The sequence below is a fragment of the Alosa alosa genome, chromosome 22 (assembly GCF_017589495.1).
Source record: "Alosa alosa isolate M-15738 ecotype Scorff River chromosome 22, AALO_Geno_1.1, whole genome shotgun sequence".
In the NCBI taxonomy this organism is placed as follows: Eukaryota; Metazoa; Chordata; class Actinopteri; order Clupeiformes; family Clupeidae; genus Alosa; species Alosa alosa.
The window spans coordinates 3,370,399-3,514,577 of NC_063210.1; the positions used below are offsets into that span (position 1 = coordinate 3,370,399).

General features: G+C 41.1%; 1 protein-coding gene across 2 annotated transcripts; it reads right to left on the reverse strand.

Moving 5' to 3' along the window:
- Window positions 1-26,140: 26,140 nt before the first annotated feature.
- Window positions 26,141-111,712, reverse strand: tcerg1l (transcription elongation regulator 1 like). 2 transcript variants are annotated; one of them, XM_048234142.1, is made up of 15 exons: window positions 111,662-111,712; window positions 111,161-111,443; window positions 110,219-110,529; window positions 108,772-108,918; window positions 108,473-108,653; window positions 99,126-99,302; window positions 44,231-44,356; window positions 33,503-33,585; window positions 32,194-32,282; window positions 30,631-30,785; window positions 29,381-29,456; window positions 28,388-28,526; window positions 28,098-28,187; window positions 27,828-27,946; window positions 26,141-26,999 (listed from the first exon to the last, which is right to left on the reverse strand). In XM_048234142.1, the coding sequence occupies exons 3-15, from the start codon at window positions 110,486-110,488 to the stop codon at window positions 26,843-26,845; spliced, it is 1,809 nt and encodes a 602-aa protein (XP_048090099.1). In that variant the 5' UTR covers window positions 110,489-110,529; window positions 111,161-111,443; window positions 111,662-111,712; the 3' UTR covers window positions 26,141-26,842. The 2 variants fall into 2 exon arrangements, with proteins under 2 accessions (XP_048090099.1, XP_048090100.1); XM_048234143.1 differs by having other exon boundaries at window positions 111,161-111,458; window positions 111,662-111,687.
- Window positions 111,713-144,179: the final 32,467 nt, after the last annotated feature.

Below are 144,179 nucleotides of genomic sequence, written 5' to 3' on the forward strand. Positions count from 1 at the left end.
TTTCCCCCAGCCTGGGCAGTGGCCACCTCTGACCTCCGACTCATCACATCCAGTTTTTGGATAACTCTGTCATTGTATGGTGTATTGTGGATGGACAAAATACAGAGAGTACACAGTAACCTTGGGCTTCTTGATGCTTGATCCTTTTGATCCTCTTGATGCTTAGTGTTAAAGCATTCCACTTCTTCACTATTGCGTTTCTCTGGCTATGACATTCAAATGCCAGTGATCTATGACTGCAGACTAAACCATCAAAGTTTCATTTCTTATCTTGCCTCTTTTTAGTGGGCTTTGTTCTATCTAAACTTTAAACTACATACCAGTATAGGGTATGCCTCTGCCTGAAAAAGGCCCATAAACTGAACTTGACAATTGCTACATGAAATTCCACATTGAGTTTAGTGCAAGTGTGGACTGCAACACAACCCACTATCTGTATCATGCACCAAGATTCTGGAAATTTGTTGAGAAGCACCTCATAAGCATCAGCCATGTGCACTCCTACCACTTCAAACCTTTGACTTTAGACTTCAGGACCATTTTGGTACACATTAATACCACTCGGCATATAAGCATGCTTCTTCTGGCATCCTTTTTATTTACACAACATAACTCACAGTTTAAATGCAGCCTGTTTGAGGGGGGTCTCATGTAAATCCTCACATATCAGAGCAACCCTCTCATACTCCACCAGCAGCATGCTCATGTGTTGGATATGGATAGCAGTGGTCTCCCTTGATGTAGCTGCATCCCAGTGTGTGTATGTAAGGTACCTCCATGAGTCATCTTGAGGAGAATGACTGGAAGGTGAGCGCTAGAGGTTCTTGAGCTGTTTTGAAGGGAGCCTCTCACCTCCAGGCTCATTTGAGGGTGCATCCATAATCTGCCAAAGCAGCACAGACTGGAGCTCCTACATTTATTTATGACTGTGGTCGCAAGGGGTGGCAGTTATGGAAAATACTTGTTTACTTCTCCTCAGTGGTGAATGAGCCAATCACTTCCTACGGTCCTGGCTGCAGGAAGTACCGAGCTCCATCAGGAATGTGCTCACACTCAAACATAGACTGCACATTTATGCTCATGGAAATCTACATGCTATTCAGCCACACAATGGGAAATCGAACTCAAATACATGCAGAAAATGGCAGCAAACGCTGTTCTAATACATTGTGCTTTGGCATTTCACTGTTTATGAATGTCAATTCTCCTCAGCCTGTGCAGTAATAAGAACACATAATGAGATAAATGGATTAGATTTACAGGGCCAATTGTGTATCACTTGCTATTTAGGAGTGATTGAAATAGAATAGGCTTGCTATCAGAAAAGTCATCTGGTGGACAGTGTGCAGCCAGGCAGACTCCAAACCCCAATATCTCACTAGTTTGTGCACTCAAGCCCTCATTTCACGGAGCTCTTCATTACAAGGAGAAAGCAAACCAAGAGGTAAGTGGCTAAAATTCTTCCTTGAATTAGGATTCTGTATGGCACATATTTGATAACTCAAAATGTACTTTAAACATGACCTTTGGGCATATTTGTCAAACAGGCAACCTTTCAAAGCAGAGGTGAACGTTTTACAAAGAGAATGGAATTAGAATAGGGGGATAAAGGCCTATTGAACTGAACAAGTAAAGTAAAAAGTTTGCAAATTATAGTGGATACGATCACTCGTAGTTCAAACCTAACACAGCAGGAGGTGGAGCTGCAAAACAAAATCATTATTTGCAATTTGAGGATATTTTATAACAAGATTGTGGTATGTCAGGAGCTTGTGTACTGTGGTGAGGTAAGGTGTGAAGGGGGCTGTGAGAAACTGTTGAGGCACTGAAATTGACAAAACATGACTGGCTGATTTAATAATAAAATAAATGTTTTGGCTTTCAGTTATACCTAAAATCTTATCAGATGCTTTTAGCTGTTGGAATTATTTTTTCTCCCAGTGGGCGATGACCACATGCCCTCCAGACTAAAGTTTTCAACCTTTTGAGACTGAAATAACAATAGCCTAGAGACCATAACTGGCTCTGAAATTGACAAAACATGACTGGCTGATTTAATAACAAAATAAATGTTTTGGCTTTCAGTTATACCTAAAATCTTACCAGATGCTTTTAGCTGTTGGAATTATTTTTTCTCCCAGTGGGCGATGACCACATGCCCTCCAGACTAAAGTGTTCAACCTTTTGAGACTGAAATAACAGTAATATATTACAATAACAGTAAATAACTGGCTCGGCATATGTCCCATTGTGGTAGCGTTGGCTGAATCATGACTATTATAAATCATGGACAATTACATAAGAAAGTTATTAATCTGTAATGATCTTGAAAGGGTCTCTATTAGCTTCTACTGACCACAAAGTATCCTATGTACGGTGTTCATTTTAGGACATCCTCCGACTCAGAAAAACTGCCTCAGCGTCAGAAAAACCTCTGTCATCTTCAGACAAAACTGCATCAGTGTCAGAAAAACTTCTGTCATCTTCAGACAAAACTGCCTCAGCGTAAGAAAAACCTGTCATCCTCAGATAAAACTGCTTCAAACCAAACTGCCTCAGAAAAACATCTCTAAGGAGTCAGGTCTCAGAAAAAACGCTGTCAGAAAAAGTGGAGTCAGGTCTAAGAAAATCAGGTCTCAGAAAAGTATTAAGTATTAAATAAAGACAAATGTGCTATGCCATGATGTAATACCATATAATACCATTATAAAACGTTAGCAGTTGTCATTGTCATTGCACAACAATAATAGACAGACATAAAGATAGACAGGTACTTGAAATGTAATCCCCAGGGGACAATAACTGCAGCGTTGTTGAATTCATTTGATATGAGATGTTATCTTAACTTATTTAGAGAAATGTGCCTTGTTGTTGGTACCTGCTATTTCATGTATTATCATAATGGTATTATATGGTATTACATCATGACATAGCACATTTGTCTTTATGGGGGTTTGGGAATAATGATGTGGTGATAATGATGCAGGTTTCTTACTGGTAGGTAGTGTACAACTGGGAAACGGTTAGCAAAAGTAAGAAATAATGGTCCAGGTGTCGTTCTGGACTTTCGTGGTGGAAAAATGTTTAACCCACTTTTCCCTAGCTCATTGAATGTACCGTAATCCTACAAAAACAAATTATTTTGCTGTATGTAGTAATGAAGCTTACTTACTCGGTATGTGCCTTACAGCAGCTGCTAATGTTACTAGCTTAAGTGAGGTTAGCTAAGTTACATCCATGGATTTCCTACAATGTGTATACCATTGGATCACTTTCTACCTTTACTTATAATTTCTACATCTAACCAAGCACCAACTATAACATGCCAGTGACCAGGCTTGGAATTTCACCATTCTGGGGGCAAGGCCACTTGGCCTTCAGTTGGGCATATTTGGTGGGGGGCACAAAGGCCACATGGGCACCAAGGCCAAAGTTAACTATACAGTAGTAGGCTATAAAAATGATCAAAGTTGTATTTAGCCTATTCACTGCAGTAGACCTGCATCATTGTATGAAACATTACAAAAACATGAAACATGACATATTACATATAACTGTAAATCATCTGATCATCTAATAAAAACAGATATCTAGGCTATATATAACATTTATTTTATATTTGGCCTGCTATGAAATCATGTATTGAACAATTTAAATTTAAGCACAGCTCATCTTTAAGAAACTCTAATAGCCTAGATGCATGCTTAGCATTTTGTGATCAGGCCTCCTTCACAAACTCTTAGTCAGCTGTCCTCTGATTTACCAATATCTAGGCGATATTTGTAACATTTATTTTGTATTTGGCCCGTTATGAAATCATGTGGAACAATTTAAACACATTGTAAAACTTAAAGCCCAAATTTGGAGACATCAATGCATGTCGAAATTTACTGCAAATTCAGAACTGGATTACTCTGGAACGGCTAACTGTACAGGGGACTGCTTTACACCTTTATGTTCGGTAAGGTCTGCTGTTTATTCTGATATGTGGTTTGTCATGTGTTAAAAGAAGGGTTCGTAAAGTATTCCACCGAGATGAATGGGTAGGGAGATCATGGACGCAAAACCTTCAGTAGAATGTATGATTAAATTGAATTATATTATTTACTTTTCTCGCGAACCGTTCAACACAGCAATTATCGGCTAACATCATTTAAAAGCCGAGAAAAAGCTCTTTCATGTGACATCACTTGTGATGTCTGTGTGATGAATAGGCTTACTTCATGAGTAGTTCAACTGAGAAGAATGGGTGAATTTGGACGCACTTTCTTGCGATGTCACTTTCTCCACTGCATAAAAGACTAAATTAATTTGCGCTGTGAATGCTAAGATTATTTTGACAGGCCGCAGGCTAAATAAAAATCGCTATTAGTAGGACACAAAGCAGAATATTGAAAGAAGGGGGCACCAAGGCCACCGTGGCCTGTAAACCTATGATTTTCAAAGGGGCTTCACGGCCAACGCAAGGGGCTACCATGGCCGTCGTGGCCGCCGTGAAATTCCTACCCTGCCAGTGACAGAATAACGTATTTAAGCATAATATTAAACTCACCGTTCTGTATCCGTCATCTTCTTCTGTCCCTACAATAACTTTTCATTTGAGACTTTTTCGTCTGACTCTGTTTTTTCTGACAGCGTTTTTTCTGAGACCTGATTTTCTGAGACCTGACTCCACTTTTTTTCTGACAGCGTTTTTTTTTCTGAGACCTGATTTTCTGAGACCTGACCCACTTTTTTCTGACAGCGTTTTTCTGAGACCTGACTCCACTTTTTTCTGAGGCAGTTTGGTTTGAAGCAGTTTTATCTGAGGATGACAGAGGTTTTTCTTACGCTGAGGCAGTTTTGTCTGAAGATGACAGAAGTTTTTCTGAAGCTGAGGCAGTTTTGTTCGAAAATGACAGATGTTTTTCTGAGTCTGACACCTGAGTCTGGTTTTTCTGACGCTGATGCACTTTTGTCTGAAGATGACAGAAGTTTTTCTGAGTCTGACACCTGAGTCTGAGGATGTCCTAAAATGAACACTGTACCTATGAACCTTCATGTATGAATCATTTTCAACACTTCTGAAGCTGCCATTTTTACATTTGTATCCTGATTTGAACTAATCCATCATTCCAGTAACAATGGGAGCAAAATACAAATATATTTGTATTTATGAATATAGCATTCCATATATACTGTACATTGTCATCTACATGTGAAAGAAATTATTAAATTGTGTATTTGTTTTTAATCAATAATGTGCACAAATGCGTTACCTAGGTAAATACGTATTTTTTTCCTGAGCATTTTGATTATTTTGTGTTTTTAGTTGTCAACAAATAACAATGGCGCAAAAATGTCATGCAGTGCAACGACTAATTTATGAAAAAATACATACAGAAGAAACAATCTTAGCCATTTAAAATGTATGAGTTCAGTATATCTCTTACAATAGATTTTTTAAAACACAAGAAAGTGCTGTTACTCTGTTTTAAATTGTCTGAACCTTGTTTGCATTCTAATGTGTCTTGTGATTTTGGTAGTTTGTATAAAATAAGTTTTTGCTACGCCTTCTATTCTATTTAAAAATCAATCAAACTCCATTTTCTATAAAACAGGCATGGTTTCTCTTACATTCACAGGAAAAATTATATAATAATATGAATTGTAATAGTTGTTTTAAGCAAAAGTTTCTGTTGCACTGTATGACGATTTTCTGTTGTACTGAATGACATCCTCCAAAGTGTCCCATTATGTTTCTTGGTAATATGTGGATTAAACGTCTTACACATACAGTATCTCCTTTAAAGTAGCAGTAGTAGAATGTAAATATGCCACACCAATGGCAAGTATGAGTTATGGTATTACTACATAATGAAAAAAAGTAAGGCAAACAGAGGTGTACTTGTTCAGAAAAAGCATCATCTTTATTCTGAAGTAAAACAAGAGCCTTGTTGCTGTTAAAACAGCATTTCAATATGAAAACATTGTTACTGAACTCGTAACAACTTGTAAGGCACCAGAACACATAAGGAAACAGATTTCTTAAAAAATGTGGAATCAATTGAAGTATGAAGTAATTGAAGTCTCATAACATGTGAAAAAATTTGGTCTAATGTGGAATCATTTCAAGTATGTTTCAAGATGTTAATATGTCATGTAAAATAACTTTCAGCATTTCAAATATTTGAAAAAATGTAGTATAATGTCATTTCAATCATTTCAAATATATTTAAAAAATGTAGTATAATGTCTTTTAATCACTTTTAAGTATGTTTAAACATGTATGTTTTAACTTTCAGTATTTCAAACAGCTTTTCAATATCAAAACAGCCTTGGGCTTTAACTCTTAATTCATCAGAACAGAAATTCAGTACTGTGTAGAGATAGCATTTCTAATGGGTGTCTAATTTGGGGGCTTGTGGGATTCGCATGTTAATTTTTGGAGAGTATTATATCTTTGTTCTAGGGGTTCTTAAGAGTAAAAAAAAACATGTCTCCATTTTTTTGAAGGTTTAGAAGGACCCAAATCAAAGGTCAAATTCAGAAAAGGTCAAATTTGGTGTTTTGTCCATAAACCTCACATCGTTGGTATTATAGCATAGGGTTTGGTGCCAAAAAGCAAAGATATTCTACAAGGTAGTGTGCAAAAGTGGACCACATAAACAATAAAAACATTCTAAAACATTTTTTGGCTGATGATTGATCTCTTTAAATTGTGCCTAAAATTCTCGAGATTGTCCGCTTAAAAAAATAATACTTCAATATCAATACTATCAATTCATGCCTATTAGTGTGCTTGAGTGTAGGCCTAGCCTGCTCTGCCAGTTCTTGTCTACACCCATTCAGAGCACAAAGTGCAGAGATCTCTGTTAAATAAAGTTTAATAGACTTTTACATAGCTAGTACCAGCTGAAGTCTGTAAGGCCTTCCGTAGCCTATGTAAGTGTGAAGAAAAGAAAGGGTAAAAGGATCAGATAGACAAACAGACAGGTGAGTGTGTGTGTGTGTGTAAGAAAGAGAAAGAGAGACACTAGCAGTGACAGTTGGCTGTTGATAGCTGGCAGTTATAGAATTTAGAACATCGAATAACCTGAAGCATATAGTGCTCTGTTCTTCGTGGTTGGTGATATTAGTGACCTTCTAGCCTTCTACATTTGAGCAAGCACATTTTCATAGTTCATGGTGGCACAGTCTAGTTAGGTTATATTCCGAGGTGTGTCTTTCTGTTAGTCAGGTGATGGCACACACCTGTTGGGGCAGCCGTGGCCTACTGGTTAGCACTTCGGACCTGTAACCGGAGGGTTCGAACCCCGACCAGTAGGCACGGCTGAAGTGCCCTTGAGGAAGGCACCCAACCCATCACTGCTCCCCGAGTGCCACTGTTGATGCAGGCAGCTCACTGCGCCGGGATTAGTGTGTGCTTCACCTCACTGTGTGTACACTGTGTGCTGTGTGTGTTTCACTAATTCACGGATTGGGATAAATGCAGAGACCAAATTTCCCTCACGGGATCAAAAGAGTATATATACTTACTGATACTTATACATATTTTAAAAGAAACAGATTTTGGGCTATGTATCCAGTGGCATATATGTGTGGACTGGTGAATGACCCATCACTAGAGACATACCGTATGCCAAATTTCTTGTTTTTGTCCATGAGAGAGTATGGAGATGGTGAACACAGATCAGCCAACGATTACAATCTTACAGTGCAGTTATTTTACAACAGAACAAAGCAGTTTGGCACAGGAACTGCTACAAATCCACCTGTAACAGTGAGCATCTGCAGCATTCTAAGATTCGCTACTAGAAATCATGTGAAGCAGGCAGGACTCAGTGTCTTCAGAAAAGACCTGGTAGACCATCTTCTGAACCTGCAGCGACACCTGCAACTGTATCAAGTCCATCTAGAGGGACTTTGTACACTTGTTCAGCAGCAGCTGCTGCCAGCATAGATAAGTGCTTCTTCTGTCAGAAGCAGACAAAAGAGCGTCTTGATGAGGTGTCCTCTTCCAATGCAGGCAACCAACAAAGAGATATAAGTAATATTTTGAAGTCAATGACTTTTAACAGGTAGCCAGTGTAAAGATGCTAGGATGGGGGAGATATGTTCATATTGTTTTTTGTGTGGGAGCAGCTGCATTAAGCTTTTTAGACAGATATTATTACAGCCAGCGTAATAGCATTGCAATAGCATTGCAATAGTCTATCCTTGAGGTGACAAAAGCATGGATTAATTTCTCGGCATCTTAATTTCTCGGCATGTTTTTTAAATGGTAAAATGAATGATTTTGGTGATCTGTCTTATGTGATTATTTAGTGCTAGGTCCTGGTCAATTATAACTTCTAGGTTTTTAACACTTGTGGATGAGGTCAGTGGAAGATCACTATACAGTATGTAGCCTGTGATGTGGATAGGATATCCCTCATCTTTTTAGAACCTAAAACCATGACTTCTGTTCTATCTGAGTTCAAAAGCAGGAAATTATTCGTCATCCATGTCTTTATATCTCTTATACATGTGTCAAGTTTGGCTAATGGGGTTAATTCATCAGGCTTTATGGAGAGGTATAGTTGTGTATTATCTGCTAAACAACAGGGGCCTCAGTACTGAGCCTTGAGGCACTCCATATTTCACCATAATCTGGGTAGATGGTTTATTATGGACCTGTACAAATTGTTGACGGTTAGGAAGGTATGATCTAAACCAAGCGAGTGCTGAGTCTTTGATGCCTATCAAATCAAGCCTAAGTAGTATGTCGTAGTATGTCATGGTCTATGGTGTCAAAGGCAGCGATGAGGTCCAGGAGGACCAGTATCGATACAAGGCTAGGTTTTTTGAGGGAGGGCTTAATAACAGATGTCTTAAACCACTGCGGTACATGCCCTGATAGCATTGAATTATTTATAATCTAGAGCAAAACATTATCCAGGAAGGGGAGAGCAGTCTTAAGAAGGTGTGTAGGAATAGGGTCTAAGACTAGTTGTAGATTTTGATGAGGAAATTGTGGAGGTGAGATCTAATATGTTGTGTATATGTAAATGTTGTTCGAGGTCTCATCTGTGATTCTATTATGTTTTTGCTATCTTTCAGCAATAGAGTATGTGTATTTGGTGAAACTGATTGGTTATTGATCTTATCTCTAATTGTTTGACATACAATCATAATACTGACATACAATCATACTGTTGAAAATAACTGTTTTGTGAACTTCATTCAACATAGCCAGTGATTTAGGCGAAATGTATGGTGTTAATTACAGTGAAATATACAATTAAAAAAAAAAATAGGGTTGAAACAGGTAAAAAAAATGGAGACATAATTTTTCTCCATGTTCAATGATCTCTAAAGACAATCCAACCACTCTCCAAAAGGCAGGGACTGACAGGCAGGGACTGAGCCTGTGATTCTATGTGCATAGTAAGGTATGGTAAGGTGCTGTCAGGTGCTCTGTGTGAATGAGTGTCATGGTGGTAGTGCAATGGTAATAGTAGTCATGGTGATAGTGCAAGTGAGTAAGTCCAACAGTGCAACAATGCAGAAATAAAGTAAAGTAAAGTCTATATATCTATATATTTAACTATTTAAGAAAATGTATAAGTGTGGCCACAGTTCGGCTGTGGCAAGGAGGGGGTTATGCATATGTGCTAATGTGCTAATATAGCACGCAAACAGTGAGGCATAAAGACAGTGGTAAAAGTGGCTAGTGGACTAACTGTACCAAACATGGAGGGGGTGAAGAGGCAGACAGACTATGCAGAGAAGTCTATCTCTTCTCTTCCCTTAAGTGAGGCATTGAACAGTTCAATGGCCCTGGGGACAAATGACTCTCAGTCTGTCCGTTGTGCAAGGCAGTGAGCGAAGTCTCCAGCTGATCAGGCTCTTCTGCTTAACAATAGTGCTGTGGAGTGGGTGACACTCATTGTCCAAGATGTTGATCAGTTTGTTCAGGGTCCTTTTGTCAGATAGTGAAGTGATGCACTCCAGTTCAGCTCCCACTACAGAGCCAGCTTTCCTTACCAGCCTGTCAATTAAGCCCCGCATCCTTCTTCCTTGTGCTTCCTCCCCAACATACTACTGCATAGAAGAGGACGCTGGCAACAACAGACTGGTAGAACATCCTGAGGAGCTTACTGCACACATTGAAGGACCGCGTGTGGACAAATACGTGATTAGGTAAATAAATCATTGTTGACACGTTATGGTTAAATTATCTAAATGAGTACGATTGTGCTATAATCCTGCTAAACATATTAGGTGATGTTGTTTGACATTAAATTGTCCAGTCTTGGCAGTCTCACATTATCAGCTGTTCTTTGAGTCTGGATAATTCATGGGACAAACTGTTATCTCCTATAGGCCTACTACCGGTTTTCTGAAATATATAGCAATACAACATAGCCTATTGCATTCATTCCAAAATATTGCATTCCTGCAGTGTACTACGTAGTGCAATGTCCAAAATACAGTTTTTCCTGAATATTAACTGCAGATATTCCTCCAAAACTACAGTGTTGAGACCTGAAGTTGTAGAGTTGTATTTTATAGTAGGCCTATTGTAGTATTTGAATATTTACCCACAACAGTTTTACCCTTGTCTCACCAATTTACATTATCTGTATATTATCTGTAAAGGTGTCCTGATATTTTATTTAGGGATGGTCCTGCAATCTTTTCTAAACATATCTTAAATTTCTCCCATCTACTTATGTTTTCATAGATCCTTGCTCCTGATGTAGAGGTTGCATTTAATTTCATTAGGCCTATATAACTCCAACAGAACACCTACACAAAGGAGCTGTTAAAGTGGTGTCCTGCTACAAACAAGACAGCCAGCATGTAAACAAGGCCTTGTTTGTCCACTTCCTGAAGGGGCTGAAGCATGCTGGCCTTGACACCTCAGTCCTTGCTCCCATTTACAGCTGTGTTGTGGAACACATTCTCTCATCCTATGGTCTACTGCAGCGGGTGGTTATATCTTTCACACAAACATACGGGTATTTGTGGGCGTTTTTGCGAGGTAACCAGGTACACCATGTTTTTGGAGGCGCAAACACGCTGCATTGCCATTGAGTTCACATAGTAACAGACATCCCAAGTCTCCCGGAAGTTCCGGGAGTCTCCCGCATATTGATAGCGGCTCCCTGACGCCCGCAAATTAGATAAAATCTTCCGGAATCTAGAGTGAGCGATCAAGAGCGCCATCGCGAAGACCGCGTGTGCATCTGAGTGTAGCGCATTACCCAGGGAGAGAGAGAGAGGTGGGTGGTGCGTGTGTGTCTGAGCGCATCAAAGACAGAGAGCATCCTGATTGGCCTGTTTCGCTAATCAACCAATCAGTTTTCAGTGTAGGCGGGCTTTTATGTCTTTTCTCCCGAACTTAATTAATCAGTTCAGTAGAAACAGGAGCGTCATGGTAGAGTCAGTGCCTCAAAAAAAGGAAAATGTAAGACCCATTTCAAAGTGTAGGCTACCCTTGTCTCATAAGAGTAAAACATAATGATGGACCTAGTCTTGCATGCTGCACTGTTTGTAAACAGTGACTTTAGCATTGCCCACAGCGGGTTAAATGATTTCAAAAGAGGGGGGGGGGGGGGGCGGGCTTCGTGGATGCCTCCCTGAAATGACTTTTTGCAAGTTGGGATGTCTGTAGTAAGGAGCTGGCGCAAGGGTTATTTGTCGTGTTTAGTTGTATAATGAAAGCACAGCTTTTATAGCCATCCATGCGTCTTTCCTTCTGGCTCTTTGGCTATGAATTTGGTAACAATAGCGGACTATTTGACGTCTTTAGAACACTAAACAGGTGGAGGTGTCAAATGTTGAGTTTCTCCAGTCTAGATTTTTTGACGTTAATCACTCCTATGATGTATTGCTATTGTCTATCCAAAGTAAAATACCTGTTTCGAAGTTAACTGATGGTCAAATCAACCAAAACTCAGATTGTTTGCACCTCCAAGTGGTGTGTGACGTAGGTCTGTGACACGAGTTTGTGTGAAAGAATCGGTATAGAGGACAATTGACAGCAGTCTACTCATTATCAATGACATTTACACTAGTAGAGACATATGAGGCTTTCTACAGGTATTTTGCTAAACATAGCGTTTGTTAGGTTATTGCTAGGGTAACTGAGAAGGTGTTGTTATGTTGTTGTTATGGTAATAATGGTGGTTGCTATGAAGGTTTCTAGGGTAATTATGTTGGTTGCTATGGTGGTTGCTAGATTGGCATTTTAGTGGTGGTTGCTACGTTGTTAATAGGGTAACTGATAAGGTTGCTAGGGTATTGCTAGAGTAGATGTGGTGGTTGCATGCTAAATTAAGTTGTTGTTATGCTGGTTGCTAGGGTAATTGAGATGATTGCTAGGGTAGTCATGTTGGTTGACAATATCAAAGTGGTTGCTAGGTTGGCATTGTAGTGGTGGTTGCTAGGTTGTTGATAGGGTAACTGAGAAGGTTGCTAGGATAGATATGGTGGTTGCTATGGTAAATAAAGTGGTTGCTAGGGTAATTGAGATGGTTGCTAGGGTAGTCATGTTGGTTGACAATATCAAAGTGATTGCTAGATTGTTACTAGGGTAATTGAGATGGTTGCTAGGGTCGATATGGTGGTTGCTATGCTAAACATAGCGGTTGCTATGGTAGTGGTGGCTAGGTTGTTGCTAGAGTAACTGAGAAGTTTGTTATGGTGTTGCTAGGGTAGATATAGTGAGGGTTATGCTAAAAAAAGCAGTTGTACCAGCAAAACTGGTTGCTATATATTTTTTGAAAGCCCATAGCCTCTAGATGTCAATTAATATGATTTAAGACATGTCCCACCATCCTACTTACTCTGGTATATAAGAAGGCGTACATAGGCCCATATTGTAGATCAAAAAACAAATTGTTCAGCTGATACATTCTGGCCTACACTATTAAGGGACAGCTGAATTAACCATCCCACCCAGTGTTCTATTTATTTACAAATGTACATACTGTAATTACACTTATACATAGCCATATTATACTGCTCTTCATACTATCCATCCTGCACATATAGTATGGTTGTAAATATCTTATTTGCTTTACAAAGTAAATGTAATCATTAGCACAATGACTTTATGACTTTATGTTTCCCATTTATTGAATTTAGGCAGGCAACACCTGAATAGCCTCTAGTTTATGTTCCTGGACAAATACTTGTGGTTATGTTTGTGTGTGTGTGTGTGCGTGCGTGCGTGTGTGTGTGTGTGCGTCTGTATGTTGCTCCCTGCCTCATCCCTCCACCTCCTATCCCTTTACTTTACTAAAACAGCTAGTTAATTATGGGTAAAGGTTTACATGTAATTCATTTAAATATTAGGAGTCTTACAAATAAAATAGACCTTCAAGAGCCTGGCTGGTCTACAACAAGCCAGATGTTATTACTTTGTCTGAGACCTGGCTTAATAGTAATATCTCAGACGATGAAATGAAGCTCGATAAATATACACTGTATAGATCTGATAGGGGTGCGCGAGGTGGTGGTGTAGCCACCTATGTCTTATCACCCTTATCCTCAGAGGTTGTCAAACCTAATGAAATTCCTGAGTCCTTTGAATGTCTTTTTATACAATTATGTCTCCATGAAAACAAACATTTGACTATAGGTAATATTTACAGACCACCAAGCTCCCCCCCTGAGTCTATAAAATGTATTGCCAATACCATTAGCTCCTTAAACTGTTCAAAAGAGATGATCATCCTTGGTGACTTTAATCGCAATTGGCTAGACCGTTCGTCTCTTCATGAAAGACATTTTCTTGAGAGCCTTAACTTAACTCAGTTAGTCAAAGAACCTACTACATAAGTTGATAATAGATCCAAAACCCTATTAGACTGGATCTTGGTCACCCACCCTGATAGGATAATTGAATCTGGAGTACTTCCTGACTGTTTTAGTGACCACTCTATTGTGTCTTGCATATGGAAAATGAGACTACCAAGATTACCACCTAAAATTATTAAAGTAAGACAACTGAAAAACTTTAATGATGAGCATTTCATTCAAGACCTATTGAATATTAAATGGGATAGGCTTAACCTAATTCCCGCTGTTGAGGATGCTTGGAATTATTTTCACACCGAGGTTCTCCAAGTTATTGATAAGCATGCTCCATGGAGGTCAGTAAGGGTAAAAGGAAGACATCTACCCTGGATTGGTGGTGAACTACTTACACTATTTAAACAAAGGGATAAGGCATGGGGCAAATATCGTTCGACTAAGGACCTTGTAGATTGGGAAACATATAAACATTTAAGGAACATATGTACTACAAAAACAAGGAATGCTAAATCTGAGTATTTTAAAAGTTCTCTATCAAATAACTATAATAATCCCAAGAAATTTTGGAGAAATCTTAATGTTATTTAACAAATCTAATCCAAGTGCTCCAGCTAAAATTAGATTAAAAAATGATACTCTTTCTGATCCACTTGCAATAGCTAATGCTTTTAATCAGCATTTTGCTTCCATCTGCAAAACCCAGTCTCCTAATTCCAACAACATCTTAAATATGGCTCAATACTCTTGTGATAGGCCTACCTCTTTTTCTTTTTCAATTATTAGTCCCGTCGATGTACAGAGAGCTATATCTGAACTAAAAACAGGCAGTGGTAGAGACTTAGATGGTCTGGAAACCAAGTTCATCAAGGTCGCCTCTGATATATTGTCATATCCACTATCTGATTTATTTAACCAATCTTTAACCACTGGTGAGGTCCCATTAAGATGGAAATGTGCCAGGGTAACCCCAATCCATAAAGGAGGTGATCCATTTGACCTTAACAATTATAGACCCATTTCCATTATTAGTAGCGTGGCAAAAGTTTTCGAAAAGCTAATATTTAATCAATTATATAATTATATTAATGCGTCTTCTATTTTGTCTCAACATCAATCAGGTTTCAGACCTAAATTTTCCACCACAACTGCCTTATTAAAGTTCACCAATGATATATCATCATCCCTCGATGATAATATGTCTACTGGAGCGATTTTTATAGACTTAACCAAAGCTTTTGATCTTGTTAATCACTACATGCTTTTAGACAAACTTCATGCTATTGGGCTCTCTAAACAAGCTCTTCTTTGGTTTAGCTCTTATTTACATTTTCGGCAACAGTGTGTCCTTTTTCAGGGTAGTCTATCCTCCTTTGCCATTATGGAAAAGGGTGTCCCTCAAGGATCCTCGTTAGGGCCTCTCCTATTTTCAGTCTTTATCAATGACCTTCCACAAGCTTGCTCGGACTGTTCTATTCACTTATATGCTGATGACACTGTGATCTATAATTCCAACTCTAATATTTCTAAGATACAGAACACTCTTCAGACAGACTTTGATATTATTCAAAAATGGTTCCAATGTAATGACCTCCTGTTGAATAAAAAGAAATCATACTGTATGCTTTTCCCAACAAGATCTACTGTTAAACAAACAAATTTGTCAATTAACTTTTTAGATGGCACCGCTCTTGGCAGAGTAGATGAATTTAAATACTTGGGCTTTTGGCTTGATTCTCAACTCTCCTATAAAACCCACATCAATCATACTATAAGAAAGCTGAATTGTAATATAAGGATGCTGTATCGTTTCAATAATTGTTTTACACAGCAGATCAGGTTGAGAATTGTGAAGCAAATATTATTTCCAGTTATAGACTATGCTGATGTAGTATATCAGAACTCCACTGAGACTTGTCTTAAGCCTTTGACTGTTGTCTTTAATAGTATTTGCAGATTTGTATTGAAATGTTCATACAGGACGCATCACTGTATCCTGTGTGATTCATTGAATATTCTGTCACCCAACGCCAGGAGACAGTTTCATTGGTTCCAGCTTATTTTTAAGTGCATACATCTTAGTTATCCACTCTACCTGCAACAACATTTAATACCTTACCAAACAAACTATACTTTGAGGCACAATCAAATATCTATCATTTACAGTACCACATATCTCCAAAGAAAGCGGCATGCTTCATTTAAATACAAGGCTCCCTTTGACTGGAATAGCCTGCCTGGGGCCTTAAGATCAATTACATCTTTGAGTCGCTTCAAGACATCTTTGTTCACATATCTGAAAGCAAATAACCGTTGTAATTGTTTTCATTAATGCTTTTTGTGTGTCTTTTGATCTGTCAATATGCTCTGTTATAGATATGTGAGCCGCACGCACTATATTTTCAGATATGTGTATGTATGTACTGTACGCATGCATATATGTGTCTCTGTATGTATATATGTGGATATGAAGATGTATGCTTGTTGTATATATGTGTATATGTATGTATTTTAGGAATGGGAGCTGGTGGGGGAAGGGGGCTGTATGTGAGTGAATGTGTATGTTGTATTGTACTGTACTGTAGTATCTTGTCCTTGTACCTTTGTCTTTGTCCAGTCCTATCGAGGACCCTCTCGAAAATGAGATGCCACATCTCAAGAGGCATTCCTCTTTAAATAAATAATAATAACATACACTTATTCTTACTACTCTTATAATGTTACTGTTTTTGCACTACAATGGTACTGTTACCACACTGTACTGTACATATCTGTCTATATGGTTCATACTGAATAGCTATATTTATTCTGTTTTTCTCATATGTTCTGTTAATACACTGCATATATCTATATTATTCTTACTACTACTACTGTATATTGTTAATGCTACTACATTGCACATATCTGTACATGTTGTTCATACATTGTTCATATTACACAGCCATATTTATTCTGCTCTTATAAGGTAACTGCTAATACACTGCATATTTATATCTAATTTATATTACTCTAATCCACCTTCTGTAAACCAACTGTCTACACTTTATCATTTTTGGGGCAAAGTCATGGAATATCAGGGAATTTTGTTGTAGTAGTTTAAAATCTAGCCAAATACATTAAAGGAGAATTCCGGTGTGATATTGACCTAAAGTGTATTGAAACATGATACCGAGTGTGAACGTATGTCTCATAGCCCATCTCGGCTTGTCCCCTGCACTCCAAAAATCTGGCTTAGTTAGCCGATGCTACCAACAGCTTTTTCAATAGTGGTGCTTCGGCATCGGCTAGCCATGCAAATAAATCACTGTTTTACACCCATTTACGAGGCTCAATGTATCTCCACACTTCATTGGTAGACTTCGAGGGCCCTGACATTTAAAAAACGAGACATTGAGAACTTTGAAAAAAGCACTGGTAGTTTACTTACAAGACGATTTATACAGACAGTATCTTCATCGAAGTTTAGCTTTTGCAGCCATCTTGAATTTAGTCACGATAAGTCAAGCAACGAGTAAGAATGAACAGGTATGATAAGGGATCAGATTCCAAAAATAATTCAGTGGAAATGCATGGATTCCAGTTTCTTCCAGTAGCAGCAACTGGAATCCATGCTGTTGGTAGCATCGGCTAATTAGCGCCAGATTTTGGAGTGCAGGGGACAAGCCGAGATGGGCTATGAGACATACGTTCACACTCGGTATCATGTTTCAATACACTTTAGGTCAATATCACACCGGAATTCTCCTTTAATACAAACATATTTCCACACAGAATTGGTGTATATCTGGTTATTAGCTTTACAGCTTGCTTGAGTAGCCCAACTGTGTTTATCCAATGTCTATATTTATTCACCTCACGCTCTTGACTGAAAGACTCTTGACTGCTATGCGGGTGCTCATTGGTCGGTATATTGTACTACTCATTATATAGTAAGTCATGGAAATTCAGGTTTTTTGTCAGGGAAAAGTCATAGAATTTTACATTGACTTTACATTGACCTGATTGTACTTGTACTCTGCACAATGACAATAAAGTTTAATTTAATCTAATCTAAATTATTATGTAATGCCTGTAGTGCTGCTTTGTATTAGCATACCTTTGCTGTATGTTTTATATGTATTGGACAACCCCCTGTTTAAAGGAATCACAAACATACATATTTTGATTGATCTTGATACACAGGTGTGTGTTGTGCTGAAATAAAACCAATTTCACTTATCTTACCTGCCATGGCAAGTTTGATGCACCGGACATACTCAGAAACTACATTTGAGATACCCATATGGCCAGACAGGCCTAGGAAAGTGTCACACCCATTATTTCGTGAAATGTCAACATGTGGCACATATTTTGATAAAGGGAATGATAACAAACTTGTTTGTCAAATTTGAGACTTCCAGCTGCTTGTATGTTGTCAGGAGGCGGAGCCAAAGATTGGAAAATGTAGATTTCAAGGGGGGCGCTATACAGTCTGTGAATGTGTGAGGTGTGATTTTACTTATCTCATATATTTTATGTCATAGATAGATGTCACATGCCAAATTTAGTCTGTTTATGAGGTATGCAAGTTAGAAATGCTAACCCTAGGTTTAGATGGTCATAATTTGCATAGGTGAGACAGGCCTTGATAGGATTACATCAGTTAATTTAAGATAGTACCAACATGTGGGACATATTTTGATACACGGGATGATAACAAACTAGTTTGACAAATTTGGGACATCTAATGGCTTGTGTGTTGCCAGGAGGTGGAGCCAAATATAGGAAATATTGGATTTCTAGGGGGCGCTATAGAGTCTGTGAATATGTGAGATCCGATTTTATTACACACTCACAAAATTTTGTGTCATATACAGATGTCAATTGCAAAATGTAATCAGTCTAGGAGGTATGCAAGATACAAATGCTGTTCAGATGTCCTTGATTTGCATAGGTTAGACAGGCCTTGACAGGGTTACACCAGTTATTATCAACTAATACCAACATGTGACACATATATTGATAAGGAGGTAAAAACTACAAATTTGAGACCTAAAGCTGCTTGTGTGTTGCCAGGAGGCGGAGCCAAAGATTAAATAAAAAAGGATTTGTAGGGGTTGCTACAGTCAGTGAATATGTGAGGGTTGATTCCATTTCACACATACTGTATATTTTGTGTCATCCAAGGATGTTGCATGAGAGCTCATGCCCAACACGGACTTCCACGGAGCTGGTTCCAAATGTTCCATGCGGCGCCATACTTGCTATGGCGTATGCTAACATGCGAAGCTAATCTGCACGCTTTTGACCCCCTGGTAATTTAACTCCGATCTCATATTTACTAAGCCTAGGTTAATAGGTCATAGGTCAGACAGGCCTTTGTAGGGTCACACCAATTACTTCACAACATTAGCACATATAATGCATGGGATGAAAACAGACTTATCTGAGACTAATTTAAGCCTTGACCTTGCTGATTATAATCAGGGTGCAGTCAGTCAGTGGTCAGAACATATAGAACCAATACAAGTGAAAGCCAATTGTACAGTATATTTTCAAGTAATTATTAACATGGAAAAAAAATCAGTGAGGCTCCTTTTCTATCAAAGATGTTTTAATGTACATAGTACATTGACACATGAAGGGGATAATGATATACTCAAGTCCCAAACAAGGATGACAATAGAATAGTAAAAAAGAAATTCACTCTCAAAAACAATTGTAACCAGTTAGCGTTTTTAATGTGATTGTGGATTTTTATAGTCTAAGAGCAAAAATAGCAGTATTGCTTCAGCCTATATGATGCACCAAAGTAAGTAGGAATGTGGGACATGTCTTGATTCATATTAATTGACATCTAGAGGCTATGGGCTTTCAGAAAATATATGGTTTAGGTGGTCAATTCAGCTGTCCCTTAATAGTGTAGGCCAAAATGTATCAGGTGATAATTTGTTTCTCGATCTACAATATGGACCTATGTAGGCCTTATGATATACCAGAATAAGTAGGAAGGTGGGACATGTATTAATTCATATTAATTGACATCTAGAGGCTATGGGCTTTCAGAAAATATAAAGCAACCAGTATAACAACTTTTTTAGCATAACCCCCACTATATCTACCCTAGCAACACCATAACAAACTTCTCAGTTACTCTAGCAACAACCTAGCCACCACTACCATAGCAACCGCTATGTTTAGCATAGCAACCACCATATCGACCCTAGTAACCATCTCAATTACCCTAGTAACAATCAAGCAACCACTTTGATATTGTCAACCAACATGACCTTAGCAACCATCTCAATTACCCTAGCAACCACTTTATTTACCATAGCAACCACCATATCTACCCTAGCAACCTTCTCGGGTACCCTATCAACAACCTAGAAACCACCACTACAAAGCCAACCTAGCAACCACTTTGATATTGTCAACCAACATGACTACCCTAGCAATCATCTTAATTACCCTACCAACAACCTAACAACTACTACCATAATTTATATTAATTGACATCTAGAGGCTATGGGCTTTCAGAAAATATATAGCAACCAGTATAACAACTGCTTTTTTTAGCATAACCCCCACTATATTCACCCTAGCAACACAATAACAAACTTCTCAGTTACCCTAGCAACAACCTAGCCACCACTACCATAGCAACCGCTATGTTTAGCATAGCAGCCACCATATCAATCCTAGCAACCATCTCAATTACCCTAGCAACAATCTAGCAACCACTTTGATATTTTCAACCAATATGACTACCCTAGCAATCATCTTAATTACCCTACCAACAACCTAATAACTACTACCATAATGTCAACCTAGCAACCACCATTGGAACAAACGATTAACCTTGCAACCAGCATAGCAACTGTTTTGTTAGCATAACCCCCATTATATCTACCCTAGCAACACCATAACAAACTTCTCAGTTACCCTAGCAACCTAGCCACCACAACCATAGCAACCGCCATGTTTAGCATAGCAACCACAATATCGACCCTAGCAACCATCTCAACAACCCTAGTAACAATCTAGCAACCACTTTGATATTGTCAACCAACATGACTACCCTAGCAACCATCTCAATTACCCTAGCAACCACTTTATTTACCATAGCAACCACCATATCTATCCTAGCAACCTTCTCAGTTACCCTATCAACAACCTAGCAACCACCACTACAATGCCAACCTAGCAACCACTTTGATATTGTCCACTTTGATATTGTCCGATTGGTGCCGTGACCCGGATCGGGAGTGATGTTTAGGGGGGTGAGTGTAACGGATGCCAGCTAGCTTAGCTGTGCTTGTGGAACGTTGGTAAACCTTACTCCCCGACGCCTCAAGAGTGCTCCTGGCATGCAAACCAGTCGCCTGGGCTATTGGCTCAATTGTTAGCACGCTTGCCTCCCGATCCAAGCTGCTGCTGTTCGCGGGTTCGAGTCCGGACGTGTGCAGGGCTGAATTGCGTAGGTTCTACACAACGCAGGTTACATCTACAGAGGAATGAGATTAAGCTCTCTTTCCTTTCACTCCTTGCTACTTTTTCTTTTGCTTTTCTAGTCTTTTTGACCTTTTCAAAAGCTTATTTAATGTGTTGCACCTTTGTTTGGTTTGTGCCAGTTGTTTTTGAAGAGCAGCAAGTTGTTTATTCAGATCTCTTTTCTCCTTTTTGAGTTTTTTAAAGCGCATTCAAACACATTATACACATAAAACCGTTAAAATACATATGACATTTGCAAAAAAGCATCACGTTTGTCTTACACCTGTTCTCTTCATTTACTCCTGTTTAGAGACTCTTCCTTTAGCTGTCCTACAATAAAATGTACTTAACACACTTTATTCATCTTATTTCAGGACATTACAGTCACAGTATTAATATTTATTGTTCAAATTGCTCTTATTAAGAAAGCCTAGAATGGAATAATGTGGTATTCATATTTAACTTATTTTAAAATGTAAAAAAGTTAGTCATTGTCAATTTAGGGCAACAGTGAAATTCTGTTGCACTGAATGACTGACATTTTACTTCAGCACATTTTACAGTTAGCCCAGTGATTAGCCAAAGCTAACACTGACCTTAGCTTAATGCCATTTCTACAGTTATTCATATTTAAATGTTAATATCCTTGTTTGTTATTTTTATCTTTGATTTTTAATTTTGAAATATACTGACCTTGCATGGGTGATGAAGGGTCCACAGGGGTCTTCTTGTGATGTCACAATTGGTAACATGACTGCAGCAACTTGATTTGATTTCAAAATAAGGGTCTTTATCAAAGTTGCACTGAATGACAAATGAAGATTGTGGAAATGGGGACTGAAAGTGTCTTAAATATTATTAATATTAAAGAACACATCTGATGGAATAAAAATTAAGATATTACACATGACTTTTGTACAAATATGGCAAAGCAGAAAATATTAAGGTTTACTGTAGATTAATTAGTTTTTTCTTAATGTTTTAATCCTTGAAGAGGTAGGAGGACAGTTGCGCTGAATGACATTTTGGGGGTTTCAGGGGTTATTTTTTAAATAATTATGCATTTTCTGAAAAAAGCACTTTAAATTTCAGTAAACAAGAACAATGTGTATAGATTGAAGATATGTCCACTCATATAAATATATATATTTTAATATGTATTAAGTGGGGACACCAAAATGTTATGTCATGTGTGTGTGTGTGTGTGTAACATCCTAAACTCTCCCCTGCCTTGTTATGTTTTGCATACACAATGTTGGAAATGCTTTTTATATTTGAGCAGCATCTTTCCTTCTCCTTCCATTACTAAAATCAAAACATTCTTAATCCAAATCAAGGCTGGATGAGTGCACTCACAAGACATTAGCAACACAAAGCAGTAACATAAATTGATTATACTTCGCAGGTTTACTTCGAGGTTTACTCTCATTTCAGAGTTGCATACATAAACATCCATCTGTACTGTGTACCTGAGTACAAAAGTGCTTTTCACATGTATGTTGTAAAGACCAGAAAAATAAATACCACCTCTGTAATATTATGGTTTTGAGGCTGGATATTCACCAACCCCCTAACCTGTTAAATGAGCATAAGCTTTTCATCTCCTTTGTTAAATGTCCATGAATGATCATGATCTTCAGATCTTCACATCAGACGTGTTTGGAGTGTTCTGATCTCAGACGTTGAACACTGTCAAATGTCCAATTAACTAAAAAGGAACTGTCAACATGCTTGACCTGATACATCTTCAGACGATGGTCATGTTTTTATAAGAACAAGAGTGAAAACGTTGATTGCCATTTGTTGGGTAACAAAGTTCAGCCTGGATGTGCGAAACAATTCAGAGTCAGCCTGTGTAAATGAAGTGTCTGGCCATGTCGGCAGTGAACGCTGCCACTCCATTCTTCTTCCCTCTCGATCGGACAGTAAAAATAACCCAGGTAGGAAGTAGCATTGGAGTTGTATTGTTAATATGCAACATTTGTGATTGTTGATTTCCTTTCCCCCTTTTGGTTATCGCCTACACAAGTACTGTTGCATCTGGCTTGGTATAATCTCATGTGGTGCTGTAATTGTATTTGTTTGTTTAGCAGGCATACGTCAAGTTTCTCCTTGAGGAAGGAAAGTTTCCTGGTGGTGGAACCCTGTAGCTGCATATTTGGCGTTTTACTTGCTGTGGGCTGCTGTTTCACTGGTGAGTCACTCTTGCTGTGTGTATGCACATACGATGTTGTGGACCCGAGAACACACCTTCAGTTATCCTGCCTCGGTCAAAGTAAGCCCCAGTCTCACTGCCTAGTTCTCCTTTTTATCTTCCCTGTAGAGTTTTGGCCCCACTTTATATGCAGCTCCAGTGTCAAATGCTATTTCTATAACTTCTAAATAGAAATATATGCAAATTAATATTTGTATTTTTTAAAGTATTTGGGGGGGTGTGTGGGGGGGGGGGGGGCTTTTGCCTTAATTGTGACAGGACAGTGAGTTGGAGAGAGAGATGGGGTAGGATCGGGAAATGATCCAGGTCAGACTGAAAAAACACATTTTGGATATTTGGACCCGAAATTGGTATGGGTGCTGTAGCCAGTTGCACCACTGTACACCCTCTAAATTGAAATATTTTTTTTCCTAACCCCTGTGAGTCTTTTCTGGTCTTTTGCTGCAGAACTGGCGGGTGGCGTAGTCAGGCTACTGTGATTGGCTCATAGCTCCCGCCATACTGCTCTTGCCACACCAACAGAGGCCAAGAGTATTTAAAGATACCTTAAAGAAGAAGAATTTCAGCAGATACTCCTGGTGTAAAGAGATTTAGAAAATAACACCTTTAGCTCTTATTAATTCTTAAGTCTTGTCTCACCTTTTTCCCAATTGGTGTCCATGCACACCTAACACAGCCTGAAGGAAGGGAAGAATATGTGCAACAATTACAGTAAAGATGACATTTCCATCAAACACTTCAAAGCAGAATTTAACTTGGAAAAAAAATTGTGATGAATGTTCACCAGTGAAACATCACATTAGTGTCAGAATTATATTGAAGGATCAGCCTTAGAGAAATATCAGGCGTTGAATTACACAGCACCTGGGGTTTGGTACGCAACAGAACACTGAAGAATAAAATGATACTTGACTCAGACAAACAAGTGAAAGAGCACTGCAAATTCCAATATTTGTTCCTCAAACTTTGTCAGAGAAAGGAACAACTCCCTGAATATCTCAAAATAAAAACATAATAGGCCTACTTCAACAGTATTACACAATACCCATCGAACCACTTTCATTTCATCAAGTCTTTAAACCTTGCTTGTTGTGTTAGAGGTTTCATTTGATTTTCTCCTTACTGGTTTGATGCAATCTATGTTAGTAATAGTTGTATCCCACATTCTCTTTCATTGCTCACACTGTTCATTTTCAACATAAAATACTAACAGTTAATGAAATAATACTGTTTGGATTTACAGTACATAGCCTACACATCTCACATACACACTCACAACTTTGCTTGCACATAGGCAGTTTAAGAAGCACTGATATAAAATTTGGAGAGACATTAACCTTAACACCTGGGCTTGGATTGTTACAGCAGACACTCAGCGAACAGAATGCTTCAGTTACGTGCCCAGTGTAGACTACCAGTAAGGAGTAACAAAAGTTTAATGTTACTTAATTACAATATTCAGACAGTCATGGGCATGTGGCAGGGCACCAGAGGTTGGACAAATCTCAGTCACTGACCACTATATTGAAACCATAATGTCATTTCCAGACTCAGTCTCTGTTCTGTGTTTGTATGATGATGATGATGATGTAATAATAACCACAGTTAGGTTGTGCTGGGAGTAAAGTACATGTACTGTGTGCCCCTCTAATGTCAGGGATGGCATACACACAACCTCATGACTGCAACATATGTTTTGTTGATCAGTTGTGATCACAATTGTAACACTTTTTGCAAAATGCTTGCAAAATAATTTTTTCCTTCATTATATAATTTGTGATGAATGTCTATATGGCCTTTATATTTTTTTACAAGATTTCAGTACAACAGCTGTTTATTTGTTTTTTTTTTATTAATTTTGTTATTTATTTAGATATTTTATTCAAAGCGACTTACAGTAGTGTGAACTACTGGACTTACAGTAGTAGTGTGGTTTTACAGTAGTACTATGGTCTTTTGAGACAGGCATGACCTAAAGACAGCAGACAGCAATAAGGAGTTCAGCAGGGATTATTGCCAAACTTCAGAGATTAAATGTCTGCTCCCTGACCAGTGATGTTTAAGATTTGACAGCTGACTTCAGGAGCAGTCACCATAAAAATGGGCTGTCGTTAAAATCCTGAAATGTGAACTTTTAACAATGTGCAGGCTTTCTGCAGAAGAGAGCTGCTACACATGTGGACAAATGACACTTTTCTGCCCTGTACTAAATATTATGCTAAATATAAATAGGCTACTCTTTGGCACCACATTTTGATAGTGTATAAATAAATTATAACTGTTCTATAACCGGAATACAACTGGTATGCCCAATGAGTGCATGTCATTACCAGGTAATACGATTTAAGATTTCAATAGTATGATAGTATGAACAATTAAGGGCTAAATTAAATAAATCATATTAAGGGCTATTAAACAATTTTGCACTTAGTGTATATTACATGAACAAAGTGTTATTAATAATTACCGTAGTATGTTGTGATAAGGCCAGTTTAAACTGTACTTGCAGTTAGACTTATCAAAGGTGATACTGTTCATTTAATGAATCAACGACAGTACACAAAAGGCTTGGATTTAATTTCAAAATGAAAAGGAAAAAGAAACAAGACAGCTTATCTTACCATCAAATCATCAAGTCAGTATTTTAAAACAGTAAAACAGCCTTCCTTTACAACATTTACATCTTTAATGTACACCATTGATTTATTTAAACATACATTGATTTGAAAGACACATATGCATTTACATGACTTTATTTAGTAATCCCAAAATACATTTCTGTTTACAATATGACACTTTAGCAACAATGCACTTTTTTTTCAGACAACATTTGGAAAACTCATCAATGCACAATACATTTCAAAGAACTCTTGTGGACTTCCTGTTTAAGGTCAGGTCCTACACTTACACTTTAACACTTCCTTTGGGTTTCTGCACCAGGCTACATCCACCATGAGGTGACAGTGCCTGCACACACTTATGTCGAGTACACAGTTAGGGGTGCACACACAAATCCATGTATGGGCCTTATATAAATGCATAAAGAACCAAGGAACAGCCAAATATCCATGTTTGTCACAATGACTCAAACAATAGAAATACTGACTTTCATTAGAGCTTCAATATGAAACACATCTGATCACTGAGAGTTCGTTCACTTGGTGCCAGGACAAACACGCCATACTCCCAGGTCCCAGAGCAAAGAGTTGGAGCTCCATAACGTTCGCCTTCACAGCATGCTCGTCTATTAGGAGTGATGTCAGCCATGGATGTGTTGTCTGTCTGTCAGTTTGTTTACCTAAGGTGGTCGGTTGTCTCTCACAGTAATCTGTATGGCTCAGCTGAATGCCTGGCGGAGCTTGTGCTTCCTCATCTCATCTTCCTCAGTCTCATGCGGTTCTCCTTGTCTCGCTTCTTCAGTGCATTGACAAACTGGTTGAAAAAGAGCTCCTGGTCCTTCTTCTTCAGCACCTGTTTAAAACGCTGGTCTCTGCCGTACTTCTCCGAGAACTCTTTGAAGGTTGACCTGTGAGGTGAACAGTGGGCTTTTTTTACTGAGTAGGAATAAAAGAACAGTCATGCAGATGTGGGGGATGTGAGTGAGCCATCGGAACCTTTACTGTTTCACCCTTAAAAAGGTCAACCAAGGTTGTACACTGACTTGTACACTTGAGCTGCACTGCAGCAGACAGGCTTGTGTTTTGACACTGATTACTTTTATGTCTGTTAACGCCGAGAGAAGAGAGTGCCACTAAAATGTAGGGGTGAGAAAGCTATTTTCCTTTTGGGCACTGCGGGAACTTTGCACAAGGGACAGGATAATAGAAAAAGCCATGCTGCCACTAATGCTGCCTTATCTTCTGCTACAGTTCCCCCAATAAAGCCTCCTATTCTGGGTTAAACTGTTGCAATGATGTGGCATTTGCAGCAGACACAGCATCATACTTTAGTGATGCAACGACTGAGTGCTTATGATCAATGGACTGTGTAGTTCTATTACTCTTAAAAGTTCAGACAACGAAAGAAAGTTAGTCCCAATTGAGACAAAACACATTCTGTTGTATACACTTCCCGATTTATCTTTTTTTTCCTTAAAAGCAACAGTGAACATGGAAAAAGCAGGCTTTAGTAAAATAACACAGCCAACAGTCTTTGACACTAAACACTGAAAAATTCATCATTAAACACATAGGTTATTGAATAATTCTTTGTGAAGGCAGAGAACTGAGCGCATCCTATATGTGGGGCACCCCGGGGTAACGAAACTAGCTCATTAATACACAAGGTCACCCACAGAAGTGTACAGCGAGCCTCGTCACTCTCCTCATAATGTGTCAGACGGCGGAGCCTTTACCTGGAGGTAATCTTTGACTCTTCAAGGAGTTTGCGGTATTCTTCTTTCGCCTGCTGCAGTTTGCTCTTCCTTTCTTTGTATTCCTCCTTTATTCGGGCTTTCACAAACTGATCGAAGATCTATTAGTCGGAACAGGGAGACAAGCACAACACATTTCCCTCTTTAAATAAGACAAAATAAACATCAGATCAGTTGAAGTGGAACTCCGTAAGATATAATGGCTCATTTGTCTTAGCAGCTTTGAAATGGCAACAGCTCTGGTCACAGTACCTGTTTGCGTTCCTCTGAGCTCAGAAGGAGGTATCTTGGATCAAAAACGATTTTGTGCAGTTCCTTCTCCCAGGTGGAGAATGCTGACACCTACACAAGAGGACAGACATGAGTCATAACAAATGCATCTCACTCATGCCTCCCTCTTAGATTCCACTGTGAAATATACATCAGTCTCTGCCACAGACATTCTCCATCTTTCACAGAAAGACAGCGTGTAAAGCACTGGTATTTTTTCTCCTTTCCTGGTAGAGCAACATTGACTTCAGCCCCCAGATCTAGGTCCATACCCCTCTTTCCAGCAGCATGTCCCTGAAGTGTGCTATGCGGAGCTCCAAGGGCAGAACCATGTGAGCGGGTGATGTTCCACTGAGTGTCGCTGGTTCCTTGTCTATGCCATCCAGCCCACTGTCCTCAGGTTCTTCTACCCTTTGAGAGCAACAGACAGAGAAATAAGGGGGTGCAAATCACAATACTGAATATGACTGCCCCTTCTCGTATGATGCAATGAATGAATTATGCAATGAATTAGATTCTTCTGCAGCACCCTCAGTACTCTATATTTTCCAAGTCAGGATCTTGGTTTCAAACATTACAAATGTTACATGAGAGATTTAATGATGTCAGTTATATAAATAAAGTGTTTTAAAATTAATGCTTTGCAACCAAACTAGCTCTAAGTTTAAACCTCTCCAAACTCCAAGGGACATGGCGGCTATGTAGTTCATAATCATATTCCACATCACAGATTATTTTCCTATATTTAGTCTGATTTCAAACAGATAAGCAACATACTTCAAAGATCTGGCTTTTAAAACATACATCAGAGCATCAGAGCTTCACAAAAAAACTCCATACATTGTGGAAAAAAATGGTGTGCATCGTACACCAAGCTGAGAGCGCAGAGAGTGAGATGTCATGGAGGGAAACATGAACACGTGTGATTATTCATTAAATATGAATAATAACAAAATAACAAATAATAATATATAATACATTTATATTATTAGACTACGTCATTCTTTGTCTATCAGATGATCAAACCATTACACATGCAATAACACAGCAGACTCTCAGTTTTGAACACAACAAAGGCTAAACAGTCTGAACCAAGATAATTATAATATCAATCTGCATGTCTATGACTTGCACAGCATGTCGAATTGCCCTGTTTAGACATTTGACTAGCTAATAATATGAATTTCACAACCACAAGTTCTCTTTGAGGAAAAAGACAGTACCCACACAGCATATTAAACATGAACACAAACACACTAGCTTACTTGTTCCTTTTGGTTTTTGAGTTGTGCTCATCTTCATCATCATCATCATCCGCTGATAGAGAACTTGAGCCATCCTCTGATAAAAAAGAAGATTATGGTGAGGAATGGCATTGCTATATACTGTTACATGTGATCATTAATCAATACACATATGATTATAGTTACAGCATATCTAAGCAAGTAAGCAAATACACCATCCTTATAACCAATCTTCCCCACCACTCCTTTCTGATATTTAATCAAATAGGAGGTCCCAATTGGTTAGAACTATTGTTTTTTCTCCTTGTTCTGAGCACAGACCCTGAGTACAAAATCTATTCTTCTAAACATAATTCATGTTCCAATTCAAGTGGGTTTTGTAACTGTGAAAGAATGATAAAATATTAACGTAAGGATAATGAAGGCAGGTGTATAGCTGGACAGGTACAAAAAAACACAAGGACCTCACACATTAGTAATGATCAGATTTAGCTCAGCTTTAACACAACACTTGATTTTTCTCATTCATATATTGGACTGTTAGTAGGGACCAAAATAAGAGTCCAGACAAAATATTTTACTAAATACTTTACTAAATCATTTTTCATGTTACACATACCTAGACATGCTTCAGGAATTGACGTAATAGATTGAATTGAAGTAATAGGCTACAGCAAATTAACAGTAACTGGCACACTTTTCTGTTTATAAAACTGACAAGCCACCTCAACATGAACTACTGTTTAAACATGTTCATATGTTACATCTTGTATTCTGTAGATAATTACAGCACTTGACATTTGGTATATTTCTCTCTGAAAGAAATGTAAAGCTAACATAAAGCTAATTTAGCCGAAATGGATTGTTTGAACTATGCGGTCTTACTGCTTAAGGTCATCAATGTGTAATCTGCCCATAACTTCAAAAAGGCTAAATCAATGAAGATGAACAACCTTCAGGGAAATCAAGTCAGGCGGATAATAACTTCCCGACAAGATCTCCAGTAATTCAATATTTACAAAGTCAGTCACACATGATAAATTCTGATTAGCTAATCTGTAAGAATACTTAGTCAACTGTTGGAAAGCTTTATGAATTTGCATTGCTGTCTTGCACAAAGACAAATGCTTGCATTGAATATTGTGCATTCATATATTCCAACATGGTCAATATAATGGCATATCCATATACAAGAAGCTGCCACTGCAGCAAACACTACACATTGGGCTGACATGGTGATGATAAAGTACATTTCACTGCAAGGGACGTACTTGATGATGAGTCTTTCTTGCGCTTATGGGGGGGATCTTCCATAATCCTCTTAAGATCTCCACGGTCTTTTAAATCTACAGGCCTGTCCCAGACTGACAGTTGCATTGTGGGATTGAAGAAGAACACCCTGTCATCACCTGTCCACACCACGCACCTGCAGGGGCAGAGATATTTCACCTCAAAGACATGAAAGGACCAAAACAGTGTCATTTCAACATCACAAGCCATCTCGGTTGCAATGGATTTTGAATTGAACTGCAGTTGATGAAGTTGCCACCCTAGACACTGCTGTTCTTACCACATAAATTCCTCCCTGTTCGAGTCCAGGGAGGTACTCTGTCCACAACCCCCTGGTGCTGCTGGCCTATGCTGCGAGTGAGGATTGCAGGGATGAGTGTAACAAACAGCAGCAGGGTATAAGGTTGTGTGGTATTAACCTCACCCCCCCCCCCAGCCCCTTGGAGTGAGGCCCATGAAGAGGGCAGCCGCCTCCGTCCTGGCACACACACCCTTAAAGATTTAAGGAACAGGACTGTCCACACAAGGACCTCTGCACGGATGGAGGAATCTATTCCTTCAGACTTAATACACGGCTGCTTGGTGCTTATAGCAGGGTTACTGTAAATCCAGGTCTTCTAAGCGCAGATCTAAAAAAAAGTGTGCATGGGCTTGATTGGATTATTTATTCAGATATAAATGGCATCAACAAAAAAACTGTTACAGTTTAGCACGCTGGCACCAGACAACAGGATCTCCTAATTTTCAGATTACTCAGGACATTGCAGAGAAGATTTACAGTCTTCTGACTGAGAGCGCTTATCCCACCACCGTTCCACATTTATTCTTGGCGTGAACACAGCACACCGTCCTCGGAGCGTTCACAAACTCGGCACATCAAAGAACTGTTTTAGAATATCTCTACACCTGCCATGACAAACAAACGGTGACATTTCATTTACACTTTTCCCACACCACTCCTCCGCAGTTAGATTAATGTTGCCACATCGGTGCTTTTTGTGCATGTGTGTCTCTTTCAGAGTTGTGACAGTTTCATTATGATTCAGCATGGGCAAACCAGCTTGACTAAATGTGGTTACAAAATACAAATATTAATTATTTGTCACCTGAAAAATGCGGGTGCAACAAAACAATTTTGCTGGGTGCCAAAGACAACATCATGAATAAGTAAATGGCCATTACCCCATATTTTGTTCCTCTTTGCACAAAGTTAAATGCTCAGTGGGATGTTTGTATAGTTCCAACATGAATTAAAAATGCAATAAATTATTGTAATGAGGGGGTGATATGGCATTAATTGAATTACAACAGTCCCTTCTGGTTTCCACAATATCCTGAGTATGTCTTTAACTGAAACATTCCCCCTAGCTGTTATCTGGAAGAAGATCCAAATATTGTGACAGCAGTCTTTTGCTGAATTAGACATGCATGCACACACGCAGACACGCACACACACACGCACACGCACACGCACACACACACAGACAGAAACCAACAGGATAAGTTAATTAAGTTGAGACACTGAGTCCCAAACAGGCTCTTACCAGGGAGATCCAGGAACAGGTGTGGAGGCCACAGGCCGCTGGTCTTTAGGGGCACTCTCCTCCTCCAAGCTGATCTTGAAGGGCTTCTCCTTTAGACAGGAGTTAAACACACAAGTGAGACTGAGCTGTACTGGGAATCTGATTCTAAAAATTGTTTTGCTTTGCCTTAGTGGTGCGTGTTTGCAGGCCAGTGCAAGCTGTCTTGGTCATGAAACATCTCGGTCATCTGACCTTCACCAAGTTTTCACGTTTTAAATACAACTGAATGTCTATGGTGTTGAGGTGAAATAAAACTCAATAGGAGTGATATTGCCTGGATGATTAAAAAATGCCTCTGTGCTGCTGGGATCGTTCCCAATATTGCTTGAATTTATTGAGCTATACACTCCTGTACATGCAGTTATTGATTTCAGGAGACAACAAATGGGTCGGAGATAATAACAGGTTTACAAGCTACAAGTCTGAAATTATGACTCCAACAAGGTATGACAGGCCCCTAGAAAGGTGTTGATACTAGACAAACATTCTGCATCTGGCTAATATAAAAATCTGACTCCATACTTTGCTTCCAATTAAACATAAATCCATAAAATGGAAAGAAAAACAATCGTATGAGTATTCATTAGACATTTTAACATGCACAGAGACTTCTGCTGGTATGAGTCATATTCCTGTGTGTGCTTCTTGAGGAGGCACGTTTGCTGACTGGGCCTTCAATTAGCTTTTACTTTCAAATGGCGTGCAAGGCTAATAGAAAAAATCAACAGCGGAGATTACTTTGTGATAAATTGTTTAGACCCACACACACAAACAAACAGGCATGCACACACAGAGATGCATGACCATCCCATCTAGATCAGTGATTCTCTATGCAAGCCTGTAGGGTGTGCGTGTGTGCGTGCATGCGTGGGTGGGTGGGTGTGTGGGGGTAGGAGTGCTACGCTACAGGCCTAGCCTGGCATTTATCACATAATGAATTATACCACATGTCTTGAAATATGTTCTAATTGGCAAGGCTATGAAATTCTCCAAACAAATCCAGTTACCGGGAGTCTCGTCTCACTGGAATATTGATGGGAAAGTCATAACTAGACCTCACACCGTACTCAGCTTTTCAGGTCAGCTTTTGTGAGAGCCCGTTTGATCTCCATTTCATACAAGGCAATAAACATATCCTAGTGCATCGCACCATCGTCCATGTGAGTCTATTAGAAATCTAAACATCTCATCAGCATTGGGATGATCACACTAACTTCCCACCACATGGTCAGTGGACACGGCATGGTAAGACTGGGAGAGGACTACACACCACACGTTTGTCCTCCGCCTTCTGATCAGTATGTAGCACCAGCGCCCCTGCACGCGGCGGCTTCACCATATCCAGCTTCTTATCTGCAAGATAAGAACACATGGAGGAAGTCTATTAGCATCCATGTATGTTGTTAATGTGACAGAGTGGAGCCTAATCAGTCTTGCTAATAAGGGCGATGGGAGACTATGGTATATCAACAGACAAGCTGAGGTGTTTATTTTTTTTTTTTAATGAAGATTCATCAGAAATGACACAGCCATTTAGTGAGGTGTCAAGAAGGATCATTCATACCTAATTAAAGCTCTCAGCATTCAATTGCCCCACCAATCAGCAGCTCATTACGTGTTAAGTAGGTGCAAACCTCAAATGAAAACTCAGCACACCTCAAAGAGCACCACCAGGGCTTGTTTCCCATAAATACTGCGCCTGAACAACAGGCTCAGTGATACTAATTTATAAAAACAGTCAGTCGTCCAATTATTGAGTATGAAATACAGTACTATTGCTGTACTTCAGGACTGCCATCGTAGTGCTGCTAATCTTGATTCCCATGACATACAAAATTCATATCGTATCACACGTAGTCACATATTCAAGCAATCTTAATTTTTATTAACATTTAACATTTGCTACATCCTTACAGTTTCCTATCCCTGAATGCTTATAAAGTAATTAAGTGAGCATAATCAATTAGAAATCATGGTTGCTAATAAGGGATTTTTTTCCCAGGAAATTGTGTCTAAATTATGAGTGACACCCTTTTTTAATTTGGCATGTCTTACTTACTGCTGGAAATGATGACATAATCATTGTCATTGTGAAATAATAATATTGTATAGAACGTGTTTGTACAACCTTAACACTTTCTCTTAAATCATAAACTGATGGATGGTATGATTGTGATGCCAGGTTTTGATTTTGAATGATTGATGCTGTTCATTTCTCGATTTCCTTTCCTTGATTGCCACTAAAATGCTGGGGGGGTGTCAGATACTGATACCCTGATTGCAGACGAACAACTATAAAAATATGAATTTAATCATGCCTATGTTGGCACAGTTGCAAATGGGACCCTTGTCTGGGCATCTGTCGCCAATAAGCATGCTGACAGTCATCTCATGGTATAGAACTGAGATATTTTGTTACGGCTGTGGTTGGATAGTGTGACTACCGCAATGCATGAAAACATGAGCAAGTTCCACCACTATGGATCCTGCCATCTGGCTGTCATTATGGAAGTGTTGTCTGCCCAGTCTGTGAGAGACAGGTGTTGACATTAAGCATGGGTACAAAATAAAAATGCAACATCACACAAATTAGTTTTTATTATTTCTCAAAAGCAACATCTATGAAACAGAAGCACATCAGTGCAATTGTGAATGATCTGTAAACCCTGTAAATGGATGAAGCAACGCTTTATGGCTTTGAGAATGGGCATATGCATATGCATAAGCATTCAGTTAGCATCCTCTCTTCACTCTCAAATGACCGAAAATGAAAGAGGAGAAAAAGTAAAATGACAAACAGACGTATTGCATTTGAAGCCAGGGGACTAACAAATCAGAAATATTTGTTTCTGCATGATTGTGAGGGAGATATTGACAAAGGAAACAGTGTGAAAATCAATACCACCCCCCATATCAAATCTTGTTAGTTGCCACATCCCTAGGGGCTCTTAATGAAGTAAATGTCCCTGTGTCCATGCATCACATCAGAATGGAGAGCAAACACACTCAGACACCTATGAGGCAGCTGCATCTCAACGTTATACATTAATCAACACTTCTTTCCCGTAGTGTATCTGACATTACATGATATAAACAATGTTTTCAGGAGGAAAGCTGCACAAACGGCAAAGATGGCACTTGAATGCTGAAATCCCTGATTCGTTGTGTCCAATCAAACAAGGTACAATAAATAGCAACGCTAATCTAAATTCCGCTGCCTGGGAAACAAACTAAGAGGTCTGAGAAAAGCACTCCATTCTGCGCAGCCATGAAATCCCCCGAGTGTGCCATTGATTTCAAAAGGCTTTTCTGAGAAGCTTGACTACAGAATAGAGGAGATGACAAGAGGAGGGATTAGATGGTAAAGCATGCGGCTAATGGTATCCAAATAACAGGTCTACACCGTGTGTGCCCAAAGAAAATGAGGGAGTCTTTTTTTGAAGGATGTGGTTTTCCCCGTGAATTTTGCCATTAGTGTAGGATAAGGGTGAGGCCTGCTATGGAGATTATGCAACAGCACACTCCTTGTGAGTGCCAGAAAAACAGCTAGAGCACTCCACTCTAATGTAGTGTAAACTAGTTATCCACACCTTGTGAAGTCTCACTAGGTGCACTTAAATGCTCATGGAAAGGTCGCTATGAAGGGCTGAGTAAAGTTTCATTTTTAACATCATGGGCTCATCCATCTGGGACCAATCCAATGGAGTGTTGCTTCAGAAGGCTGGGCCTAATCAAAAAATGCTTGCATATGATTGAATAAGCCACTTGTCCGTCATCTATTGACGTGCTACTTCAACCACTCACATCGAAGCCAACCTGTGACGCTGATAACAGTCTCACAGTCGCTTCTACGCTATGTCACATCTATGAAACTCCCGCCCTGCGTCCTGATTGGCTCTACCATACAATCTCGTGCTGAAATCACTCTCAATGGAAGAGGTCCCAGATGGATGTGAGTGAAGCTAGGCGGAGCTAAGCGGAACGAAATTCATCTGGCGAGAGTCAGGTTATAGCAGGTTAACTCTCAAGCTAAATTAAGCTGTGTTGCAAAAAAAAAAATCAGTCGGAAAACGAGTCCAAAAAGATGGTTCCGTCAACCTGTGCTTTCGTCACCTGTAGCCTACAACTTCAAAAATAGAAGTAGGCCTAGAAATGTTTTTCCGACAGTGTCACCAAGCATGGATTTACACATTCACTAGCTCCAAAGAATGTATGAAGATTGTGCGATTAAAAATGTTTTAACTTCACATGCGTGTGGTTCTAGGAATCTTGCCACTCTGCGCCACTTACGTTCGGTGGTGGTGTAACGTGCAGCGAGACAGATAGGAATGGAATTGCGTTCTTGCAGGTTCGCTCCCCATACGAAGTATTAAGGCAACATAGTTTATCACCTTGATAATGGCATTTTTAGTTATAATCTTTGATGAAAGACATATGTCTACTGCTGATAAAGGGCCATGCACATTTGGTAGGCTGTTCAGTGACAGCTGCCAGTGGGCTATATTATATCTGATGCAAGCCAAAGGATAATTCTGTAGCCTAGGCAGCTAATAATTAAAACTGCTTCATGTGTCGACGATTGTTCATGAATGTCAAATCAACTGTGTGCTACACAGATTTAATACTAGCCATAAATTGAATTGAAAGCCATTGCATTTCAGATAATTTTATTTAAACACTTGGGACTTATGGGAGACAATAGGATTATGTTGATACTATTTTATTTATTTCACCTACACCTAGACAATTATTTGGAGTGAACACTTTTAATCTAAGAATGTAAGCTATAGATAGTTTTGAATATCCATAAGTTGTTTTTGAGTTTATACTGTTTATTCATTCACTCGTTTTGTTCAAGCCATTAGCATTGTTGTTTTAAATGTATGCTTTCATTATTCTCCAATTTCTGTAGGCAATCTATTTTATCTCTCGATGTTAAATTTGATGACTTTCGATGAAAATCCTGTAGATGGCGCTTGCCAAATCGAACGGAAATTGTCTAGTGTAAACGAAAGGCACTTATGATAAAATATTTTGTCGTCTTCCTTCGCAATCGTTCTCGTATAAACGGCCCCTTAAAAACGAAGTTCTCACATGTAGGATTCTGTCATATATCCTACAGGTGGGGCTCCGCCTCTACTAACATTTTGGAGCTCGAATGCGCTTTAATAGTGCTGTGCGTGCAAATATCCCACTATGGACGTGCATACCATACAACAACTGATTGATTTATTTGATGCTATAGGTTAGACACACAAAATGACCGCAGTGTAGATTAAGCCAACGCTCATTAATGCGGAAGTAATTGTTTTTAAATAGAGGCGTGTCTTGTGCGTCTCCACGTTTCACGATTGGCCAGCGTCATCCCAACACCGAGAACGTGCACAGATCTGAGCTGAAAGCCTAGTTTGACAAATATATCACATAACTGCTATCATAGTATCACTTAACGTAGGCCTATACCCCCGAGTCAAGGCTTTGTCAAGCCTTGATATGTCTACATAGCCTAGATATGTCTAACGTGCTTCGTAGTGTACCCCACTGGTCTAAAGTCTGTGGCGCAAATGCAGATGCTATTTTAAGGGCGCATGCATGACCACAGGCCTGCATGAATTAATGCGTTGCACACCAATCAAAGCCTTGATATTTGTCCATTTCCCGGTTTTGTTCGTGCATTGGTGCCCTAAAAATTTACCAGAGCGGTACAAAATATGACCGCCGCCCAGTCCAGCTTTTTTTTCCACAAAAATAAATCACACTGAAAGGCCTATATGATTCTAACTGTCGCACTAAATTGCATTATCCACACTCAATTCTCACTGGTATCTTCTAGACAACAAGTACCAAAACATGATTAGTTCATAGATTTCACATGTAAAATTCCTTTTATACAACCCCTCCCCCATCTTGCCTGTTCTGAGAAATTCTTGAATTGTGTGCATGTGTGAGTGTACATGTTTATGTTTATGTGTGTGTGTGTGTGTGTGTGTGTGTGTGTGTGTGTGTGTGTGTGTGTGTGTGTGTGTGTGCGTGCTTGTGTGTGTGCCTGCGTACAGTATGTGCTTGTGTTTTTGCATATACATGCATGCGTACATATGTCTACTGTGTGAGTATGTGTCATACGTATGATTACTGTGAATGTATGCGTGCGTGTGTATCTGTTTATGCACATGTGTGCATATGGAATGGGTTAACATGACCCCTGAAGGCAAACATTCGGAAAAAATTGGTCATCCTAGGCCCTACAGTTCTCAAGATATTCACAGAAAACTGTGTCTGCCCCACCCTTCGGGGGTCCAGTCCAGCGGGGGGGCTACAGATTAAAACGAAAAACGATGGTTCCATGCTATCCATGTGGGGTTACATGCCCACCAAGTTTCGTGTTCCCTGGTCTTTCAGTGTCCCGGGAATCCTTGTTGGTGTAGGTCACTAAATGTACACATAAATTATTTTATTGTAAGGCCCCCCATGAACGAAAGTTCACAAAACTTGGCATGCATTCGGAGGGTGTCATAATGATCCTACACTTTCAATTTTGTGCAGTTTTGACCATATCAGCCAGAGATATTGTGATGAAAACACCTCATTTTTTGCTTTTTAATTTTTAACTAGGTGGCGCTATACATGAAATAAGTGGTAACGGGACCAACATACGAAAAAAAGGTGGACCTCCTAGGCCCTACGGTTCTCGAGATATTCTCGAGAAAACTGTCTCCGGCCACCTACAGGCCAGTTGGTGTATAGTAACATAATATTAATTTATTGTGTGGCCCCCCATGAACGGAATTCCACGAAAGTTGGCATGCATTCAGAGGGTGTCATAATGATCCTACACTTCCAATTTCGTGCAGTTTTGACTATGTTAGGTCACAGATACCTGAGATGACAACACCTCATTTTTACTTTTTTGTGTTTAACTAGGTGGCGCTATACATGAAATGAGTGTTTATGGAATGGGTTGACATGGCCCCTTGAGATCAACATACAAAAAAAAATGGTCCTCCTTAACCCTACGGTTCTCGAGATATTCACAGAAAACTGTGCCTGCCCTACCCTCCTTTGGGGGTCCAGTCCAGTGGGGGGGATACAGATCAAAACGAAAAACGATGGTTCCATGCTATCCATGTGGGGTTACATGCCTACCAAGTTTTGTGTACCCCGGTCTTTCAGTGTCCCGGGAATCCTTCGCTGCGCGGCGGTCATAATTATGACCTATTAATTTGGACAACTTTATACAGCCCTATAAAGGCTAAAGTTACCTTTAGTTTTGTTCCAATTTACCGTTGTGTATGGCTTTAAACATCGCGTGCACTTTAAGCTAAGGGTTTAAGCACCATCATTTTGCCTGCCTTGTTGTAGCCCATCTGAAATAACTCCAAGCTTTGTTATGTTCCCTCCATCCTTTCGTTATTTTCAAAAAACGTTTTATATCCACGATGGCCTTGAAGTCTTGAGTTAGTGAATTAGCTTAAATCAGCTTTTATGTGCTGTTAACCAGCAACCATAGATAGTACAAGAAAGCAGCAAGTATGACTACAATTTCTGTAGTTGCTGCATCCATTCATTGTTATTCTCTCTCCTGCTCAAACAAATGTTGTGCGTGCATTAAGTTGATGATAACGTGTTTACAAACTCTACTTAACAGAAAATATTGTAAATAGCCTACTGTCATGCAGTTAATGGGATACTGTGCAGAGTTGAAAGTAGGTCAACTTGGAAACTGTTTCTCGTTGTTGAGTTGGCTGAGGGTAAGGAGCCCTTGCTTGGCCGCCTGTGCTGCACAACGCACACTTCGCTCCTCTCATCTATACATCGTAGTTCCCATTTCTGTAAACCATACATAATTTCAAAGAAAAATATTACCACTCGAGGGAAATCAGTGTGGTGTCCATTAAGATGTGAAAAAAGGCAAAAATCTAGCGTACACATTTTCACGAATCACGGATGTGTTGATGACAAATTAGGAAATATTAGAGGACTTAAGGAGACGTGATGTTGAATTGCATGCCGATGCCATTTAACCCAAATACCCCAGCGGCAGCACGGGAGAGTATGTTAGATTACATTGTACATTGCAAAAATATCACCATGCATTCATAACCTTGTGATTCAGTGATCCCAAAACATCGGAAAGTATGTCTTTGTGACAATTCTGCATTACATTTTGTCAAGAGGAAAAATCAATAGCTAACTGTTCCCAACTGAACAGTGATTATAGCGCTGTGAACGCTCCTGGCTGCGCCTGCCAAATATTAACCTGACTCTCGCCAGATGAATTTCGTTCCCCTTAGCTCCGCTTAGCTTCACTCACATCCATCTGGGACCTCTTCCATTGAGAGTGATTTCTGCAACCGATTTTATGGTACAGCCAATCAGGACGCAGGGCGGGAGTTTCATAGATGTGACATAGCGTAGAAGCGACTGTGAGACTGTTATCAGCGTCACGGGTTGGCTTCGATGTGAGTGGTTGAAGTAGCACGTCAATAGATGACGGACAAGTGGCTTTTTCAATCATATGCAAGCATTTTTTGATTAGGCCCAGCCTTCTGAAGCAACACTCCAATGGATTGGTCCCAGATGGATGAGTGGAGCTAGGCGGAACGAAATTCATCTGGCGAGAGTCAGGTTAGGCAAATATTCCACCATAATAGCAATCAGCTATGGAACAAGCGTGCCTGTTATTAAAGGGAATGTGAGATGACGCTCTGATTGGTTTATTGCATGTTACGACCAAACCACACCCATGATTCATGTAGCTACTTCAGATCACCCCATTTTAGATTTGCGTCGGGCACAACAGTCAATTATCCCGCCGGTCACTTGTGTTTTGCGCAAAGACACTTCAGTTTCAGATCATTAAAATAGAGCCCTATGTGTTACTCTACTAAGGTCATTAAAACATAGTGTAAACATAGCCTGGAAGCCAGCCTGATTTTATCCCACCCACAAAATCAAAGGGCAGATATTTGAATTATACTTGAATTTCCCCTAGGGATCAATAAAGTGTATCGATCTATCTATCTATCTATCTATCTATCTATCTATCTATTTCAGTCTGGATTCGCTCCATTGAGAAGTCTCTATGCCCAACTAAGATGTGTTCGGGCCAATTAAATCATTTGGGCGGGCTTCATATGATGATGGACAGATGAGCAACAGTGTAGCAGTCATCTACGCCACCTGAGCGTGCTTGAGTTGATTCTGTTCACAACAAAATAGACAAACAAAAAAACAGTGATTAAGGCATTTGATATCCTCAAATTTTGTGGGTTGGGTAAATTCGGGTTGGCTTTTTTAGGCTAGGTTGAAACATGCGCGCCTCATAATCAAACCCAAATGCTGTGTTACCAGACTCAATTTCAAAAAGAATTTGTGTCTTGCTATGCCAGGCTAGTGCCTACATTGTCTTTTGTGAAAAACAAACAGTGGAACAGCTACAGAGGCCATTCATCTGTGCTTTATAGCATTGAATAATGCTGTATATCATTGTGCAAATAGGATCAATAGGTTGTTCCTGAATGTATCAGAAAAGCGTGTTTGCCTATCTATTTCCTAAAAGCATATGGCCCACAGCACCACAGGACAAGGGAGTCCATTCTGGGCTTAATAAACACTACCACAGCTTGCAGCCATGGGGCTGCACCGAGCAGCCAAAGAGAATGCTGAATGATTCTCCCTCCCTGTCGCAGACAGCTAACTACGGCACAAAGACATGGAAGACCACATGCCGCGGCCTTATCTTCCCATAACACTCACTGCATATAAAAATGACCAGAAATAAAGAGTGTGAAAACAACTGCTGAGATGTGTCTGATAAGAAAGGTGCAGATTTTTAGATGGAATGCAAATTATTCTTATACACCTATTCATGTGGTGACAAAGTGGCTCAAAATATTTCTAGTTTCTCCAGGGTAAAATGCAGACTTTAAATGCCATCGCTAATTTCAGTATCACTGTGACAACCTGGTGTAAATTAATTTGAGTGAGCACCATAGAATACTTTAAAGGAACCATATGTAAGATTGTGGCCAAAACTGGTACTGCAATCACTTTCAAAATACTGAAGAGCGGTGTATCCCCTCCCCCTCCCCCCTGACTCGAGGTTGCCAACCCTGATGGCGAAACACTACTGACTTCGTGATTAGTAGATAGGTGGAGGGTGGCGCATCAGGCCAAAACACAACATGACATGACAAAACACAACATCAACATCAGTTGAGGGCTGCAACTTCACTTTTTAAATGACAATATCCTGGCCGGACTACTGTTGTCAGTGATATAAGTATTTGAAATGAACATGATTTATTAATGTCTAGTGACATATCAGGGCCATTTTATGATTAATTGAAATATTTTTCTTACATACGGTTCCTTTAAAACATCTACAGCTAACTCAAACCAATCTCTGCCATGAAAACCTCACTAAGTTTCAACTTTATTTCAGTGCTTCCCATACATTGACTTATTTGTGGCGGCCCACCACAATATCAACATGGACCACCACACAATGATTTTCTATGTTGTACTAATTTATATGGGATGAAATCCTTTTCATCTCTCTCTCTCTCTCTCTCTAATTAAGTTATGTGCAAGCATATAAGAAGCAGTATCCCTACGCTAACTTTAGATTACTGTTGGGTTGTCAAGGTTATCACACTGTAACATTACAGCTACTTACATCGACTTCTCGTGCAAGGCAAGTATAACTATAGGCTATTCATTTAATTGACTCTGACACAGAATGTTTGCTCACCCCCCCCATCTACCACCACCACAAATACACTGTATTTGTCACTCAATTCACTCAATTATACAGATATAACCAGTAGTGAAATGCTTAGGTACCTGTCCAGTTAAGCACAGTTAGAGACTATTACAATAACCCACAGAGAAAATACTCACATAAACCCAAACAAATAATACCACACATAGCAAAAGGAAAGTGCATGTGGAACACCTGTGGTGGCAGTGTGTTCCACACAGTGTTGGCATCTCATTCAGCAGTCTCATGGGCTGAGGATTGGGGTTGAGACTCAGTCCTCATTCAGCATTCTCCTGGGCTGAGGAAAGAAACTCCTTCTCAGTCTTTCTGTGTTGGCCCTGAGCAGATGGCAGCGTTTCCCTGAGGGCAGCAGGGAAAACAGTCTGTTGTTAGGGTGGCTGGGGTCCTGGACAGTCCTTCTGGCTCTTACTCTGCAGCGCTTGATGTAGATGTCCTGCAGATTGGGAAGGTCTTCATGGTCCACTCAGCTGAACGGACCACCCTCCTCAGAGCCAGTTGGTCCCACTTGGTGGTGTTCCCCATCCAAGCCATGATGCTACTCAGGATGAACTCAGCCGTCTGAGATGGTAAAGACGCTGGTTGGCCTTCTTTACCAGGGTGTTGATGATATGTCTGAGATGGTAAAGACGCTGGTTGGCCTTCTTTACCAGGGTGTTGATGATATGTCTGAGATGGTAAAGACGCTGGTTGGCCTTCTTTACCAGGGTGTTGATGATATGTCTGAGATGGTAAAGACGCTGGTTGGCCTTCTTTACCAGGGTGTTGATATGGTGGGACAATCACAAGTCCTGGGAGATGTGGACGCTGAGGTATTTTAAGCTTTCCACCCTCTCTATCTGGGCCCCATTTATGCTGAGGGGGAGAAAGCTCCTCTGCTGCTTCCTGGAGAAATCCACTATGAGCTCCTTGGTCTTTGAAGTGTTCAGCTCTAGGTTATTCTCTCTACACCAGTTCTCCAGGTGGATGATCTTAGAGTGGTAGGCTGCATCGTCATTGTTTGAGATTAGGCTTTCCACAGCTGTGTCATCGGCAAACTTGACTATGATGTTGGAGTCTGAGGTAGCCTTGCAGTCGTGGGTATAGAGAGAACATAACAGGGGGCTCAGCACACAGCCCTCACCTAACCCAATCCCACAATGATGCTCACTTCAAAAATGGATCAGACCAAGACTGTCCTTCAACATCCTGACTGGTGTGGCAAATCAAAGAGCTTACCTGTCGGGCCCTGCTCCTTCCAGTCGCCGGCCACCAGGGCCACGCCAGGTGCCGTCAGCGAGGCCACCCTGCCGATCTGCGCCGGCAGCACGGGTCCCAGCAGGCCCTCCCAGGTGGCGCGCACCCCTGAGTGGAAGACAGACAGAGACAGAGAGAGTGAGAGAGAGAGAGAGAGGCAGGATGAGGGCCTTTGTGGACATGAAAGCTTCGGTGACACATCAAACGTGGAGCCCTCTCCACCCGCACCCAGGGGAGCCCCCTGCTGAGTGGCCATCACTCGGGCCGACACACTCTCCACGGGAGTCTGGCTGGCCACAGGCCTACACTTAATGCACTGGGTAATAATCGTACACGTTCACAACTCTGGAGTCCAGGCATGGAAATACCATACGTACTGCTGGGAAGGGCACGAACAAACTCTAACTCAACAAACACTGAACTCTGAAGTTTAGTCTGTGATGACAACATGCAACTTTGTTGTTTTAAAAAAGGAAATTTGATTGATTGATTAATTACTCTAAGGTCTTCTGTAACACTGTACTGTAGCTCAAATATAAGCACCAGGTAAATTACTAAATGTAAATGTAAACGTGAGATTCTGCTTGTAAGGGAAAAGTGCTTCATTTTGCCTAACACCGCAGTGTGACTGCAATTTTCTGTAAATCAAAATATAATTATTGGAGTGGTAATGCATTGCCTCTAAAGAAATCTATCAGACATCACAGCATTTGGCTAGTAATGTGATTTATCATATCTGTCCACAATGTTAAAACTGAGTTATTGATTTGCTAATGCACATTCTGCTCATCTGATTCTCCACTCAGAACTAATATAACTTTGCAGCCCAATTCAGTGAGTCACAAAGAACACATTTCAGAAACTCCAAATATTGCAGAAAGAATAATCATAGGCATAATCATTTGCAATTCAACAGGATGGTTGGTACAATAATGAGCTTAAAACAAAAAGCAGAGTGCAGGCTTAATAATGATAAAGTTGGTAGTTCACACACGCTAAAATTTTAAAAAAGCTCTCCCGTTATGTGAGCATGTTCCTTTAAGTTCAAAATAATAAGAAGTGGCATAAAATGTTTATCTGTAACAGCACATTCTGGGCCAATTCCTCCTTGAATCTGTCCAAAAATATCAATAAAAAGATATCAACATTTTTGACATAACAGAATCGGTGCATTGAAAATGTACAACTTCACGCAACAAAGATGTCTCATTTATAAACCAACCATGCAGACATCCTGTGTGAAATATTGCACATAATTCTCAGCATGTCTCCTATTGGTTGGGCAAGCGGCAGGTAATGGAACAAATAAAGAGCATCTCAGTAAGGCTGCAGTCACACTGGCAGGGTAACCCCCAAATAGCCAACATGAGATACAGCATTGGAATTGTTGACAATGCTTGAAGCTCATTTGCCAGGATGCAAAAATGTTTCAACCTTTATTTTCATTTTGGCTGTCTGAATTCCCTCAGATAAGTGGGCTTTATTTGGAAAGGTTAATTGCATTTGAAATTAGCTGGGGGCACCTCTATGCCGACCTCTGGATTCTGCTGCTTGACAGAAGGAATTTTAATCTCACTTGTTTGCAAAGTCAGAAAAAAAACATTCAGTAGACATTTGATGTATGCTTAAAAGGTAGATATGGCAGTAAGTCAAAAAATATATTCAACTCTGAACCAAGCATCATTTAACTTCAGATAATGTGGTACCTTCTCATATAAATACATATTTTTTAAAGAAACTCATTGATGTTGAAGTATTAGGATTGGATTTGTAATTCAGTACCAGTCCCTGGGCTGTGTTTGTTAGATAGCAATAATTTATTCATGGTTCTGTTCTTACCATTTATGAATATCATCAAAATGTCATATTTAACAACACACTTACATCAGATGTACAGTACATTATTTTTAAGCAGGTGTCAGCTGACACATTTTAATGAGATCTTTACCACTATAGAAATTACAGACATAAGGAAATAGAATGGGAATAAGCAAAACAATTCTCCCACCAAAATAGAGAAAATAAATGTGCTTATGTTAGTCACAGCCTGTCAGTTTGGAAAAGCTTGTTTATCAGAACTGAAATTTAAACCAGCATCCTGAAATCTCTCACATCCTAAAATCCTCATGAGTAGGCTTTTTTCTATAATAACTCTTTTTTTGCGAGGTGTCCAAAGGTGGCTTCCTTCTTGAAACTGTGGAAAGTATGCTCCAAATGGAACGGTATCTGATTAACCTGATTCTCCTCCAGTCTTGCTCTCACATCTGGTGAATATAAATTTCAATTCAAGCCATGTCACAGACTTGAGTAACACACCCACCCCCCTCCTCCCCCCAAAATCTGACTTATCCCACTTATCCCCCACCCCCTTACTCCTTCCAAAGTGAGATAAAAAGTGAAGTGATTAAAGTATAAACTGGTGAGTGGAGAGGAGAGAGTGGGCGGGGGGGGGCAGGGTAGATAAAGAGAGGAATGGAGCGCTGTATAAGTGAAGTGGAGAGAAGAGAAGAGAGAAGAGGCACGACAGGGCGGAGGAGAGAAAACAACTCTGTCGTCCTCGACAAGCGGTGTTAGTCTTGTGATGAAGCCTATAACAGGCGTCTCTGAGCACATATGCTGGAAGTAATTCACTGGCAGGAGGCTCAGGAACAAGGAGTGTGGGGGTTGCAAGTGTCTGCTGTGTAGTCAGCTAGACCCCTGGGACCTGAACATGACAATCATCTTCACTCTCTCAAGCACTCTTTTGCTGAAATGATGGCGTGTGTTTAATGTATCTGATACAGCTTCTCTGCTCAGAGATATCACTGTTATTGCAGTACAAAAACGTCCTTATTTTTGGCTTTGTGAAATCTGTACACCTGATTGCTAAAAGTTTTTTAAGAATGTATTTATTTTAACGGATGCTTACCCAAAGAAAATTAGATGACAATTATGCAGTGGATATCATAAGGTGGTGTAACCAAAACAATGACTTGAAGCACATAGCAATTAGCTTGACGCATATTGTTCGCCTCTGCTGGGAAAATTGCTGTAGACTAGGCTAATGCTTCAGTATATTTTCCCATAATTCATGTAAATGGTTCCAGCACTGTATGATTTGCAGGAATGAAAACATTAATGGACCAAATGATGTCTTGTTAATGGCACTTAGCACTTAGTGAGAACAGAACTAGGAGCACAGAGATGTGCAGAGCAAAAGTCCTGTGATGCAAATCACTGTTTTGGGAGGTTTATTGGAGAAACTCAAACTTTAAATGAAAAATGATTAAGCACTGCAAGATACGTTAATACTGTGTCTCATCATACGTGAACATACGGCTGTCTAGATTTGAGCTTCACGATGACTTTCCGATCACATATGGACAAGAACATCCATTTAAATTTTGCGTGTTGGATTCAGGCAGCAATAGACACTGGGGCTGCACCAGAGCTGGGCCAGAGCTGACCCTGGATCAGCCGCTAGCGGAGTCGAGTCCCTCTTTGCATTCCACAGACTGCTCTGAGATGATGCAATCATTTAATCAGAGGCTTGTGGCTGCATGACAATTCATACCCCATGCCTACCGGGAAGGAGACTCAGATTCACAGCATTATCGCAAATGTGCAGATTGGGTATAACGTTAATGAAACTTTAACCATAGCTTCCTCTCATGGACAAAAAAAAGTAGAATTGTGGCCAAATGTGTCCTTTTTTGTCTGTGGCTAGGAAAATAAATGATCTGTGTGGGTCTCTGCAGTTTGTCCCCTGCCCAGCTTGGGAAGAAAAACAAAAGAAAGAGAGTGACAGAAAATACTAGAATGACTGATGGAGCAGGCGCTCACCTTGCAATCGCACTTCCACACTCAACACCCTCATAGACAGGTGAAACTGTGTGTGTATGTCAGTAAGTCTGTGTTTGTCTGACTGTGTATTTGTCTGAGTGTGTGTGTGTGTGTGTTGCAGAGTGACAAGGGGGTGCTGGAAGCCATTCCTCACTACTTCAGCTCGTTGTTAGAAAGTGCTCTGAAGTCTTCCCATTTCCCAAATCCCTCTGAGTGACTGAGCGGGTGTTCTTTGTTACATTAGACCATGGCCATGGTTAAAAACGCGTGACAATTGCACCAGTAAATGAAGCGTCGTTAACAAGCAGTCTGCAGACTCTCACTCCAGGAAAAAAAATGGAGTTTGTTTACCCCTCACCCAAAAGCCTGTCCAATCTCCCCTTTAATAATCTCTGTGCTTCCCCCGAACACTTCCTGACTCCCCAATCTTTCACTCTCTCCTCTGCCTCCCCTCTCACTTTGCTTTCTATTTCCGCTCTGGCTCTGCGTCTAGTGGTTCACATCTGGTCTACCCCGTCAACATCCCAACCAGTCCTACACACACACTCAGACAAATACACACTCAGACAAACACAAACTTACTGTTACTGTTGTAGACCCTATACAGCTACACAGTGAGTGTGTGACTGTAAATGTGTGTGTGTGTGTGTGTGTGTGTGTAAGGGGGCACTTGATACTTTGCTGACACGCTTCACCAAACACGCCTCATTACAGCTTTGCTCACTTCCACATGCACGCGGCGTCTGCTCTTCCAGCGGCTGGTGTGAATCTGTTCCTGCAAAACTAATTGGAGTGGTGTCAGATCCCACAGTGCGAAGAAAGAGCCAGATGGGGGGAAAAAAAGAGTTGTTGTTGATCAAAGATAAAGGGTCTGGACACACATGTGTACGTCAGACATTCTCTCTCCCTCGCTCTCTCTCTACCTCTCTCATCCTCTACCTATCTCATTCTCTTTGTGTGAACGAGCAGCTCATCAAGGCTAACTGGTGCAAATGAGCCGCTGACTCGGCGGGATGTCCACACCTCCTCCTGACTCGTGTCACCCCTGCACGCTGGAAGGCTGCGTAATGCCGGCGATGGACCATCACAACAAAGTGCCCTTAACAGTGGCGTGTCCACAACAAACTCAGAGTTCTCTGTCCTTCCAAGCATCACTTAATAATTGACCGGACCTGTTTCTGCACGGAAAGCACATCAGATCCATTGACATGCCCTGCTGATGCACCACCAGCTCAGAACAAACGAGTGTTGCTGCTTATTCTGACAGCACTCCTCATCCCACCGTTGCTTTACTTCATGCGTAGACTACTGTATGGTCCACATGGCTCATTTGTGTGTTTGTGACTGGTCTGAACTTGACCTCTTGCGAGTGGTGTGGTTGCAGATGATTTCCCTGTTCACACTGGCAGGGGCTTTCCTGTTGTTGACTGATGGTCTTTGATTGAAGCAGCGTGTAGTTGATCTGTGCTTTTGACAGGTAATCCATGGAGAGGACTGTCACAAAGTGATGAGCATTTGCTCAAACAACATCAAATGAGAACATTACCAGTGTGCCATGTTTCTACACGAGCTCGCCCTGTGCCTGACCACAGGCTCTGAGAAATTACACCTGTTAGACCGAAAAGGTCACCTATGGCTGACCATCTCTAAAACGCTGACATTTTCCCCGTCACTGTGGCATGCACAGGGGGAGCTAAAAGGACAGATATCCAATTTAGGGGCCTAATGGTTTCTAGGGGGAGAACAGCTTTTGAACACCAAAACAACACAAGTTACATGGGGTGGATGAACACACAGATATGACTGATGGAGAGTTAAAAGGTATTTTGATGTTAAAGAAAGATTTGAACAAAAGTGACAAAAACCTATGGTCTGAAAGCTCTGCAGCTATAGAAAACATGACAAGAATATTCTTAAATGATCATTCAGGAGGACTGAAATATTATGGTGTAAGAGCAACACCTTCAGACTGGGAGTAATGGATTGGAAGACAGTTACTATAAGTACTCCAGTGTCAAAAATGAAACCCCACATTTCAGAAGATTTCTTGGGGATCCTAATTTTAGATGAGACTCTTTGTGTGTGTTTCTTTAGATATTTCTGAACAGAACACTCAGTCACAACACAATTGTATGAATCTCTGTCTGAAAGAAATTTCCAGGAAAACAGGTTAGAGAGCAACAGCCTGTTTCCAAATGGGAGGAATGCAGATCACTAACCATTAACTGAATTTCTAATAAAACCAAAGCTTTCTGCTTCATTCCCTGGAAACGACTAGCCTATACAAAACAAATGTGCTTATTCCAAATGTTCCCTGACACAAACTCATCTGAATAAAAGTGTCTGTCAATGAATAATTAAAATGGAGCAATCAATTCATACTGTAACTTAAGTTCCATATCTTGATAAGTTCAGCGGACTTCTTTGCTTGCAGTAGCCCCCAGATGTGTGCTTTATATTTTGTAAGATTCTTGTTCAGACCAAAATAATTTTGCGTTTCCCAAACAGGTGATCCTCTGAAGATCTATGAACAAACATCCAAATATTTAATTGCAGTGAAAAACAACAGCAGTAGACAACAAACTGAAACCATCACCTGTGCCCCTTACAAAAAATATCTCTTTAAAACTGACAGCATTATCAAAATGGAGATTTTTGGAAGTTTTTTCCCCAAGAATTCGCATTCAATAGTTAGAGTGATCCATCATTCAATTTCACGAGTGTCCCCATACAGTTGTTTTTGAGGGAGATGCTTTTTTCACAGGAAACCTCAAAAATCCTGTCAGGAACTGTCTTTTTAAAGAGGAAACAATGAGGCAACAGCCGGTGGCAAAGTCAGTGATTCAACAGCCCACCATCAAGCAGCGAGTTATCTGCTGTGAATTCCACATCAGTTGAGTGGGGAAAGGAGATGCAGTAAACCTTCTCATTATCCACCCTGTGCACACCCCATGATGACACTGTGTTGTTGATGTAGCACACAATCAATCTCACTTCAACTCAGTTTGGAGACAAACAGAAAGTTAGGCCAGGGAAAGAACATGGTGAATTGAACACCTCCATAGCAGTTAAAATGCATTAAGTGCATTAAGCTATTACAGCATGTGGTTTGTCATATTTGACAAAAAACAAACATGGTTATGTGAACACATGATAAATTATATCCAGTAATTGAATGAAATCCAAAAACGCAATAAATGAATATCTACACCACCAGTTTTACTTGTCACTCACTACACGTTATGGGGCAGCCGTGGCCTACTGGTTGGGCAGCCGTGGCCCACTGGTTAGCACTTCGGACCTGTAATCGGAGGGTTGCCGGTTCGAACCCCGACCAGTAGGCACGGCTGAAGTGCCCTAACCCCTCACTGCTCCCCGAGTGCCGCTGTTAATGCAGGCAGCTCACTGCGCCGGGATTAGTGTGTGCTTCACCTCACTGTGTGCTGTGTGTTTCACTAATTCATGGATTGGGATAAATGCAGAGACCAAATTTCCCTTCAAATTTAAAAGAGTATATATACTATACGTGCCCCATATTATACTGACCACAATTCATACCAACATAAAACTCCAGTCTACACACAAAGAAAGAAAATTACTTTGTGTGCAATAAGACAACATCAAGACAAAAATAAGCTGCAATGTATAGCTTTTATAGCTTTAAGAGATGATGTGACCATGATAACAACTGTCTCCATGATAGGAAAACTTTGATGTTTAACACGGTCTCAGGACAGAGAGGAAATAAGATGGTAGACCTGAACACAGTGTGCCCCCTCAGCAAACTTTACTTTAAGCTTTTCTCTTCCAACTTGCTTGGTCAAAGGGACAAAACAGCATCCTATCACTGGCCAACCCCAGCCCACCCAGGCCCATTCCTGTCCACACACACACACACACACACGGTTCCTTTTTAAACTTCTGCCAGAGCGTTGGGTATCAAAGAAACAAAGGAATAAAAATGTGACCTAGTTAAGTCCCAGGATGCATCAAAAGATGAGCGGCGCATCAGAATCAATGAGGGTAGACGTGTTGTGAATCTGTGAAGGAGCGCAAGTCCTAGCGCCTTACCCAAACCTCCCTTCCCCTCATGTCTTTGGAGAAGCTACATTGACTCCCAAACCAGAAACATTTGAGTGTGGCCTTAGGGCAGGATACTTTTCTTTGAAAAGGGAAGCACAGAGGGCGATGTGAAGCCGATAACTCCCAGCTAAATTAGCATGGGGTGCATTTAGATCTTAAAAAAAAGGTCCCATCTGGTTTACAGACATCTGCTTAGATATCTGGCTCTGTCATTTGGAATGCTAAACTCACTGGAAGTGAATCATACATGAATCATTCCCCACTGGTCCTCCTGGTCCCTTAGCTCCGAGGACTATATTAACTCAGAAAGTGTTTAGCCTCTGGACACCATCATTGCTCTTGTTACTGTGCACTGTTTCTATTTCTCTCCTCCCTACCCTAAGTGTGGCTAACCTTCGACATTCGTCATTCATGTGTCAAAACACATGGCAGATGCAGGTGTTGCAAAATACGTCATTCATCTCGTCAACTGAATAGTAAGACCAGACAAATGATCAAACATCGTATTTTGATCAGTACAGTTTTTTTCTTAATTGTTTCATGTCTTGAATGCTCCCAGATCTTTTTGTCATACTGTAGTTCACAAGCTAATTATTTATCAGAAAATTCCGGTACATATCAGGATAGGTCTGTAAATTGACCATTTTGTATGGTAGAAGGTTTCTAACCAAATGGACCGCTTTCACATGAGGCCCTTCCAGTATTTCAGAGTTTGTGAAGGAGTTGCCTTTTTAAACCTCTTTTTCACCAGATATATACTCACCGTATACTATGAGCACCTTAAATTTTGGGTTTTGAATTGCATGACAAAACTTTCACAATAATAGTTGCTGACTGCCAATTGCATTTCCATGCAACTTGACAGTTACACAATGCAACAACTACATGACTTAGGGTACATTCCGACTTTACGTTTTAAAAAAATCTGGCATGATTTCTGTTCCAAAAAGCAGCTGGAAGCATCTTTATCAGATATGCAAAGTATCTACTTGTGATTGGTCAGCTGTCAAAAAACAGCGTGACGTAGGGTGTTTTTTCGCTAGAAGTTGAACATTTCTCAACTTTAAAACCAGCTCTGAGCTGCAGAAAGTCTGCACATACCCTTAGATTGCATAACATTTTTCCAGTCATTTCCAACAGTTCTACATTTAGGCATTCTTAGCTAAACATGAACTAGATGTATCAAATAGCAGTACATCATTTCACCACTGCATGGTAATGCCATGTTTTATCCAAAGAAAATAACGCATGCTTCTATAACTTCTCTCCATCATCCTACTCCTGTAACTGCTTGTGAACCAGAAGTCTTACATGCTCTCACCTTGGTTGCTCAATGGTTGTTGAAACTCTAATTCTTGCTTAGTATACACATACATTTTGCAAAACATTTGTGTGTGTGTCTGTGTGTATATGTGTAAAAATGTGTGTGCTCAAAAAGTGAGCCTGTGCGTGTGTGTGTGTGCACTTCAGATGCCGTTCCCAAACTGAATTACTGCACAGATTCACATGCACACATCCACAATCGCTTATCATAGGTTTCTAAGCAGTTATTGAAATGTGTTAGTTGCAGTGCAGTTTGAACCTTTACATCACAAGATATTGGCACATGTGTGTCTTGAGATAGTGAAAATGTCAATTGCAGTGCCCCCAATGGAAGTAATTCCAAGAAATGTGGCATCTAAAGAATGTGGCAGTAATGCAGATGGGAAATGACAAAACCTATAGAACCGTACTATGCTGGTCATGATAATGGCCAACGATGGGTGGTATGTTATATACAGTACATAACTGATGCAACGAATAGACTGCATAAATCAAGTGTGTGTATACTGAGCCAGAAAAATTAAGTGAACTTATGCCACAGTTATTAGATATGGTATGTATAATAATAATAATAATAATAATAATAATAATAATAATAATACACATTATAAATGACCTTTACTTGAAAGAGAACCATTTCAAGTTAAACACCATTAATGTGGCTCTAACTCAGAAGTTGCATAATATAGCAATAAACTGAGTAAAGAAAAATATAGCTGACAACAAAGTAGTGTCATTTTCAAGAGAAAAAAGTGCAGTTAAATACGGAGATCCCTTATGCATTTTTATATGAAAAGGCATTGCATTGTGTTCTGAAGAAAGTGTTTAAGTGGCACAATAGAAAATCACTGGGTTGTGTTCCTGAAACACTCAGCTCAAAAGCTTTCCCTTTAGTGTCAGTCATAAAGTGCCTGAGGCTGAACTGGCGCCCTCGTCCAGAGATGACAGGACAATTAACAGTGTGCTGAACATCAGCATTCCGTCTGCTGGGTGCAGAGTGATCGATACTCATTTATGAACATAAGTATAATTATACAAAAAAACATGCATATGCACATATTGAGTTTAAGTGAAAATACCTTTCTTGTCTTGTTTACACACACACACACACACACAAAAACACACAAACACAAATTGCTGATAGCCCAGCTGCAAGTGTCTCCTGAATCCAGATTGGGAGGCTACGCATCGCTTCCTGGGGGATGTCACGCATAAGCACAACATAATGGGTGGCCCAGCAAACCTTCTGCCTCAGCTCTGACATCTTGGCCCCTTTAATCCATCACACCTCCTTTCTCTTTAGCACCATACATATAATAATGGATTAACCTCTGTGCACTAATTGCCTCTGACATTTTGCATTAATTAATGCTAAGCAGAGATGTCTATAACATTAAATAAAACCAAAGGATGTTTTTTTGTGCTGTTGGTTGAATATATAGGGCAAGATGCAACTAATAATGAACAATTTTGAACTACATCATGATCATGCTGTTAGTCAAATCATTTTCAAACATGTTTAGGGTAAGATGCAAAGTTAAAAGAGGACACAGTGAGAGTTTAGTGTACATATACTGCACTTAACACTGCCAGTGGGTGGGATGGTCTAAGCATATTTTGAATGTGAAACAAAGTTGAAAAAGTGCAGTTTAGTATTTTGTCCAACAGATGCCATGCTTAAAGTTGGCCCAAGCCCTAGCCAATCCCCTGCAGGGCGTTGATTAGCAGTGATTACACTGATGACTTATTGGACGCTTAGTCCAGTCACATACCAATTGACAATGATGTGATAGCAATTATGTTAAGTGCGCAGCACGCTGAAATTTGGCTTTGGTTAAGTATGTGCAATAATTGAATTATTACAAGCTATCTATTCGGTAATAACTTTAACCCCAAAAACCCATAAATCCAGTTTATTAAGCCTCCAAATAAGATAAAAAGAATGTCAAGTGTTACAGGAATAGTGTACAAAACTATTTTTTGACATTGCCTTGACAGTGGTATCTTCAAATTAAGTTTAAAGTTGCAGGAAATAACTAAAACTGAAGATAAGTTAGAATTATGGTGTTAGTTTATAATGTTACTGTCAGAATTATATTATTAGTTAAATAAGATGTTTATCCTCAGTGTTAGACCACAACCCAATTAAAAAGAGTGGGCACTACAAACAACCAACAAACAAAGACAACCGAAATGTACTCTCTGGAGGGAAGCAGAAAACAGCGGACATCATAGAAAGCTGGAAGGCCATAAAGCAGAAAAGGGCCTCAGTGCAGCCTCAGTGCAGCCCCAGTGCAGCCCCAGTGCATCCCCAGTGCAGCCTCAGTGCAGCCTCAGTGCAGCCCCAGTGCATCGGTGCAGCCCCAGTGCATCAGTGCAGCCCCAGTGCATCAGTGCAGCCCCAGCATCAGTGCAGCCTCAGTGCAGCATCAGTGCAGCATCAGTGCAGCCTCAGTGCAGCCTCAGTGCAGCCTCAGTGCAGCCCAGGCAACAGGCGGAGAGGTGATGTGGGAAGACAGAGTAAATGGTCCACAACAGAGAGGGAGAGAGGACTCCACTGACTTGGCAATTAGCTGAACAGACCAGTCTGGCGATTATCTTATTTGAAATACACAGACAGGACTAGCAGGAAATGTTTTTTTTTTCATTTAGCTGGATGCCCCCCCTCCCCTCACCCAATGTGTTATAATTACTGAAATTTACCTTAGATGCGAAAAAGCTACAGTACTCATGTTTCCTGTTGTGTTGATTTTGTGCAAATAGTAAACAGGAAATCTCTAGGTGCGGCAACGTGCTGTTTATGCTTTTTAATTAAGCTGTTTGCGTGATGCCTTCCAGGCCTACACTATCCTTTTGTGACTACAAGAAAACATTTGACCGCATGTAACCCTCTTCATTCAAAGAAAACTGTCAGATTGATTTCTGTTTATCACTCTCTAGCTTCCATTGGCCTGTGCCCTGTGTGTGCTCTATGAAAACAGTGGAAGCACACAAGCAGCAGGAACTCCTCAGATGAAGTGTCTGTTGCTAAGTTTGTATTAGAGTTGTGAGGGGTTGCCTCAGATAGAGCGGAGCTCATGCACTTAGGCCTCTCAATGACAGCTTCCCTGCCAACCAACTCTCATGAATGATTTATAGTTGGGTTCCATAAAAGAGCAACGTTTTTAAGGTAATATATTTTAGATGTCAGGAAAATACTGACACTTACTGCAACCACTAGGTATGTGTTGTATTTTGACTCATCAAACGAAACATTTGTCAGCAAATGTGACCATAATTGAGCACAGCATGGCAAATTATGAAAACATATGTTTTGCACTGTCATCTAATATCATATGCAAACACAATGACGAGATGACAGGGGTCCTGAAAGTCAATTACACTAAATGTCAATGCTTTTCCTATCTGTGAAGAACACCTTTCTTTAAAAGGGCAGCACAGATTCAAGATAAGAGCCACAATCCCACAAGGAATGTCTGATGAAAATAGGCTGATCTACTGTAATTATGTGATTAAGCTCAATCTGAACCCAAGGCTCACGTAGGGCGTCTCTGTTGTGTCAGGAATTTCAAGAATTTTTAAATCTATTTTCATGAAAGTTCTTTTTTTTTGACATTCAGAGCAAAGCTATTTTTGCAAAGGGAACATTGTTACATTGTGTTTCTATTTCTTTCTGCTTCTGTTCATATTTCTGTGGCAGCATACATTTGCATACTTTTCCCACTGGTATGGCGTAGTCGCAGTGGGTATCAGGAGGATGCTCATAATGAAAACCTTCACTGACAATCACACACAGAAACCATTTAAGACAAAATGGGTGTGAGTTTGGGCGGCTGCTGGTAGGTAGCCCTTATGAAGAACTACTTGATGATGTAAGGCCCTGCAAGCCCTATGATGACAGGATAACCTCTCTTTCCTTTGTTACAGTGCAATCTGTTGACTCAAACCTAATTCTTTCATCAGTGATATCACTTTCTTTTGAGGTAGATAGGTACTGTCATATTGTATTTTCAGGGTGATTACATGATCGCAGTCTTTCCTAGGAAAAGCTTCTGTGATGTGTTTAATGGCAGTGTGCGATACTGTAGTTGCCTGTGCATTGTCTAATTACTCAACAGTTAATTTCTGGCTTTTGGGCATTGATGCCCCACATTTGACAGACAACAAAGGAGTGCCCACTGGTTTTAATTAAAGTCGTTTATCCATGGTCCTTTCCCATGCATGCTGAACTGGGTCACGTGTATTTGCATTTGAACAATGGAGCTTGATCGATACCACTAATGTGCATGAGAAGAAGACTTAATGGACATGGTTCAAGCAACAACCTTGCGGCTGCCTTGGAACAGATAACTCTCCCAAGTCTCTGCTGAGAGTTATTTATGGCTGAGGGCTGAGAGATCCATACGGTCCATCTCTACAGCTCACAGAACACAACATCACGTAATTGCCTGCATGTTTACAGTGTCTTTAAACCTTATTTTCCTGGTGTAAGCAAACCACAAAAGTTTTTGATTGTGAAACGGTGAAAAAACTGCTTGAGTGTATTCTAGCTCCGCTTTTAACTCCAAACCCCCAATTTTAGACTTTCACCGCTTTTTCATATTCTAAAGTGTAGCTTCCTCCATTGCAACAGCATCATTTATTTATTCTGTTTCAGAAAAAGGCATCAAACAATATTGAGCCATCCCTATTTTGCCCCATGAATTCAGATAACGTCTAGTAAATGAAGTATTTCCAATAACCTTAGGGCATTAAAACTTGTACTAACTGATTTGAAGAGTGGAAAATGTATATATTATATATTCACACTTATGGTGAAGACTGGAAATTATGAATTATGGTTGAGTCTTATCTCAGTTCATCCCCACATGACAAATAGTATCCCGCTCTGTCTCCTGTCTCTTGTACTTTTTTCCTTTTGATGTTCCATCAGGGACCTGTCAGGCCTCTGATGCTTCAAGGGTTATGGGAACCACCATAGTGCTGCTGCGTAGAATGCAATGTTTATAAGCCAAATACCTTTGTTTTAACCTGGTATTAAAGCACAGCCTTTGAGTGAGCGTGCTGGAAGGCAGCGGTTCATTTAAATCCAGTCACCATTTAATTATTTGACTAATTATGCCCTAGCTACACTATGCCCCAGAGGATTGGCTCTGTGACTCAATATAGTAGTAAGACCTGCTGTGCTGCAGCCTATTGAGGTGCTCGCTCTGACAGGACTGAGGAATCTGGAAAATCGAAAGGTGGCGGTGTTTGCATCATGACGAACAGCAAGTGGTGTGATCCTAAAAATGTCACCGTTCTCTCAAAGTCCTGCTCGCCTCATCTAGAACATCTAGCGATCGTCTGTCGACCCTTCTACCTGCCCCGTGAGTTTACTTCGGTAATATTCAACGCTGTCTACATTCCTACAAGCCAACACAGATGCTGCGGTTTCAGAATTGCAAGAAGTGTTAAATAGACAACAACACACGCACCCTGAAGCTGCGCTTATTGTGGCCGGTGATTTCAATCAAGTACATCTGAACCGGTCCATGCCTGAATTTATTCAACACATTAACTTCCCTACACGTGGTGACAACACACTGGATCACTGCTACACACAGTTCAAGAACAGTTACAAAGCTAAGTCTCTACCAGCTTTCGGAAAATCAGATCATGCTGCTGTTTTCCTACTGCCTATGTACAAACAGAGAAGTCAGACGGACCCCCAGTGAAGAAGGAGGTCAAGCTGGACTGACCAATGGGAAGCCAGGCTACAGGGCGCCCTTAGCAACGTTGACTGGGAGATGTTCAAGGCGAACTCTGCTGACATCAATGAGTTTACGGAAGTATCATTGAGTTACATCAATATGCTAACTGATTCCATCATCCCAACTGTAAAGATCCGAAGCTTCCCTAACCAGAAGCCATGGGTGGATAGAGAAGTGAGAATGGCATTAAAGACACGCACCATGACTTATAATGCTGGGCTTATTTCAGGGGATATGACTGATTACAAAGCAGCATCTTATAGTTTACGAGAGCTATTAAAGATGCTAAGCGGCTATAGAGACAAAGTTGAAGCTGATTTCTTGGAGGGTGATCCAGCACGAGTATGGAAAGGACTCCGAACCATCACTGGCTTTGAAAGAAAGTCTCCTCCTATGATGAATGTGAGTAAAGCCCTCCCTGATGAACTTAATGCTTTTTATGCTCGCTTTGACTTGAAAAACACAGACTATCTTGCACTAGCTGCAGCATGTGATGTGGATGCACCTTTCTGTGTCTCTGAGGTCGATGTGAGCAATGCCTTTAGGAGGGTTAATTGTAGAAAAGCTGCTGGACCGGATGGAATTTCTAACAGGGTTTTGAAATCCTGCGCTGCTCATTTAGCTCCTGTGTTCACTTATATCTTTAACACATCATTGGCTCAAGAGACAGTTCCTACTTACCTCAAGCAGTCTGTTATTGTTCCAGTACCGAAAAACAAAAGTCCATCATGTCTGAATGACTACCGCCCAGTAGCCCTGACGTCTACAGTGATGAAGTGTTTTGAGAAGCTTGTGAAAAACATTATCTGCTCATCCCTCCCTGCCTCCTTCGACCCCCTCCAATTTGCTTACAGAGCCAACAGGTCTACAGAGGATGCCATCTCAAACCTCATGCACACCACTTTAACTCACCTGGAGGAGGGGTATGGGAATTATGTGAGGATGCTGTTCATTGACTTTAGTTAAGCATTCAACACAATAGTACCTCTCACCTTTGGTCACAAAGATGAAGGCCTTAGGACTGAACACCACCCTGTGTATTTTGGATATTTGACTTTCTCACCAACCGTTCACAAATGGTTAGAGTGGGGGGTCTGACATCTGACTCATTAACCATCAGCACTGGTGCTGTTTTGAGTCCACTGCTGTACAACATCTACACACATGACTGCAAAGCCAACAGTAGTCATACCTCCATCAAGTTTTGCAGATGACACAGTGATCTTGGGCCTGATTAGTAACAACAATGAACAGCTCTACTTGGATCAGGTTGATGAGGTGGCACAGTGGGGTCAATCTAACAGCTTGACACTGACTATCAATTAAAGAATTACAGGATTACAGAAGGCAGCAGCAGAACTACAGTTACACCCCACTAATGATCAGCGGGCAACCTGTAGAGAGAGTCACAAGTTTTAAATACCGTGGTGTCCACATTACTGAAGACTTAACATGGACTGTTAACACTCAATATGTTCTGAAGAAGTCCAGACAACGACTCTACTTCCTTTGACAGCTAAGGAAATTCAAAGTTTCTACATCCATCATGAAGGCCTTCTACACTTCAGCGGTTGAGAGTGTTCTAACTGGTAGCATCATCACCTGGTATGGGAACTCCACAGTTAGAGATTGTAGTACTCTGCAGAGAGTAGTGCGCTCAGCTGAACGTACTATAAGAACTCAAGATATATATTCCAGAAGAGTACTCCTAAGAGCCCAAAAGATTCTGAAGGACTCTTCTCATCCTAACAATGGATTATTCCTACCGCTGAAATCAAGAAGACACCTATGTAGTCACAAAGCCAGAACTGAGAGACTCAGAAAAAGTTTTTATCCCCAGGCCATCCGAACTCTGTAACTCACACTATACTGACTTTGCAGCTAGTGTTAATTTTGTCACCTATTTTTAATTTAGTCTTAGTCTTGTGACAAAATGTCCTTTTTAGTCTTTGTCATATTTAGTCATTCAAATATCATTTTTGTTAGTCAAGTTTTAGTCGACTAAAAGTCTCATCATTTTAGTCTAGTTTTAGTCAAAAGAAAACTAAAGGTATCTTAGTCTTAGTCAGTTTTAGTCAACACATTTTAGTCTTTTTTTTTATGACAAATTATTTCTGATTACCATTTGAGTCAAATAGTGTTTCACACATCTCAATTTTCCAACAATATTGTGTGTCCACAGGGCTACTCATCTGTTATAATTACTCATTCTGATTTTTTGTCAGTCAGTATGTTTACATGCAGGTAAGTCGAGCTACAGTTACAGTATAGCTCGGCTGGTATTTGACCATAGACAGTAAAAGATTTGACTGGACCACTGTCATTCGTAGACCAGTGTTTCTCAAAGTGTGGTCCGGGGATCACTGGTGGTCCATAAGCTATCCCAAGTGGTCCATGAGCAGGCGTGGTAATATATAATATAGATGAGTTGTTTGCAATATTGAACCAACTTGTATGTAAAAACAGTTCTGCAACACTGTCTATGTAAGATATGCCAGTTTAAATCATACAGTATGAATCCACACAATAAGCAAAGTGCAAAGACAATAAGCAAGGTGGTTCAGTGAGTAGGCCTATTGTGTAGACTAATTATAGGCTACTGTTGAAGTAGGTCTAATTTTTTTTTTTTTTAGCTAGGGTTAGTTAAGTGGTCCTGAAACTGAAAAAGTTTGAGAAACACTGTCAGTAGGCCAAAATATTAATGTTTTACTCCGCCTCGCTAGATGGCGATATGCGCCCAAAGCCAACACATTCCCCAAACAGACTCTCCATCTTAGCCATAGCTAACTTGCTAGCGAACTTTCCATATTAGCTTACTTGCTAGCAAACTTTGCATCATCAGTCTAACTAGTTAAATAGTTGACATTACATGATGAACATTTTCATATGGACATTCTGGGGGATGTTAATTTGTATGAGAGAAGCTTCAACTTCTGGGTATGTAGCATTGTGGCATAAAGCTTAGGTAGTTAGCTTGCTAACTCTGGCAGAAATCTCCAGTGTTCTTGTTCCATGTAGTTTCGTGTTGCAGCCACAGGGTTGCAGCAACAGCACGTACTGTAGACTAGCCTACAGGAAAGCTGTTGCGTATGAACTCATTCGAAATATTTTGAAAACGTAACAGCTAGATATTCTTCTCTTCTCTAGTCTTCTCATTTTGTAGACGAAAAATGAAGAGATTTTATCTTAGTTTTTATTTCATGCAAAACATTTTAGTCTCGTCTTTTTTCGTCAACAATAATGCATCTTAAGATAGTCTTAGTCGGTGTTTCAGGACATTACTGCTGTCTCGTCATCGTCTCGTCTTAGTCATGAAAAAAAAGGTTGTTGACGAACATATTTCCTCTCGTCTCGTCTGACGAAATTAACACTACTTTGCACTCATTCACTCCTCAGCACTCTAACTTTTGCACATCTCCATAGAATTTTTATTTATTATTTTTCTATCTACCCATGTCCTTGATTGCCTAGCCTTTCTGCCCCCACCCCACCCCACCCCCATCCCCAACACACACACACAAAACACACACACTTACATCATCTCTGTCTTCACCTCACATACATACAGCGCACTGCTTGCTACAGTAAGCCTCCTCGACATACTTGCTGCACACTGCCCCCCCCCTTCCTACATACACAGCACATTGTCTTCAGGATCTTCTCCAACACACATCCTCTACATACTTACAGCACACTGCCCCCACCTACCCACACACACACTACACACACACACACACACACACACAGTCACTGCTCCACTCCCCTCCCGCCCACACACACATCTTCACTGTCACACCATACTTGCAGTACACTGCCCTCCTACATACACAGCACATTATTTCATCAGGAAGCTTCTCCAACACACGTCCCCAACATACTTACAGCACACTGCCCCCCCCCAATACACAGCACATTGTCTCATGAGGAAGCTTCTCCAACACACATATCGCACACACTGCCCTCTCCCCACATACACAGCACACTATCCCATCTCCCTGTCATCCCCCAACACACACACCAAGACCCTTTGGCAGTTGGGTTAGCCCTTGAGCCGTGGATCTGCCCAAGGTTTCTTCCTTGGTAAGGGAGTTTTTCCTTGCCCCTGTTGCTCTTGGTGCTCCTTGTTGGTGCCCCAATCCCAATCCTCCCCCACCTTTCTTATGCAGCCCTTGCCACTTAATCTACTAAACCCCTCTTCTACTGCACTTTTTACCCCCATAAATGCACAAATAGGCTGACACCAGACATAATTTCACTGCATTTCTTACTTCCAGTAACTATATGCATGTGACAATAAACTTCCTTGTATCCTTGTATTGTGGTGTATGAAATATGTATGTCTGCATGTGTCATTCCTATGTCTGTGACCTTGTATGTGCCATCCTGTGCCTGTGAACAAGTAGGATGAAAAGCGGTATGGAAAATGTGAAAAAGAATTTCCCTAAGGGGACAACTAATAAACTAACTAACTAACATTGTGCAAGTGGAATATTTGTAACATTTATTTTAGTGAGCTGAGCCCTTCATATATCCACAAGTAACCAGACACATAAAAACAATGACAACCCAATGGTACCTCACAGCAGAGCCTTTTTGCAACAGTGCAGGGCAAAGCAATAACCTTGACAAGTAATTTCCTGAGCTAAAGAAACAGACACCCATTACAAGACTGAAAGCAGTTTTAAGAAGTCACACGTCTCACTTAATGTGCCATAAAGAGTAACCCTTTGCTGACCAGAAGTGTCAGTGGCTCATTTTTAAAGGGCGAACAGAAAATAGAGTCTGTGACATGTAAGGACAGCAGGTCACCTGTCAGCATGGCCTGCTGGTGCCATGTTTTAATGGGCGCCCCCAGACCATCAACTCACTCCCATCCACAGTAAAATTTAACAACCAATTTACTCAAAGGTTATTAACATCGCTGACCTGGTCAATGCCACACGTTACACGGTAAATTCCTCCCGCCAAAACCTAATTACAATAAATCACACTCCACATTCAGCCAGTCTGTTGCAGAGTCCTGGGAGAAACACACACACACGGACACAGACATACACACATACGCACAAGCATACCCTTACACACTGCACTGAGGAGGAGGCAGAGGTGGATGGGAGAAAATGTCAGCCATAATGATATACCACAGTTCCACTTACAATGCTCTCTCAAAAGGAAACGACAAGAAGAATGTGCTATTCTGTCTTTCTAGGGAACACTAGGTAACCCACTCTATCATGAGTCAACAACAGCATGAAAAGAAATATATGGAAACATGGCCTCACATCAAATCTATTCATCTCAAGCACCAAAACCGGCGGGAGAGCTCTAGTTCCCTGGTGAACAAACACCACATGCCTGTCAATGCCCACTGTCTGGAATACACATGGAATTAACCCCATTACCTCACCAGGACACATGGCTTAATTAAGGTCAGCTTTCTGGTGAACCCCTTTGTTCTGGAGCTGGTGCTCCCAAAATGTCACAAAATATGGTGCCTCTAAATAATTACTGTCACTTGAAAAAAAGAGTACAATTCTTTCTGAATCCAATGGCACCTGCATAAAGCTGACAAGGGCACTTCATCTACAGGTGCATTCACACAAATGTATTCAAAATAATGAAAAGTACTAATGTTTTGCGTGGTACGAGTTGAAAGCAGTGAAAAATATGAATCCAAATTAAGCTTTAAAACCAGAGTAACCACAAATTGAAATATGCAGCATCAATCACCACAAAATGGCAAGATTTTCAAGGAAACATCATTTCAGTGCAAAGTCTAATGTGTGTGGTATTTTTTCAAGGTTAGTATGCATTACAGCTGGCATATAACTAAACTGCTCCCATAAACACATTACTTTACATTGAATTAATCAGTGCAAAAAGCCATGCTTAATGCCCTGTGGTACACTGATAGATTCCATCCTTGGCTTTGACAGAGGTAACCAGCTATCTCCTACTAACTCCATCAGTGCATCAGACTGAAGGCAAGAGAGCCTGAGTGCAGAGAAGAGACACACACACACACACAAAACTTCTAACACACTAAGCCTCTGTGCTGGCACTGTTTATTTGTCAAAATGCTTCTTAGAGTTGCAGCTGACAGCTGTACCCTGACGTTGCCTTAATAAGTGGAAGTCTTATTAAAGGAGGTGGACTGCGTGTCCAAGCATCTTCTGTGGAGAAGGAAGCACCACGTAGCCAAGCCTGTGAGCAGGACAAGCACCGAACTGCATATTAATGGTTTACAGCTCTCAGATACACATCTCCGGGGGGACTGGAGAAGCAAGGCAGTGTGTGTGTGTGTGTGTGAGGTGGTGGTGGGGGGGGGGGAGGCTTTATAGTGGTGGAATCACATTGGCATGAGGACAGGAGAGGAAACAAGAGCTGGCCAACAGTGTCTCTCTCTCTCCACATGGTGATTATCAGTGCTCAGTTGGACAGTTGCACTCAGTTAGTCACTGCACTCCCCTGCCTCCAGAGGGGCAAACATGGCATCAGACACACCCATGCACCCTCTCCAGCAAAGGTGTCAAACTAAATCTTTGGTCTCGCTCTGAGTACGGCATAATTCCTTCGCTGTCAGTGCGTTGCTTTGTCACTCTCAGGGAGGAAGAGAGGAAGAGATGACATGAGGATCTATTTAAATTAGCATCTGAAAAGAGCTCTCAGGGGATATAAATAGTGTGTCATAATATATACAGGGGGAAAAGGTAGCATTTAAGCTTTTCATTGTGCTTCCACTATAGTCTACTATAGTCACCTGCTATTTTCTTTAGTAAGTAAATGGAAGTGGTTAAACTCTCCAACTAAAGTCATCCAAATTACACTTAAGTAAAAAATCTGATTTGGTCCATAACAGTAGGGTGTAACTGGGTCAAATCCAGTTGAAATTCCCAGCAGTAAAGAAAATGCTTTGGTCTCAATAATACAATTCTGTGATACCTTGAGTCAAGTGCCGATTATAGTCACTCTCCGACTCTGAATTCAGTAGAAAATCATTTAAATCCATCTCTTCATAGCCACTTCTCTATTCCTTTAACTCCCTGAAGGATTTCTGCTGTGTTCTTGGCAGCAATCCTGAGCCGGGAGAAAGATCCGTTCAAAGAATGTGCCAGTCTCTCGAAACCTATTCACATTCTGCCACACAGAGACTTCATCCGTCACAGAGATAGCTGATCGCAAATCTGACTAAACGAATGCACATCTCAATCTCTCCTTTGAGAAGGCCGGGGGAGTGGGAGGGCTTGTCATTTGAAGTCATCTCTTTATCTGGCCTGGGTAATGGGAGGTGAGTGGAGAAGTCAGATACAGACGTGCAACTTCTGCAACTCAAATCACCTGTCAACTTACGCTATTTTCTTAGGGAGAGTGAAGATGACATTTTGCAAAATCATGCAGTCTCAATATTTGGTTGCTTTATGGCCCAAGCCTATGAGCTGAACTTAGCAGAGCATAGCTACTATCTACACTGGCCTTCTGATGTTGCCATCCACAGGTGTTAAGTCATACTATATATGCTTTCGAGTTCAAAGCAAATCAGTCAGTGTTTTGACAAAGACTATTTCTTTAGTATGAGACTGGCGTTCTGCACAGAGCTCCTGTCAGTTTTAATAGCCGGCGAGAGGAAAAGGAGGATGTCCTTAAGCAGACAGATACAAAACAAATAAGGCTAGTATCTTTCCCACCCTGTCCTTTTGTCTTACAGACTGTTCAATGAAAGCCTCATGGTCAAAGATTTGGGGAGAATGAAAATACCAATGGTGAGAATGGGCTTATTGGCTTTCCCCCAGCTAAACATAAATGTCGCCAGATTACTCAGTCACGACAATCTATTAGGGCATCAGCGCTTGGTGAAAAATGAGGTCTTTTACTGACCCGTCCCTATTCACAGCACTCCCAGATAATTCAGTCTCTCTGTGTGTGCACAAGTGGCGCATCCCTATTCAATACCCAACCCACTCTAGGATCCAGACACAACAGTGACTGATTAACTCCTTATCAGCATCCAAAAAAAAAGACTCAGTCCACATGCCTCTGAGCCTCCACATCACTGGGTGATAACGAGCCATGCTCTGTGTATGATTAAACATTTATCTGAAATCAAACACCAGTAGATTGTTATGCTGAGCAATAGGTGCATCCCCCAGTTCTACAGAGCATTAAAACTCCAACTGTTGTTATACTGCATCTGAAAACATTCTTACATGACCTTTAATAATTCAGTAGTGTGCCTCTGGGGGGCCACAACAAACACTGAAGAACACTTTATGCTGCACAAAATGCCAGCTTGCAAAGCCTTGCATGACAGAGGGTCCTGAGCAGTGGTGTGGGAAAGGCCGTGAAGGCTTGTCTTAGATAGGTCTAACAAAAGTAAACCAGGCTGTAATCTGTTCCATATGCATTTGGTTTAAAATGTGACTTTGAACAATTAGATGGTTAACTGTTTTTTTTTTTTCTTTTAAACTTCTAAGCCAGTCTATAGTCTCATGAAAGTGAAACAGAATATTGAAATATTGTAGTCAGGTTGTAGGTTTTACAGTGAATAGATTGTCCTTGTGCTATTGTACTCGTGCTGATGTCAAATTTTGCTCTACCTTCTTACATGGCAGATACATTCACCAGGCATCTTAAAATCATCATCTAACACACAAGAGATAACTGGCACATCTGGCATTTCATTCTGGTCTGCCATGTCCTGTATAAGCTTCCCTCTCAGTCAGCTCTCACTGATACATTTCAAAAGGTCTCCCTTGCTTTACACTCTGCAAACATCTCATTCGGTAGGTACACACCGAGCTTGTGAACTGTGGATCTCTCCTGGAAAGCACCCAAATGACTGTGACCCGACACACAGAGTAGACAGACAAATTACATTTCTTCTAGACCTGCATCAGTGCATATCATTCCAAATAGATTACATTTTTGTTGAGTTATAGCACGTACAAATGAAACCCTGCAACTTGCAAATCACTATTTGGTGAGCCTTTGTACTACAAATCCCTTTTGACATTATCCTTGTACAAAAGTGTACAATGTAATCCACTCATTATCAGTATTCACCAGTGTTGAGAGTAACATGCTTGCTACAAACTACTTTTGGCGGTAACAAACGCATAACTAATTATCTTTTTAAATTCAGCAACGCAATTTCAATTACTAAAATTTAAAAAGGTTTGTTACTCGTAACCTTTCCCTTGTGTGAAATATGGACAAGACAAACAGACTACTGCAGCTTATTCCCTTGCTGGTAATGATTTAACATTGTCCGACCTTACGCTGGTGAAGTGAATCAATCAATCAGCATTAACACACACGATGGCTGACCGTTGGGAAATGTGAGCTTTTGGTCAGGAAAATATGGACATTGTTGCTTTTTCTCCTTGAGACGATAGATTGAAATAGGCTGAAGTCATGAGTCAAGTCATCTACACCCCAGTGTAAGCGAAGCTGATGGAGGAGTCACTCCATCCAAACAGCCGAGGCTTGATTTGGAACACAAGACATCTGCACAATAATGTACGTTGGACTAAACAGACTGATTCCTGTTTGTAAGCTATGCTGTCGAAAGAAACTCTGTCAACAGCTGAATCCATTCAGACTAACCAAAATACCAATGACAACAAGAGCCTGTGGGCCAACATACAGAAAGAGATTTTCCAGCTACCTATAAATATACAAAGGCAAATAGTCCTATGCCTTTGCCAAACAGTATCTATTGTGTTTTACTGTTCCACTTTTTATCATCATAGTTATTTTGGGCACAGAGTCTGATAACCTGATACACTGTCACAACAACACTAAAATCATAGAGCAGACATGTAACAAGCTGCATTTAAAAAGGAACTGAAACGTTACTTTCTCTAGTTACTAATGTTTGCACAGTAATTGGTAAAGTAATTCATAGCTCATAGAAAGAAGTAACTAGTAACTGCAGGTACAGTAACTAATTACTTACTGTATTTCCGTTAACTTGCCTGATGGTGGTGTTGACAGCTGACAGTTGACTGATAGCCTGAGATTATATATGGCGAAGACATTATATGATTATGGACACAATATATACACTATTATCATCATAACTTATATAACCGTGAACAAAAACATAATTTCCACTTTGTTGAAGCACAGAAACATACCCAAATTGCTTTTGAGCTTTGAATAGTATGAGGATGTAATGTTGTGGAGTAGATAGCAGAGCAACCAGCATTGTTGGAGAATAAAATATATTATGAATATGGCATATAAATGGGGCTTGTGGTTATTGCTACTGCACATCTCGGTGACAGGGAACCAAAATGCAATTTAGACTCAACGCCACATTAAAATGATATTACAAAAACACCCAGGAATATGTTCCAAAAAACAATCTTTGCAGCCGTTAATAATTCATAGCAGAGCAGGCATGAAGGATCTAGTGTTGAACAGAGAAAGCCCTGATGCTGGATATGAGGACTGATGTTATCCAAGTTAAATCTATTTGTCATACTATCCAATGACCTTTATCAGCTGTCTTTCAACTACTATAGCTCCCCTGACATTAGGACAGGTTGGCTGGGCAGCTTTCTGTTGAAAGATTTCATAAGGCAATAGCACACGTTAACTGCATCTCCCTCTCCTGTGTGTTTTGCTTAAATTATGAGCCCACAAATTTAATCTGCTCAGCACGGCCATGGATCAGAAAGATGACTAATTTCTTAAGACCTAAAACAATCCATTGAGGAGCAAAATAGCCTTTTCCCCAACAATACATTTCAGTCTGGCCTTAAACCAACCTTTAAGTAATTCACAGACGATTACCTCTACATCAATGACAGCTGGGCAGATATTGGGGAGGTTTTCCAGAGAAACCACATCATGCCCGGGCACTTTGTTTCTGCCAGCCCTTAGTGTCAAATATGTCAAAATATGTCAGGGGGAGATGGAAGGAGGCTAGTTAGGTAGGTGTAGGTGTGTGTGTGTGTGTGTGTGTGTGTGTGTGTGTGTGTGTGTGTATCTTTATTGTTTGAGTTTGAGGGTGGGAAGTGATGTATGAGGAGTCTTCTTGATTTACCTGATTAGTCTGCCTGAGGCAAATCTCTAATATTGTTCTAAAAGAGCAAATCATTTTGCATACATTTTCATAATGCCTTTAGAAAGCAGCCATAATACTAATAACAATCATATGCTTAATAAAGAAACAAAATAAATTTACTTTTTCTTTCACAGCTATTTTGCATAACCAAACCATTAGGTGTAAAGAAACACTTTACACCTGCCTTAGTAATTAAGCTCAGACATTATTGTATCTCATAAAATACAAGGGTGTAGAATAAAACAACACCAGTTTCTAAATGGATAGATCATTCAGAGTAAAGAAAAACACAACACATTAGAACCGTGTGAAGCAAGAAGACTCAATGGGCTTAATGGCGATGTGTAGTGAGGTTAGAGGCACTCAGACACAGGCATGCTGATGTGGTGATGCAGAGCTGCAAGCTGATCTCTGGAACATACCTTGGAGCCCAACTACATGGACTGCTGGCACGGAGCGTTGACACAGCTTATGAAAGCCCACGGACACTCACGTGGAGAGCATCAAAACCAGGCCGCTGGCCCCAGCTCCCTGCACTACAGTACATTTGCTTATGGTGGAGAAAGGAGGGCCCAGCTTGATTTCATTTTCGTCAAGTGGCTTAGACCTCCAGGGTGGAAAGAGAGGTGTGGAAAAAAGGATCAGAAAGCTTTCTGAGTGTGAAAGGAAATGGCACGAAAAGAGTTGAGTGTGTGTGTGCGCGCACATTTGTGTGCGTACTGTATGTGTGTGTGTGTGAGAGAGAGAGAGAGAGTGTGTGAGTGTGTGCTTGCAAGTGTGCAACCGTTAATATCTACCACTTTTTCTTCTGTGGGTCTGTGATCCTACATCCTCTTATTTTGAAAAAAAAAGCAAAACACACTTGAACCCCCTTTTCTCTTAAAGTCAGGAGATTTACTTGTGTGTCTGGCTTGAAATACTTTACCGGCTCTCTGGGTTCGCTCGCTGGACTCACAGTTCCCTGTCTGCGAGGATAAAAACAAAAAGGCCCACTGAGCCGTTAAGATTGCGGCGCCCGAAAGCAGACCTGCCAAGCTGTTTTCCTCAAAATATTCAGTGACACTAGTATGCGAGTCGCAATACCAATCAAGCAATGTGGAGACATCAACAACACATATGAAATGCAGTAAAAAAAATGACACGCTGTATGTCTTTCAATATGGATGCTCGCTCGTCATCGTTTTGAGTGTCTGTGTACTAAGCCAAGGCAATAAATGTTGATCCTGGCATAGGAAATGCAATTCATCTAAAACCCTAATCCAATAGACCGCTTTGAAAGACCTGCTCTGTACCCACAATGCCCTCCTAAAATAGTGCTTTGTACAGTCTGTCCATTTATTGGAAGTGTAAATTTGAGACAGCATGCATTAGACACACAATAAGGTCTTAGCAGATATACAGTTCTTGGTTCTAAGTGGCTTTGAGGGCTGCAGTTTAACTCACCTTTAAATTATGTAGCAGGCGGAATGGCAGTGCTAGATCAGCGGTGGCTATTTGAAGAGGACTGACCAGAGGGGCATGCTGGTGTGTGAGACCAGAGCCTCGTGCCATCAGAATGCCTCTGCTTCAAGCCAGCAGTGTGGGCAGATAACCCCATGTCTGATGGGATATATAATCTCTGGTTCTAGTACAGTCATATGCTTTAAGGGGGTGTTGGTTTCTCAGACTAGGATCACAGATCAAGGTCTGCAGCCAAGAAATGGTAAGAAAGGACATTCATTAACTCAGACAGATTCATGCACACTATACCCACACACCTACACAGACAGACTGGGAGAGAGAGAGAGAGAGAGAGAGAGAGAGAGAGAGAGAGAGAGAGAGAGAGAGAGAGAGAGAGAGAATTGAATTTTTTCAAAACTCTTTATTACAATCTTAAAAATACATCAAGATCAACTTGACACTATACTCAAAAAAAAGTAAAAGTTAGGAAAGTTAAATAAAGTAATGTGCAATCTGTAGCTTATCATTCTCAACAATACACATCACGCTGTTGTAGCACCATTTTTTCCTCAAAAACATCAAGAATCTTCATAGATTTATAAAAAATGAAAATCAATCAACATACGACACCTTACAAGAATAGAAAACACCATTAGGATATCAACATCTACATCCTGCTCAACTTTCCTTTTCCGACTAACATATATCGCCATCTTTTTGCTTGCCCAAGCAGAAAGTTTAGAGCTGACACTTGAAGCGATGCTTTTGTACATATTTAAAACCAAAAATGAAAATCTCCGAAGAGAAACTTTCATCAAACTTAAAGAAAAGTGCCATCAAAACAGCAAAAAGAGGTCTGAGCCTCTGGCAGTGCATAAAGGCATGGAATACAGTCTCCCTTACAGAACAAAAAGGGCACCCCTGATCAACCATTGTATTTAAAACAGAAATAAAAGCATTCACTGCTATTGCACCATGCAGAATACGCCATTGTAGATCGCCAGCTTTTTTTTTAGTTAATGGTGACTTGTACAACGACGCCATTGTGGTTTGACATCATTTTCAACCTGCAACACTTCGCGCCAGGGTGTATCCACCCTCTTGTCCAGAGACCTTTTATTTAGGGAGAGAACACACAGCTTGTACAATGATTTACTAGTTGCAGCTGTAGGACCCAGGAAAACTAAACTATCTGGGAGTAAGAAGCAACCAGTGCAACCTGTTAAATCTGGAAGTAGAGTAAGTCTGGGAAAGGGGTCATGGCAGTCAGGACTACACTCCCCCCCAAAATAATCTCCAAGCAATTGCATCTCCTCCCCAGTTAGGAGAGACCGCCATTTCCCAAGTAGCTGATCAACTATCCTAATGGACTTCACACCTAAGTGCTGAGCTAAAGTCACGGCTATTACTGATATCAGGACCAGCAAACTCTACTAGATCCCCAAGGGTTGTAACTCCAGAGCTGATAAGCTTAGAAGTAGGTACCAGGGACAAGTCCTGACTCACATCAAGAACCGAACCATGAATCAGAGGCTCCTTTAACAACCAGAATAATGAGCTTGTCTGTCGTGGGTTGAATTATAAACAGAGACCAGACTTTGAACAGATTCTTATAAAATGCAGGAAGTAAATTAAAATTCATTCTACTTGGATTAAACCAGAACAAAGACCTATCTAAGCCCAACCCTTCAAAAAAGTTGTAAAATACAACAGGCTGCAGCTTTCCAGCTTGAGTCCAGTGATCCTGTGAGAAGACGGCTGTACAAACTGCAGGCGGAGGAGGCAGCAGTTCGACTCTGTAGATGAATAAGTCCATGTCCACCATCCTCCTTAGGCAGATATAAAACACTCTGAGGTACCCAGTGTAGATTGTCCCAGAAAAAATCAACCAGGACTGACTGAATCTTCGGTAGCAGGTTTGAAGGAGGATCCACACAAGCCAGCCGATGCCAAAGAGAGGATGCAACCAGGTTGTTAATAATGAGAACACGCCCCTGTGCGGTAATACTGAAAAGAAATTTCCATTTCTCTAGACGACCTTTAACTTTTTTCAATTACCCCATCAAAATTCTTTTTGAATAAAAGCATCATCACCTAAGAAAACACCCAGGTATTTAAAACCACCCCTATTCCAAACTAAGCCATCAGGCAGACCAGGTTCGCCACTCACCCAACTCCCAACCAGCAAGGCTATGCTTTTGACCAATTTACCTTTGCTGAAGAAACAACCTTAAATTCATTGCAAATTTTTTAAAGCGTGTCAACATCTCTCTGGCCATTAACAAGGACAGCCACATCGTCAGCATAAGCTGACAATTTAAAAAACATCATCACAGTTAGGGATTTTCACTCCAACAATCTCCTTCCTCAACCTTACAAGGAAAGGTTCAATAGCCAGACTATACAGCATGCCTGACAAGGGACATCCTTGACGGACACCTCTGTATACCTTAAAAGGGAGCGCACAAGTCACCATTAACCTTGAGAATACTTTCAATGTCACAATACAATGCTTTTGATCATTCGAATAAAATTGGGGCTGAAAACCAAAGGCTGACAAGGTATTCCACAAATAATTATGCTCAACCCTATCAAAAGCCTTTTTCTTGGTCAATTGAAACCACACCAAAATCTAGATTGAAGTATTTGCCAATATAGAAGACATCTCTGATGAAGGAAACATTGTTGTGAATCAATCTGCCTGGCACACAGTAGGTCTGGTCAGGGTGGATTACCTGCTCCAAAACCTCCCCAAGTCTATTTGCTAAAACTTTAGACAGCAGTTTGTATTCAGAGCAGAGGACTGACACCGGCCTCCAGGACCTTATATCTGTCAGGGTCTCCCTTTTTTTTGGCAGTAAAGTGAGCACTGCTCTCACGGCAGCTCAGTGGCAGCACCCCTCTGGTGATGCTGTCTCTCAGAACAGCAAGCACATCTGTGCCCAACTCTGGCCAAAAGGACTTATAAAAGTCTATTGGCAGGCCATCCACCCCAGGTGCTTTGCCACTCTCCATACTGTGGAGGGCTCTCTCCAGCTCCTCTAGGGTCAACACCCTTCCAAGGGCTGTGTTTGCCTCTTCAGATACCTTAGGTAGGTCACAAAGAAAAGCCTTGTCAGTCGCCTGATCTTGTGGATTTTTTATTGTTATAAAGCTCCTTATAAAAATGTACTGCTCTATGCGTATTTCTGGAGAATTAGAAAGGATTCTCCCATCTTCAGACCTCAAAGCATGAATGAACTTCCTCTGTCCATTCTTTACCTCCAAGTTAAAAAGAATTTTGATGGTACATCCATCAGCTCCACACTCTGGAAGCGGGACCTGACCAGAGCTCCCTGTGCCCCCTCAAACCTAAAAAAGTCAGCCAATGTTTTCTTTTTTGAGTTAAGAATTTCAGTGGGTGCCTGATCACCCGTTTGTTCTGCCAGATTTTGAAGTTCGATTATTTCCTCCTCTATTTTTTTTTTCATTGAGAGTGTTATGTTCCTTGTGACATTGGCTGTATACTCCTGGCAGAGTTGTTTTATTTGTACCTTGGCTAATCCCACCATTGCTGCAAAGACTTATAACAGGATTTCGTGGTTCTAAATTCCTTCCAGAAAAAAAAGAAGACTTCTCTAAAATGGCCATCAGCCAACAAATTGGTATTAAAGTGCCAGTAGGCACTTTTTTGGTTTACAAAATTCTAGAAATAAAGAACAGAAAACCAAACTATGGTCAGAAAAAGCCAACTGGAATTATTGAACATTTCCTGAATAGACTACGCTGATGTTTGAAACCATAAAACCTGTCAAGTCTTGCAAAGAGACAAACAATTATTATATGAGTGTGCCCAAGTATATTGCTTCTGTTCACCATGAAAGTTCCTCCAAATATCACTAAGATCATTGGACTTCATAATCTCTACAAGCTGTCTACGAGAGGGCATGTGCTTTGCTCGACATGATTTCTGTCAAAATTTTGTGCAGTACAATTGAAATCTCCTCCAAGGATAAGAATATCCTCTGAACAGCAATTTTTATAACATTTCCAATAGTATTTAAAAACAGCATTCTATCTGTTGCCAGTGTAGGAGCATAAATGCAAATAAACACAAAAAACGATTTTCAAACTGGGCTCTGACCTTTAAAAGTCTTCCCTCTATAACTTCATCAACATCAAAAGTGATGGGAATAAAGGACTTAGAAAACAGAACTGCAACCCCACCACTAGTAGAAGTACCATGACTAAGTATGGACAGACCATCAAACTCCTGAGCCCAAGCAGCTGCATTAGGCGCATCACTGTCGCGTTTCTTGCATAAAGAGAACATCAAACTTATTCTGTCTGATTGTTTCAAACACAGAGAGCGTCTTATTTTTTTCTCTTGCGCCATTTACATTTAAAGAAGCAACACGAAATTCACCCATCATTATAAAGAAAAAAAAAAAAAATAAATATAGACATATGCAATCAGCCATCCTAGGACACAAAGTGGAAATTGTTTTAACATTTGTCATCGTTGGCATTCAGTAGAACATTGAGTTTTGTGAGAATCTTTTTTTGACGAAATCCTTCTTGATCAGTGATGCTACCATCACGCATAAATGCTCGTGATTTGTTAATAAACTGTTCAATGTCAGGAAAAAATTCGCCTACCGGACCTTCCTAGAATGTTTTGTGTCCTTAAGGAATTTCTTTATATCCTCCACTCTATAATTGAAAAGTCGATAGCCGCTTAGTCGCAAGCTGCAGGTTACACTACAGTCAGAAAGATCACTTTCACTCTCATTATCAGTCAATTCTATATGAGCGCGTCCCCTTTATTCTTTATAATGCGCTTTCTTTTTTCCTTTATTCGACGGTGCTTTAAACACATTATTGTCCTCCTCCAACACGGAGGTTTCCATGTCTTCCATAGCGACGGAAACCTCCCCATTAATGGCATCATCATTGCTCCCCTGACAGTTCTGAGAATCAGTGATAGTCTCCCCAAAAAGTCGCGGAAAGATCCTCCCCATCAGCCGATCTAACATCGTGATTTTCCCGTGCCCTTGGACTGAATTTACCGTTAAATCAGGAGTTTGGCTCTCCGCCCACTAGCAGAGGCAGCAGCCTCCTCCTCATTATTTGCACCAAAGTTAACATTAGGTTCGTTTGTTGGTCTCTTTAGACGTTCCCTCTGCCACATCACCTCTAGATTCATTGCTATTTTCACTGTTTCCACTATTATTCGTGTCATCCTTTTTTTTATCAGGACACGCTACAAGCACGAGATGCCCCGATTGTCCACAACCAAAACATTTCATAACGCTAGTTGTTGCATAAATCGCATAATTAAAGTTATCCACAGTCACATTAATTGTCAAGTCCAATTCATCATTGTTATTCTTAAGGATCATGTACACCTAAACGCCTGAAAGGACACTATATGTTTCAACAACGGAGATTTACTGGCAATCGGGATTTTTTTAATTGTTGAGACCACTTTGCCATAGCGCGACAGTGTTTGTCCTAGAATCTCATCAGAAATGAATGGGGGGACATTAGACAAAATGACTTTCTTGGAAGGCGTGAAAGAGGGGCAACAGAGGTAAAAACATGCATCTATCACCACGCCATTCTCCGTCAGCTGATTGGCAAACTCAATTGATTTTAAGAAAAGCACAATCGCGTTGTTCATGCGAGATGCTGATACGATATTCTCATGACCAACAATTTCTCCGGCAGCCAAACTACAATCCTCAACACTGGCTGCCAATGCTATTTTAACAGCATGACCTTGAAGTTAGTTGACCAAAAATCTCTGCCATGATTCCAGCACAAGACTGGAGGCAGTCGCTTTAGGGGAAAACCCCTGTTTATTGCCAGAAAAAAACTAAACCAAGCAAAAATCTTTAGTACTCCAGCAGAAAGTAATAGATAGAAAGAAAAGAAAATAGAAGTAAAGTGAGAAATAGAGATTTAAACAGAACACTGGTCATTTACAGCGACGAAACACCATCCACTCACCACTGACTCCGCCCACTTACACCAACCATGCGCACAGAGAGCGAGAGAGAGAGACCCTGGAGATTGAAGGATGATAATTATGACCCTTGTACTTTAAGCCGGGCGGGTCATATAGGTTTAGTCAGATTTTTTTTTTTTTTTTTTTTTTTTTTTTTGCCCAAATTTCCGTCAATGATTCCCGGGACACTGAAAGACCGGGGTACACGAAACTTGGTGGACATGTAACCCCACATGGATAGCATGGAACCATCGTTTTTCGTTTTGATCTGTAGCCCCCCCGCTGAATTGGAACCCCGGAGGAGGGTAGGGCAGACACAGTTTTCTGTGAATATCTCGAAAACCGTAGGGTTTAGGAGGACCATTTTTTTTTTGTATGTTGATCTCAAGGGGCCATGTCAACCCATTCCATAACCACTCATTTCATGTATAAAGCGCCACCTAGTTAAACACAAAAAAGTAAAAATGAGGTGGTGTAATTGAAGGTATCTGTGACCTAACATAGTCAAAACTGCACAAAATTGGAAGTGTAGGATCATTATGACACCCTATGTATGCACGCCAAGTTTTGTGGAATTCCGTTCATGGGGGGCCACACAATAAATTAATTTATGTTACTATACACCAACTGGCCTGTAGGTGGCGGAGACAGTTTTCTGTGAATATCTCGAGAACCGTAGGGCCTAGGAGGTCCACCTTTTTTTTTGTATGTTGATCTTAAGGGGCATGTCAACCCATCCCATTACCACTTATTTCATGTATAGCGCCACCTAGTTAAAAATTAAAAAGCAAAAAAATTAGGTGTTTTTCATCTCAATATCTCTGGCTGACAAGGTCAAAACTGCACGAAATTAAAAGAGTAGGATCATTATGACACCCTCTGAATGCATGCCAAGTTTTGTGTACTTTCGTTCATGGGGGGCCTTACAATAAAATAATTTATGTGTACATTTAGTGGCGTACACCAACAAGGATTCGGGACACTGAAAGACCCGGGTACACAAAACTGGTGAGCATGTACCCCACATGGATAGCATGGAACCGTCATTTTTTAGTTTTCATCTGCAGCCCCCCCGCTGGACTGGACCCCCGAAAGGAGGGTAGGGCAGACACAGTTCTCTGTGAATCTTTTATGGTATGTTGGTCTCAAGGGCCCACATCAACCTGGCTCATAATCACTCATTTGTGATTTGCCCCGGTAAAAAAAATGAAAATCAGTAGGATTAAAAGAAAGCCAAAATAAATATTCATCATCATCATCATGGCTGCATTTTCAGTATTGGCGAAAGTAGTCGTTTGTCCACTAGATGGCGCTTGCTCGTTGCAGTGAGACGTAATTTTGTTGGAAGTTAAAAGTGGGTTGGAAAAAAACAATGGGCGCTTCATACAAGGACTGTAATTTACCGCAGCGAACATCTAATAAGGATAGGGCGATGTTCACATGAAATGTAATTCCCATTTCTTCTTGAAGCGAAATAAATCTGAGGATGTTTATCGGACATGCTTGGTTTTACTGCAGGTACGTTAATCTTGTAATATCAATAAGGACCTAGGTAATGTTACCGTTAGCGTTGGTTGAGTGATGGAGGCATTTGATTTATTGCATTTGTAGAAAACTATAAATAATGGTTATACCAAGCAAATGTATAGCAGCACTGTTTGTATCTTTCGACTGTCATTTATTGCACGCTACAAAAATCATTCTGTGCAATGGAAGATTTACCAACGTTACACCCGGTCTGATACAGTTTTGCCTATACATGCGTGAGACTGAGACGCCTGTTTATTTTGTTTTTAAGTGCGTTACAGGGTGTGAGAGGGGAATCGATGTGCTTTGATTACAGCTTGGTAGTTGTAGTCTGTGAAATTAAAAAAAGCATGTGTGTGTGAAGTATCCAAACAATGACACCTTCATTTCATTATGGTTGCTTTAGCAAAACACCTTAAGCTACTGTGTAGTGGGTCCCATTTAGAAGTGGCTACTTCATTCAAGGCTTTCCTTGACTCATGGAGCTCGCGTGAATGTTATTACAACTTTTAGCCCACGATATGACAGTTTAAGTCCGCTTGATACCGTTAAAGCGTAAGCCATTGGTTTCAAAGGAGATTTTATTTGTGTCGCCAGCATAGCCTATTGACAATTTATGTTGTCAATAGGCCTACCTTATAATCCTACCTGTAGCTTAGGGAAGCTAACAACTTTCTATTAGGATCTAGTTTGTTAGTTACCGTTTTGTCATAACTCCCTGATGCATTTTTGCATTTAGAATAGCCAGAGCGTGTATATCGGAATATATCGGAAAATTAAACAATATCGGGTGCCTATGGACTAGGCTGGGTGAACTCTGGTGATGCTGTCTCTCAGAACAGCAAGCACATCTGTGCCCAACTCTGGCCAAAAGGACTTATAAAAGTCTATTGGCAGGCCATCCACCCCAGGTGCTTTGCCACTCTCCATACTGTGGAGGGCTCTCTCCAGCTCCTCTAGGGTCAACACCCTTCCAAGGGCTGTGTTTGCCTCTTCAGATACCTTAGGTAGGTCACAAAGAAAAGCCTTGTCAGTCGCCTGATCTTGTGGATTTTCGCTGTTATAAAGCTCCTTATAAAAATGTACTGCTCTATTGCGTATTTCTGGAGAATTAGAAAGGATTCTCCCATCTTCAGACCTCAAAGCATGAATGAACTTCCTCTGTCCATTCTTTACCTCCAAGTTAAAAAAAAAGAATTTTGATGGTACATCCATCAGCTCCACACTCTGGAAGCCGGGACCTGACCAGAGCTCCCTGTGCCCTCAAACCTAAAAAAGTCAGCCAATGTTTTTCTTTTTGAGTTAAGAATTTCAGTGGCTGCCTGATCACCCGTTTGTTCTGCCAGATTTTTGAAGTTCGATTATTTCCTCCTCTATTTTTTTATTGAGAGTGTTATGTTCCTTGTGACATTGGCTGTATACTCCTGGCAGAGTTGTTTTATTTGTACCTTGGCGCAATCCCACCATTGCTGCAAAGACTTATAACAGGATTTCGTGGTTCTAAATTCCTTCCAGAAAAAAAGGAAGACTTCTCTAAAATGGCCATCAGCCAACAAATTGGTATTAAAGTGCCAGTAGGCACTTTTTGGTTTTACAAATTCTAGAAATAAAGAACAGAAAACCAAACTATGGTCAGAAAAGCCAACTGGAATTATTGAACATTTCCTGAATAGACTACGCTGATGTTTGAAACCATAAAACCTGTCAAGTCTTGCAAGAGACAAACAATTATTATATGAGTGTGCCCAAGTATATTGCTTCTGTTCACCATGAAAGTTCCTCCAAATATCACTAAGATCATTGGACTTCATAATCTCTACAAGCTGTCTACGAGAGGGCATGTGCGGCTCGACATGATTTCTGTCAAAATTTTGTGCAGTACAATTGAAATCTCCTCCAAGGATAAGAATATCCTCTGAACAGCAATTTTTTATAACATTTCCAATAGTATTTAAAAACAGCATTCTATCTGTTGCCAGTGTAGGAGCATAAATGCAAATAAACACAAAAAAACGATTTTCAAACTGGGCTCTGACCTTTAAAAGTCTTCCCTCTATAACTTCATCAACATCAAAAGTGATGGGAATAAAGGACTTAGAAAACAGAACTGCAACCCCACCACTAGTAGAAGTACCATGACTAAGTATGGACAGACCATCAAACTCCTGAGCCCAAGCAGCTGCATTAGACGCATCACTGTGCGTTTCTTGCATAAAGAGAACATCAAACTTATTCTGTCTGATTGTTTCAAACACAGAGAGCCTCTTATTTTTTTTTCTCTTAGCCATTTACATTTAAAGAAGCAACACGAAATTCACCCATCATTATAAAGAAAAAAAAAAATAAATATAGACATATGCAATCAGCCATCCTAGGACACAAAGTGGAAATTGTTTTTTTTAACATTTGTCATCGTTGGCATTCAGTAGAACATTGAGTTTTGTGAGAATCTTTTTTAGACGAAATCCTTCTTGATCAGTGATGCTACCATCACGCATAAATGCTCGTGATTTGTTAATAAACTGTTCAATGTCAGGAAAAATTCGTCTACCGGACCTTCCTAGAATGTTTTGTGTCCTTAAGGAATTTCTTTATATCCTCCACTCTATAATTGCGAGTGCGATAGCCGCTTAGTCGCAAGCTGCAGGTTACACTACAGTCAGAAAGATCACTTTCACTCTCATTATCAGTCAATTCTATATGGCTAGCGTCCCCTTTATTCTTTATAATGCGCTTTCTTTTTCCCTTTATTCGACGGTGCTTTAAACACATTATTGTCCTCCTCCAACACGGAGGTTTCCATGTCTTCCATAGCGACGGAAACCTCCCCATTAATGGCATCATCATTGCTCCCCTGACAGTTCTGAAAATCAGTGATAGTCTCCCCCAAAAGTGCGGAAAGATCCTCCCCATCAGCCGATCTAACATCGTGATTTTCCCCGTGCCCTTGGACTGAATTTACCGTTAAATCAGGAGTTTGGCTCTCCGGCCCACTAGCAGAGGCAGCAGCCTCCTCCTCATTATTTGCACCAAAGTTAACATTAGGTTCGTTGTTGGTCTCTTTAGACGTTCCCTCTGCCACATCACCTCTAGATTCATTGCTATTTTCACTGTTTCCACTATTATTCGTGTCATCCTTTTTTATCAGGACACGCTACAAGAGATGCCCGGATTGTCCACAACCAAAACATTTCATAACGCTAGTTGTTGCATAAATCGCATAATTAAAGTTATCCACAGTCACATTAATTGTCAAGTCCAATTCATCATTGTTATTCTTAAGGATCATGTACACGAAACGCCTGAAGGACACTATATGTTTCAACAACGGAGATTTACTGGCAATCGGGATTTTTTTAATTGTTGAGACCACTTTGCCATAGCACGACAGTGTTTGTCCTAGAATCTCATCAGAAATGAATGGGGGGACATTAGACAAAATGACTTTCTTGGAAGGCGTAGAAAGAGGGGCAACAGAGGTAAAAACGCCATCTATCACCACGCCATTCTCCGTCAGCTGATTGGCAAACTCAATTGATTTTAAGAAAAGCACAATCGCGTTGTTCATGCGAGATGCTGATACGATATTCTCATGACCAACAATTTCTCCGGCAGCCAAACTACAATCCTCAACACTGGCTGCCAATGCTATTTTAACAGCATGACGCCGAGTTAGTTGACCAAAAATCTCTGCCATGATTCCAGCACAAGACTGGAGGCAGTCGCTTTAGGGGAAAACCCCCTGTTTATTGCCAGAAAACTAAACCAAGCAAAAATCTTTAGTACTCCAGCAGAAAGTAATAGATAGAAAGAAAGAAAATAGAAGTAAAGTGAGAAATAGAGATTTAAACAGAACACTCGTTCGCGGTACAGCGACCGAAACACCATCCACTCACCACTGACTCCGCCCACTTACACCAACCATGCGCACAGAGAGCGAGAGAGACCCTGGAGATTGAAGGATGATAATTATGACCGCCGCGCAGCGAAGCGGCGGTCATATAGGTTTAGTCAGATTTTTTTTTTTTTTTTTTTTTTTTTTTTTTCGATGCCCAAATTTCCGTCCAATGATTCCCGGGACACTGAAAGACCGGGTACACGCGAAACTTGGTGGACATGTAACCCCACATGGATAGCATGGAACCATCGTTTTTCGTTTTGATCTGTAGCCCCCCCGCTGAATTGGAACCCCGAAAGGAGGGTAGGGCAGACACAGTTTTCTGTGAATATCTCGAAAACCGTAGGGTTTAGGAGGACCATTTTTTTTTTGTATGTTGATCTCAAGGGGCCATGTCAACCCATTCCATAACCACTCATTTCATGTATAGCGCCACCTAGTTAAACACAAAAAAAGTAAAAATGAGGTGGTGTAATTGAAGGTATCTGTGACCTAACATAGTCAAAACTGCACAAAATTGGAAGTGTAGGATCATTATGACACCCTATGTATGCACGCCAAGTTTTGTGGAATTCCGTTCATGGGGGCCACACAATAAATTAATTTATGTTACTATACACCAACTGGCCTGTAGGTGGCCGGAGACAGTTTTCTGTGAATATCTCGAGAACCGTAGGGCCTAGGAGGTCCACCTTTTTTTTGTATGTTGATCTTAAGGGGGCATGTCAACCCATCCCATTACCACTTATTTCATGTATAGCGCCACCTAGTTAAAAAAATTAAAAGCAAAAAAATTAGGTGTTTTCATCTCAATATCTCTGGCTGACAAGGTCAAAACTGCACGAAATTAAAAGAGTAGGATCATTATGACACCCTCTGAATGCATGCCAAGTTTTGTGTACTTTCGTTCATGGGGGCCTTACAATAAAATAATTTATGTGTACATTTAGTGACGCATTACACCAACAAGGATTCCCGGGACACTGAAAGACCGGGTACACAAAACTTGGTGAGCATGTACCCCACATGGATAGCATGGAACCGTCATTTTTTCGTTTTCATCTGCAGCCCCCCCTGGACTGGACCCCCCCGAAAGGAGGGTAGGGCAGACACAGTTCTCTGTGAATCTTTTATGGTATGTTGGTCTCAAGGGCCCACATCAACCTGGCTCATAATCACTCATTTGTGATTTGCCCCCGTAAAAAAAATGAAAATCAGTAGGATTAAAAAGAAAAGCCAAAATAAATATTCATCATCATCATCATGGCTGCATTTTCAGTATTGGCGAGAAGTAGTCGTTTGTCCACTAGATGGCGCATCGTTGCAGTGAGACGTAATTTTGTTGGAAGTTAAAAGTGGGTTGGAAAAAACAATGGACGCCCATACAAGGACTGTAATTTACATGCAGCGAACATCTAATAAGGATAGGACGATGTTCACATGAAATGTAATTCCCATTTCTTCTTGAAGCGAAATAAATCTGAGGATGTTTATCGGACATGCTTGGTTTTTACTGCAGGCACGCGTTAATCTTGTAATATCAATAAGGACCTAGGTAATGTTACCGTTAGCGTTGGTTGAGTGATGGAGGCATTTGATTTATTGCATTTGTAGAAAACTATAAATGTGGTTATACCAAGCAAATGTATAGCAGCACTGTTTGTATCTTTCGACTGTCATTTATTGCACGTGCTACAAAATCATTCTGTGCAATGGAAGATTTACCAACGTTACACCGGTCTGATACAGTTTTGCCTATACATGCGTGAGACTGAGACGCCTGTTTATTTTGTTTTAAGTGCGTGCAGGGTGTGAGAGGGGAATCGATGTGCTTTGATTACAGCTTGGTAGTTGTAGTCTGTGAAATTAAAAAGCATGTGTGTGTGAAGTATCCAAACAATGACACCTTCATTTCATTATGGTTGCTTTAGCAAAACACCTTAAGCTACTGTGTAGTGGGTCCCATTTAGAAGTGGCTACTTCATTCGCGCTTTCCTTGACTCATGGAGCTGCGTGAATGTTATTACAACTTTTCGCCACGATATGACAGTTTAAGTCCGCTTGATACCGTATACGTAAGCCATTGGTTTCCAAAGGAGATTTTATTTGTGTCGCCAGCATAGCCTATTGACAATTTATGTTGTCAATAGGCCTACCTTATAATCCTACCTGTAGCTTAGGGAAGCTAACAACTTTCTATTAGGATCTAGTTTGTTAGTTACCGTTTTGTCATAACTCCCTGATGCATTTTTGCATTTAGAATAGCCAGAGCGTGTATATCGGAATATATCGGAAAATTAAACAATATCGGGTGCCTATGGACTAGGCTGGGTGAACCCAGCCTGATCTGCCCGCTATTTATTTTTTTGATTTCTTAAAAGATTGAGCTTGGTCTGATGAAAGCCAGACTAGCCATGGACCTCAGTTAAACAATGCAAGGGAACATGAATCAGCCTATATTTGCACTAACAATAACGGACAAAAGCTCTTCAACTTTGGCCCGTTAAAATGTGTATGAACAGTCTAGCGACGCATTTCATCAAGGCCCATTTGGACATGTCAGTTATTTGCACCACTGGTTAGATGTAAAACAGCATTTCGTTTCAGACTAGGCTACTGTTACTTAATTTGCGCATTAACAATAACGTTTCAGACTACTGTTACTTAATTTGTGCATTGACAATAAAGTATTACATGAACTAAAGATGACTAAAATCTTATGTAGAAGAAGAAACATTCACAAAAAAATCCATCCATCCAAAAATGACCTTTGTTTTTTGATAGCTGTTGAAAACGGCATGGAACTGACAGAGATGTTTTTGTTTATAAATACATAAAATAAATAAATAAATAACATTATGCTGATACCTTTTGCTTTTCCCAAATACAATGTAGCCTACAGGTGTAAGTGACCTTTCATCAATCCAGTTGCAATGGATGAACTGTGATGAACTGCCCTACTTGTGATTGTTTAGAGATTTTAAAGGTTTTATAACAATTCTACATCTTCTTTGGCTATTCTACAATCTATTCACCTTTTCTGCACCAGTAGGGTACTTTCTGTGCAGCCGCACACACACACTCAGGCATGCCAAACAAGCATACACAAAAGTTTCAAGAGTGGGGGATGGAGTAAAATATGGAGACAAATTGAAGTGTGATTTATTTTCGCGGAACGGATGTACAGGACTGAGCGGCGGTCATATTTTGTACCGCTATGCGGTACATCTAGTTACTGTTCTATTTGTCCAACCATCTACAATAATGAGGACAAATAAACACATATATTATATACTTCTGTGAGGCACTGAAACATGACACACATGATGTATGTGTATTATCCATGTAGTTACATACTAGCAGCACACATACTACTGCCCACCCCCACACACACATCAAAACTGTCCTTTCTATTCCATTTAAAAGATGTGTTACAATGGGAATGTAAAGATTATGCAGCAATGGGACACTTCCATATTTCATTAGCAATAACTCCAAACCACCACATCAATCCTTGCTTCCTGTGGCTTCTGACATGCATAACATGACATGAAATACAGCCATAATTCAACTAAGCAATATTGCCATAACATGGAAAATGAAAGTAGGCATTTTTCAAACTAATAATTTACATTTAAATAAGCCAGGCAATATTTCACCTAAATATTTCACTATGTCTTTCAGCTAAGCTTGGTACAAAAAGTTGAAACATGTAGGTGTGTGTGTGTGTGTGTGGATAAGACAAGATATAGAGAGAGAGAGACAAGAGAGAGAGAGAGAGAAAGAGAGAGAGGGGGGGGTGGAGGCTTAGAGAGAAACTGAGTGAGAGACAGAGGAAAGGGGAGAGGGAGACCTAGTATGGAAAGCTAGCATTTTAGAACAAAGATGACTATATTTTACCAACAAGGACCATGGCTTTATCTGTTGTGACAGTGAATCGGGGCACAGGAAGATTTTTTTTCATCATTAAAATTTGAAAGAGAATATTAATATGAGGTTGCAGGCAAAAAGAGAAAGAATCAAAGACAGGGGGGCAAACAGAGGCCAGGTAACCTTAAGGACACTCATCACCACGCTCTCTCAGATGCCTGAGAAATGGCTGTGAAAAAAAGAAACCAGCCCTGCGACAGGTCCTGTCTGTGCAGATAGCCTGCATCATGATGTGTTCCCATTGTGACAGCGGGGTATTGTCTGGTCAGCTTTACAGAGGAAGACACAGTGCTGAGAGGCCGGCTGGACATAAGCTCAAATGCCACCATGCTGAACCCAACACCACTACTGCATTACTGCAACACCCACCCACTGAAAATGGCCTGGGCAATACTATTTTGGAATCATTCATCTCAAACATAACGAAAAAACAAAGAATGTGATTTAAGCAAACAAACGCTTTGTCTGTAGTACTCTCAAGGGATGTGATCAACAACACAATTTTCTGCTTGGTTAAAATATCTGGCAGTAACAGAAAAGCTCAAAGCAAGGCAAACCTGCATGCCAATTGTTTCACATTACATATTGAGGGGAGGATAGATTGTTTTAAAGGCTAGGTCTGACAGAGGTAAGCAACAACTCTATTAGCTTATATCAGCTTTACATTGAAGCTACACTCTTCTACGCAGAATGCATGAAAACATTGGATGGGGAAAATAATTATTTACCAACCACGGATTGATCATTCATTGCTCGGTTCTACTACTCTAAAAAGTAGAATTATTTCCCATTTATTTAACTCCAAACTACCATTCCAGAGACTTTAAAATTCACTGCAAACATCCACTGATAACATGTAGCCCCAGTGGCTCAAGGCAGCTTACTTCATCCCAACAAACACTCACCGCATGCGTCTAAATATGCTCAACTAATGAGCCTGTTGTAAACTTATCAAAAGATACAGTGATGAAATTCAGCGAGAAAAGCCCCCATCCTGCGCTACATTCTCACTTCTCATAAAACAACTTCAAAACACGACTTAGAGCCACCACCACTCTTCCCATCATAATTAATGTCCTCTAAATCTCATAGTGTCTGTAATTACAATAATGAGGCCAGTCAGTCTATTTTGGGCGTCTTTTTGGCACCGTACTCTTTATTCAGTCTGTTAGCCATCTCTCTAAGATGGGCTGCCATAGAGAGGTCATACTATGGCTTCCCTGCGTGCTGAGTTGATATAAATACTCTGTCAGGTGAGTAAAGATAACAGTGTGACATGAAGGGAAAGACTGCCAGGAGAAGAGAGGAGAGAGAGGAGAGGAGAGGAGAGGAGAGAGGAGCTTGTCAGGCTAAAAGAAAGGAACTTTCAAAACCTGTGCGTCATGATGACACAATCAGACGCTATTGTTTGCCAGAAATCTTTAATGGCTTTCAGTGCACAGTCAGGCTGTTTCTAGCTGAAAATACACCCTGACCCTGGATTGCCATATAGCAATTTTAAAGTGCTTTCCTCACTCTATTCTCCTCTGTGCCTCAGACAGATCAACCGTTTCTCTCTCTCTCTCTGTTCCGCACTCTCTCTCTCTTTCTCTCTTGCGAGCACACACACACACACACACACACACACCACACACACACTAAGAGAGATACTCACACATAGATGCAGACACTTTTTCTCTCTCTGCAGATCAGTCATTTGTCACTAAAAGACATAAGTGTGAAATTATGCTACAAGCTTAATCAAAGTAATGTGCTGTATGTCAAAAGGGTGCTCAAAAGAAGGCTCAATGAATTAGACTTGCAATATCTATATTATCTGAATTACTTGCAGGGCACCAAGGTAGCAGAAAAGTAGGCTATGCTGATGATATACAGTAGGCAACCTTCAGATTCAGGCCTTAGTCTTAGTGTGTGTGTGTGTGTGTGTGTGTGTGTTTGGATAAAAGTGTTGGTGTTTCTGTGCGTGTATGTGTAATTGAAGTGTGAGTAATGATGTCCAGTCATAGGCGGAAGCATCCTGCAAAACAGTTTTAGGCCACTGCATCAACATCTGTCAAACCATTTTAATGAAGATCAATACTTGCTCTGCAGAGCAGCTCAGAACTTTGCATCAATGCAGGCCGAACTCATCTCGTATGCCCCTTCAGAAAAACAGCACAGTCTGGATCTCACCACTGGAACTGACAGATCACACAGATCTTTTAGATGGGTCAAGGCCAGACTCAATTCCGCCTGATTAATGGAACAGCAGAGTAAGAGACATATTTCAGATCCAAACACTTCCCCCTCACACACACCCTGTGCCTTCTCTCGTCATAGTCTCCTTGTTCTGTACTTCAGATCTTTCCAGAAGAATCCCACTGACCTTTCAGAAAGTTAGTGCTTGAGTGTGTTCGCTCTGAAATTGGTCCTGTGCACAGAGGAGGTGTTAGCCACTGCAGCGGCTCCACTGTGTGGCGAGGGGGTCCCAAAGCTGATTAGAGGCCCGGGCCTCCTGTCTCCACAGAGACAATGAAGTGTGGAAATGGAGGATTAATGATAATCGGATGATATGCAGGGCACCAAATGGGGAGCGCTCACCTCTGCTGACCCGGTCCCCGAGCAGCGATAAGTGGTCCTATCGGGGGAAATTGAGTTAGAGAGCGTTAACTCGCCAGCATGTGTCTTTCGCCCTGTCACTCGGATGCCGTCACTTCAGCCGGATTACTCCATTATTCGCTAATTTTTTAACCCTTAAAGGAGTACGATGGGAATGTTGGGAAATGAACGTTCTAAAGAATATCTGGGTTCATTGAATTCAACCAGAGCCATATAAAGGTATCTTCTATCTACAAGGCTCTGAATTCAACATAGAATTTTAGAACCTTCAATTGCTGTGGAACGGAATCTTCTGTTAGAATGTTCAAAAACCTTTAAATGTTTTAATCAGGCTCTGGGTTTTATTAGCACATGGGCAGAGCTTCAGTCGCAGTGTCCCCCCCAAAAAAAACACCTCTTATAGAACCAAAAGGAACTCTGCAGAGCTTCAGTCGCAGTGTCCCCCAAAACAACACTACCTCTTATAAAACCAAAAGGAACTCTGCCTATGGCACTGTTTTTTTGGGAGCTTTAATTTGTTTGTTCCATTTGGAGGTTATCTGTCCAGTGTTCCAGGATGATTTACATATCTTAACTACATATTGAGGAGAACTGAGAACCCAATTTGCTTTAGCACCAACCAGTGTATGCACAGAGCCTTGAATAGACACAATTAAATGTTTGAGCTCAGACAGCAAAAGGCCAAAGTCAATGCATAATTAATTTGCATTTGAAATGCACCTTGCATCACATTAATCTTTCAACTCTTTAATCATGTATGTAATCTTTGGAGTGAGGGGGAAAAAATGCCGTGCTGCTTATCTAACAGTCTCTGTATTGGCTGTCTTTTTCAAGGCTCGGAAATGTCAAGGGTATCAGTAGCTCCCGCGCTAGCGGCAGCCTGTGCGTCTTTCCAGTGCTGCCTCCTCTAAAGGTAGCGGCGCTGCATAATGTCTTAGTGTTTGGCCATGCAGAGCGAGTACTAATGGAAGTCAAACTCTATCTCCTGATCCAATATGAAAATATACTCATCATAGTGATCACAGCGATATGATGACAAATTGATGAGCGCCACGAGCTTCATCAATCTTTATGTCCTCGGCCCGTGCCTGTGTGTGTGTGTGTGTGTGTGTGTGTGTGTGTGTGTGTGTGTGTGTGTGTGTGCCGCTCGCGCTCTTCAGGCGTTGGAGTGGGCCGCAACCTTATTACCAGCTGGCCTTAATGAATCTCTCCACCTCGGAGAGACTACAAAGGCATCCTCCGAGTCTGTCCTACACAGGCCTCATCAGACTTCAGAAGGGACTCTCCGTGCGGAGACAAAACGGCGCAGTCAGAGGCAGACGCTTACAACGTCCCCAGTCGCTACGCACGTCCCAGATAATCCCCGTAAATCTCACCGCACCCCAAACAGAGACCCCCTTCATAAGGAGCATGATCAGATTTTCTTCCGACTTAATAACAAGTCTGTCCTTTGGCATGTGTGTGATTACATTGGATCATTAGGCAAAAAGATGGATGTGTCTGCCAAATGCCACACTTTGCCACTATCCAATTTTACAGCCCGAGTGGTTCTCTGCAAAGTTTGTCTTGCATCCCATTGCATCCCATTCTTTTCAAAGGTTTGTGCTTCTCGAGAAATCCATGGAAATACAAAGCAGTTGAAAATAACCATTAAGAGACAATCCCACAGTGGTGTGTGTGGCGGACTTGAAAAGGAATCAAACATGAAGAAGTCTGCGTGATGAACTGCACAATGACAGCAGAAATGTGTAAACATCCTTTTACAAGTCCTGGATCAAAACTTCTAAAATCACCATGCTTTAGGATTTCACACTGAGTGTGTTTCACACTGGAATATTCACAACTTTGTTTTCAGCAGGGACTGAAAAGCAAACTAACCAATATGCCAGGCATATGAAACACAGCACACAAAGGGTATGCCATGTCTACACACACTCAACATCACATCAAAAGAAACAGATATAGAGATAAAGAGAGAGAGAGAGAGAGAGAGAGAGAATATGGAGTGTACATGGCGTCCTCATCAGCTTGGCCTGCTCATCTGCACCTTTAATTGATTAACTGTTAGGACACCTGGTGTCCAGGGTGTCTTTAAAAGGCACCCTGATGCATTGTGGGTTAGAGAGCGGGCGTAGGGTTGTTGGTGGCAACAGCAGACCTGAGTCTGGGTTTTGTTAGGTTTTGGTATTTCTTTTCTTTAATTTATTTAGCACCACTACATTACTCCGTGCATCCATACATTGCCTACACCACTGACTACTGACATATTCAGGGTTTATTATTTATTATTTTGGGTTGGTTATGTTAAACGCTCTCAATAAATTATTGTTAACTCTTCTCTGCGGTGTGGCGTGTGCCCTTGTTTTTGTCTCGTCCTCGAGCCAGGACGTTACAAATGGGGGCTCGAGTCCGGTTAGTTTAAACGTCTTGAGAGAACCCGGTACGTTGATCTGATCTTTGTTTGTAGGCTACTTGTTCTTTGTTGGTCCATCTGCTTTAGGCAGTGGTTTTGTTCGCTTCCTATTGGTTGATATCGATTCAAAGTTTTGTTAATTGAAAGAGCGGTAGGCCTAATTGCTTTGATTGTTTGTTGCGGTAGAGACGCGCCCACTTTTGGAAGTCGTTTGTTTGTTCTGGCGTTTTGAGGACGTGTGCCAGTATTGCTGTAAGGTAAGTACTATCATTTATGTGCAAAGAAATAATAATTAGGGATGGGCAAAGCGAGGCTTTATGAAACACTGAAACGTTCGAAGCAATTGTGCCGAACTTTTCCGAGGCTTCGAAACAATTCCGACACCTCAGAGCTGTTTAGGGTGAAACAAATCTGTCAAATGTTTCGTATTGGAGATGTAGTCTTTAAAGTTCGTGGCTCACTGTGTTACCTGTGTTCAGTCTTTGTCAAAAGCTAAGCAGTCATGCCCTTGGTCAATTACTGGATGGGAGACCACATGAAGTCACAATAAAGAGAATCTTATTGCTGCCGCTAGTGTTCTCTAAATCACTTTCTTCTTATAAAAACTCTCGATTTTTGACCATTCTGAGAGTTTAGTTGAAACTGTATGGTTAATGATGAAGTAAGAAAACATACAGATACGATCTGAAACAGTAAGCTACCTTACCAATCAAACGGGGATCGAACCACATTTAAGCAGCCTGGGCTACCGTGCAAAAAACACCCTCACTAACCACTACACCATCATGGTTATTGCTTGAGATAAGTCTGCACTGTTAATTGAACGCTCGGGCACGCCTGCCGACACCAGTGAAATGCACCGAAGGTTCACTTAACTTTGGTCACATGACATGGCGGTTTTGAACCACGTTTCGAAGCAGTGTTTCGAAACACTTGTGCTTCGAAGCTGACACTGATTCGAGACGTCGGTTTCGAAAGTCACACTCCTAATAATAATAGGCCTACGTTGTCTTTTTGGAGTTAACTCCCCTGTGAGGTGTAGCGGTGTGCTTCCTTTGAGGCACATCGGGGCTGGGGTATAGTGTTGCGGTGAAGGTGAGTAGAAGCATTTGCTCGGGGGCACTTCCACAGTGTGAGGTTCGTTGCAGATTTTACTGTCGCGTTCCGATCTCTGCTGGAATCAGTGTGAGCCGCCGCCGAAGATAAAGGTTCTTTTTCGGTTGCTCTTACCCGTGCACAAATACCCCTCATCGGTAGCCACATGAAGAGTGAGGTTTATAGTAATGAGAGTACTTTTTGGGTAGGTAGCCTAGGTAGTTGGGGAGTTCCAAATTAGTCGCACATTATTTGGTAGTATTTTTCCTTTGGCACTAGCTGGATTTGATTATGACTGCCGACGAGTTTGTGAGTTCTCCGTCTTGGGAGGTGTTTCATAGTTGCACAAAGGATGAATTGTTGAAAATTGCAGGGCATTATGAGCTGACGATTAGTGAAAAGAAAAGGAGGCCATTAAAGGAACCATATGTAAGATTGTGGCCAAAACTGATACTGCAATCACTTTCAAATTACTGTAGAGAGGTGTATCCCCTCGCCCTCCCCCCTGATTCGAGGTTGCCAACCCAGATGCCGAAACACTGCTGATTTCGTGATTAGTAGATAGGTGGAGGGTGGCACATCAGGCCAAAACATGACATGACAAAACACAACATCAACATCAGTTGAGGGCTGCAACTTCACTTTTTAAAATGACAATATCCTGGCTGGACTACTGTTGTCAGTGATATAAGTATTTGAAATGAACATGATTTCTTAATGTCTAGTGACATATCAGGGCCAATTTATGATTAATTGAAATACATTTCTTACATACGGTTCCGTTAAACGTAGGTTGCGCTTGAGTTAAATTGAGAAAGGAATATTGGCCGAAGCTTCTCCGAGTTTGCTGCCTGAAAAGCCACAGGGCAGCGCGTTGTCTTTCGATCAGCAGAAAGATTTGTTGTTGCTCCAGATTCAGCGTGATAAACTGATATGAGGCCGAAATGTCTAAAGTGCAGTTAGAGAAGGCACGTTTAGATATGCAGCATCTTAAATTAAGTATGGTTAAGGAGGGTACTCTGCCAGATTCAGCAGTTAATGAATTTTCTGTAGGCTCGTCTGATACGACACATAATTTGAGATTGGTTCCACAGTTTAATGAAAAAGATCCAGACATTTTCTTCACACTGTTTGAGCGTGTTGCGTGAGCCAGGCGTTGGTCTGACACTGAACGTACACTCTTGCTCTCTTGTGTTTTAACTGGGCGGGCGCAAGAGGCGTATTCTTCTTTAAATAATGAAGATTGTAAATACTACGCGAAGGTTGTGCCAGAGGCTTACCGTGTGCGTTTTCGTTCGAGTAAAAAGGAAACTGAGTAGACGCATTTGGAGTTCATGCGTGATCTGAATAAACACTTTACTCATTGGTGTTCTGCCCAAGGAGTAAGCACTTTCCTTGAGCTGTCCAATCTCATTGTTTTGGAACAGTTTAAAAATTCTGTACCTGATCGAGTTGTTACATTCATTAATGAACATGCTATTCAATCTGTTGAGGAGGCTGCAAGGTTGGCTGATTTTTGTATTAACCCATACTGTTTTTTTTTCTGAACGACATACTTCTGATGCGAGTTTCAGGCAACCTATTCGTTCTCGTTCTCCTACATTTAAGGGTAGCTCAGATTTTGATTTGGTGTGCAATTATTGTAGAGAAAGGGGTCATTGGAAGAGAGACTGTCCGGCACAGAGATATAGGCCAGAACATCCCAGTGTTGCATGGCAACTGGCTCCCATGTTAACTGGCTGCGTTGATGACGTTTCATGATTGATGACGAGTCTTTGACAGATGTGGCCGCTTGCAGATGTCACTTTCTGATATATTAGAGACACACACAAATATGCATGACATGTTTAAAAGTCAAAATTGTATGTAGTACTACATGCATTGGACCATGAATATGCCACCCAAAAAACAAACACCTAAATTAACTCCACGTGGGTATCGAACCACGAAAAAATTGACCTGTTTTCTTGGTAATAGCGTCTATCCACTTGCGCCTCGAACCAGCTGACGGTACTCACAGAAATTGACTTCAGTTGTATGATTAAAAGAAGTCAGCTAACGTTATTATAATTGTAACAAGTTAACATAGCTGTTTATGTTATCTGGCTACCATGTTATCATGCTACCGTTGCCCAAGCCATTTAGTAGGCCTTCAAAGTATCATGGTTAAGTTTTACAAACGTTTCACTGAGGTTGGGCTGTGGCCGCCCCTACCTGAAGTGTCTAGAGCCACATGAACGTCAGCAAATAAATTAAATTAAAATGTGTTGCCTAATTGTGTATCCTTTTGTCCAGCCTATTCTTTTAAGAATTCAGTTCATGAAACACAGGCATTGAAACCCACATTGCAATGGGCAGGAGAAGTCTATAACGTGTCCATATTTTACACAAACTTTGAGCACAGGGAGAGTCAAAACTCTTAGGCTTATAGGCTATTAACGTTAATGTTGCTGACATGTAAACATGGGTTTGATGTTTTTTTGATACTTTATTTCCCAATTCACGAGTTGGTGCTTCTCCTGTGGCGCAACAGGTTAATGCCTTTACATTGCTTTTTCACGCAGTCGACATGGATTCAATCCTCCTCATCACACGTTTTTTTTTTATTATTTATTTATTTTTAGACCAGCAATGCTTCCTCAATTTAGGCTACAGATACTAGGTGGCCACAGAGAGCCTGACCAGCAGTCAGTGAAATTTTTGAAAACTTAACCATGATACTTTGAAGACCTACTGGCTTGGGCAACTGCTGTAGCAAGACAACACCATCAGCCGTGTTAACTTGCTACAATCATCAGCTGACTTCTTCTAATTGTATAGACTAAGTCAAGTAAATTTCCCAATGATTTATCAGCTGGTTCGTGGCGCAAGTACGTAGATGAATGATTATCATGTAGGAGGTTTCATTTAGGAAGCAGGTTCGATACCCACATGGAGTTATTATTTGGGTATTTATTTTTTTGGTGGCATATTCATGGTCCAGTGTATGTAGCGTACTACAGACAATTTTGGCATTTAAATATGTCATGCATGTATTTGTTCGTCTCAAGTTTCCATCAGAAAGTGACAAATCTGCAAGCGGCCACATCTGTCAAAGAAACGTCATCACTCATGAAACGTCATCAACGCATCCAGTTAACATGGGTGCCAGTTGCCATGTAACACCGGTAATGCACATGTTAAACCTAGCGCTTTGGCAGCGCCAGTTTCTTTTGCTGGTGATGAGAAGCAATTGGAAACTCTAGAGAAGCTAAAGATGTTGGGTCCTAACGTGTCATTTTCCCCTTTTATCACAGAAGGTTCAGTGTCTCTTGCAGGCTGTAATGAGTGTGTTCCAGTGAAGATCCTACGAGATACTGGATCAATTGAGTCCTTTATATTGCAATCCGTTTTGCCTTTTTCTCAGCAGTCAGATACGGGAGTCTGTATGTTGATACAGGGAATGGGTCTTAACGTCTTGTCTGTTCCTGTCCACAAAGTTACCCTAAGATCTGATTTGGTGCAGGGAGAAGTTGTGCTTGGGGTACGGCCAACTTTGCCTGTTGCGGGGGTGCAGGTGATTTTGGGTAATGGACTTGCAGGTGAACGTGTGTGGGGTTCGTGGTTTCTACTCAGGGTCCTGCTGGTCCAGACCAGGATCTAGTGCCTGATGTTGGGGAAGCAGTGGGTATGGTAACATGTGCTACAAACAGCAATGCTAAAGCTGATACGAAGGAGTGAGTCGACATCTAGTGTGTTGCCTGTGCCTGACCGTGCTAATTTGCCCTCTCTTTTGTCTGATTTTGGCAAGGAACAAAAAGATTTGCCCTTGTTAGAAAAGTTCGCCCCTGGTTTTTCTGATGTTGGTGCGTCTAGTGCTGCGCATGGTGATGTTGTGCAGAGTGGGGTACTGGGGTGCAAGTCGGTTCCACATGGGGAACAGTCGGTTGGACCACAAAATGTTCAAGTCATTGTGCCTACTAAGTATCGCAGTTCTGTGCTCCAGGTTACACATGAACAGTGTGGACACCTGGCTGCTCGAAAAACTCGAGTCAGAAGCAGACCTGAGTCTGGGTTTTGTTAGGTTTTGGTATTTCTTTTCTTTAATTTATTTAGCACCACTACATTACTCCGTGCATCCATACATTGCCTACACCACTGACTACTGACATATTCAGGGTTTCTAATTATTTTGGGTTGGTTATGTTAAACGCTCTCAATAAATTATTGTTAAATCTTCTCTGCGGTGTGGCGTGTGCCCTTGTTTTTGTCTCGTCCTCGAGCCAGGACGTTACACAAGTCCTGGATCAAAACTTCTAAAATCACCATGCTTTAGGATTTCACACTGAGTGTGTTTCACACTGGAATATTCACAACTTTGTTTTCAGCAGGGACTGAAAAGCAAACTAACCAATATGCCCGGCATATGAAACACACAAAGGGTATGCCATGTCTACACACACTCAACATCACATCAAAAGAAACAGATATATATATATATGAGAGAGAGAGAGAGAATATGGAGTGTGTTGATACATATATATACAGTATGTCTAAATATTTCTGTTAGAAGCCTTTATCTCTCATGTACCGTCTTAAAATACAGACTTTTTCTGATGCAATAACGTCAATTAATCTAGTCCATCAATTAATCAATATGACTCCGGGTGAATGTCTGTGTCCGTCAGCCATTAAGCTGGCTGAGCTTCTATGGGAGTTTGGAACTGAGTCAGGGGCGAGGGCAACCAGACAGCATTGCAATGCAGCTCAGTGTAGACCTGCCTGACCTGTTTAAGGTAATGGATGGAATGAAAACCGAAAAGTAATGTCACTTCTCCTCCAACAATTAGAATAAATTACAGCACGAAACACGGGCCTAAATGATGGAGAAGGCATTTCTCCTGAATGGGGCTCTGCAGACAAACTGCAGAGGAGCTTGTGAGGGTTGGTGTAACATTCTGCATGCTGTCTCTTGAGGAAAAGAATCTTAAAGGTCGAGTCAAAATAATGTGAGTGCAGGCCGCTTCGTCAGCCTTCTGTCCATACTCAAGGTAACATTAAGGCAATCAATGTCTCTGAGCTGAGATGCATGACAGGGAATAGGCTGAAATGTAATTACCTCTCTAGCCCTCTTAATCTTTCATTCTTCCCTTCCTCTTTCCTGCTCTATCTATCTTGCTCTATCCCCCCTTTTTCCCCTTTCTTCTGTTTCAGCACAGTCTGCAGTCCTGGTTCAGTGACCATCTATCTGTACAGTAAATTGGGAACACACAAAAGCTGAGGTGAGACTCCAGAACAGAAAGCCCCCTATCCATCTGGAGGAGGGGAGAGGGGAAGGACACAAAGGGGGGCCAATGACAGAGGCACAGCCACGGAAAACTCCTCCATTCTCTTCATGCAGTCATTACGCGCCAGTCCCCTTGATTTAAATGGGACAATTGCCCACCTCTTATCTTTCAGCTGGACAGAAGCACCAGGGTCAAAGGTCCCGGGCTCCGGAACACTCACTTAGCACAAGATGGCCCTTTAGCTTTGTGAAGCGAAAAGGCAAGTCAACGAGCCATGAGATACAGTAGATCACTATCTTAAGGTCGGCCACAAGAGTGCGTGCACAGGTGACCATCTACCAGTCGCCTACAGATATCGGTTTTCATTAAACCAACTGGCATATCACGCTGTCTGAGCTCAACCTGAAACCAAGGAAGGGTAAAAAATGCAGCGGTATCGTCAACAAAAATGAAAACAAACATTAGCTGCTCAATGCATCATCTGCATAACCAAAAGCATTTGCAAGTACAATCGACCAATTAGAATATCAGAACCTTTTTTGTTTGAGGGGGGGAAAAAACAACCCCATGCTAATTATAGTCTCAGCAATCTCCCCAATCAGGTCAGGATGTACCGCCAGAGGAGCAGGAGAAGGATAGGAGAGGGAGGAGACGAAGGAGGCGCTTACCTGGGCGGTGAGGAGAGAGGAAGGGGATCTTTATGGGGGACAGCGAGAGGAGGTGGAGGGGGTGCGCAGAGGAGGCCGACGGCCCCTGGGCCACCTCCGATTCCATGGCCATCATGGCGGCGGCCGCCAACGCGATCCTCTTGTTGCTGCGCACTCGCTTGATAGCCACCGGACAGCCTGGAGACAGAAACACAGACGCAATTCACCAGGGGCTCGCCAGGTTTCTTAAACGCGAGACTGTAAAGAACTTTTTGTGGTCGGAGAATAAGTAATTTTGTTTTACAGATAGAAATTACTTTTACATATTCTTGACTTCTTATGACACAGAGGCCAGAGTCACCGCTCCAAAAGCTTACCTGCAGGCTGTGATGCTCAGCAACTCAGAACAAAACTTCTTCCATCTCACTACTGCCGAGGGCTCGACTGCATGGCTTTGCAAAGGCTCATGGGATAGACTATTTGAATGGTGCAGTCATTAACAGAGATAATGTGTTCAAACAAGAGGAGCGTTCTAAAGGAGAGTTCTATGGCCGTGGACATTATCACTGTTTAATTTCTCTCCAGGCATACCCAACTGCTTTGACACCGGAATCAATAAACATCGCCATTTAAATGTAATCACGGCTGCACTCTAGCTACATGCAGCTGTACAGTGGGTTGTTTCAACACTAACTGGTGATGACTTTCAGGATTGCGACTGGGGTGCATAGATGATTGACTGAGCAGGCGCCAGCCTCTAAGGGGAAGAGTGTGTAATGACATCAGTCCACAGCTGCAGCAAATGCTTTTAAAACCCAAACTCTTGAGTACCAATTAAGCCTGACAGCACCCCCCCACACACACACACAGCCACCACCCCTCTATATCCCCCCCCCCAGCTTGTCCCTCTGATGGAGTGGACGCCTGTAATAGGGGACGGTAATGAGGAGGCTTTTACCGACAGGAGCCAAAGCTTCTGATAAGGAGGAGAGGCAGAACTTGGCAACGGGTGCGGATGGCACCGCACACAAAAAAAGAGAAAAGGCATAATGAGTCAGTAGTTGGTGAGCTAGCAGCCCGGCAAGCACCTGCATATCAAACAGACGAGGAAACCACTCCTACATCTGATGTGAAAAGAGCCTTTTTTAGCTTCCATGGCCCGCCAATGACGACAGCCCAAAATGAAAGTGGCTAAAGTCAACATGAGAGTCGTGTAAAACAGAACTGCTCTTTCATCCTCCAAGTGCTAATATTTAGCTTATTTCATTTTCATTTTGTTTTGCTTTTTTCTCTGCTCAGTGCTGTGTTCCCTCCCTTTTGTTTCCCAATTAAATAGCTGTCAACAATGCTTTCATAGAATTTATCCTCCCTGCCTCAGTTCAATGATGGGTCTATTAGACTGAAGTCATCTATCACAGAGCTTTACTGCAGGAGCCAGGGATGGGACTATGATCAAGACTCAACAAATGGGGATCCCTGTAAGCAAATGTGCCAAACAAAGGCCCCTCACAAGAGCATATGAATGAAGCTGTACAAACCATTTCCTATGTGGATTACACTGGAGAGTGTGTGGATGCAGCAGGAGACATGTCTGCTGTGATCATCCCTTATTGCAGGTTACAGCAGTACACTGAGACATTAGACATAGGTGGAGTTAGAGAAGGTATGTAGCTGGTGTAGAACTCACAACAGAAGTGCTGTGTTTGCTACATTCTCACTGGAATAAAACAGACTTTGAACATTTCCAGCCTGGAACAAAGGTTTGTTTGACAAGCATATTTTCACATAGCTTGTAGCAGAAGTGCTGCATCTGTATGTGTGGATTCTATCATCCCTATAAAATAATCAAATCCTAAGGATACACTTTTGATAATGCCGATTGGCAACATAAACCCTCTGCAAAATGGGCAGATCTCAGAATGTGCCCCACATCACAACCATTCCCCCGCATGCCTGACATAGCCAGAGGAAAAGGCAAACGACGTAGTCAGGGAGAAAGTGACAAAGAAAGAAAGCAAAAGGATAGAAAGAAAAAGGGAGAGCGAGAGAGATAGATAAAAGAGAGAGAGAGAGTGGTGGTGACATCCTAAAACAATTAGAATCACAATGCAGCTTCCCCACACTAACCCCGCACACAACCCCCCCCAGAACCAGCAGCACTTTATCTAATGGGGGCGAGTGGGAAGATCTGAGGGAGTGTGGTTAGCATGCAAGAGTGTGCCACTAAAATGAGGCCACCAGGGATAACTCATACAGCGCCGCTCCAAAGCCACTGCAGAGTGACTGCAAAGACAGATGTTTTTAAAAAGACAAGTAAGAGATGGGGGAGAAGTCCTCCTGTCACATGAAGGCACAACTGGGACTAGGGACTCGGGATGAAAAAAAAAAAAAAAAAAAAAAGGTGACTGCAACCGCTCACCACCTCCTGAGCGATGAAAAATTAAAGCAGAACAACTTCAGTTTAACACCTAACCACAGGACATGCCACGGGTGGATGCTGAAGATGCGTGACAAGCAGCCTGACACCCCATTATTTGGACAAAGCCCTCAGTGGGCAGCTCCTGAGATGAGAATTGTGACTTATGTATCTGATAGTGGCTCACCCCGAAAGAAAACATGAACAAGACAGCCAGGCAGATCTTAAGGTGAACAAAGCAAATCTTAAAACGTCACTGGGAATACTGTCTTTTGAGTGTACTTATTTACTCCGTTATTTACCTATTTCTTTTTCACTTTCAGGGCTACTTTCTTCTGTCTCGTGATCTGTGCTGCCTGAGTGAAGCACAGAAGAAAGAAAAAAGCAAACAGCATCAGTGTCTGTGCCTTCTAAATTACTCTGGCAGAGAAACTAGACACCTACTCTGTCCCTCTCTCACCTCTCTCTCTCTCTCTCTCTCTCTCTCTCTCTCTCTCTCTCTCTCTCTCTCTGTCTCTCTCTGGGGTGGCAATTACCGCTCCCCAGCACTTAAATGTCCAGTCCTGTCTCAGGCAAACCCAGGAAAATAAGTCTTCATTAGCTTCTTAAACTGAGATTCTGTCTGATATTTCAATAGAAGCTGCCCTCACATACAGACAACCATAAAGTTTGCACACAGAAGATGCGAGGACACTCCATGTTATTCCTGGTGCTCTCTTCTCTTTGTGGTATTTCTGCTGATGATGTTCTGCCCTCTCTAATGCTGACAATAAGCAGTGCTGGAAGAAGCCTGAGACGCCGGGGAGCTGTCCATTATGTCTGTGGTCCTGAAACAGCAGGCTAGAGCACACACTGAATCTCTCTCTCTCTCTCCCTCTCCCTCTCTCCCTCCCTCCACGTACTCCATCCATCAGCGTAGCCCTGAGACTACCCCAGTGCTGTTCCAGTGCTCAGGTCCCCCCTGCATAGCCTCTATAATGAACTGGCAACTTAACCTATGCTTTCTTATGGCCTGTGGGAAAAAATCTTTGTGTTTATTTCATCTTTATTCTCACAGAGCCTTTATATTCTAATGTACTCCTGCAACCCCCATCTTGACTAGTAATGAAATATGTTTTTGCTAAACAAAGCCCTGATAATAATGCCGAGGGCCTTTGTTTTCTCTGAAAAAATGGATCAGCTCAACCTATTCCTGGATGTGCTTTCCCACACTAATCTATGAGAGAGCTAAGAGCCTGGCCTGACAAGGAAGGGTGGGGGCCAGGGTGGCAGGGGAGAAGATGCACCACCTCACTGAAGGAGCAGATTGCACTGCCTGCTCGCGGCTCATCAGATGGAGGCCATACTGCACCGCTTAGCCCACTGCTCCGGCTGAAGGAAATATGACTTTTCCTCTGAAGGGCAAGCACCCCGGTTCCGATCAATTAGTACACACAATGGGCTTCAAAGTCAGCTGCCGTCTAATTAACTGTTTCTTTCTGCTGATTCGGAAACAAATTCTGTTTGAACTGATGTTTAACCATATGTGAGGCAATAGTCTGGATGAGATGTGGCAAATCACTTCAGGGGTGACACGCTCTGCTGAACGCTCTCAGATCAGCCAAAGTAAACAGAAATATTTATGACTGTGCTGTTGTGAAGACAGAATAAAAGGCTGCATTGATGATGTTGCATTGTGTTGTGCAACACACAGATACCCCACTTTTTAAGGTGTCACTTTTCACCTACAGTATGTTCCTGGAGTCAAAATGTGTGTCTATCTCGCCAACCGTCTGTGTGTCTACCTCCCCCATGTCTCCTCAAGACTGGATCAATTTACTGAATTCTTTTAGCCACAATAAAGTCAATCTTTTCTCATATTTTGTTCTCATTTTGGATATTGAGTTTTCTCGGTGAGAAAAATGGAGCATGAACAGCCTCCACGAGAGAGCGTTCAGGAGCTCACTCCTGCTGATGGTCCCTTGGAGTCTCCTAAGCCTTCTTGAAGAGCAATGCTGCGGCATTCCTGCACAACGCTTCACTGCCTCATCCCAAATCGACCAATCAACTTTCATCTCAATTTTCCAGCACCTGCAATTTCATGACAAAGGGTTCAGAGTGACTTTTCACATTTCATTAGGCTCCGTCAATAACCAGAGGTTGCAAACGCAGTGAGATGAGAAATATGAGTTTAGGGGCAGTTCTAGAGGGCAGTCATCTATGGTAATTGGCCTTTTAGAGGGCAGTTCTATTTTTTGAGTTTTTAACGGCACAAGGTTGGGGTACAACTTTAACACTTTGATTGTTTTTAAGGCATTAATAGGAAGAGAAAACTGAGAAAGATAGCCTTTCATGGAAACATCTAACGATTCAAGACCAACATGCCTAGACCTTTGTCTTTTTAATTAAATGCCTAGACCTTTGTATGAGGTTTTCCAGCATAGTAACCTGAGGTCAAAATGTTTCAATAGTGTATGGCCACAACCTTGGGCTGGACCTAGTGCCACTGAAAGTCTTCTTGATTTTGTTGGAGGGAGAGGCAAAACAAACAGCAAATTCACAGTGCCATAAATAATGTATTCCATTATACTGCTATTCATAGAATTTTCTTTTAGGCAGGATGCTCTATTTAAATTATACAATAGGGTTTGATTGTTGTTGTTTGCATATTGTGTTAGAAAGGCATGCTCCTCATGCATAGAATAGTTGGGACAATCACGCATATCAGCTGGCAATGGATCTGAATATAACCTCAAAGTACTCCAGATAAACATAGAACATCTCACACTAGCAAGGTCACGCATGTTGTGAGCATAACACATGCTTGGGATGTTTTTGCTTGTAAAAGCCACTACTGCATGTCTGATGAGATCATGCACTTTAACCCATTTACTCCTGAAATGCCTGCTAAAAACGCCTATAGAATCCTATGGCATTCTAGACTAAATAACCTTATTTCCTGAGGGTTTTCTGAAAAAATACTAAGAATTGTCAACGTCTACCAAAACCTTACTATCTAAGCCTCTGCACACCTAGAAACATGAAATAAAAGCATGCTGCGCCACGCAGCAACCAGCAACCAATGCTTGCGGAGATAGAGATAGAATGTTGCGTCGTGCAGCATCCAGCACGAATGGGTTAAAACACAGCCAAACTCAGATGAGCAGCCCTTGAGAGAAAGTAGCCTTGAAAGAAAATGGCCTATCAGAGCTGGAAATGACCACTCAATCTGCCCAGACTCAGACATTTGTTTACAGAATTGTTCATTAAATGGCAGATTGATGGCACCACCAGAAAAGGCAGTGACTGAACCTGTTTCATTCAGTGTGATATATCGCAGGAATTTATGGTTATGTCCTCTGCATTCAACTGATGGAGTCATTGGTGCAAAAGCAGGATCAATGTGTGTTCCCCTAAAGACTATAAGGAGGTCACCTTAGCAATTGCAGTTCAAAAACTTCCAAATGAGAGTGATGAGCTAAATACATAATTTGAATAATTATGAGAAGAATATCAAGTAAGAGAACTGGTATTGGTTTTGATAGATTTTCTTTTCAGTAATATTATCAGCATATTAAAGATATTATTTGAAGATACCATTTTCTTGTAGTTCTGTTCTGGGGTGTTTGGCATATAAAAAACACACATGCAATGACAACAGCAATGACGATAGCCACATTGTTTCTGCCTTACGGCAGTGGAAATTTTACATTCAACTGAGTACTGAGATGTCTTAACATCTAAACAGAAGACAGCCTGTAGAAAGGCATGAACTATAATTTCCAAATTCTCTGCTGCATCTTGCACAGAACATATTTGCAAGGAAAAACACATCTGTAATAGGATTCATACCATTAACGACAGGAAAGACTTAGACCTACTTGCTCCTCTAAAATAACAATATTCTGATCATTCAAGCTTGAATCAGTCAGGATTACCTTTTTCTGCGTGACTCTAATGCAAACACCATTCCCAGAGAGGAAAGTTACAGTTAGTTGCATTTCCTATGTTATGCAGTAGCTGAAACTCTGGAATATGACATGTTTGTATGCCCAGGAACAGAAAATACAGGTTTGAAATAGGAAATGCTCCGACAGAGCATGTCTTCAAAATGCTTGCGTGGTTTTCTATTTCCATGATAGACAGGCAACAAACTGCTCTGTGTGTTTTGGTATGTCTGCATGTTGTGAATCAGTGAGCAAAACATACATTTCCATTTGATGAAATATTAACGCAGGCATGCAAAGTCTGGCCACTCCGCTCATCTCAGTAAATCCTCATTGGCACGAGTGCACAACTACCTTGAGCTTCCACTGCGTTTGTGCCCACGCGACTCTGCTCCTGCTCCTGCTCCAGATGGCTGATGCCCAGATACATGGACAAGAATATGGACTTGGAATGATGTGCATGAAACGTTCATTGCTACTTTTACACGCTTTACATTATGCCTTACTTGCCATAACTTTTGTACTCCCTTCCCATGCGTAATGCACTCGTGATCATCAGAACCCCCATCTCGGCTAGCCATCCTGCCAGGGTGTGAATGCTTCCTAAGCTCTGCTGGTCGTTTAGTACAGATGACTGTCAGAGGGAGTAATACGTCTCTCGTTTAAAAATACATGATTCTCCATTGAGTGCACACTTCAATGAGACCAGGCTGCTGCCATTATTAGGACCCTCACTGTAATGACTTAATTTGAATGTGCACCTATTTTCCTGTGCACAGCAGGCACACTATTTACCTAGGCTTACTTCTAACAGTAAACAAGCCTGAGGGGTGGGGGCGGGGGGGCTACATCAATCACAAACACATCAGAAGCTTACACAACAATTACCTCACAACATCACATCCATCTGTAAAGCCACTGAAGTTCTACTAACAGAAGGGCAGAGACAACTGTGTCGAGCTTCAACGTAGATGAATGAGCTCTGGCAAGGGAGACTGATTACTGTTCAGCTGGGCCTATAATGATCCCAAAGACATACAGCTGAGGATGCAGCCATGGTTGTCCATAGACCTCTTCAGAATAAGTCCCGCCTCCTAACTTCCGTATCCATCCAACCTTCGGTCGTCAAATGTCTATGGGAAATAACATGGCGTTTTGAAAGATCGTACCTGTCAAACTCTGTAGGTGACAAAGTAGAAAAGCTGCTGGGCAGATTGGCCTACACACTTCTGCCATCTAGTTTCCACTGGATTTTTTGATTTTTTCGTGCCATTTAAGTAGTATAGTCTATAGTATACTACTTAAAACGGCACCGACAATCAAAAATCCAGTTGAAACTAGATGGCAGAAGTGTAGGCCAATCTGCCCACCAGCTTTTTCTACTCGCTACCTACAGATGTTTTACCGGGTATGATATTTCGAAACGCCATGTTATTTCCCATAGACAATCGACGCCAGGAAGTTGGATGGATACGGAAGTTACGGAGGCGGGGCTTATTCTGGAGAGGTCTATGTAGGAGATACAATCAGGAGCCATGTCCTTGCTGACCAGCCCTTTCGACAGGGACTCAGTGGATGCTGAAGTGACCAGGACAGGAGCGGGAACCTGAGAGCGGTCAGTGGACGGCCCGCCAGACACATGCGGCCATTACGCAGACAGATCCTCCCCCGCGGCATGTGAAGTGGGCCACACCGCACTCAGACAAACGCTCAATCACGCCGACAAGTAATTGATTGCTTAATTACGACCAGGACTGCATTACATGCCCACCCCTTCTGTCTGGCCTCCCTTCCGCTGCACGGACCTGCCCCCAGGCTTTCAGCGCCGAAGTCTTAACAGGGGAAGTGTTTCAGTGTTTCAGGGAGAGGCTAATGTGCCCTGACATGGCTGCATGAGAATGTGTTTTTGGCCCTGGGCATCACTTTAGCACAATCCATGTGGTTTACCAGCACACTGTAAGGCATAATGTTTCTCGTCAAGTTAGCAAGGTTTTTGACTCAAGGAATGAGCTACTCTTCACCTGGGTGAAATTATCTTCTGGCCAAAACATCAACTAAATATAATGGCTACAAAGTCTGAATGATACAACATTTTTCTCAGGCTTTGTACAAAAGCCAGCCATAACACACTAAGTAAAGTATTATCCATAGTCATTTCAACTAAAGGTACACCATTGTATGGACCAACTGTTGGCTGTTGGTGCAAGCCAAAGAGCAAACAAATCAAAGTCTTTCAGTCAGTCTGCCCTTGACCTATGGCTAAGAAAGAATTCCTATTTCACCTCTTGGTGTGAGCTGTGTACAAACCTCAATATATATATATATATATATATATATATATATATATATATATATATATATATATATATATATATATATATTGGACAATAACGCACACATATTCACACATTGCCACAGCTAGGACAATGCAAAGAGTGAAAAGCAAAAAGTCCTCCTTGACAACAGACGTCCTACAATCAGCAAATGGTGTATTTCCATATATGTTAGAGTGCGTATACATGATCTTAGGACATATTAAAATCTCCGCTTTCTCAAGAAAAAAAATCTTTGTATATCATGGACATTTCCTGTCTGTTGGTATTATCCTGCACATCACTGTGTTATAATAATGACCTACTCTGTAAGTATGCAAATGCTTCTGACCCTTGCTCCAGACACATTGCAATAAACAGCACTTCAACAGCTCAGTCTTTGGCCCTGTTCCATCAACATTTAATTCAGTCCAGCCGAACTTTCCCTATCTAAACTCCCACACAACACACATACAGATGGTTCAGCAATTCTTATGGTTTACATGAGACTGTAAACAGTCTACTGACATTATCTCTTCACCACCGACACTGAGTGAAAAGAAAGATTAAACTCAGCAGCAACATAAAACACACAAATAAATAATCAAATCAGCTGGAACTGAAATCAACCATGCTGAAAAACACCTTATAAATGTTGTCAGCACGATGGTCAGGCCAGTAAAGAGAGTGCAGGTAATACATTTCCACACAAACCTGATATGCGGCGTGGTGACACCAGCAGAGTGTGGAAATTCCTGGAGGCAGAAGCTGGCCTAGATATGCTCATTGCCATTTGATTTGTCACCAGCAGTGGTTTCTCTTGCCTCTGGAAAATTCCTATTTCTTCGGGACCAAGCCAGGTGGTCTCCAGAGCGAGGGTGTTGTTCAGGTACACCTGCAACAGCAAGACGACATGTACAGGTCGCTCATGCCTCAGAAAACGCCACACAAGACACGAGCAATACTGCTCACCTCTGATAAGATCTGCTGCCGTGCTGAGATGGCTTGCTCACCTTATACTCCGGGAGCCTCTTCTCAACCCAGCCCTTCCTAAAATGTGGGGGGAGCACCGTTCGGTACACGCGGGGGAACACGGGTACCAGCTCCACACTTGCGGATGGCTGGAATCCAAGAACATGGGGCCTTGACGGTAGATCAAACTGTAATGTCACACAAATAACACAAGGGAAATGATGGAATGATACACATGGGTTACTTGTTCATATGTTGATAATGTCAATTGTGCTTCAGGCAACTTTCACAAATCAGGCACTTTTAGGACCTTTCCAGACAATTGCATTTGTTTGTGTGTTTATTTTCCACATGGGAGCTTATTCATTGCATCATCCTTCTTAGACTGAAATTGTGTCAGTAAATTAAAATGTGAGAACACATGCCACATGTCAAAGGAGAAACATCTCACACCAAAGTAATAAAATACCACAAGCTGTATCTGTGCAAGAAAAAGACAATGCCTAGGGAAAAAAACATCTGAAGTAAAACGATCTCATTGGGTTGAAACTGTTCTGAATCAGTTTGACTAGAGTGATCAGTTTGACAGAGTGATCCGTTTCACTAGTAGCATTTACCAGTAGGCTGCGACTGATGTTCAAAAAATTGTGATGATGGCAACGTATCTGGTCTATTTCAAAAAGCTTGGAATAAAAACACTCACTCAAGAGATCCTCGCTCTGCTTACTGAGTCATGCCGCTGCCACATTAAAAATCTATCAGAAAACTCGGGGGGGAAACTTTTGAGATTAAAAAATATATATATATCTTTAAACACAAGTGCTGCATCATCGCCCTTCATTTTCCCTACTGCTTAAGCGATCCTCCCACCCTCACAATCGCGTAAATCCTGGGCCTGTAAATGTTGCTTAGTGCAATGAAAAGTCAAGGTCTACATCATTATCAATATGCCTGAGAAGTCCTGATCAAGCCCCTTTTGCATGCCCTGGTGCTCGCATGGAAATTGTGCTTCTCAGCTCTTGGAGCTAAAAAAAAAAGCACCTCTTGTGGACCTCGGAAGACACTGCAAGGCACACAGTGCATACAAATCTATCCTCAAACCGGGCCCTAGTCCTCTGTTCTCCGCACCAATGTGCCCTCAGTGCAAGACACAAAGTCAAGATTAGGACAGGGGGCATGGCAGGCAATCTGTTAACACATTCCAATCTCCACATCCACCGAATTAAATATGCACTATAATTGCGTTATTCTGAGCGTCATTTCAGCATTATTCGATTAATAACATTGCTATGAAATTTGTAGCATCCTTATTGAATAAAGTAGGCTACTACTAAACACTTGGGCAGCAGATTTGTCTGTAATCTAATGTAGCCTACGGATGAGAATGTTTATCGTGATTTGATATGATACACATGTTGTAGATAACTTTAAAGATGATGACAAACTTTGTCGGCTATAGGTAACATTTTCATAAGGCAGTAGCAATACCTGGACATTTTGAAGTGGGAACTGATGGATGGCTGGCTCTGTCGTTGGGGGTATTCGTATCAAAGGAATGAGCGGATCACAGGACAGCTGCCAGCTAGAGAGCCCATGCAGCAGCGGAGGTGGGCGAGCGGAGAGCAAGAGGGGCGCGGGAACAGCGGCACCCACCCGGCACAGTCCCGAGCCGCTGGGGATCATCCATACCCAAGGAGGCGGCTCTGCATTCATCTGCCACAGCTGCGACTGACCCTTTAAGCGCGGAACAGGGATCATCCCTACATCCTACACCCGACGGAGTCCTCTGTGTCCGTGTCCTTAATGGGAGTTGAGGGAGAATGGGAGATACATCAAAAAGCAGATCGGACTACGTGGGAGATATGCCCACACATATCTTCATGGTATTCCACGTGTTGAAAACAGCAGAGGGAAAACGGACATAAGTAAAACAACTCTGCTAGCATATATAGAGATTCATTTTGTGCAAAAGAGGCAATCTTATGTAAAAATCTGAACTGCATATTATTAAATGTCTGCATATCGTATAAAATCGCGCTAGACAGGCTATTCTGCAATATAGTGTAAGTCTTTAATATTAAAATGCTGAACTAAACTACTTTCATTTTGTGTACTAAAAATCTCATTTTATTTTTAAATTTCATTTTTGTATAAGTGCTTAATTTGAACAGAATGTTCACGGAAATTTACGAATAGGCTATCTGCTCCAAAATATTTGGCATCAATATCAAATTAATAAATAAACCCGGCTCATTCTCCTCTGCTCTGCAGCATATGCTTGCTGTCAAAACACGCTGATAACCGGCTCTCTTGGTCCATTTTTTAAGTTGAAAACACATTTAAGATACTGCAACCCGCAAAAGCATGTGCTCCACGAGGAAAACAACCTAATTCTGGATGTAATTAAAACGCTGTCTCAGTAAAACTTACCCAAATATTATTGATGAGCACCTTATATGTCACCGATCTTTAGTTATCCATTGTAGGCAAGTGTATTCCTGATTCCAAATGAGAATAGTGATGGCTACAGTTCGTAGCAATATCCAAGAGTGATTTCAACAATGATGCGATACAAATGTTCTGAAATTGTTCTGAACTGGTATGCTGAGAAAAAGCGCACCGTACATGGACACACGTCTCCGATGGAAAAACGTCAACGCAGCTGTCGTTTCCTCCCAAGTCTGCCGTTTGTGAGTGGATCTCAGTGGAAATCCTGCAAATATGTAGACTGTCACAGATTATCTTGCGCTATGTTACAGCCTCCTCCCAGATGTATAACACCACCCAGTAAAGCAAACGTTAGTGACAAATGCGGTAGATTCTGCCTGTCACCTCATTAACACTTCTTCGTACCGAAAGAACAACATAAAAACTTCTTCACTGTCTTGGTGATTTTGAATGATGTTAAAGGAGGTATGCAAGTGCCCCTACCTGCACAGGAGCGCAATCTCACGTGCCCGTGCCACTGCTGCTGGTCTGGATGGCTTGAGCTCGGCGTTAGTGCATAACTGTTACGCCACGCGTGCGTGACTAACCAGTGCACTGGTGCGTCAGGGGCCCTACTCACTGTGAACTGAGAGAGCAGGAACATTTTTGCTTTAGCCTACCTAAGAGTGAAATGCCTTTAGTGTAAACTTCAGAAAATTACGTGACAGTACTACTTGCCTTTGAATGCATCCTAGATGAAATACAGCAATACATTTGGGTCATAGTTTTGACTGTCAAACTTGAATGAAATATTTGTGTGAATGGATTCCATGCATTGTCCTTAAAAGTAAAACGTGCATGTTATTTGGTTAAACAATATTTTTTTAATATTTGCCACTAGGGGGAAGGGGCGAACTTCTTACTTTGACAATGAAGGCTACAGTATGCCTGAGATATCAGTGTTGTTCACCACATGAGACATCACAGGATATTAATAATTACTATTTCCCCACACTAAACCTTTTCTGAAAAACCTTCAGAGGTAGACAAGTCTGTAAATGATGTGGGATTATATTTATCCCAGCCTGAGCACAGGTGAATAATAACTATATCCACAGCTATCGGGCATCAAGGTTCATATGTACAGTATATGTTTATCTATACATCAAGGTTCATATGTATATGCGTATACTTGTTGAGTGGATATGCTTCTTTTAGCAACACAAGATTGCCCAACTGATCTTTTTCTTCTTCTTCTTATAAGATGCATTTGTTTAACACAACAAAGTTTTACTAAAGTAAAGCTAACCATTAAATAACTTATTGTTCTTTTGAAAACAAAACACGGTCAGACCCTGTAGCCTACACAACACCATGTTTTTCAGCTAAGTGTCTGCATTAGTCTGACTGAAGCACCCAATATTTCCAGTAAGCTTGTCACTAACTATAAATTTGTCTACAGTAGAAGAGCTTATTTTATATTAATTATTTTGAGCATATCCAATTTTTAATAACATCATGTAACTAAACCAGTTTATTTTCTTTTACTTCCAAATAACTGCAGGTGCCTGCACATTGATTCATTTTTTTTTTTCTTTTACAGAGCTGTTTATACCCAACACTTGTGAGGTTTATGAATAGTTCTGATGTTCGTCTACCAAATCACTTCACAGAGATAACACATTTGTGGCATGTGAAAATGAAATTGCATGGGAGTTGAATTATCCCCTGAAGTCAGATATTTAATATTTCTGGATTTGGTCTCCCTGACTATTCAACATTATTCCCCAGGCTCTGCTATGGCGGTGGCCTTTAAAATGGATCTGGAATTGTAATTAAAGAATGTTTTCCTGCTAGATAGGCTCCCCCGATTGGCTGAAGTGGAAGCTGAAAACACCCCTTTTCACCTCAACATAATTGGGAATACGGAGTCAAATGCTAAAAGCATGAAGCGTGGTTGCTAAGTAGAGCCACTATTATTTATTCCAGCCTTCCAGTTGGTAGTTCTATTGACATTGCACCTTCAAGTTGTTACATGTAAAATTCAGCAATTAGTTCTAGTGGTAGTAGAAAGTAGTATAACTTTATACATTACAATGAGTGATCCAAATAAAATATGCAACTATTTAATAAAAAAGTGTATAAAATGGAAACAGGTTAGAAGGCTGTCAGTTGAAATTTAACAAATCTTCCTTATGTTTGGTTGCCGTCTCATGAAGTAACAACATGGTAAAGAGCAAATGCATCGTTGTCTGTGTCAGAGATGCTTTGAACAGTAGTGTAAGATCAGATCTGCTTTACTTGATCACACAGAAGGATCCTGTAACAAGGTATTTTAATACAATAATCATCCATTTTAGCAATGTTGAGATGGGCCTGCCAATAATCCAACATTTCTCAAGTAGGACACCATGAAGGGTTATCTGATGAGAACCAAATGATTGTCATTTTTAACCTTTGATGACCTTAGAAGGTAATAGTGTTATGATTCTCTGTTTTGTGCAATCTTAATTAAAATGCTGGCCTCCTGCCAAATCCCACATGCAGATGCAGTAGTGTCTAATCTAAGAGCATGGCACCTTTCTGTTTGGATAAATGATAGCAGATTAATTGTTTCTACATTAAATGCCACTCAGGGAAATAGTGTTTGCCCATCAATTTTTTTAGTACAACCCATAATTCTGCCCAAACCCATAATTTTCACTCTCTGGAAATGGCATTCATTGTCGTAGGAGTAATTATTCTTTTATGTTGGGCCACTTTCAAGAATAATTGGTTAGAAGCTTAATGAACATGTCATATTGGATTGTTGCAGGTGGCTTTTGCCCTCTTTTTCACTGACCAGGGACATTATGAAATAAAGTAATGGTTTGTCATACCATTAATTTCCCAAACTATTTTCATAACTAACAAAAGTGAGTGTTAAAAACACTCACTCACTCAGGAAATTCATCTGTATGGAGAATCTTTTTTTTTGTCCATGTTCATCTGTCTCTCTGATGTGTACACTAGGAGCCTGCTATGCCATATTCTATGTTTCCCTTTGAAAAATAAGGTACAGGTGGTTCAGCAGCAGTTCAGGAGAATGAGCTGATCGGAGCTTTCCACTGCTACCCTCTGGGAGAACCTGTTTGGCACAGCAAGCCTGCTCTTGACAAGTAGTCTGGCACCCTCCACTCCAACACTAAACCAAATAAGCAATCCTAATTCAATTCAAATGATTTTCAGCACACTGTGTCAATCACGCTTGCCCACTCTCAGCTGAGAAAATCCTATCTTTCTCCTTTGTACTAATGGACTGACACTGAAGACATTATTATAGACTCACAGACTCCAAATCAGGTCAAGATGGCTTGATCTGAACCCTCTCCTTGAGAAGAAACTAGTTTATGTTGACAACATTGCACATGAAACGAGCCGCACTCCCCGTTGATAGACTCTTGTGCCGAGATAAGTGATGCTAAGAGTACTCCCAAGGGCACCCTCTAAAAATGTGCCGTGAAATCGTATGAACTCCTTTGGGTGCATCCCGTTTTAAATTGTGTACAGTGTGGCCGTAAACTTACCTCAGCCTAGACCTGAATGTCCTCAGGCGTTTTTTATGGGCTTCCATAGAAAAGAGTGTACCCGGCCCCCATTGTAGTAAACGCTTAAGTGAATCAAGGAGCAGAACAGATGCTCACACATTCCTAGAGGGATGAGTGTGAACTTGTGACGAGGTGTAATGACCAGAGCCATATGCTTATGAGGACACAGGGTGGTGGCTCTAGGGCATAGTCCAGACACTTCCGTTCGTTTTCCTTTTGAAACTCATGTGTGCACATTTCCAATTCTGGAAGCAAAAAGTGTTTTGTCCACACTGGATCCCTGGAACGTGAATCACATGACCATTCTTGAATTTAATTTAATGAATTTATTCAGAATTTAACTGCTATGCAGATGCTATCAAACCAACCAAGGCCCACGCACTTAGGTCTCAAAAAATTCTGAAAATTACCAGTTGTACCTATGTTACACAGGAGACACACTGTAAAATTACTCTTATGTAAGATCAATACTTTCCAAGATACAGCCAGTTTTACAGGGGGAGGGGGGTGTCGATTTTGTTCGGCCTTTTTTTTTGTCAAAGTTCACAAGCCCACAGCGCAAGAACTAAACCATGTAGGAGGCTCAAATTTTGCATGCTGGTACATAAATAGGAATATTAGGACTCTCCAATAAGGATGGGCACATCATGGGTTTCTGTCATCGTTTTCAGATGTTTGTGGATTTCCTTGTCCACAATAAAACACAAAGCACAAGTTTTCAAATGAAAACAAAGCCAACGACAACGCTTATATATTAGGGCTGTCAATCGATTAAAAAAATGAATCTAATTAATTACATACTCTGTGATTAATTAATCTAAATTAATCGCATATATAATTTTTGCTGTGAAAGTATTTTAAATATTTAAATTCAAATGAATAATTGATTAATCAGCATTAGTGACATTAAAGTTCAAAAACTCTTTTATTAATATTTTCACTGTTCAAATAATTGCCATAATAATCTATGATATGACCTAATAGTCAGTTATTTTTTGTCAAATTAATTAATCGAAATTAATCAGTTATTTTGACAGCCCTATTATATATTGTTCCTCTTTCAGGAGATCGAAAACGCCAGAGTATTGTAGATGAGAGGCGCAAATGCAACAAAATAATTTTTAGATTCAGATGAATCAGGACTAGTGTAGACATGGCTGAGGACACAGCAGTAATGCACACACTGTACATGAGGCCAGTCTATATGGGCCATCGTTTGACTTCATGAATAAATGGGAAAAGGCCCTCTCTATCATCTGCTCCCATTCCTTTTCTAGCCCCTCAGACAACTTCAGTGTATTCTTCCATGAATTAGTATAGTCCATTACACTAGCAATTACCCATGCAAGCGCAAAGACCTGTGGGTGTGTGTGAGAGGGAGCTTTTACTGAATTGACAAGATGGGCTTGGCATGGCTAAATGTCACAAGAGTTCAGATCTAATTAGCCCTTACCTTCCTCTTAGGGTCTGTCAAGCGCAATTCCTCATGGCAGATGTTGATTAATCTTGAACAGCTCAAAGAGCAGAGTACTCTCTCAAACAAAGTGGACTGAAATCACCAAGTGACCAGGGGCGTTGCTAGCGGGGGGGTTATGGGTGTTATAACACCCCCACTTTTGCTGAAACACCCCCCCCCCCCTTCCGTCCCCCAACTTTTGTCACGAGAATGTAGACATGCAGGGAGTCATAGACGTTGAAAGTGGGGGTGCTTGCACTTGTTGTTTCCGTGTAGACAGGCCATTGGCTACACTGGACACGCAACTGCGTTCTGTTCTCAGAGCATATGCTTTCTCTTTCTATGATCTGCAGTTTCTAAAACTATGGGCCTCCTCGACAAGAGGATTACTGGTCCGCGGAGCAGCAAAGTTAAGTTATGCTGGTGCTGTTCTGTTCTGTGCTTCTGCACTTCTGATCATTTGCAGCAAGATTGAATGTTAGGCTATTATGGAACCGCAAACTGAAAGAAGAAAAGAAACTAAAAATATCCCCAATCAGAAAATATATCTGATTTGGTGACATCAACTATAGAGGCTTATAGGCAACAATTGATATGAGCGCACTATAGAGGCTGGAAGCAACAATATTTAAAACAACAAACGATTTGGATTCCTGTAACTATCCATGGAAACAGCATAGAGACTGCAAGCCTAATCCTAGTCATTGACAGTGTTGGGAATGTTACTTTAAAAAAGTAATTAGTTATAGTTACTCACTACTTGTTCCAAAAAGTAACTGAGTTAGTAACTGAATTACTCTATGAAAAGAGTAACTCGTTACCAGGGAAAGTAACTATTTGCGTTACTGTTTGCTATATGTCAAAGAATTTGGATTTTTTTGAGCAGCCAGTTGAAATGGGTAGAACAGACAGGTGTTTGTAGGCTACATAACTTTTGATATTTATTAGATAGATAGATAGATAGATAGATACTTTATTGATCTCCAAGGGGAAATTCAAGATATTGCACATCAACAGACCTATGGTTGACTTCAGCCTGTGTCATAGGTTTTTGTTGTGAGGCAGAAAGATTTAGCTTTTGCTGTTTGGAGGACTTTGCTCCGAGTCCTGCTAGTGGATGGCGAGCTATCATCTGTGGTGGAGGAATCTGTGTTTTTGGCCACTAGCTTTAGATGCGTGTCTGAGATGCTTCATTAAATTAGAGTTGCTTACAACGGAAGTCTTCGCTCCTGGACATAATGTACACATGTGCGGCTGACATGCGAGCTGCCATGCTAGCATCTACCGGTGCCTGGAGTCTGGATTGAGTGCTAAGAAACTCTGATGACGGCGTCAACCATGAAACAACAAACGGTCACTGTCTAGGACCACCGAGCTGATAATTAGCAGGGTCGCCCATCACAAATTCGGACTGTCTAGTCCTTCCAGTGCTCTCCAGACTGCCAGTGAATTCTCTGGGTTGGTCAGTTATAAAGAACTTTGTTGGTGTTGCATCGTGAAGACACAGCTGTGCGCAGTTTTCACGCGGGTCATCTTTGCCCTTGGACATTTTCAGCCGGTTGGAAATTGGACTAATTTTATTTAAATTTTTATTTATTTTATTTATTAATATGTTTGTTGTATGTCTTGGTGTCACGGGTACGCTGGCGACTACGCCGCTCCGTCCGGCATCTTTTGTGTTTGTTGTTTCTTAAATGTATGTCTTGGTGTCACGGGTAGCTGGCGACTACGCCGCTCCGTCCGGCATCTATTGTCTTTGTTAGTCTGTGTCAATGACAATGTCTTATATGTGGAGCGCTTTGGGTTGCACTCTGTGCATGTTAAATGCGCTATACAAATAAATCTGACTTGACTTGACTTCACATTACATGCACGTTCTTGCCTTTGACCACAATTAATTTGAAGTAGTGCTTATAACTCCACCTTGAAAATGCCAACTTTTCATCGGATTGCTCCTGATCTCTGCTGTTTTGTCGAATCTCTATTTTAGCTGTTGCATGCATAGACATAATATACATAGACGCCGCATTGGCTGCTGGAAACAAGAAATGCGGGCGCCATCTTGGACCGGTCATACTCCTCGTTGCGTTGCAGCAGAAGACACAAGATGACAGCACTGTGCAGCATGTTCCTTCTCAAATCGGCGGACCATACTCGGGGGATTTACTTTTCACAAGTAAGATTTAACATAACCGTACTATTGGTTGTATTTTGTGAATAGAATATTACCAGAGAGCTGAGAAGGAGCAATCTTTGATATTACTGTATGAAAATCGTAGCCATCTAGCTAGGCTATGTTTACTCGGTGTTCACCCGGATATGAACTGAGACTTGATAAGTCATATTCCATAACACTGACTTAGATTACAACTGACACAAGAAGAAATAAATAAAAAAGAAATAAATCATACTAGATTTGGTTGGCAAATTTTACACAAGTGGCACAGACTAGCCTATTGGGCAATCGCTAGCTGCTAGCATGTAGCATACGTGTGTTGGTGGTAGCCTCACTATTTCCTGAATAAAGTAACTTTTCAATAGCTCAACTTCTTTATTTATCAAGTAGCTTAGCCAGACAAGCTACACTTTTCTTGTCATGTGAAATTAGCACAATTTAAAGTAGCTTCCTATGTAGTGAACTAGCCTACTGCTGTGTTTGTGTTAGGCTACTAATACATTTGACTGGGTGGTAGTTTTGTGTAGTGTTTTTATTCATGGCAGAGTAACTGATAGTTTAGCTCACTAAAATTTCGAAGTAGCTTGCCCAACACTGTATTATTCACATGTCATTTACCCTAACAAGAATAAGATGCCTCTCAAATTCCTTTTCATTCATTTATTTATTATTTTGTATCTCTCCAGAACAACTGCCTTGTTCAAGAAGACTGTGAATGAACTGAACGGTCTCCTCACACCCCTGGAACTGAGGAAGGTGCAGCTCTTCATTGCAGTACTGCAGGGCATCTGCTACACTGTGACTGAATGTTTGATTTATGAGCTCCACCTTCATCACCTGCATTCGCCACTCTGTGTCCCATTTTCCCATCGTCTGGTTGACTCAGTCCTCTTTTATGGAGTACCCAGTTTACTATGCCATCTTATTTGCCCACCTGCTGTCTGAAGCACTTTTGTTCTCAGCCAAAGTGTACCCAAGCAATTTTAGCAAGGTGGGAACATACAAAATGACATGCACCAGTTGTCGAAATCATAGAACCAACTGCATCACGGTAACTCTGTCTCACTGAGCCTGTGAAGACACTCCCTGATTCTTTACTGATTGCAATGAACGGGTTGATCTTAGCAGTTTCTAAAATGTTTCTTAATTCCTTTTTATTTAATCTCTTCATTGGGGCTGGAACCTTTCTGTGAACTGTAAATAACAGATGCTGTTGATGAACGTATTGACACTGTACAAGTGACAAGTCACCTTTTTGTCTTGAATTGATGAACTGTTACACTTACTATGCCAAACCAATGTCTGTTTTTTAAGGATCAGAAACAAACCTACACAAACTTGCACTTTACAATATTTATGGAACTTGTCTAACAAATGCTGTTGATATTGAACCCAGTTACTCCATTTCCTTTATGCCACACCAATGTCTGTTCATCACTTTATTTTTGATGGCACTGAACTGAAAATGTTAATGGATTTTTTTCTGTAAATTTAACTCATTAAAACTTGTATCAAACCAGTTTTTGTCTATGCTGTCAAACGTGGATTAGTTATGTTCCCAGTTTTTATATTGGATGTCATCACTTTATAATATATCATATATCATATTCTATTACTGTTAAGCCCACTATGAATATTAAAATACACACAACCATGTTTCCTGTATCATACAGCTTTTCTACTGGGAGGTTTACAACTAATTCTGAGTCAATTTACCCAAGTTTGTCACTAAACCACATAGGCCTACTTGGAATACCCCTCAGATGTCTGAATGGCACTGATCTCACTTAAATGTTTATGGAACCTTTCTGTGGACTGTGAATAATGCTGTTGATGGAACTTTTCTGTCAACTGTGAACTATATTTAACTCATTAAACTTGTATCAAACTAGTTTTGTCTATGCTGTCAAACATGGATTATGTTCCCAGTTTTGATATTGGACGTCAGGTCACTTTATATCATATATCAGAATATTCTATTACTGTTAAACCCACTATGAATATTAAAATACGCTAAATCATGTGTCCTGTATCATAGCTACATGTATGACCTTTGCAGCAAAAAAAAACGCGTGAGAATCTGTTTGGTATTCAATGAGATATGATTAATTAAAGTGCGCTTGACAGCTCATCTCACCGCCAAACAGATTACACTGAGTGGAGTGGATGACCGGTCCAAGATGGCGGCTCCAAATCTCGTCAGCGCTAGTAAGGAGTAGCGGTCGATGCGGCGTCTATGTATATTATGTCTATGGTTGCATGTGTGTGTGGCGCGTGTGCTGGCAAGTGTGTAAAAACACTGGCTCTGATTGGCTATCATGAAACATGACTCTGCCTTAGCCAATCATAATAGCTTATGTCGTTATAAACCCACCTCTTCACTAGCTGTGAGCCAGGGGTGCGTTCGGATTACAGAGTTTATTCAATCATAGTAACGCACCGCATTTAACGTCCAGTAACATTAACAGCGTTGTAACGACAGGAAAAGTAATTAGTTAGATTACCTCGTTCCTGAAAAAATAACATTGTTACCAAACACTGGTCATTGACATTAATTAAGATGGTATATGCAACAGAATTTATTTATATGCCCTTTGCATACCTTTGCAAACATGCTTTGGGTAGATATCAAACATTTTTGAATTTGATCCTACAATTCTGTCATTATTCTGTGTCTTTTCCATTTACTTATTTTTTTTCTGGACTTTGTCTTTATTAGCATAGGACAGTGAAGAGTGAGACAGGAAGTAAGTGGGAGACAGAGATGGGGTGGGATCGGGAAATGACCGCAGGTCGGATTGGACCCTGGGTCCCCGTGGGGATTTGGACCCGTATATGGTATGAGCGCTGTAGCCTGTTGCACCACAGCAACCCCCTTACATTTACTTTAGAAATATTATAGCTTAATTAGGCTATAGCTTAGGCCTATGCATTATTAACCTGGTGATACCTCGAAACACCTCAAAATTAGGCTGTAATCTGTTAGGCTAAAGTCACATCTTATTTTAACAGAGGTAACAAATACCCTATTGCGATGTCAGCTTTTTTTTTTACTTGTCTCACTGAAGTGAACATGGGTTTGTACAAATAAATGAATTAGTGAGATGATCAGCATCCCTGTTAACTAGAACTATGGTTGTGCTAACCCATTTGCACAAAACATAATTTCTGAAATATTGTCTAAATTGAAAACATCTCCATGTAGGGTAGTGTCAAGCAGTGAAGTGATAGCAGGTAGATACTGTAGGCCTACATGTCACACAAAAGAGGGACACTGCTTGCTCTGTTCTGTCCCTTCCAACTGCATTAAAATGGTGTGTTTAGCAGCCATTATTTCAAAATTTCCCAGGTGGAGAAACCCCCCGGGCACCCTCTAAGAAAATACTTCCAACGTTCCTACAGGGAGTTATTTATAATATGGCTGGATTTTGGCTGGATCCATGGTTTCACTTCCCTATACCAGAACCCCCCCACTTTTAAAAAGCTTGATACGCCTCTGCAAGTGACGCAATGCCTGTACAGAGTTAAACAGGAGCCAAACGAGTTTTGATGCATTATTGTCCCAGAGGCTCTAAATTAAAATGAGATTATGTTATGCAAGAGTGCCATTCTCCTCTGTTCCTCTTGACTGCTCATTGCCTCCTACGCAAAATTCTTGCCAGGGTTTTAACCCACTTCTCCATTTTAGATGGGCCCTTAAATATGGGTCAAGGAACGGATATCAGGTGTGGAGAGGAGACAGCTCAGGGATGTGATGGGCCACATCAGTGATTCATTACACCTGAAGCAGGTCATACGGTGAATGCTGATAACACAGCCCTGCTGGGTAACCAGAGAAGTGCCAGAGCCAGAGTAGAGTTTGATATGCCCTCTCCACTGGTGCTCGCTTCAGCGATTCCATTTGCCTGCATTCATTTGAGGCTTTAATGACACTGATAGATTCCACCAGTGACCAGGTCCCCGCTTCTTCCCCAAAGCTACTTAAGATGACAAAAAAAATCCAAATGGGTTGCCAAGGATATGCACTGAGAATTGTGGCAGCTAATCCTAGCTCGTCCAGTGAAATAATTGTCTTCTTTAACATAATGTGTTGATGATGTTACTCCAAAAATACAAAAACCCTCTCACACGCTCAAGGAGAGACAGGGAAATGGCAACAAAAATACATCCACACACACACCATAAACCTTAGTATATTGAATGACCTCACATACCCGCCTCCAGACTTTGCACTTCTCTCTCAGTCCTCCAAGCCTGAGGAAGGCAGAACGCCCGGTGAGTCGGTTCAGAGAGGTTTTCATCATGCGGTGGGAGTGCAGCCGCCAGGTGGATGTCCTCGAGTTGGTAATTGATGATTAGCATTTGAAGAGGTTCTTGCCCACTCTCAGCAGTGGGGCTACATTAGCTATTCCGAGCTCACAATGAAGTTAGCGTGTCCCAGTAAGGGGCTCCTCGGTTAGAACAACAGAATGAGCTCCAGTCATTTGCACTTTATTTCATGTGCCACAAAACTGATAACACATGACAGAACATTATGAATACAGCTGTGGTCATTACAATGATAAACTCAATTAAATGATGAATGTATTACAATACATGAAAATAAATCTAGATCTATTGCCATTGATCACCTTCAACCTATGAAGCATTACAACATTTGATAAAATGGCATTTATGGAGTTTTATTTTTTTTAAAAAGCAGTGCAGTTATTTTTTCAAAATAAATCAGTCTCAGCTTAGGCTACTAGAAGCCTTTAAACATAGAGATGAATTCCCTGCAGCTTGTCCATCTATGAAATTAATTGGCATCAGTAATGACAAGATGGCCACAAATGCCTTGTTGTGGAGATAATTTGCGCATTTAAAGTGCACATAAAAGAGACAAGAGCTTAAGGACACCATTAAGCACCATCCTCTGAAACATATCCACTCTCAGATACAATCATGCTTCAGTTCATATATTAATTAGCAAAATAGCATTCACTGTCTTCACTTTCATCCTCAAGCAAATCCAAGGCTGCAGTTCTACCAAGTAAATAGTTTATCTAAATACTAGTTATTCAACTGCATTGCTGGACCAATTATTTTTTTTCTGTAATTTCTTTCAGTCCAACTCACATCAGTCTACTAGTCTATGCTTACTTAGGGCAGAGCGAAACAGAGTGTCATCTAAGCACTGATATGATGAGAATCAGTTGGTTAATTAGGTGACAAATGGACATTAGCGGGGGCTGACCTTGCAGATTCAGACTTTTCAAAAGCTCCCACAAGGCTCTGGGGCTCCAGACAACTGCAAGGACACTGCAGGAGATCATGAATAAAAAAAGAAGAAAGAATCACTGGAGTGACGTTGGTCCAGCTAAGGTTCCAACCAGTGATGGGCAGTAACACGTTAGAAGTAACGCGTTACTGTAATCCAATTACTTTTTTCAAGTAACGAGTAAAGTAAGGGATTACAATTGCAAAAACAGTAATTAGATTACTTTTACTTTCCTGCAAGCAGCCTGCGTTACTGCGTTACTAAAACGTGATTTTGCCAGACAGTAAAAGAATTTGGGATTTTGCCAAATGGATTTTGTGAGACTAACTCCTGACAATGATGTAGGCTATAGCTGCACGATATAAATGTAAACAACAGACACACGTGTGCAAGACATGGAGTGCAGGAGAGAGCGCGAACATGGAGCATTTAATTCATTGCAGTTCAGACATTAAGAAAAAAACATTAACGCTGTACACTCTTCTGGGAAGAAAAATGTTGTCTACAGCGAAAAATTCCACCTCAAATCTGAGCAAGCACCTAACAAGCCGGCACAGGAATGTGAAACTCATTGAGACACCCAGATCCCGACATGACGGCTGCAGCAACAGGTGAAAATAGAGGACGTCGCGGGTTCCCTGTAGCCTACTGGCCCGTTATAACAGGAGCCAGGGCATTATAATATTCTGGCTGCATTCACTGTGATTTGGAAAATGGGCAAAAATAATGTGGTCTTTGCATCAGAGCATTCCAGTTATTCAAGAGGTGTCTTGGACACGATCCTATGAGCACTGTTTTATTTACTCCAGTGTTTGAATAAGGATAATATAAATGGTGCATCGAACAGGCCCTGAGCTTTACAAAAAATACTCCTCATCACAAAGGAACATTTGGGATAACTCTTCTTCAAATACTGACTAAGTGTGTTATTTGGGCAAATATGTTCAGGGAATTTTTTTTTTTAAATGCTTGAATAGTAATTTGAATGTAAATATTAATGTGAACTACCCATCATATTCAAGCAAGAACATCAAGCAATTTTAGCAACTACACACTGTGTAGTCATTTTGCCATTTTGTCATGCTGTGTTAAGGTTAAAAATAGATGATGTTTTAATTGATTGCATAAAAATGACAAGGGTGACCATGACTGGAATACCATGAATCCAGTTAAACTGTTATTCTGATGGTTAGCCAAATGTTTGCTTCTTCTTGTTGGTGGTTTGGTTAAAAAAGTCGGTGGACAAACAATAAATCAAAGTCAAAGTCTGCTTTATTGTCAATTTCTTCACATGCCAAGACATACAAAGAGATCGAAATTACGTTTCTCACTATCCCACGGTGGAGACAAGACATATTTTACCAATTAAGTCCACAGACAAACATAACATTCAAGTAAACAATAAAAAGTAAATAAGAAGGCACATACAATGAAGAAATAATAGCAGCAAAATTGGGTTGAAATTGTGCAATTGTGCATAGACAGTCAATATAATAGTGCAAAGTCAGGCCAATAAATGGCTGAAGTAGTTCTGTTTGACCTAAGTAAGCAAGTGGCATAGTGGTGCAAGTTATGTAAGAGCAGCAGAAGTGTGTTGTGTTTTCAGGACAACAGGACAACAACAACAAGTTGCAAAGTGTGCAAAGTGTGCAAGTGTACAAGTGGAGTAGTGCAAGTAGAGTAGTGAAAGGCAGCCATTGTGGGTCCAAGGTCCAGGATGTTATGTAGCTGAGGGTGAAGGGGGTGAGGGGAGAGAGAGTTCAGCATCCTAACAGCCTGGTGTATGAAGCTGTTGGTGAGTCTGGTGGTGCGGGAGCGCAGGCTTCTGTACCTCTTCCCAGAGGGCAGTAGATCAAACAAATTGTGAGCGGGGTGACTTGCATCACTCACAATTGTGGTCGCCTTGCGGGTACAAGGATACAAGGATACAAGGAAGTTTATTGTCACATGCATATAGTTACTGGAAGTAAGAAATGCAGTGAAATTATGTCTGGTGTCAGCCTATTTGTGCATTAATGGGGTAAAAAGTGCAGTAGAAGAGGGGTTTAGTAGATTAAGTGGCAAGGGCTGCATAAGAAAGGTGGGGGAGGATTGGGATTGGGGGCACCAACAAGGAGCACCCAAGAGCAACAGGGGCAAGGAAAAACTCCCTTACCAAGGAAGAAACCTTGGGCAGATCCACGGGCTCAAGGGGGCTAACCCAACTGCCAGGGGTCTTGGTGTGTGTGTTGGGGGGATGACAGGGGAGATGGGATAGTGTGCTGTGTATGTGGGGAGAGGGCAGTGTGCAATATGTGTGTTGGAGAAGCTTCCTCATGAGACAATGTGCTGTGTATTGGGGGCAGTGTGCTGTAAGTATGTTGGGGACGTGTGTTGGAGAAGCTTCCTGATGAAATAATGTGCTGTGTATGTAGGGGAGAGGGTATGTATGAGAGAGTACTGTATGTATGATGTATTTGAGTGATGACAGTGAAGATGTGTGTGTGGGTGGGAGGGGAGTGGAGCAGTGACTGTGTGTGTATGTGTAGTGTGTGTGGGTGAGGTGGGTGGTGTAAATGTCTTTCAGGGAGGGGAGTGAAGCACCAATAATCCTTCCAGCTGTGTTCACTATGCGCTGCAGGGCTTTCCTGTTGTATTCAGTGCAGCTTCCGCCCCACACAGCGATACAGCTGGAGAGGATGCTCTCAATGGTGCCTCGGTAGAATGTGGTCATGATGGCTGGTGGAGCACTTGCTCGCCTGAGTTTCCGCAGGAAGTAGAGGCGGCGCTGAGCTTTCTTCGCCAGTGATGCAGTGTTGGTGGTCCAGGAGAGGTCTTCACTGATGTGCTCCCCCAGGAATGCGTCAGCAGGGTGAAGAGCAGCAGACTGAGCACACGGCCCCTGTGCTTAGTGTGATGCTGCTTGAGATACTGTTGCCAACACGTACTACTTGAGGCCTCTGATAGAGGAAGTCCAGTAGCCAGTTGCAGAGGTAGGTACTGAGTCCCAGTTTGTCAAGTTTGCAGATGAGTTGTTGTGGTATTATGGTGTTGAATGCAGAACTGAAGTCTATAAACAGCAATCTCACATTTTAGACTATATGCTCTACATTTCATGCATTAATTCTCAGAAAAGACAGACATCCTGAAGCCTTTAGAGATAAACACTGAATAACAAACCAGCTTTTTAAAGGTTTAATTTGAGAATTTGCCATTATTAAAAGCATTCCTCTAGAGGTGGGGGGCATCATTATTCCAGTCATTAATGTAGACATGCTGGAAAAGAGTCTATATTGACTGTGATGTTGAGTTATGTTAATGCCCCCTCTAGAAGACTACAGCTGTTTGTGTCCTATAATCTTAATAGAATAGCTCTAGGGAGGCTGAGAAATGAAGTCACCCATGTCTTTTATTATGAACATTTGTCCATTTTGTAAATGGGCAACATTTATGTCTCCTGATATCATTCATTAAATGAAACATTCATTTTCCAGTTAATATTTTTTGGATACAACAACCAGTCAGAGATTAATTAGGCATGGAATAAGCCCGAGCCATAGGTTACGCTGATTCTACAACAGCTAAGTCTGAAAAAAGTGTCTAAAACCCCCTTAGCTGTTTTAGAATCAGCGTAACCTATGGACTCGAGTGGCTTATTGCTTTTCTAAAACTGTTGCTATAAATACCTGGCAAAGTTTCATAAAGTAAAGGCAAAGCAACGAGAAATGTAACTATTTATTCATAGATAATCATTCTTCCGCCAAGAAATATATTTCCTCTATCTGAATGGTTGCCAAGCAACGTCGAGATGCAGCTAAGTTATGGTAGCAGTAATATAGAACGGAATGCTGTCAAGGTGTATGTTTGTGCTGGATTTTACAACGGCATCGAACGCGATTCAGCCTATCACAATCAAGGACCGGAACTATCAGTTTTAGAAATATCCATAGGCCTACGCCTCCATTTAAAGGAACATTCCAACATTTTGGGAAATTAGCTTATTCACCATCTCCCCCAGAGTTAGATAAGATGATACATACCCTTCTCATCTCAGTCTGAAGCACCCACCGTTAGCATAGCTTAGCATAGCTCATTGAGCTCATCCAACTAGCCTATCTCCCAAAAGTAACAAAAGAACTCAAACATTGCTCTGTTTACATTTTGTGACAGTATATTTACAATGTGTATATCTTTCAATGTAAAATGCAACAAAGCGATTTTGTAAACATATTCATGCTTGGAACTACATTTTTATTCTGGTAAAGCACTGCTACTGGTGCTACAGCTACTGTGCAAATAACTTAGTCCAAGAAGCTGCAGTGCTTTTCCTGAGTGAGAACATAGTTCCAAGTTTGTATATGCTTAGAAAAGTGCCTATTTGTACCCTATATGTTGTAACTATACAAGTCACAACATGTAAGAAAATGTTGGTGATCTTTTCACTTTTGGGTGCTATAGGCTAGTTGGAACTGCCCACCTCAATCAACTATGCTAAGCTATGCTAATGGTGGGTGCTTCAGGTTGAGTTACTGCATGCACGGAGACAAGAAGGGTATGTATTATCTTGTCTAATTCAAGAAATGAACACATAGGAAGGCATGAGTTCCACTTGGGCATAGCTGTTGTTGGTGGAGCACAGACTGAGGGCCACATGTATACGCCGAGCTATTTACTAGGCCGCCCTTAGGTAAAAGCGCAGACTGCCAGTCGCAGGAGCTGAGAATGGCAATTTGCGCTTTTTCCCAGTCATGCATATGCATTCATAGGAGGGTCAGGGGAAAGTGGGAGTTTTGTGTAAAAAGATGGGAGGAGAAGTGTAAAATGCGTCTGAGGTATTCCCCTACGAAAACTGCCCACGAGAGTGCACGTCTGTTTTCACGGACATATTTCCGCCTTGTAAAAGCAGGTGTTAATCCAAATTGCGAAGTGTTCAAAGACAACAGAATCGGTATTCAGAGCACTTTGCTTCTTTTGCTTCTTTGTGCTACTGTATGTCAGAAGCAACCTTAACTTTTGCCAGCCTTTTTAATGTCTAACTTTCACTTTCACGTCATTAACTTAAACTTTCCTACCTGCTAGATTTGGCTATTAAAGCCTACATGTACAAGTAGTTTGAGTATTTTCTTAAGTGGAGTAGAATACTGCTCTGCATTATGTCTCTGCTTGTTGACGACATCTTATTATGTATTGTATTATTTCATAATACAATAAGGCTACATTCGCAAATGTACGTACATCTGTCCCTGAATGCTTTGACATATTGGAAAGAGCCAAATATTATACTGTTTGTTATTCTCTCTGTGGCACACAGCTGTAGTTGTGGCAGCATTCCAGCATATTTCTTCTCATCTGATTTGAGGTAAAATGGATAAGGTGCACTCTTGCAGTATAACATTACTTTTTGAAGTGCTCTATGACTTTGCTGTTTCTTTCATTGGCCTGAGCTGAGCTGAAGTGCTGTTAAGACCTCAAGTGAATGAGTTTAAATGACTGAATGAATGAGTTTGAATGAGTTCATTTTGGTTATATGTGTGACTGAAAGGTTGTATTGTTATTAGGAACACATAAATGGGCAGATGGAATATGTAACGTGTCAATTTAGTCTTGAAAGAATAACCTAAATGAAAGCTTTTTTTGTTAAACTGCTCCATGGATGTTCTAGTCTGCTTTATATAAAGACTGTGATGTGTGTACACAGACACAAACACAATTGCATTTCTATTCCCTATATTACATCTCATACATATCTTTCACTTTGAAGACAAGACATCAGAAAGCACATCTTGAACTGAATTCCCTTCTCTAGGAATGTGCATCTTTCTGCTGAGTTAAGTAAGGACTCCCGGGCAGGATCTCTCGCTTCTGCCTTTACTCCCCTCAAAGAGTCCATTTACAGACAAAAGGTCAGTCAGTTTGTAAACAACTGCTCGCAGCAGCTGCCTCTTTTAGGAGGCTATAGGCATCCACCATTGGGATGCTGTGGTGCTATAAGATATGGCAAGGCTTCCAAACCACTCTACACTTGTAACATTTGAACTCTGTGACCTCAAATCCATGGTGGATTATTATTTGTTTGGAGGGGGGTAAAACAAAAACTGTGCATATTTCATGTATGTGTTTCTGTAATTACTGCCCCTTCTTAAATGTAACACTTTGACTGTACTTGCATCAGTCTGACTTCATACAATTTCCAGCAACAGGCACTTTGCATTTTCCAGCATTTAAATGAAGGCCAGACTGGATCTATATTTGGCATTTGGTATTTTACATGAACTAGGGATGACTATATGAAAGAACATTCTACCAAAAAATGGCATAGCAAATAATGACACCTGGCCTTTATTTAACTTAAAAATTAATTCTACAAGTACAGGGCACTCCCAATTTAAAATGAGTTTGTTCAAACTGAACAAGAATTCAACAAGGGCTAATATTTTGTGTGTGTGTGTGTGTGTGTGTGTGTGTGTGTGTGTGTTGTGTGTGTGCACACTTGCACCGGGAGCATGAGAGACAGAAAGAGCGAGGGAGAATATCTGCAACCATTAAAACAGCATTTTTGAAATTCTGATGATAGAGGACCTTAGGTGTGATACTCCATGTAATCCCCAAATAGACTTTTTATATTTCCCACTTCCTATTCAACCGCAATCAAAAACTGTGGTAGTCTTTTTCTGTATCGACCATTTTTAATAGGCAATTACCTGTTAGTACAGAGTTTGTCAGCACTGCAGTTCAAAATGAATGGCTTGAAATGTAGAAAGAAATGTTTTCTCATCCTCTATCAAAATTGAACAAAGCAAAGGTTACGATGCATCCGCCTGTACTGATAAATGACTTCCTATCCCAAAACGACAAAGTGCTACCACTTGAGTAATGTGTAATGCCATTTTAACTTTTGAGCATTTCGTTTAATTTTATGCTGACATGGGATTTCTGCATCAGTTGCTTGCAAGCTCTAACCTACTAGATAATTACCATTGTGAACCTTTAACACGAAATAAAAGTGTTCACGAGTTCAACAGAATCTCCATGGTATCTGGGTTTCTAATATCACATAAAAATGAAAGCAGGGAGAGATTAAACTCTAGTCAAATAGAACGTAGCTGAGCATAGATTTGTATGTACTATGATGCTAATTAAACTCTAAGGTGCTCCCTCAGCACACAATAGCCTTGGCTCACTAACTACTCTTTGTCCATCACAAAACATTTCATTTTATATGACACACCAAAGTCCACTTATTTTTCGCGCCATACATTCTTAGTTATAGTCACAGGGATATGATGTAGCTGAAGCAATTCAATTAAAACAAAACATAGATGTGAATGTGTATTCATGATAGAAAAATACCACACTTCATGAAATCTTCCTCAGACAAGATAACCTTGAACTTGCCACAAAATGACAATTTATTAATGGAAAAGTTTTTTTTTTTAAAAAGTCCCATTCTACCACAGAGTATACACTGTATCTGTATCTGATGCCTGGTAATGAGCCTTATCATTTTAACCCGTCACAGTTACTCAGGATAAAATCCCTCTCTGAGCACCACAACATGGTGTATGATGAAGGCACTTTCACTGTGCATCTTATTAAAACCAAGCCACTCATAAATCCTGTTGGCAGATGCCTTTGGAAATAAACGAGGCCACATTCTATCCCTCTCAGGTGCTGGCTAGATAATCTGATCATTATTTCAGGACCAAAAATATTCCAGTTAATTCTCTGACTATACAAACTGTACCACCTCTACTACTACTGTACAAAACACTCATCACACAAAATGTTTCACAGCAGAAAGAGAAAGTACCATACAGGGTAATCTGTTAGCACATATCTCCAGGACATTTCAGCCAACCAATGATCTTATGATTATCCATGTCTTTTATACAATACCCTTAATAACAAATTGAACTAAGATGAAAACTGGGATCTTACCACTAGACAGCTTTTAACTGTGCACCAGATACATTCCCTTTCATTCCCTTAAATTCACCAGCCCCTGTGCCTCTCTGCCGACAGCGTGAAGAGGACACTTGCTGCCATCAACACCCGTAAGGCAACAGGTCCAGACAACATCCCAGGTCGTGCGCTGAAGGACTGTGCAGGGGAGCTTAAGGATGTCTTCACAGACATCTTTAACACTTCCCTGAAGCAAGCCATCGTCCCATCATGTTTTAAAGCTGCCACCATCATACCTGTGCCGAAGAAAACTGCTCCATCCTGCTTCAATGACTACCGCCCTGTGGCACTGACACCCATCATCATGAAGTGCTTTGAGCGGCTTGTCATGTCACATATCAAAGCCATTCTCCCCCCCACCCTGGACCCCTTCCAGTTTGCATACCGAGCCAAGCGGTCTACAGAGGATGCAATCTGCTCTGCCCTCCACCCAGCCCTCACCCACCTGGAAAAAAGAGACTCATATGTGAGATTGCTGTTTATAGACTTCAGTTCTGCATTCAACACCATAATACCACAACAACTCATCTGCAAACTTGACAAACTGGGACTCAGTACCTACCTCTGCAACTGGCTACTGGACTTCCTCTGTCAGAGGCCCCAAGTAGTAATGCGTGTTGGCAACAATACCTCAAGCAGCATCACACTGAGCACAGGGGCCCCAAGGCTGCGTGCTCAGTCCGCTGCTCTTCACCCTGCTGACGATGACTGCACTGCAACCTACAGCAACAATCACATAGTGAAATTTGCTGGCGACACAACTCTGGTGGGTCTCATCACCAAGGGCTTACGAGACTCAATACAGGTTGGAGGTCGACCATCTGACCACGTGGTGCAGGGACAACAACCTCCTGCTGAGCGTCCAGCAAGACCAAAGAGATTGTTGTTGACTTCTGGAGAGGTCACACCCAACACCTGCCACTGACCATCGGCGGTGCTGTGGTGGGAGAGAGCGAGCAGCACCAAATTCCTGGGGGTGCACATCAGTGAAGACCTCTCCTGGACCACCAACACTGCATCACTGGCGAAGAGAGCTCAGCGCCGCCTGTACTTCCTGTGGAAACTCAGGCGAGCAAGTGCTCCACCAGCCATCATGACCACATTCTACCGAGGCACCATCGAGGCATCCTCTCCAGCTGTATCGCTGTGTGGGGGAAGCTGCACTGAATACAACAGGAAAGCCCTGCAGCATAGTGAACACAGCTGGAAGGATTATTGGTGCTTCACTCCCCTCCCTGAAGGACATTTACACCACCCACCTCACCGCCAGGCGACCAAAATTGTGAGTGATGCAAGTCACCCAGCTCACAATCTGTTTGATCTACTGCCCTCTGGGAAGAGGTACAGAAGCCTGCGGCTCCCGCACTACCAGACTCACCAACAGCTTCATACACCAAGCCGTGGGGATGCTGAACTCTCCCTCCTCTCCCCCTCCACCCTCAGCTACATAACATCCTGGACATTGGACCCAAAATGGCCGCCTGCACTACTCCACTTGCACACTTGCACACTTGTACACTTGTACACTTTACAACTGGTGTTGTCCTGAAACACAACACTTCTGCTGCTCTTACATAACTTGCACCACTATGCCACTTTCTTCTTACTTAGGTCAAACAGAACTACCCAAGCCTTTTATTGGCCTGAATTTGCACTAGTATTTTTATTGACTGTCTATGCACAATTTCAACCACATTTTGCTGCTCTTATTTTTTCATTATTATATGTGCCCTCTTATTTACTTATTTACTTACTTTTTTGTTTACTTGAATGTTATGTTTGTCTGTGGACCTAAATTGGTAAAATATGTCTTGTCTTCACCGTGGGATAGTGAGAAACGTAATTTCGATCTCTTTGTATGTCTGGAACATGTGAAGAAATTGACAATAAAGACTTTGACTTTGACTTTGACTTTGACTTCACACAGGGCCTCGCACCCCCTTGAAAGCGGGAGAAGACAGCGGGAGAAAAAATTCCATGTACGTGATAAACCTGGAAAAGGTATGTTTTGGTCCCGGTGATTATTTGTGAAATTGTGCAAACGACAGCCTTTCAAGGCATTTCAAGGAAGGAGTGGTAGCATGCAAGCTCCCAAACTGACCCAATAGGTCTTTGGAAGGCATCAATAAATTGTTGGGGAGGGTCATGCATTTTTTCTCAATCACTTTGGAGGGTCATAGAAAAAATTCTTGCTGGCGAGGGAGGGTCACGCCTTTTTTGACTAACGCTCCCAAAACTCCTCCGGTAGCCCCTTAAATAAATAACGAACAGTCCCTAAAAGAATATAGGTGGAATCCCAAACTTGGTGATAAATAAGTTACACATCATGGAGGGTGTGAAGTTACTTTCCAGAGGAGGTAGAAGACTCCTGATTTAGTTTTCTTTTTTCTCATGTCTGGGTAAATTTCCCAGAAAATAACTGCCACTTGGGATGTGATGAATGAGTAGAGAATCAGTCATCTTGTTCACGATCTGATCCATGAAACAGTTCTCCAGTCATCAGCAAGAATTCATTTCATGTCTTGCACTGATGTGTTGGCAAAACCTTATAGTAATACATTCCTCCATTTTCCACAGCCCCAAGTTATCCATGCAATTGGCTGATTCATCATACTTTGATCTATTCAGTACCTTCCAAGAATTAGATTAACTTCAGGGGTTGATCATTTAGATGTGGACTCAAGATCAAACGCATTCGTGAAGAAAAGGCTTACAGGCATACTGCAAAGAGCCATTTTCTAAAAACAACTCCTGCTCTTCGTCATTTTTTTTTCAAAATATCCTGTTCTGACCATAGTCAATTTAATGAAATAGAAACAATACGTAACAAGATAAGATGATGAATAATGTGGTACAAGATACAGTTAATTTCGGCCCTCGTAATGCTGGTGTAATTTTTACATATTGGTAGGTTGGGACACGACTGGGTTGAAAACGAGTATGTAACATATAAAGCTGGGTTTTGAACTCAGTATGAAAAGAATTGAAGAAAAGAACAAGTCAGGTAATTTGTTGAGGCTAGGACTTGTACAAAATGTACAAATTTGGCAGGTAGAGACAGGTGGTTACACGAAAAGGAGATGACCTTGTTTGGAACAATGGATAGAAAAGAAGGATTATAATGAAGCAGAGACAAAGCTTCCTCTTAGATTTGCCAAGGATGACAAAGAGAACAAATCTCAGCAAGCAGCCTGCAAGTTCATCTCACAAGAGTTTTCTTTGCAGAAAAGAGAAGGCAGTATTATCCAAACACTACATCTGGGTCCTTGGCTTGGTGTGCAGATCTAGAATCATGAGGCTTGCTTGATGAACTATTGATGAAGCTTCCAATATGGGCCCAAGACCAGCAGACAGAAAACGAATTACAGGGGGAAAACTGTTATGATGGAGGCCATACTACATTGTTCAGAAACTCAACCAGCTTGGCCAAACAGACAGATTTAAGAAATATAATGCACTCTATTTGCACAAACCTTCCAATTATGCAAACAGCGAGCACCAGGACCATGTTGGTACTGTTGATTGTGTGATGTGAGTGCCACAGGATATGAGAAATAGGTGGTGATGGTGGTGGTGGCAATATCTCACTTTAAATGCACACACCTTCTGCAGCGCTGCAGTCGCAGACCAGCACATTCTGTTCCCTGATCAAATCCATCAGAAGGAGAAAAACAAATCCACCCCCCAGGAAGAGCTTGCTGGAATGCCAGAATGCCATATTCACACGAAGAGGGTGGCCAACGTACAGTTGTGTTTGCGACAAGAATTTCTGCCACAGACACCTTCCCAGTAAATATAATCAAGTGTGCCAATACCTGTTGTGGTGATTTTGCGTACCACCTGTCCTGGCAATAAATCTGGAAGGTCTGTCATGACACATCCTGCGCCCAGCATGACAAGAGTGAGATCCATCATTTCATGCTTTTTTTCTGGGTGTCTCTCCTCTAATATGCACAGAGGCTTTGATCTGTTTCACATTTCAAGTCATTTACTTCACTCCTCATTATGGACACTTTCCTCTGCAGCGGCTTCAAAAGAACACCTCAGACTTTTATTCTGTCAAAAACAGGTCACCTTGAGTGCCATCTCTTTTAATACCCATCCAAATTATAGACAGGAATACAAATCACTGCAATTTTTATGCAACCTTTTCCGCCATTTGTCTTTAATGTCCACCAAGTTGTGAGGCATCTCGCACACCGACGTATGAAAAATACATTATCCTACCTATTGCATTGTGGGGAAAACAAGCGCTTGTAAAGCCACACTAAAAACAAGCAACAATCTCCCTTACTTATTTATCGCCTGCCACAAAACTGAACAGCGTGGCGCAATTCACCTGTCTCTCATCCATCACTTAAAAGCAATAACTGTGGAGGGGTCTGGGAATGAGCACCGGAGCTGTCGCTGTCCACTGCTCTCCGCCGCCGCCTTGGGTCAGTGGGACAGGGAGGGTCGCCGTCTGCCGCGGATATCAACTGTAACTCGGCGCTCGGGGACTCTGCACAATGGGAGCGCCCTCGCATGCCTGGTCCCATTCCGTTCGGGTTCAATCGGTGAGCACGGCCACCGACTTCAGCGATGAACTCCCCAGATGCTGGAGCTGCCGAAGCAGCGCTAAAAGCAATCTCTCTCTCTGTGAGGAAAACACAGACTACTACTGTGCCACTGCTGTGCTGCAAAATGGCTGAGCAACAGGCCGTAGCCAAATCAGCGGCCAGTGTGCTCCCCTGCGTCTATTTAGTAAGGCATGGTTTGTATTATCGCTCTTATTATCTGGTTAATATTGTACAATGTGATGGGAGACTGCAAAGGTCCTCCATGAACTCCTCACATACTGTCATTATATTACAAATACACTACGTATTTACAAGCAACTCAGCTTTTTACAAAATTCAGAGTCTGCAACGTCTCCAGAATAAATGTGCTTTAACCAGAGCTTACAATTCACAAATACAAGGACACGACAGAGAAGGGAAGCATTCTCTCTCCGTTCGCTCTCTCAGTGTTATCATGTGTACCTCACATGAAAGATTAAACAGGAGCAGGAGCAGTGAAAAGGGAACAGACTGTGGTTGAATAAGCTTGTGTTACAATGCCAATACAATTATAAGAGCTAATGCCCTGAGGGAAGAGTTAAGTAACAATAGCAGGAGACCAGCAGCCAGAGCTTCATGGGTTCTTTCTGCACACACAGGGGCCTGTTCCTAGATCTGTGCCCGTTATTCTGAGGGTGGAGAACCCAAGGCATGCAACTCTCTCAGCAGTCTGTCTCTAAGCATGGCCTGGGGGTAGAGACCGTGCAGGGCTTCTCCGGAGTGTGTGAGAGTCCACTGTTGGTGCCTCTACAATCATCCCTTTAAAGCCCGTAGGATTCTGTTCGATGCACTTACAGCAAATTCGCCCCCTCTCCGCATTCTACTGAACTGCAGTGCCAAAAGCGCACACACACACACAGGCATGACCGCTGTGTAGGTGTCTGCTGGGAAAAAAAGAGATGAGTCGAAGACTTTTCTCTCTTCGGGAGTTCCCCATCCAGTCTGCCGGCCCGAAACTGCATGCGATTCCACATTCAGACCACCGCTCGCCACTCTAATGCCAGGCCAGATGGATTCTTCCTAGCACCCCTCTCTCTCACACAGACAGAGCGAGTGGCCGCAGGCTGATTTGATGCCAATCCAAACCTTTCAATTAGACCTAACATCGCTCACAGATGTGCTGCTACCACACACACTCTTCAATCAGCCAAAATCACCTGTCAAATTTCACGCTTTGTCACTTGGGTAAAGGATGGCATTGGTCCTCTAAATCACTGCAAATTGAATTGCATTGTTTTTGTATGTGTCTGTGTCTGTTTGCATCTATTATTTTGTCATTTTTTACACATACAGAAGACCATTTCAAACATTACAGAACACAAACTAAATACAGGAAAAAGAAGGAGAAAATAGAATAAAAACTAATCATAATAATAAAAAAACACCTGAAGATTTGTTTACTGGCAATGATTTAAATTGTAGAGAACACATCCTCAGTGAAATGCTGATTATTGATATGTTGTGGAAGCTGATTCAAAACAGATTCAAACCTTCAAAAAGATTTGGTATTAGACTGAGAGGTTTATTCTGATGTATAAAGACTACCATAAAATGCATAAAAGTGTCTCGTGATTGCTGATGGGTCACAAGTTAATAGCCATTATTATGACCGCCCGACAGGCGGGCGGTCATATAGGTTTAGTCCGATTTTTTTTTTTTTTTTTTTTTTTTTTTATCGCATGCCCAAATTTCCGTCAATGATTCCCGGGACACTGAAAGACCGGGTACACGAACTTGGTGGGCATGTAACCCCACATGGATAGCATGGAACCATCGTTTTCGTTTTAATCTGTAGCCCCCGGCTGGACTGGACCCCGAGAAAGGAGGGTAGGGCGAACACAGTTTTCTGTGAATATCTCGAAAACCGTAGGGTTTAGGAGGACCATTTTTTTGTATGTTGATCTCAAGGGGCCATGTCAACCCATTCCATAACCACTCATTTCATGTATAGCGCCACCTAGTTAAACACAAAAAAAGTAAAAATGAGGTGTTGTAATTGAAGGTATCTGTGACCTAACATAGTCAAAACTGCACGAAATTGGAAGTGTAGGATCATTATGACACCCTCTGTATGCACGCCAAGTTTTGTGGAATTTCGTTCATGGGGGCCACACAATAAATTAATTTATGTTACTATACACCAACTGGCCTGTAGGTGGCGGGAGACAGTTTTCTGTGAATATCTCGAGAACCGTAGGGGCCTAGGAGGTCCACCTTTTTATGTATGTTGGTCTTAAGGGGGCATGTCAACCCATCCCATTACCACTTATTTCATGTATAGCGCCACCTAGTTAAAAATTAAAAAAGCAAAAATTAGGTGTTTTTCATCACAATATCTCTGGCTGACAAGGTCAAAACTGCATGAAATTAAAAGTGTAGGATCATTATGACACCCTCCGAATGCATGCCAAGTTTTGTGTACTTTCGTTCATGGGGGCCTTACAATAAAATAATTTATGTGTACATTTAGTGGCGTACACCAACAAGGATTCCCGGGACACTGAAAGACCGGGTACACAAAACTTGGTGGGCATGTACCCCACATGGATAGCATGGAACCGTCATTCTTCGTTTTGATCTGTAGCCCCCGCTGGACTGGACCCCGAAAGGAGGGTAGGGCAGACACAGTTCTCTGTGAATATCTTGAGAACTGTAGGGCCTAGGATGACCAATTTTTCAGTATGTTTGCCTCCAGGGTCATGTTAACCCATTCCATGTGCACACATGTGCATAAACAGATACACACGCACACACATACATTTACAGTAATCATCATTATGACACATACTCACACAGTAGACATATGTATGCATGCATGCACATGCACAAACACACATCGCCAGGCAAACACACAAGCACGCACATACACACACACACACACACCCACACACATAAACATAAATTTGTACACGCACACATGCACACAATTCAAATTTTTCCCGTCATCTACTCCCTGAATTTTTGGTCATTGATACCGGGACACCCGAACCACGGGGTACATGAAATTTGGTGGGTATGTAGCCCCACTACACTTTTATGGAAAAATTTCATTTCGTCCCTGGGGTTTTATGTGTAGGATTGACCTGGCATTCTCGGGGGTATGCCAAGTTTAAAGTAGAATTTCATCCATGGGGGTCTAAAAAATTAGGTTATGTGTACATTTAGTGACTGTACACTCATTGGCCTGTAAATGGCGGTGCACACATATACACATGCACACACACAGGCACCCACATACTATCGGTATTAGAGCGGCTGATACATAATTACAAATTCAGTAGGATTAAAAAGAAAGCCAAAATAAATATTCATCATCATCATCATGGCTGCATTTTCAGTATTGGCGAGAAGTAGTCGTTTGTCCACTAGATGGCGCATCGTTGCAGTGAGGCGTAATTTTGTTGGAAGTTAAAAGTGGGTTGGAAAAACAATGGGCGCTTTCATACAAGGACTGTAATTTACCGCAGCGAACATCTAATAAGGATAGGAAGATGTTCACATGAAGTGTAATTCCCATTTCTTCTTGAAGCGAAATAAATCTGAGGATGTTTATCGGACATGCTTGGTTTTACTGCAGGTAATGCGTTAATCTTGTAATATCAATAAGGACCTAGGTAATGTTACCGTTAGCTTTGGTTGAGTGATGGAGGCATTTGATTTATTGCATTTGTAGAAAACTATAAATGTGGTTATACCAAGCAAATGTATAGCAGCACTGTTTGTATCTTCGACTGTCATTTTATTGCACGCTACAAAAATCATTCTGTGCAATGGAAGATTTACCAATTACACCGGTCTGATAGTTTTGCCTATACATGCGTGAGACTGAGGCGCCTGTTTATTTTGTTTTAAGTCGTGCAGGGTGTGAGAGGGAATCGATGTGCTTTGATTATAGCTTGGTAGTTGTAGTCTGTGAAATTAAAAAGCACGTGTGTGTGAAGTATCAAAACAATGACACCTTCATTTCATTATGGCTGCTTTAGCAAGACACCTTAAGCTACTGTGTAGTGGGTCCCATTTAGAAGTGGCTACTTCATTCGGCTTTCCTTGACTCATGGAGCTGCGTGAATGTTATTACAACTTTTTCGCCCGCGATATGACAGTTTAAGTCTGCTTGATACTGTAAAGCGAAGCCATTGGTTTCAAAAGGAGATTTTATTTGTGTCGCCAGCATAGCCTATTGACAATTTATGTTGTAAATAGGCCTACCTTATAATCCTACCTGTAGCTTAGGGAGCTAACAGCTTTCTATTAGGATCTAGTTTGTTAGTTACCGTTTTGTCATAACTCCCTGATGCATTTTTGCATTTAGAATAGCCAGAGCGTGTATATCTCAATCGGAAAATTAAACAATATCGGGTGCCTATGGACTAGGCTGGGTGAACCCAGCCTGATCTGCCCGCTATTTATTTTTTGATTTCTTAAAAGATTGAGCTTGGTCTGATGAAAGCCAGACTAGCCATGGACCTCAGTTAAACAATGCAAGGGAACATGAATCAGCCTATATTTGCACTAACAATAACGGACAAAAGCTCTTCAACTTTGGCCCGTTAAAATGTGTATGAACAGTCTAGCGGCGCATTTCATCAAGGCCCATTTGGACATGTCAGTTATTTGCACCACTGGTTAGATGTAAGACAGCATTTAAGTTTCAGACTAGGCTACTGTTACTTAATTTGTGCATTAACAATAACGTTTCAGACTACTGTTACTTAATTTGTGCATTGACAATAAAGTATTACATGAACTAAAGATGACTAAAATCTTATGTAGAAGAAGAAACATTCACAAAAAATCCATCCATCCAAAAATGACCTTTGTTTTTGATAGCTGTTGAAAACGGCATGGAACTGACAGAGATGTTTTTGTTTAAAAATACATAAATACAAAAAATAAATAACATTATGCTGATACCTTTTGCTTTTCCCAAATACAATGTAGCCTACAGGTGTAAGTGACCTTTCATCAATCCAGTTGCAATGGATGAACTGTGATGAACTGCCCTACTTGTGATTGTTTAGAGATTTTAAAGGTTTTATAAAAATGCTACATCTTCTTTGGCTATTCTACAATCTATTCACCTTTTCAGCACCAGTAGGCTACTTTCTGTGCAGCCGCACACACACACTCAGGCATGCCAAACAAGCATACACAAAAGTTTCAAGAGTGGGGGATGGAGTAAAATATGGAGACAAATTTGGTGATTTATTTTCGCGGAACGGATGTACAGGACTGAGCGGCGGTCATATTTTGTACCGCTATGCGGTACATCTAGTTGTTCTTTGTGCTAGTTCTTTTTTTTAATAAGAGAGTATGCTACTTGGCCTACTCCCAAACTCATGTATTTTTGTGTTAGTATGTATAGTTGTTAACTTAATATAGTTGCCATCATTCAAATTAAAATGATGAAGTAAGGCTATAAGTAATTTATTCCAGAGTGATGATGTTTATGTAGTGTTTCTCTGTGTCCTAATTATTCTTTTAATCCTTGAAAGTTTGATTCTATTTCTTTCTTTACATGAGTAGTATGATACAATGTGTCCCCTCAAATTGGCTTTTATGTGCATCCCAGAATGTAGATCAGGATATGGTTATGGTAACGGAAACAATACAGACACATAAAAACACAAAGAAAACATACACACATAGCGAGTAGATACTATCTACCATGCCAGAACAAGCTGATGTACGGTGGACGACAGGTGCAAACGACGTGCAACTTATGACAACAGATGCAAATAAACAAAACACGTGCAAATAGATAAAATATAACCAACTTAAGAAAACATCTTCATCTTCATTTAACAACTGCACGTGCACATCATTTAGAAAACGCGCTGCAAATTCAGACAACATTTACATATCAAAAACGCACTACAAAATTCACAACACAACGGAAGTGTTTCCGGGGGACACTTAAAAGTGAAGTACACGGCCCCAAGCTGTGGCGCAACTGGCTGGGGCACCTGCACCGTAAGCTGGCGACCCGGGTTTGATTCCCGCCGATTCCTCGAGTCCCGCACATTTTAATGGCACTTAAAAGTGATGAACACCTCTCCTTTACTGTCTGTGCATATGTAGTTCGCCACCTATTAAGAGGTGTTCATCACTTTTAAGTGCCCCCCGGAAACACTTCTGTTGTGATTTTTTGTAGCACGTTTCTGAATTGCGTGTTTTGAATTGGCAGCTCGTTTCTGAAATGTAAATGTTTTCTGAATTTGCAGTGTGTTTTCTAAAAGATGTGCACTTGTTGTCAAATGAAGATGAAAATGTTTTCTTAAGTTGTTTGTGTTTTGTCTATTTGCACGCGTTTTGTTGATTTGCATCTGTTGTCATAAATTGCACGTCGTTTGCACCTGTTGGCTACCGTAGTGATGTCTTTTTGTGACTGCATATGTACATACTGTAACCTGACGCCATCAGCTTGTACTGTAGTGTGCCTCCACTCCTCCTTTTCATTCATTCCCTACTTATACACCATTTTTTCAACATAAATGTACTTTTTATGTTTATATTTATATTTATATTTATATATTTTGTCTCTGTAATATTTCAACAGCGCACCAATGTAGCTTCCTCAACTAACTATGTTGTAATTTGTTCTCTTTTTTTATCCCAAAGAGGAAATATGTAAGGGATAATGGACGACACGGTGTCTGTTCACAGAAGTTAATGCACGGTCGAGGTTGTAAAACGGCCCCGACGCGAAGCGGTTTAAACCTCGTAAGTGCATTAACTTCTGTGAACAGACCACCGTGGAGTCCATTATCCCGCTTATTCCACTGTTGCCGCTTGCGTTGTGTTCATTTCCTGTTACAATTTAAACATTTTAATCGCTAAAACTTGTCTTGTTTGTAGAACTACTTTCTTCCAACACATATCAACTAATTTCTTAACTTGCAGGACAAACTGCCGTTACTAGTTCTAAATGGATGGTTGCTACGGCCAAAGGCCAGTCGTTAGTTGTCTCCCGTTGTCAAGCGGGCGTATCCCAAGATTCTGATGAACTTTAGCTTGGAAACATCGCTATTTTACTTAGCCTGCAGTCATCCATCTAGCTAAAAGCCACCTCCGTCATATGCTACAATGTTGCCATGTTCTGAACGTCTGCATTTTACAGCTCAGATGCAACTTGACAGTTCATTTAAACTTCACAACGAGTTCGGCAAATTACTATACAAGTGTGATACGGCCCACAAAATGGATCTACTTCATAGGTGTGCAAATAACATACGGTTAATGGTCGTTCTAAATTACGTAGGACAATGGGAAATTCAACCAAGCAGTGGAATAAAATACAATACAGGCAGTCAGTTGTCAATATGAAGTCAGCAAAAGGCATCTTGTTGAGCCTATTTCAATCATGGTCAGTTTCATACAGTAGGCTAGCGCACCTGGATTTTATTTGTCACATGGTGCGTTCTCTCTTCTCTGCCAGCTATGTATAGGCCTCTTTCCTCCAGTTCTTTTGCTGCTTCTTTTGGGTTTGCAAAAGTCGTTGTACTTTTGTCATTATTGAAGATTTTTAGCTTTGCTGACCAGTGCAAGAATGTGCGCCTTGGTGTTTGGAGCCGTCACTTGTTCCCTCATGGGTTTGTACAGTGATCTCTGTTGTCAAGTTGATCTGGGCGTCTTTGAACATCACCTCTTTCTTGTCCCGTGTCGCTTTCAGCACCCTTCCTTTTGCATCAGAGTGGAGGAATGCAGCAATAATCGGTTGTGCAGAGTTTTGCCACTCTTTGAAGCCGTGGTGGGTTTGCACAACATTGAGTTCTCACGACACTCCAAGGACCACAACAGTCAGCTGATTAAGAAAGGAGGTCATGTTGATAGCTTCACTTATTTTTAGTTATGTTATAAAAGCACAGATTATTCTGCCTGAATTTGCTTTCCAAGAGGTCCATTTGTTCAGCAAGTTTATCACTTTCAGCACCCTTTTTTTTTTAGTTGAAGAAAGTAGCAATAATTGGTTGTGCCGCTCTGACACTCTTTGAAGGCGCAGTG

Bases quoted from the DNA above. Each gene is read 5' to 3' on its own strand.
- tcerg1l (XM_048234142.1), bottom strand. From the start codon at position 110,488: ATGATCCCTGTTCCGCGCTTAAAGGGTCAGTCGCAGCTGTGGCAGATG. The intron at 108,919-110,218 runs GTATTGCTACTG...GTGACATTACAG, and splicing joins TCCCACTTCAAAATGTCCAG to TTTGATCTACCGTCAAGGCC. The intron at 27,947-28,097 runs GTACTGTGACCA...TCCGACTAATAG, and splicing joins GCTCAGAGGAACGCAAACAG to ATCTTCGATCAGTTTGTGAA.